We start from the raw sequence: 121,896 nt of genomic DNA, 5'->3' as shown, positions 1-121,896 counted from the left end.
AGATCCTTCTATATTCCAGCACATTAGCCTATCAATGTTAATGAAGATTTGAGTCTTAGGACAATCATGTAGACACTATATCTGTAACTTGCTAAACCAAAGTCCAGGAAAAATGGTGGCAGTGTGAAAAATGCCAATCACTTGTTTTTAAAATTTTAAAAGTTTACTAGTAATAAAATAATAATAAAATTAGTAATATAATTAGAGTAATAAAAATTTGGACAATTTGAATTAGGACAATATGAGACAATAAGAACAAAGAGTTACGGACAGTCTGGGTACCTCTTTCTGGGCAAAATAAGCCCAAAAAAGGACACATGTTAACAGAGGATTAACCCTTAAAAGCAATAGCCTGTAGCATATTCATACACCTGATACATGATGCATAAATTCCATTCAGACAAAGGATTCTGTCTGGTCAGTGTCAGCTTCTTCTTCCTAATCCTGACGGCCTCGTCATGGCTTAGCAAGGTGGGAAGAAGTTTGTTTCTTCTGATAAGGGAGCAATAAATTCTCTTTCTCTGAAAGATTTAGGTGTCCTGTGGCTGCTATCTGGTGTGAGTACCTCATTCCTTTCTTTACAAAAATATCCCACATACATCGTTTCTATTTTAACATTTTGTTATAACCTAAAACTATATTTAACACACTACTGAAAAGATTAATACAACATAACTTTCTAACATAATACATACAATGTGAAAAAGGCCAATCACTTCTTTTTAAAATTTTAAAAGTTTAATAGCAATAAAATGGTTATAAAAATAATAATACAATTAGAGTAATAATAATTTGGACAATTTGAATTAGGACAATATGAGACTATAGAAACAAAGAGTTACGGATGTCTGGGTACCCTTTTCTGGGCAACATAAGCCCGAAGAAGGACACACAGAGGATTAACCCTTAAAAGCAATAGCCTGTTGCATATTCCTACACCTGATACATGATGCATAAATTCCATTCAAATACAGGATTCTGTCTGATCATCATCAACTTCTTCCTCATAAGCCTAACGGTGTCATCCTAGCTGAGCGAGGCGGGAAGAAGTTTGTTTCTCCTGATAATGGAGCAATAAATTCTCTTTCTTGGAAAGATTTAGGTGTCCTGTGACTGCTATCTCAGTGCGAGTCCTTTCTTTAGAAAAAAATGTATCCCTACATAGCATAGTTTCTATTTTAACATTTTGTTATAACCTAAAACTATATTTAATACACTACTAAAAAAATTAATACAACATAACTTTCTAACATAACACATATAATATTCATCTTAATATTTGCGAAAAGCCAATCATAAAAGACGCCTTTTTCACAGCAGTATAGCAGAAAGAGCCCTATGGGACTACAGGAAAGAATGAGGGAGAATTAAGACCAATCGAAGGCCCCCGAAGAGGCTGCCCCGGGGTTATCCAGCCCAGCGCTCGGTGCTGGCCCTGCCCACAAGGAGGGCCCTGGAGCTCCAGGACACAGCCGGAGACGCTCCCCAAGACTGCAGCGAGCCGCTCTATCGCTGTCTGGAGTTCGGAGGAAAACGCTAATTTAGCTCAGTAAGACAGAGCATGCCTAAAACACGAAATGTCAGGAGGCCTGGGGGTGCATTTCGCCCATTTATCTCTGCGTTCCTCCCGTCCCGCCGCTGTTTAAAGTTTAAAAGGCTGTGAGTAGCCGCAGCTAAAGCACACTGACGTCCGCAGCCTCGCCCCAGCAGCAGAGCGACGCTGCTCCAAGAGGCCTCCGCAAAGGGCAACCAGCGGGAGCACCCGGGAGCCACCCCGAGCTGTGGGGCGCATTCGGGAGCCCGGACAGCCCCAACTCCGGAGCGGCTCCCGCCGCCGCTTCCCGCCCGGACAGCCCCGGCACCAACCGGGGCACGGCCGCCACTGTGGACGCCCATCAACCGCCTTCCCGCCGCGGAGGCTCTTGGGAGCTGTAGTCCCAATCTGCAGCGTTCCCAGGCCAGCTGCGAGGCGGCCCTGCGGCGCTCGAACTACAGCTCCCAGCATGCACGGCGGCGGGGCGGTGCCCGCCTGTGGCGCCGGGAGGCTGTGCGATGGCGGCAGGTTTGTAATAGAAGAAGAAGGCTGTGGCAGTCGGAGCTGGGCGCGGTGGCGGCGGCGGCCTGAGGAGCGGGCCCGGGGCAGCTGCCTCGCTGTATGCGTGGGGGCGCGGGTCGGAGCTGTCGTGGAGCGGGTGCTTCGGGGCCGGGGGTGCGCTTGGGGCGTGCTCTGTGAGGGCGGTGTCGGTGAGGGAGGGCGCCGGGCCCGACACCTCGGCTCGGCTGAGGAGCGGGGCTGTGCTCATCTCCCCACTGTCGACCTAAGTGGGGATCCCTTTGTCCCTCCTGCTCTTCGCGGGACGAATCAGCCTGATCCGTGCTGGCTGCTCCGGCTGGCTCGAGGATGCTGCTGCCGTAAATTTCATGGGGAGGTTTAGACTGGCAGGCGGTCTCCAGAGGGTCTCCCAAAGGGGACGGGGAAAACAGCCCGTGAACCTTGCAGACTTCAGTTTGCCACTGCGAGAATCTGCACCTCGCTGGGAAACACACGGCAGTCGTTTCTATATGAAACATTTGTATAATGTTTCTCCTATTCGCCGTTTCAAACTCCTGTTGAAACTCATTTTGACTGCGGGAAAATGAAGTGAGAGCTGGCTTGGGCTGAACTCTTGGGAATGAGGAAGCTTTAAGAAGTTATTTCCTGATTAGCAGGACTCCTGAACCTGGGCTGCTGTGGTTGTGTGTCCTTGGTGCCATGGCCCCTTCTCTCTGTATTCCCCTGACACGCCACATACACGGGCAGAGAATCATTTGCCCTGGGATTACCTTGAGGAGCACGGCTGAGCAGCCCTGCTCCTGCTGCCACACTGTCACCGACAGCAGTTTTGTCTTTTTCTTCTTAAGTGAGGAAATCCCTCTGGGCCTCCTTCCTACATGAATTTATTCATGTTTTATGGCACTCGTAGGATTTGTTGCTGTATTTAAAATTTCCTCTGGATGGATTGTAAAGAAGCTTTTTGGGAGAAGGAGGATAACAGGCAGCATAGCTGCAGCGTTTCCTTGAGAAACTAAGGAAGATATGAAAATGATAAGTGTTGCATTGAAATATGTGCTGTAAAGTGTTTGTATTTAGATGGACATATCTGAAACTTTGCATTAATGTGGAGGTCATGTGGTGGAGATCTCTCAGCTCATCAAATCACTTCTTTTGTTGCAAGTGTTTAAAAAAAATTCTGAATCTCTCCCAGTACTACTGAAGAAAATATTATGTACAACTTTATGGTATTTGAGATTATGTTGGCTGCACTCAAATCATACAATTAAGAGTTGGATTTTGTTGATTTTCTGCACCAAAAGTGTTTGTTACTTATTATCCAAATTGTTTCTATTGCCTATGAGTTATTTTTGTAAATGCAGTAGGTTGGTTATTACAGAGTTGCTTGTATTCTTTTACTGGGAATCTGTTATTGTAAATTTCTGATTTTGTTTATCTGCTTAATTTCTAGGTGCTAGAAGTAGATAGATAACTGTCCATACCAACTGCCTGGAACTTTGAAAGTTATATTGTCTTAAATCTACAGACCGTGATATTATTGTGTTAATGCTGATCAGCAGAGAAATTGGAATACAGTTTGCAAGATGCCAACTGTTGAAAATCTGAGTAGTGAGCAAAACTTCAATGCATATTGGATGCTCAGTAGCACCCGTGCTGGAGTCTTATTAGGTCCTAGTTTTACTGGTTTGAACTTTAAGAAAGAAAACTTGTTACCTGGACCTGAAAACATCACAGCTTTACCTGAAGAAGTGCTGCATCTTTCAGACAGCTGTTCTGTAAGTGATGACTCCCTGTGTGAAGAGTCTGCCAGCTCTCAGGCACTTCAGCAGTGTACCACTGGAGCACCTTTTCCAGCAGCAGCTGGAAACATGGAAAGCTGTAAACCAGACTTAGTCCATGGTGAAGTGGATGGTCAGAAGAAATCCAGTCACAGTGATCCACTCTTACAAAAGCTTGAACAGGTAATAAATATACCTAGAATTCTTTGACAAGCTTACAGTAAGATTTATTTTGTTCCTGCATATGATTTGTTATGCCTGCAAGTAAGCAAACCCCTTGCAACGAATGTATAGGCCACAGCAAGCTTAAAGAGCAAATCCTGAGTTCCACTTGTGCTCACATGAAAGTTGGTGTGTTCCTCATGATGTGCATTTACTGGGAGTGTGTGTAACTGCTGTTGTTGCCAGGTGGCACAAGTTCCAGTTTAAAATGAAATTGTTCTTAAAAATAATTTTTCCTGGAAAGGTGCACGCAGTTCTAGTTGAAGTTTCTTCCCTTGAGGCTGTGGAAATGGGGTGCTGGTCATTACAGTGATAGTGCTTGACCACAGGTATTGACAACACAGTGGAGTTGAATGTTCCTGTATCTATAGCAACATCTTTTGTTAGTTCTCAAAGTAGGTGTGACATACCTGGCTCTGTTTAGATGAGGGGATATGTTAGTGTTGAATGTGATAAAGTATCCAAGACATAAGGATAAAAAAAGGCCTGGAATTGTAATGCTGTTATGTTACTTTTTTTTTTTTCCTAATGCAAGTGTGTCAGTCAATCCACTGTAAGTTGCTATTTGTTCCCTAAAGCTCTTCCCAAATACTGGATACAGATTGTGTTGGCTGGAAGTCTTCAGCAGAACTTTAGTAAATCCTGCAGTTAAGGACTAAGAAGTCCTTGTCCACTCTGCCAGCATCTACATCAGCATAAATCCCTATATCTGTTCACTGGAGGGGAGAGAGGGAGAGAGTGTGTGTTTCCAGAGTAGAATTCCATTAATTACCAGGTGCTATAAAAGTTTTTTCCTGTATTTTACATGACAGGAGAATACTTACCCACTTTTTAAATATTGTCAGTAATATCAATCAGTGGCTAAATAAATATTAGCTGATTTATTGGTACCTTAAGAGAAATTATTAAGTGTCCTTAGAAAGTTATTGACAATCTATAACAAAATATTTCTGTGGTAAATTCTAAATAAACTTAGCCTCTAATACATTTATTTATTTATTTGAAAAGCTGAAGGAATTGCAACAGCAGAAACAGGAACAGTTAAAGAAACAACAGATGGAACAACTTCAAAGGTTAATGGAAGAGCAGCAGAAGCTACTTAGCATGGTATCTGGCCAGCCAGCAGCTCTTGGTAAGTTGTACTGATGTACATGATGTACTTCGTATAAACTGAAAAATCTAATCTCATTTTCCAGTTAAAATCTGAAAGTGTCTTCTGGGTTCCTCATTTTAAGATTACTTCATTAGTCAAAGATAAATGCTGCATTGCTTCAGTGCCTGGAAGTTGAGTGCTACTGAAGAAGGAATATTGTCCTATTTTTATAAAATGCCAGCTGTAATTGTGGCTTGATCAATATGTGCTATGATGGGAGCCTTTGCTTCAAAGTACATGTATTGAAGTGTAAAACAATTACTTTCCTTTCTCATTAGCTGCTTCTCACAGTACTTTTGGTTGCTTTAGGCTTTCCATGTAGCCAAATGAAGTGGTCCCTCCTTGTTGGTGCTCACACATATCACATTGAGGTGATGAACTGAACCAGGATAGAGAGCTGATCTGTATTTAAAAACAGAGACTTGTAACCTTTATCAGTTTTCCAGTCTTGTTTGCTGGGTGCAAGGAGAGGGGACAGCTCTTGGCTGGGAAAAGCTTTTAGAGCTGAGGAGGGGTACTTTCTGCTCTTGGCAGTGTCAGTCCAACCTGACTTAAATGATTGTCTTTTTTTCACTCTGCCTACCTGAGAAGATTAAATTAGGGCTTATTTTAGGAGAAGAAAATCAGGATTGCCCAATCACTTATTCTTGGTCAGTGACATAAGGGTGGAGGCTGGGTGATCGATCCTGCCCTTCAGTGCCATTTCTTTTCTCCTGTGCAGCAGTAATTTTGTGATACAAATAGAATGACACAGCCATTTTGTTCCTTCTCCTTTCAAGGTTTTACTGTGATGGCTGAAAGTCAAAAGCTGAGACCTGGGCATTCCACAGGCTTAGCACCTCCACCTCAGTTGCCATCATCTGGATACCAGAATATCTTTGAAGACAGAGCTCGTGCTCTGGATGTTTCTTCCCATATACAAGACAACAATTCTTTACAAAAGCTGAACAACAGAGAATGCACCTCATCTTTGAAGAACAATCTTTCAGAAGTGTCTGCCTGTGAAAAGCAAGGTCTGTGTGTGCCTCTGAAAAGGCCAAATGGTTTGACAAACAAAGAAGACAAATACATTACTGCTTAGTCATTTATAGAAACATAACTTGATGTGTGGTGCTTTTTTCCCCCTTGTCTGAAAAAAGCACCTTGTCTGAAAATTCCTGAGAATAATTTTCTGCTACTTATTTTGAAGGTTTTATAATTTTAGTTGGTTTACTTGGTATGTTGGTTTGTTTACTGATGGCTTACAGACCTCAGAATGTTCCTGTTGTTGTCCATTCGAGTTTGGTTAAAAGCAGCATGAGCCAAAAATCAAATTCTTCTCAATTTATGCATATATATGTATATGGAAATATATATATATGTATGGGAGACAAGAAGCTTGATAAGAGAGCTTATCAGTACAGCAGACATCAGCATTTGTTCAGGTATGTTTTTAAGCCATACATTAACAATAGTGAAGCAGATGAACAATCAGAATGGATTATTTAAGGTCTGTGGAAATTTTTTAATGCATAATTGCTTATTCCATTAAAAAGAAAGTGCAAATTCAAATAAGAATTAATTTGGGGAAATCTTAGAACTGTTTTATGTAGCAATTCAGATCACGTGGCAGTGAAGCTCCCTTCTGGTTTTCACCTGACCTGAATGCTGTTTCAAGTATGTGCTGAAAACTGATTTGTTGTTGGAATGAAAAAATACCCAACAACTCTGTTGCTTTCACAGGAAAAACCCTGTGGTGTCCAGAAAAAAAGATGGAATTATTAATGGAGAGTGAAGATAATCACATTGATCACATATTAGGTGTGGGAAGCGCAGATGTCTCTGAAAATTCCTGTGGAGGTGAACAGTTGTTGACTAATGCAGAGGAAAGGTAATTCAACTATGATTATGCATTTTTTATCAAATTACACAAGTTTGGTTGAATTCTGAGTCCTGAAGGAAAGAGTCTGGTGCTCTGAATTTGTGCAATTTCTTAACAAAGGATTTGATGTTTCTAGGTACTGTGGAGACCTGTGGTAAGAGAGGCTCTTGCTTGGAATTGCTTGTGCTGTAAAAGATGAAATGTTGTGTGTTGGATGGAGAGGTGTGTGTGCAGCCTGGGGTAATGACAGCATAGAAGCACCTTTCAGTATAGCTGGGTATATAAGCAGTTATGATTGCTGTTCCCAGTGTGATTTATTACAACCTCCTATCCACTGTTATGTCTGAGAGTAGTAATGTGAGGGAGGAGGGCGGGGCTGTGACTTTTTAGTTTATTATGGGGAGTTATGATTGTTTGAAATGTCCAAGACCAGGCTGGACAGGGCTCTGAGCAACCTGGTCTAGTGGAAGGTGTCCCTGCCCACTGTGACAGGGTTGGGAGGTTGGAACAAGGTGATTTTTAAAGTCCTTTCCAACCCAAACCATTCAGTGATTATGTGATTCTGTGAAATGTCGCTGTGTCTCCCCTGGGGTAGGTCTTGCCTACCCCCAGCCTGCTTCCTGGGGTGGGCAGCAGCATGAAAAAGCAAAGAAAGCCCTGATGCTGTACAAGCAGGGTTCAGCAATAGCTAAAATATTATGTTATCAGTGCTGTTAGCTATGAAAAAAGCTCACTCCATGCCAGCCAGGCCCAGCACTCCTGTGAAGGAGGAGAGGGAGACAGGGAACGTTATCTCAGTAGCATTCCTGAGTGGAAAGGTGATACTGTAGGAATTGGCAGTGTGGCTAAATTATGAGTGGAAGTTTGGTGATTTGTCCAAAAGAAAGGATCACTAAGAAAAGCAGTGAAAGAAAAAGCAACAAAACCTGCACACAGTGTCTTTTAGATATGTATATTAACTATTGCAGGGATTGGATAAACATGTAGTGTTAAAATGCATTTCTGAAATTATCTTAATGCCTAAAGCACCTCAGAATTTCTCATCTTTTATGCAATTACACCATAGGTCTTTGACTACCAGTGGTGTTAAACATAGTTATTTTATACAGAATTGTAAGAGTTGTTTTTGTACTTACTCTAGACCTATTAAAGCTGCAATACATGGGAAGAAACAAACTTTTGAAGAATTCTTGGAAGAACAGATACAACTAGAAGAACAGCGCCTGGAGCAAACCCAGCAGTTACAGGTTATTGATTATTTAAAAACCTTCATTCTTCTTTATATATTATGCCAAGATGTGATAGGTGCTTTAAAAGTGTACAAGGAAGATGCTAGCAGGGAAAGCTAACACTGAATGCAGCATTCACATTCTGAAAAATAATAAGCCTCCAATACTTCACTTGCTTAAGTCTTCAGAAATCCAGTAAAAATGTACCATGTAAATTTCTACTGATATCTGGGATTTATTTGAAGAAATCTTCAAACTGTGTAAGAAGCTTTTTAACATTTTATTGTTTGCTTTTCTCTACTCATTTTCAGGAGACAAATGGATCAGCTGTTCAAAAACCAGTGATCAAAAGACCCTTCCTGAAAAGAGGGGAAGGTTTAACAAGATTCACTAATGCCAAGTCTAAAATGACAAAACTTGGAGAAAACACCTCAAAACTTCAACAAAGGGCTTTAGATGATAGAAATGCTATTAAAGTGGACAGATTACAAATACAGAAGAAAACTGCACTTCCTGGCAAAGAACTGGTTTCTGAAAATCCTTTTGTACCATGTAAAAAATACAGCCACCCCCGTAAAGTAAAACATTGTCCTATTCAGAAGACAGTGGTACTCAGGAATCACAATGGAGAAAATATCTTGCCATTAGAAACAAGAATGCAATCAGGAAAAAATCATGATGGACAGATGAGAGATTCTTACCCACCAGAAATTAACAAAAAAATAGGAAATACAGAGAACAGAGCAGAATTTGCTAAGTCTAACACTGGCAAAATCAAAACCAATTTACCTGGTGCTGAAAAGTCTCAGTTGTCTCAAGAACTGACCAGTGCCTTTTCTAATTCTAAATGTCCCATAGGTCACCCTGTAAAAGATTCAGAACTGTCTTTTGAACTTTCATTTCAGAATAAACTGGAGAACTGGGAAAAAGAAAAAGAGAAAGAGAATCTAGAATTAGATGAGTTTTTGTTTCTAGAACAAGCTGCAGATGAAATCTCTTTCTCAAGTAATTCCTCATTTGTGCAAAGGATCTTGGAACGAGACCAGCAAACTTTGAAAGGTCGTAGGATGTCTTCTACTCCTATCAAGGCAAAGCAGCAGCAAGTCAAGGTGCTGGCTGTGGAACTCACAGATGAGAGAAATAAAAGGGCAGACTGTGTGGCACAGGAAAATACAAATGATAGCCCAGTTATGCATACAGCCTCAAATTCAGGAACAGATTTTAGAATGAAGGATCTATTGAGTAAAACAGATGGTGTAATATTTTCAGCTTCTTCCATGAAAGCAGCTCCTGCTTTAAAAAGTAATCACTGGATTGTAAATGGAGATAAGAGTGAGGGCAACAGTGATACTGCTACAGATTCTGAGAGTGAATTTGGGGCCACATTGAAGCATGACAACAAAGATGCTAAGACAGCCCTCATGAACCACGAAGAAAGTGATCCAGAATATTTTGATTGTGGAAGTTCTGTTAAAGACATCAGCAAAGAGAGCAAAAATGGAGATGCTGACCTTGGGTTGTCGGACAAAGATTGTGGTGCCCTGTCAAAGCAAAAGATTAGAAAAGCTACAGATGATCACAGAAGCATGTTGTGTATAAGTAGGAATAAATTTGAGTTTGATGATGAAAGAACATGGAGTGATCTTGATGAAAATTATGTTAGCATTGATTTACCTGAAAAATATACTAAAACACCTTTGCAGATGGACTTTTCCTTTAAGAATAGTACAACTGTCCCAGACAAAGCAATAAAGAGGAAAGTTGCCTCCAAGAAAGGAGATGAAATGTCCAAAGAGTTTGCAGTGGACAGTGATTCAAATGGACCTCCAGTATCAAACCTGATGATGAAACTGTTTCCTTCACTGAAGCCGAAGCCAAAGGCAGGCTGCCATGCAGAGCATGAAACCAAATCAAATGTGGAGCCAGAGCTGGCAGGTGAGGGAACAGCAATGGGTAGGAGGTGGTGAGGAAGGTGTGTTGTACAAGTGTTCCCTACTAGTGCTGAAGCTCCAAACTGAAGTTACACCAGAGGGTTTAAGTACAGGCTTCTGCTGTGAGAACCCTCCCCCTGCATCTCTGGCTGCATGTCTGATGCTAGATACAAGAATTACACAGCTTGCAGAATGACTCTGATTGGTGAAAACTTCTTTTAAAAAATTTATTTATTTAATTGGTGGGTTTCTTTTTTCTCCTTCCCTCTGGAGGCCTCAGCTCATTGAAGTAACTTGATGGGAAGCTGCTTGATCACTGTTTCTGAATGAAGGAAAATAGCAAGGGCAAGCTGAAAATGAAGTGGTACCTTCCTTTCCACCACAGTGGATTTATACCACAGTAGGGTAATGGGTGTGAACAGATGGGTGTGAACAGACTTTGTAGTGACTAAAACTTGAAAAAACTTAAAACCATAAACTTTGCTGTTTAATATACCCTATACCATCATGCTGTGTGTATGTACCTGGCACATATATGTGGTATGTACCTACACATGTGCCATATACACTCATTACACCCTTATACCTTCATTTTATTTCTCTGGCTTGATATGAAGCCCTTCAAATTCCAGTTCCAAATATAGCTTTAGTTCTACCAAGATGAAAGGTACATTCAGTACTTAAAGTACTACAGAAGTAATGGATCTACTCCATATTTGTAAATAGTGCCGTGTTTTCAAACATAACTTCTGTGTTATTTGGATAGTAGAAATTTTTTTTCAAAATTACTGCTATCTCTAAATGGTATTTACTAGGTCTCTAAAAATAGTATTTACTTATTTTTGGGTTTTTTTTTTTTAACAATTTTTAAGCTGGTGTGTGATACTTGTTCACTTCAGTCTTAGGAGTGCCATTTGGATAATGTGCATGTGACTGTGCTTTGACAGGCAACACTGTTCCATCCCAGCTATTGAGAGAGAGACTGGCTGAGTTGGAGAAGGAAATTGAGAGATTCCGAGCTGAGAACACGACTCTGAGTAAACTCCGTGAAGAAAGAGAGCACGCCCTGGCAAATATCAGGTAACTTTTACTCAAAATATTTTGGTGCATTCACTTTCACAGTGTGTTGCAGACTCTTCCAAAGCCCAGTGACCAGCAGCACAGGTAAACTGTCGGATCGGCGGAAGAAATGCAGCACTCAATATGAGTGATCAGCAAGTCTCCAAGTTTATTGATAGTTCACACATATTTATATTGGTGTTAATGAAGCTTATACATACTGCAAAGCTGAGCTCATTATGGGTTAATTACTTATCGGGCAACCACACCTGCTTCTATATTCTTATGGCTATTTTGTTACTACTTCTACATTCTTGTGGTTATTTTGCTGAAACCATCATCATATTTCTGGCAAAAGATCCTCCCCCATCCTAATGTTGCAGCAAGGTCACATCAGTGATTGGACACTGACTGCTGACTCCTAGACTTGCTTTCTTCTGTCTTAATCAGCGGTATCAGGTCGACGTGACCTTTCTCAGCTAGCCAACTGTCCACAAAGCTCTCCACAGTAAACAATTCAGGTGCTTCAGTTACAGCAGAGATTGGTCTATACACAAGTTGTTGCTCTATGTGTATGTTAAACTGTAATTATTACATACAATTTAATAGTGTTAAGAATCCCTGCTCAGTTAAAATGATGTCCCTAAAGGCTATATTTTGGAGAATGTATACTTTTGTTCTAAAGGATAATACAATCCTGAATTAGCCCTGCAGAACTGGTCTTAATGCTTTTGCTTTGGGTTTCATATTGGTGTGTACACACTGAGAATCTTTTAATTTGAACAGGGGCATTTTTAAGTGGCATATAGAACAGAATAATTACCTCTGATGACATAAATGGAGCACATCTGTTCCTACCACAGCCACTTTTGTTTTGTTCGGGAATATTGTGTCTTTGGCTAACATTTAATTTTTGACCTCCTATTAGCAGATTCTTTTCTCTGATGTTTTTGGGGGATGGTGTTCTAATGTTTTGAAGAATGTGGCAAGATTTTGGCCAAAGCTTTTCTAAATTCAGGATAATATTTGTGACTAGAAGATATAAAAATATATATTATTGGACTTCAAACACCTGCTGTGTGACAATTCCTACCCTTAAGTAACTAATACAGTTTATAAGTAAGTCTTCCTCAGGGTAATAGATGCTGAACTGCAATCTGTTACCACAAGACACTGAGTCTTCACTTTCTTAAAATCCAGATATAAAGGAGATTTGGGCTAAAACAACAACTTTGTTTCATAATTACAGGAAAGAAATTGCAGACTTTGAACAGAAGAAAGCCCAAGAACTGGCTGAAATAGAAGAATATAAAAAAAAGGAAATTAAAAAACTGCAAAAGGAGCGTAAAGTTTTTGAAAAATACACCACAGAAGCTAGAGCAATTCCAGATAAAAAGGAACGGGATGAAATTCAGGTATAAAAATATATTATTATTCTAGTCCACATAGGAACATGTAAGTTCACTTAAAGGCAGTCAAGAACTAAATTCTAACTTAGTTCAAAGATTATAGGTGATTTCAAGATGGGAACTGCTAGCAGATGTCGGTTAGTAAGGTGAATTTGGCAGTGCTGGATTAACAGTTGGACTCCATGATTTTAAAGTTTTTTTTTTTTTTCCAATCTAAATTAGTCTAATTGAGGAAGGGAACTAGTCTTTACAATGCTGTTTGATGGTTTTAAGGCAAAAACTCCTCATGAGTAAATCTTTTTGTCACATTTCCATGCTAAAAACTGCTAGTAACTGATAGAATGACCTTCAACTTTGAAACAAAATTACTGACGTTAAAATATTAAGTTGTAAGTTTTTATTCATGGTAGTCGATCAAAGTGCCAACTAGAACTCCAGAAGGGTTTAATTCTCTCTATAACTCTTGTACAGTCTATGTAGTAATCTTCTACAATTTTCAAAGTTACATTTTATTATCACTTATTGGTCTTTAGGTATCAGTGATGTAAGGAACAAGATCTGTTTCTTCCTTCATTGTCAGGATGTATGGTATATGAGATGCACAAACAAGCCATATCACACAGGGAGTTCCATCTTCCTTCCCTACAAATTTCCCTTCAGAAAACTGAATTGACATTTGCTAAACTAGGCAGATTTGCATGTGTTTTTGTGTGTTTGTGTCCTTCCTATTTTCTGTGCCAAGATTTTTGAAGGACCCTCCAAGGGTAGCATTAAGGATTTTGTGTTTCTGTCTCAAGTGTTTTTGTACTGGCCAATCTAGGAAGTGTAAAAAATGCCAAGAAAGCAAGAAAAACAATTCCTGTGATTGGAGTAGAGCTTATAAAGTTGGTAGTTTACACTCTTTCAGGAAAGAAAACTCTTCCTTACCTTTCACCTTTGCACTATTAAGCTGATTTGACTTTTTTGCCACTTATGCCTTTTTTCCTTGTGTTTGTATTTCTATTAGAAACTAAAATATATTTTATTATATTAAAAATGAAAACATGCATTTTTCTAAGGCTTTAAAACAGCAGATTGCAGAGTTACAGGAAGATCTAAAACGAAAAGAGGCAAAATGGTCGACTACCCATCGACGCCTTAAAGATCAAATAGAAGCTTTAGTAAATGAGAATTTTGAGCTAAAAGAGGAAATCAAAATTATGGAGAAGTTTCGTCTAGAAGCCTGGAAGAAAGTAGAAGCTGCTAGAAGCAAGAAAAAAGTAGAAAATCCTGGGATGAGTCTAAATAGAGCAGAATCTGTAAGTTATTAATCTTGGTGCTTTAAATATATTTGTGTGAGTACTGGTGGGTTTTCTGTTATATAATTGGACTCTAATAGCTACAACTTAGCTGTTTTCTTTTAATTTACTTCTGTGGGGACTACGCTAGTGGTGACAGACACAGAATTTTGTTAATACCATATTCTCTGCAAATGTCAATGCTCACAATATGCAGTATCCCTTTTGTTGAGGAACTCAACTTGGAAATAAAAAATTATGCAGGTATGAAAGAAAAGTAATTGATGGAGTCTAAGCTGTGAACCTCTGCCCCTTTGGGATCAACCAGGCAAACCAAGCAGTTCACAATTGTCTAAAGCAGTTATATTAAGTTTTGAAACTATAACTATTATTCTGGATTGCTTGCATCAAATTAACATTTTGGAGCTGTTGATAGCAAAGGAGCTGATGGAGGAAGAGTTCCAAAGTGCAGCTTGGGCTACATCACACAAGCCCTTCTGCTGATCAAGTCTCAAAACTGTATAGTTTGTGAAGAAACTTCCAGTAAATCTAATGTCAGATGGTCTATAAATTTTATTGACTCTGTATGAACAGTTACAATTACATGTCACATAAACCACAAATACTTTTTTTCTTTTAGTGTCTACCAAATAGAGGCCTAAAAAGTCAAAGTGCATCTCCGCTTCTTCCAGTACAGAAGTGCAGCAAGATAAACGGCAAAAGTTATTCACAAGCAAAAGGTAAAAATATTTGTCTATGCAGAGAATTCTGTTAAGTCTTAAAAATAAAATGAATGTGAAGTTTTGCTTTGTGGAGTGCATTACCACCTCAAAAGGAGGTAAGAGTGGGAGCTGTCATGGGCTTGAGCATATGGATAAATACCTCACAGGGTGGGATTCTGGAGAAAGCTGTCATCTCACTCCAGTTCTGGAGTGAAAAATGCTTCTGGTTATACATGATGGTCTGCAGCACTGCAGAAGCTGCTTTCTGTAATCAAAAATGACATTCATCACTGGTGTTCTCCAAGCTGCCGGTGTTGGTTAGATCAGAGTCACTGAATGGTTTGGGTTGGAAGGGACCTCCAAGGTCATCCAGTTCCAACCCCTTGCCACAGGCAGGGACACCTTCCACTAGACCACAGGTGCTCAGGGCCCCATCCAGCCTGGCCTTGGACCATTCCAGGAAAGGAGCAACCTCAGCTTCTCTGGGCTGCCTGTTCCAGTGCCCCACTGCCCTGACAGTGAAAAATGTCTTCCTAATGTCTAGTTGAGTGTGTTGATAACATCAGAACTGCTGTGTCTCTTCAGAACCTTCCATCAGCAGATCTGTAATCATATGGGCAATGCTGTGGCAGGTGTTCCTTGTTCACAGTTAGTTAGTGTCTGCTTCCTAAGGGATAATCACATATGGAAAGTAACTGCAGGGTACTTTTTTGACACGTCTGACAGCTCATCCAACCATCATGTTATCTGTTACAGGAGTATGTTCCAGAATTGAAGGTAGTTTTATTTTGGTAGTTTGATTGGAGAGACGTGGAAAAAATATGCTGATCAGTTCCTGTTAAAAGCTGACATTCATCTTCCTTTGTTCATTATAAGGCATCACTTACAGTGTTGTCTAAATTTGTAGGAGGGGCAAATCCTTTGTAAATCTACAGAGATGAAATAGGAGAGAAAGTGCATTAAATGTCCCTTGTAATAATTCTTCAATTCTAGCTTCTCACTGACACACAAAACAATGTCAGTGATTGATTCTTTTCTGGGCATGTGCTTATCCTTTTAGTAAATACCCTGCTTTCAGTTTCCACTGCAGTTAAGAAATGTGGGTGTCCTGTACAGCTTGACCTCCTATATAATTGTAACTCTTAAACCACACTTTAATTTCTCTCCAATATAACTATTACATGTGTCTCAGTAGGAAAACTTCCTAGAACACCTGCATCAGGACCTGGTAATGAGAGAAACACCTCTGAGGCAATGACTGCACTGGAAGATTCTTCTCAGACTTTTATGGTAGTAAGTCCTGCGTGTTGATTTGATTTTCAAAGCAGGGAAGAAAAAGCCTGAAATGGAAAAGTTAATGAGTATCTGGAGGGTGACTGATGAGGCTGTTAGCTTTTTATGTTCTTCAGCCTTTATTGTTGTAACAGAAAATGGCTATGTACCAGTCAATGAGGAGTGTTTTACCTTTGTCTAGTAGTTGCATTATTCTTTGGCTCAGGAAAAATACAAAGTAATAATCTCCTGCTCTTTTGAATTTTTTACCTTTTGGAGGGCTAAAGAAGGATGAATGTTCATATGCCCCCTGTGGGGCAACATGTGCAAGGATCTTTTAAATAGTTTAATTATTTCTTACATTATTTGCTGTAGGTTACACTTAGGCTTTAGAGAACTTGATCGTTTCATACCATGATGTGGATTTCTTAAGGAAATTGAGCTCCATGTTACAGCACATCACTGAATTCCACTTCAGTCCAGACTACAACTGGCCACAGATATCCAATGATTGCTCACCCTCCATCTATTGTACCACCTGAATTACATTTGGAGTTGCTTAAACCCCAGATTGTGTTTATGCCTCCCCATACTCATCTTCTGTCTGTGATGCTCCTTGTTTCCTAAAATATCTGTCAGACTAGGAAGAAAGTATATAAAGACAAAGCTTGATTTGAGTTTTTGATTGTCATCTCAGGACACCTCTCCTAATGAAGCTTATGTGTCACCACCATCTGCTCCTGCATTTACAGGCAGTGAAGAGATACAGAGAGAAACTGCTTATCCTGATGGAAAGGTAAAATGAGAGCTCGGCACTTGGAAATTCTGGAAGACAGCTGTTGGGAAAGATGAGTGTTAGGGCTCAATACTGACCTCACTTGTGTTTTCATTAGGTTGAGAAGGTTTTGAAAAATGGCTGTCACCTTATATTTTTCCCAAATGGAACATGCAAGAAAGTGGGCTCTGATGGGAAGACCATAACTATAACCTTCTTCAATGGGGATGTGAAACAGATTATGCCTGATCAAACAGTGGTAGGTATCCTAGCTCTGCATTTTTCAATAACTGCATAGTTATCTGCATGTGTACCCTCATTTAAAACTTCTCATTAGTTACACTGAATCTCAACTGTTGTCTGCAGATTTATTATTATGCTGATGCTAAGACTACTCACACTACATACACTGATGGCTTAGAGGTCTTGCAGTTTTCAAATGGACAAATAGGTAAAGAAATCATCCAACCCAACTGTCAGAATTATTGCCCAGATGTAGGTATGTATTTATGTAATAAGCATATTGTCTCAAAATACGTTTCAGAGAAGCATTATCCTGATGGCAAGAAGGAAATAACCTTCCCTGATCAGACAATTAAGAGTCTATTTACAGATGGCCAAGAAGAAAGTATCTTTCCTGATGGCACTGTTGTTCGTGTGCAGCGGTGAGCTTTTCCTTCTGGGGTTCCCTGGGCTGGGCAGGGGATGGAGCACCTGGGGCTCAGTGACAGGAGCACTATATGCTGATAGGTGTTTCTGCATCTCCTGCACGCTTGCATTTCAATCGACTATACTGTGAACACATAGTTACTGCTCGAGTTTTGGGGTTTTTTTTGTTGATAGCATGGAAAAGGTATAAAGACAGTGTACTATCTCATACCCTAACCTAAGAGACTTCTCTGTAGGGGGATAGAATATAAGAAAATAAAGATAGTGTAGAAAGTAATCTTACCCCTAAGGAGTTGCAGTTGGGCCAATTATCAAAGATTAGGAACAGGCCTGACTTTAACAGGCCACAGCTGTAACCAATGAGAAGATGCTATAAAAGAATGGGGTGGCTGGTTGAGAAGGGAACTGGACTCAGTTGGCTGCTTTGTGAAGAAGAAAGTGTCAGTGCTCTGAGGAGCTGCCCATGAGAAACACCAAGAAGTTATGAAATTTTTGAGATAAGGAGACAAGTATGGAACCCCTGCACTAAGATGACAACAATTCTTTATTTGTACATAATTCTAGGAAAAAATATCTAGGAACCTGGCTGGTGTGGGGAACAGGTGTGACTGACAGCAGATAACTGACAGTGCTCAAAATACCAAGTTTTAAACTTCCCTTGGACTTCAGCAGTGATGGATTTGATGCAGATAAAGTGCAGTGGAGGTTCTCAAGTATAAAGAAGTAATATCAGTTTTGCAGAAACAGGTTTCTGAGTATGAACCAGCTGAAATACTTAACAGATTTTTCCACAAATACTGTTTTCCTTCATTTAGGCTGACATATCCACCAATGCTGGTTCTGAGACTAATCTTACACCAATGCATAATCCTTGGGGTTTTCTTTCCCCTTTAATGCAGAGATGGAACCAAAACTATAGAGTTCAATAATGGCCAGCGAGAACTGCACACGCCACAGTTTAAGAGACGGGAGTATCCAGATGGGACTGTCAAGACTGTGTACATGAATGGACAGCAGGAAACCAAGTATGTCTCTGGGAGAGTCAGAATAAAGGACAAGGATGGTAATATTATCATGGACACCAAGTTGTAGACCATGTCAAAACTGCTGAAGTGTTAGCACATCAGCAAAAATAATGTACATTTCTGTAAACAAGTGGAAAATCTTAAAGCTTGTTCTGTATATATTATTTATAATTTTCTCTAAATAAATTTATTTTTCGGTGGGTGCTACTACATCAGCACTTTGGCTAATTCTTTTTTCCCATTTCTATGTTTAAGAAAGAGTTTATTGATTTGGTATTCAGCCATATGGCAATAAAAAGGTGTTTTTTACATCAGCTGTCAGTGAACACTCAAACAACTGCAGACCATGCCTTATTTTGGACATCAGTTTACTTACTGCTTGACTTGAAAGACCAAAGGAATGGCAGTCTTGGACTATTCCTTCATCTTATTTTCTTCATCTTGGAGTTAGGAGGCAACAGCATTAGCAAACTGCAGTGTCTGTTCTACAAACTGCCCTTCTATACTCACAGGGCTAACACAGGTGAGACTGGGGGACAGGTTCATTCTCCAAGCTACTCAGAAACACCAGAAAATTAACAAAAGTCATCTCATCCAGTTTTCCTACCTAGCAGGTATTTTTAAGCTGACTTGTCTTTCAAAATTCTGCAGTACCTACCATCAAAAGGTTGCTGCTGGGCTGGCTGCTTTTAAGTCTCCGTTCCTGTGCATGTTGAAAAATTTGTTTCCTTCTCTCACATGGTAGAAGATACTTTCTTCTCCTTGTCTCCTCTGCCCCCTCCCCTTTCTCCTCAGTGAAAGCTCTGTCCTTACTCTGTCTATGCCCTTTATTACTCACAGGGTGGCAATGAGAACTGTGCTCACTCACACCCAGAAGTTCCCTGGCTGGGTGCAGAGACAGGTCCTGGACTTTTGGATCAAACTGTTTAAACAGCAGCTGTTACATAATTCAGGGCTGAGTCGCTTTCAAGATGGGTGATAAACAGTGAGGTTTTGGTCTTCTTTAAATGAAAACATTTTGAAAATAAGCATGAGCTCTCTGGGGTATTTGCAACACCTAGGATGTGGCTGGTTAGTACCAGAATATGTACTGGAAGTGTGACAGGATCCTTCCACTGTCTGTCCCATTGTGCCTGGGCAGAGAGGTCAGCTTTGGACCCTTGCTTTCATGGGAGCTTGAAGGAAGAGATGTGTGCAAGGCTCTGTCTGTGTGCGTAAGCACAGACTGAAGCACAGCAGGCTCCCTCTGACCAGCAAGAGGCTGCTTTAGTGGGAGGGTGACTGAACCCTGGAACAGCCTGCCTGGAGAGGCTATGGAGTCATCACACAAGTGTTTCCCTTGATAATCTAGACAAAGCTCTCCTTGGAGAGACTGGGAGGGGCTGAGCTTTACACGTAAAGGATTTAGTACAATGAAGAGACACCCAGAGAAACCTCACATACTACAGCAGTAAAGGAAAATAAGCTTTCAGGTGCATGCTGACCAAACTATTTATTCCAAAACTCTGAAGTAAAAGAGATGTAACAACACCTGAAAGTGAAAACAGAAACCAGCAACAATGCAAACGTGTTCCAGAACAAAGACAGTAATGCAGCCCCAGCTGTTTGCTCCCTATCTCGTGCTGGGTGGAAATGTCTGTCACCAAATAAACCTGAAACACAAACAACAGTTATGTCACAATAATAAAACTTCATCTTCCCTCCAAGCCTTTGAACAAGATACTAGAAAAAGTGTCCCAGCATCAGCTTTTGATCTAATTCTTCACCCCTATGCATCAGTTCCATCTACTCCTATGAGAAGGATATCACAGAACAATACTTAAGGCTCCAAGGCCAGAAAAAATTGAATGTGGATATAAAGTTTCACTATTCACAGGAAAGACTATTCCAATATTGGAAAGTGTTAGGAGCATTACCTTCACATTTGCTAGAAGAGTGCTTAACAAGTGGGAAGGAAATGGGAATAAATAAATGGGAATGAAAAATGACATAACAAGGTTGGCCAAGAAATCTAAAAATCAAAGTTTCTGGTATTCCCCATCAATAACACATATTCCCATGGATAACACATAACCCTAATGAAGAGCTTTATACACATAGTATAGTATAAAGCTCTTCATTAAAAATATTGCATGTTTGTTTAGACATGTGGACACCAGCATGTTAGCATGGATGCTTGCCTGAGCAACCACTGAGAACCACCAGCACCTGACACAGATTAAAAGCAGAAAATAAAGATCAGTTTTGATTGTTTGGGCAGAGTACACTGCCACATCTGCAAAGTGCCTTTCTCAGTTACTGGCAGCAGAAGCTCTTTATGTTATACCACCCCAGGGTTCTTTGTTTCAGTGCCTTGATTGTGCGTTTCAGTAATGGTATGTAAAGAAATTTTTAACAACTTTTTGGTTTATGTTAAATATTTTACTAATAGAATGAATATGTGGAGAGAAGGGATTTTTTTCTCAAATAAACTTTAGTTGTCCACATTACTGGGAGTTTATACTTTTCTTAGAACTTCTGCAACCATCCCTCCCCAGTGGTATGAATTTGTAGTTCATGGTCACTGTACTTACGTGTCACTGATCCAACTCTGCAAGACCCATTTCTATCAGCTTCAGATGAACCAGATTTTTGTCATCTCCATACAAAGAAATGGTAACCTCTGGTGAAACAGTCTGAAAGATTACAGTGTTGACAGTTACAGATTTAAACCTCAAGCTGATACTGAAAGATTTTACTGGCTACACTCACTGTCTAAATGGAACTGTGAATATAATAAGAATACCTCTGGTTTTAAAATAACAGGAATGCTCAGAAACTTTGTGATTGCAGAATGAAGAACATCACACCATTTTCTCTTGGCTTTCCTTCATGGTAAATGGTTTTCAATTTTAAACTATGAGGATTCACAGTAAAACAAAGACTTAAAAATTAGACTGCTAGTAAGAATTTTAGTCTCAGCAAGAACCAAGGGAAAAAAAAAAAGGCATTTCTTACAAGTATGGAAGCAGAGAGACGCTTTCCTTCAACACAGTCCACCATGGTCCACAATGCTTTCAGGCTCCATTCTGGGGAATAAGGAATTCTTTCCACGTTTTTGTCATCTGAAGCAGGTCTAAATCCAGCCAGCAGAACTCGCATTGCTTGCACTGGGTACTTCAGCAGGTGACAAGGTATGTGACGCAATCTGAAAGCAACATGGCAAAATGAGAAGCGTTTGCCCACAGCAATCCACCAGCCAGGAAGGACACCAGGATGGCTGAGTGGCTCACACAGCACTTTTATGGTGTAAGAACCAGGACTGGAGTCCCTGCTCTACAGAAACATGCCAACATCAGACCCAACAATGCCTCCCTCAGGCCCTCTGAAGGACTTGGCACAGGAGCTGTCAGAAAGCAGCGCAGCATCAGACCACTCCCCAGAACCCTGCTCGAGGAAGAGTCCCAAGAGCCCCAAACACAGATTGCAGCACAGGAATCCAAGTGTGAATATCACAGGGCAGCTCCACAAACCTTCGTGGTCCAAATGCTTCACACCTGAATGTGCTCTAGACACACTACTGGAGATAGGTACCTGGGGTTTACATTGTCATCTCCCCATTCTTTATCTTTCTAAAGAAGCAAGGGAAAGGGGAAGCAGAGAAATGCAGCTCTGAAACAGAAGAGACTGTCTCCCAAGACCTTAACAGACTTGCAAAGCACAAAATCTGTTCAAATCCCCATTTCTGCATCATCTTCAGCAAGGATGTGTACATTCCACAAGAAGCTTGAGAGCAAGTCGTTGTGATTAAGCAGTACCTATGTGTGTATGTGTATATGTACTATATATACAGGTTCTATATATGCACTGTAGTGCTATGTACTATCCACATACATGTAAATGTATATGTAGGAGGAATTCAGACAGGCTTATGGAACTCTCAAAGCCTGGGATGTCTGAGACATATCTGTGTCAGCACAGGAACAATCCAGAGCATCTCAGAACTGCACAGAACAGGGATTTGAACATCCATGTTCCACACAGGCAGAGCAGGGTGTGTCCCACTCAGATACTCCTTTATCCCTCAGTTTAATCCCCAGCTGTCTTCTGTGTAGAAAACAGTCACACAGGATTGGGATTTGTTTGTACACCTGGAGGGCTCAGCCCTTGTTTTGAGTAAGGTTCTCAGGTGCAGAAGCAGATTAACCTGAGCCCACTCACAGGTTAAGTAAGTGGAGATAATGGAGAAATCTGGTATTATAATAATGGGCTTCTCAAAACAACCTGGAACAGAGAAGCAGGTGCACAAACCCCACACCCCACAGACAGAAATTATTTAACCAGCCAAAACACCTTCTCTCTAACTGAAATCCAATAGTAAATGATGGTAAAAAATATATATATGTAGTTCTAGAAAAAATTATAATAAATGTAACACACATATATTTATTTGTAAGTACATATTTTATGATTTAAGTGTATACATGCATACATACATACACACAGAACATTTTACATGCAGTTATTTCTTATTTACCTGCTGGTTGGGGCAACTAAGTAAGTACCATAGTCAACAAACTGAACCAGAATCTGAACAGGCACAAGCTGTGTAATAGAGAGGAGTTTTGCTCTATACCATAAACCATCCACATACTCTGCAAGGCAAGGCAGTTCTATAAAAGAAAGAAAAAAACCAAAACCATCACAGAACACCCCACAGTACTCAGTGCAGTACAAACTGACCCTGAAAATCCACTTTACTTTGTGACCAAGATTAAGTCTCCTCTTCCTTATCTACTACTGTAGATACTACACTATTTTGTTCCACGCATCCTCCAATTCTACCTGAATTCCAATCCAAGCAGTACTATGCAATTTAAGTCAAGTTTCTCTACCTCACATGGCAATGGTGAGAAATAACAGCAAATATCTTGGTTAAAAGATAGTGATCCAAACAGTTTAACGTTCTAGCTTTTCAACTTGGACTCATCTGCACAATCCAGTCAGTAAATAGACTGATCTCCAGGTGAAAAGACATGTCTGGAAGACAGGAGGCAGATCATGCCTAAAACCTCACCCAGACTTTTATGAGTTGGCAGAATCAAGTACGAGTGAGAACTGCTTTCTTCACCAGGTTTTAGACAGCCATACTTGTGTTAATTTAGGCCCAACAGCTGTGGACATTAAAGTGGTGATCCTTAGGGCTCACACAACTTCTCAACATTTATAACATGATTTTCTGTACATAACTTTTGTCTTTTGAATATTTAATAAAATTGTCACAGTTCAGTGACAGGTACCTCTAGGATAAAGTTTTATTACTGCCAAACAGGATCTAAAGTCCGTTCATAACTCTAACAGGCACTGGGAGTCTGAGTTCATCATTTTCCATTGGAGGAGAATGACACAAAAGCCTCAATTTAATGAAGAGTAAAAACATATTACAGTGTATCATGTAATTATAGTGTGATCTTACTCCTTACTCTCCAAAACTTTTATTTAAAGATACATAGAACTACAAAAGGAAACTCAGGCTTTCTAAATATCCACACAAAACAACAGGGAAAATAATCAGAACGTACCTTTTTTGAAGTTTGTTAGATGAGGAAGTGTCTTTACAATTTTATTGCACCACTTCAGGGCTTTCCTAAGGCTCTCTGAGTCACAGCTGGCAGATCTCTCTGTGGCAGAGCACTCTGTAAGGTTCTCAGAAGAATCAAGACAAATATAAACCTATTTAAAGAAAAGGCTCTGATGTTACTATTTTTTGCAGTTAATTTAGAAATGAGGAATTCCAACCATTATTAAGTTTACTTTTAATCCAGATCCCATCTTTGAAAGGTTCAGCATCTCCTTGCTCCCCTTTCTTCTCTATTTCATCATTCAACATTCAAAGTCCACATAGGAATCTTTTATTTGATCAATTCACATGACATTCTGCCTTTTGCCTGGGAGATTGGGCAGAACTCCAGGAAACTGTGTGGGCTTACACAAAATTCACTATTGTTCTGCCACATTAAATTCCAACAACCTATTTTCTTATTAAAAAAAGCTAACTACCAGACTGCAGTAGTGTAATTCTTTAAATTAATTTTTCTAGAGAAACGATTAGTGTTTCGCTGCCCCCACCTATGAGGTTATTTCAACTAAGTGTTCATCCAGAGAGCTGCCCCACACAACCCCCTGCACCAATAGCTCAGGACCATTTTGCAGCCTCTAATGCTACGAGATTGCCATCTGTGCTCTCCTTTTCAGCTGCTCAGTGGGAGTGCAGCATGTGAGATGTTGACCAGACACACTGACCTCCTTGGGGGACACCAGGTGGGTAACTGTGACAGGAAAGGTTTCTCCTGGAACAGGCAGTGGTTGCAGCAGGTACGAAGGCGAAAGGTCTCCTTCAAATACCCCCTAGACCAAGACAGACTTCAGCTGAGCATCATACTGAATAACAAAACAGAAACTAACTTAGGTATGACTTCTGGTACAAAGGAGTTACCTAAAAAGGTGTATAATAACAGTAAGCAGTGTGTCCTTGATGAAAAAAAACAACATTGCAATGTACAGATAAAGATTTTTCTCAGCAGCATGGCATTGTCCAGTGTATCTTCTTTTAAAACCATGTATTTTACAGTTTGAATTCTACATGTCATTACTGCATTTGGTTCACCACAAAATAAACCCTGGAGCATTAAATTATATTTTTAGAAGGATATATGGCACACAGCTCAGCTAGAACATAGGTCATGAAAAGAGCTCATATTATCTCTTGTACTTAAAACATGACGTGTTACAAAATGTACAATTTCTCCAAAATACATTTTAAACATTTACTTGAGGAACATTTTTCATTAATGCCCAAGAGAAAAGTAGAAGCAACATATGTAACTGGAAAATGAAACAATGAATTATGACCCTTTGTTTCCCTTGCAGGATCTGACAGAGGATGCAGTACAAAAAGTCATTATGTTCCTCAAATTTAGCTAGGAAAAAAAATTTTTTCCATTCAAAGTACATACTCCAAAAGGTAAAGAAAGGATGTCTAACTAAATCACAGATACACAAACTGAATGGCAGGTTTCTGCAAAACTATCAGGAGCAGTGTGAGTCAGGAGCCACCTGACTACACTTGGACACACACACCTGGAGTAAGAATCACTGCTGTAAAGCTCAGCCCACCTGCAGATTCTGATGCATTCTCCAACATCCTACTGCCCTACCAGGAATCTCAGGCTAATGCCTAAGCTAGGACTGTCATATGGTAACAAACACCAGCTCCTAAGCTCATCAGTGCAGTGCAAGGCAAACTCATCTCTAAGACAGACACTGCAGCAATGGTGCACTGAGCCCTGCATAAGCCACTGTTAGCAGCTGCAAGGCTCACAACACAGAATGAAGTCCTTATTAGCTTAACTCACCCCACATCACAGATTTGAAGCTGTGAAATGAAGTTACAAAGCAACAGAATAAAATAATAGATAATGGTTACACCCTATATAAAACGAATGCACTTCAGTTGTCTTGTGAGCATGGCTGCCGAGTCTCTACAGCTAAAACCAGAGCTGATTATGTTTGAATGTGTTCAGAGCTGTTTGCTTCCCACTTCTGCTGTTCCTGAGATTCAGCTCGAGTTCTGGATACCTTGCTTCTTTTCTGGTCTACAACTGAACACTTCTGATGTCTGTTTTCTTACAAATTGTTCTGAGTCACTTATTCCTGGAATGGATCTGCTTAATGCTATTATTCCTTGAGGAAAGCACTTCAGGCTTTCTGAATGCTTTTTGCCTGCAACCTTCTTACACAGCTTTATTTTTGTTTTCCAAATTTAATTTTTGTGTTAAAGGTACCAATCTAATTTCCAGATCCATATTTAATTTGCTGAAGCTGTGTGTCGTGCTGACTTTATGAAAATGCAACAAGAGATTGATTTACAATGAGGTTTTCCATGGTTACTCAGCTCTAATATACACTGAGGGATTTTTCTAACTGCATCATGAGCCCAGTGGCAGACAACTCGAGCTTAGCACCAGCAGTGACAGCAGCAGACTCTGTACTGGAAAATTATTTTCTGAAGCAAAGATGTTCATCGGAATGAAAAGTACATTGGCAGACTTAAACAGAATTAAGAGAAAAATGCAATGACAAAGTCTTAGCAATTTAAATAAACCTGATCCTCAGATTTCAAGGAACAAAAAAATGAAAACAAATACAGAGAAATTATTTATGCACGGGTTTTTTGTGTTAAGAAAATGAAGTTAGGTGGAAACTTCAATCTTACCTGATGATCTTTAGGGGAGATGTCCCAGACTCTTGGAATAAAGAACCTAGGTAACTCCCCTATAAATCACTGGCTTTATGATGAAATACTCGATTTAATTTACTCCATCCTTGGATATATTTCTATGAATAACTAATCCCTTCAAGTGCTAAAAGTATTACCCTATTCATAGTGTTCTAGAGGAATGCTAGCTGGACTTTAAACAGAAGCACAAAAATCTCTTTTCATTACAGAATCCATGAACAAACTCTTGGCAATTTTTTATTCCACAGAGTCTTATCAGCACATTGTAGCTCCCCATGTTGTGCTGCAGACCTATGTGCTCAGTCCTACTGCTGCTTACAGCACAAAACCACATAGAAATATTAAAAAAAGTAACAAATCCTCCTAGGTCACAACAAGCAACTGAATAATCTTTCCAAAGGTAGAACAGCAAAAGGAGGACAAACACACACACAAGTCTCACCACCTTTTGTATGTCCTGGCAATCTTCAGCAACACAGTACCTCTGGTATGCCATGAAGGATGAAAGCGACATCCCCCCAAAATACAGGCTGATGGACAGCTTGCCCCATGGGTTATCTGGTAGCTCCTATTTACACAGGACAAAACAGGACTGTAACAGTAATATTGGCTAAAGTTTTAGAAACAGTGACCAAGAAATTCAAACCTCTCATGTTGATAAGCATAACACTCAAAGCCACAAGACCAAGATGCCTATTAACATCCGTTGTAACACAAATGGGAGTATCCCTCTTTCTGATATGGGAGCACCAATTGCTCATCCTAAACTATCCCATGTTTGCTCACTCAAACCCTTCCCCCTTCACAATTTATCATTAAGCTGCCTGAAATGACTTGTTTTCAGACAATACAGATGATGTGCTTCCTTATAATTTTAATAAATTATGTTAGAATTTTATCAGTTAGAATAGAATTTAGAACAATTTATGCTGCCAATAGGTAGGTTACTTGTCAAAATGACAATTCAACATGAGCAGGGTGAAAAACCAGCACTAACTCTAATGGACATATTTAAGGCCTGAAAACTATAATAAAGTCACAGGAGAACTAAGTTTAGTTGTAGTTTTTCTTTTGTCTAAGAAATGCATTTACCGCTATACTTCCTCATGTACAATTCTTAATGCTAGTTAAAAGGAAAAAGACAACAAAACTTCATTTCATTCCACATCTATGAATAAATTAGGCTACCTTAACATGAATTTCAACCTCTTCATTTTTGAGAAGTTCTTGAAGGTATTCTACTGCCTCCTGCTGCCAAAAATTTCCAATCTATTTGGAGAAAAGCAAGAAACCAACACATTAAGATGCTAACAAGTAATATTCTTCCAATTCTTAGGGTAGTTGGAAATACACAACTACCATTAAAAAAGAAATCTGACTAGAAGACACATTAGTTTGATTTGTCTACAATCATTTAAATATTATCTACTATTTGATGCATTATAGTTCAAGTGACAATGCAACCCACAATTTTCAGATCCTGAAATGGCTTAGAAAGAGACGCTGCTTGCCAAATCTAACCAATACTATGTATGCAATAATGTATGTGTGCAAAATTGTCTGAAGCATAATCCAAATACTTAAAGAATCTAAGATAACACTCAACAAAACTTAAACACTTTTATTCTCTCCTGTATCTGTTTGCTGTCCAACCTGTATGCTTACAAGCCTGTCTTTCACAGAATCATAGACTGGTTTGGGTTGGAAAGAAACTTAAGGATTGAATTTGAACCCTCTGCTGTGGGCAGGGGCACCTTCCACCAGACCAGGTTGCTCCAAGCCCCCTCCAACCTGGCCTTGAACACTTTAGGGATGGGGCATCAACAACATCCCTAGGCAGCCTGTTCCCATGTCTCACTATCCTTGTAGTGAAGACTTTCTTCCTAGTACCAAATCTAAACCTGCCCTCTGTCAATTTGAAGATATTCCCCCTGGTCCTATCACTCCATGAGCTTGTAAGAAGTCTCTCCCCAGTTCTCCTGTAGCCCCCTTTAGGTACTGGAAGGTGCTGAATATCTCCCTGGAGCCTCCTCTTCTCCAGGACAAACAGCCCCAACTCTCTCAGCCTGTCATAGGAGAGGTTCTCCAGCCCTCTGATCTCCATTGCCCTTCCCTGGACTTGGTCCCACTGGTGCTGCTCTTCAGGTGCTCTCCTGACCTGTGATCCCTCTCCAGGCTTGGCATGCCTATAGACCAAAGAGGCTCTTCTTCTCTGGGACACGGGCCCCACCTGAGCAGGCTCCTCAAAGTGAGTGCCATCATCCAAGCAGCCCAACCACTGGCTGTGCAACAGTCCTGTGGCAACAGTTATCATTTCATAACTCACCAGACTGGAGCGAATCGCTCAAAGCCCTTCCCTCTGCCAGACAGGACTGATGAAAAAACTACTGGGAGGCCACAGATCCTTACAAGCACTCTTGGGATCTGCAGATAACCGCTGCAGACACAGCCAGGAGCAGTCTGAGGGTTATCACTGGTGTCAACAGGAGCAGATAACTAACTCATGGCACTGGGAAACAGGGAGAGGACTGTATAGGGCCTGGCAGCCTCTCAGTGATGTCCCCAGTACAAACAGGCAGGAGCACCATCCCTCTCTAGAGAATGTTGGGTCAGCACATGGGCTCCTCTGAACCTCTCTGAAGGGAGCACCCACTCCTGTCTCCCATCTCCCCCTGCCTTTTGTCAGCTGCACTGGGGGTTACACAGGGAGCAGAGGGTGCTGCCCTCCTCAGCCCTGGCATCCCTCCTGATGTGAGGGCTCTGTCCTCATCGGCCTGCAGAGTGAGGAAGCAGTGCTACAGGAACACCTCACACTCTGGAGAAAATCTCTTCTTCTTGCAGGCCTTTGCCATTGCAAGCTTCCATTCTTCTGCATGATTGTCCCTTCTCTCTTCCACATGTGCTGCTGGGAGGGTTTCTGGCTGTTTGGCTGTGGGTTCACTGCAGACTGCACTTGGAATCAGCTATCCAACCCCTCCTCAGCCTCCCTGATGCTGCACAGCCCTCTCACCACCCGCTGCAGGAGCTTTCCTACCTGGGCATGCTACCTTCCCCTGGCAGGTCTGCTGCCTGTCCCTGCCCCACCACCCCTGCAGCCTTCCTTACTCTATCAGTTTAACCATTTCCAGCAATAAAAGTAAGCTGGTAACTTCAGTATTTCACTTTTACTACGTTCACCATTCAGAGTAAGCAAGGTGTGATGGTATGTGAAGATGTTATTTACACACCAATTTCTTACTGACAAAAACCCCTAGAACAATTCAGCTGTATCAGTTTGGATTGCTTCCTACACAGCCAAGATCAGAATGTTAGAAACACAGTGGACTTGACAATTTCAGATTGTCTGGCCATTCTGCATTAAGAAATCCAGGACTTACTTTTTGTTGGTGCTATTGCAAACTGAATTTTCATTTCTGAGTATCCCCTGCCAAGCCTGCAGTGCCTGTCTCACGAAGGTCTAACCCCACTGACAGCTAGCTACCCTTCAAGCATGGTCCCCTCATAAAGCAAACCTGCTGGGCCCTGACAAGGACCTGCTGAAACAATCCTCATCATCTCTTCTCTGAATCCTTGCAGGCAAGAGAAGACACCAGCACTACTCTCAGCCTGACCAGGCAGGGTATTGATTTGAGTAACCACCCACCAACACACGGATGTGCCACTACTCACCGGCAGCGTCTTGTAGAGCTGGCATGGGATGCAAAATGGAGGAATGCCAGTGTAGAATGTGGTTGGATACAGGTGACACTGAGGAATGCTCTCTATGTAACCACGGTCTATGTACTGTACCTACAGGAAATGCAAAGATTTCCTGAAATAATTCCTGAAATACTTAAGTTTAGTAAGGGAATGCATTTGTTTACAGCATTACTTTTATGGAGGAAAAAGAATAATGGTTCAATGGTAAGTACCATTGGGAAAAAGCAAGAAAAGATTAAAAAAAGTGCTGTGGCAGATTAGAAATTCAGTTTATAAACTTCTCTTGCAAGAATTCCTACCTTTTGTGGAATAACCAGTTTAAAATATAAAGGAAAAAAAATTTGTGAACTAGGATAGATTTTTCAATCTGCATTCAAAAGTCATGAGCAGACTCAACAGCTCAGGTAAGATGAACTGCTAATGAGAAGGTTCTACACCTTTGCAGCAGAAAGAATTCAAAACAGACAGCCAATACTTTTTGGGTGAGGATTAGGGCAGGTGTGGGATTCTAAACCTAACTGTTTTCAAAGCATTCCACATATGGTAAGAACAGCAAAATAAAAAACCTAAAAGGGATTACTTACAGGAAATCAAGAACAGCTTTTTACTTAAGAAAATTAATCATTACTAGGGAAACAGGAAAAATTGTGACAACTGAAAGAGGTAAAAATGATTTTTAAAATAAATGTAAAAATGAGGACAGTAATCCACACTTTTAAGCAGAATGAACAACTGCACAGGTCAGCTGAATGAAAAAATGTTAAATCCATTATTTATTTTACAGGAATGGATTACATACCTTTTTTAAACACACATATGCAGATACATACACCCGCTCCCCTTACCCCATCCAATCAAACTTACCTGCAGAGTACTACCGCTGACTTCTACAATTTTAGCTCGATACCACACAGTATCTGATCCTCTTACAACACAGGCTTCTCCCTTCTTCCAGCAGTAGGGTATCAGGAGACCAAGGCCTTTGAAGGTATTTTGTATTTCAGCCATCAATTTGTTTAGTGCAGTTTCTTGGGAGAGGAGGTGAAATAATAAAAAAAATTAAGAATAGTCTCTAACATTCGTGCAAAATATTTCCATCACTAAACCCCATCAGATGCAGATGACATGTATAAACAAACACATGTGCAACTTTAAAATATACTTCCCAACAGTGATACAGTATGTATGTTCAATATCTAGTATATGCAGAAGAGTTACTAACAGTAAACTGCATTTCCAATTCTGAAGCCATTAGAAATTCTGAATTCTAATCTCAGAAGAACTTGTAGAAGAGTTATAAATTTTGGAAGTGACACCTAGGCACCACTGTATCAGAGCAAAACAAAGCATGAACAAGACAACAACTCTCAAAACACTGTTTTAGTGGTAGGACACCATGAAACATCACAGAAGAGGTGTCCAGAAGAACCTCTCCTGTTATGGTACAGCCTACAGCAAGAACTGCAGGAAGAACACACAGTCCTGTGCAAGTGGGGTTACTGTACTTTGAATTTCAAAGTTTTAGGAATAAAAATAGTCACATAATGTAGTAGTTAAATGCATTCGTGGAGCAAAAAAGATAGAATTAAATGTTCTCATACATAAATATATCTCTAAAGCACAATATACTAACATGGAACTGAGGAGTGACACTGCATCAGTCAGAAGAAAATGAAACTCTTTCAAGCAACACAAACAGGAAACATTGTGAGATATAGAATGCATCACAATGCAAATAAAGAGCCTGAAGAAACTACTGAGCTTAAACTGCTGGAAAAAAAATACAACAGTATCTGAGAACCAAGCTAACGTCCAAGAATCTTTATGACTGTATCTGCATCACTTTGAAGAAGATTACTACATTTACTTGATCAGTCAACATTACAAAATAAAGCACTTGCTGCTTTACCCATTACAGCCTAGAGAAGAAAGGCAAGTAACCTGCCTATCCAAGTACTTTGGGTTTTTGGATTTCTTGGGAGGGTGGGAGGACAGGAAAGCTGATTTAAGGAGAGAGAGAATCCCTGCCCCTCACACCAAAGGACATCACCTCTCAAGAGGAATATTCCAAACCAGTGAAACATGTACCAAAGAGGTGTTCTAGTATACATTCTGATACCCAAGAGCACTTAGATTCATAAATGTATTTTCTTCTATGTAAACTCACCAAATGATTTTGGTATTATATAAATAGTTCCATCACCTCCAATACAACTCACTACAGCCTGGAAAACTTTTGCTTCAGGAACAATGGGAGATTTATATACTTCATCCATTTCTGGATGAGGCAGTGGCTTGTGTATTTTGAGTGACTTTTGCTCACTCTCTGAAATAGTGGTGTTTTCCTCTGGAACAGTCCTGTTTCTTTCATATGCAATTTTGGAATTACAACCATCCAGCTGTGTGTTCTCCTGCTCAAAATGTCCTTCAAGATGTTCCTTGGAGACTAAACAAGCCCCATTGGCTTTACCAGTTCTAGAAGATTCAATCAAATATCAATGTATTAACTGACAGAGAACTTCAAAAGTGCAAAACTACAAAATAATACAAGTAACACAGAGAAGTGGCAAAGGTATCTCAAAGTACTGTCATCTAAAAACTTAGAGAACTGCAATGTGCCATGGATACTTAAATAACATTATACTCATTATAAAACATTATAAGTAAGTCCACTGAAGATGGAGTTCTGTTGCTAGAACTGTAGAACACAATCCAAATTTTTTTATTTTATTAGTTTTGTCAAATATGAACATCAGAGTATGAGAGAATATAACAGAAAAGTATCCAAACCTTCTGTTTCTAAGAGCCAAACCCTGTTCAATAAGGTATTCAGAAGTATCAGTCATTTTTCCTGTTTCATCTTTGCAAAGAATTTTCACGGGCAATGCACAACCCACAACATTTTCCTGGAAAAAACGGGAGAGTCGGACAACATACTACAAATATGCATTTCCTCCAAACTACAGGCATATTGTTCATTTTATTGGTACTGACTGTCAGTCAGACATCCTTGAACAACTGGTACCCACATGAGAAAACACAAATTTATTTAATCCATATGAATCATTTTACCAACTGTTCTATGCTACACACGGCATTAAAAAAGAGTTGTAGAGTAAAACTTGCTTTTCCCCTCAGCTTTTTTAATAAAATCTAGTGCCAAACACTTGTTTTCCAGCAGGAGATTTAAATCCATGCATAAATAACTCCACTCATCACTGCTTTTATTGCCACACACACTGTAAAATATCACTGGCAGCTGACAACTGACACTGAACAAATCAAATCCTTTCAATAATAATTTTTTTTTAAACCGTGGAAGAGATAAATTACTAATGATATTCATACAGCACTGGATTAATTCTTCCAGTCTCTGAGGCTTGAAAACTAATAAAGTAGCTTCTGAAATAATTCTCATAAAAAACCTGAGCTGCTTGCTTATCTGTCCATAAAGGCTGTCAGCACCCAGTGATCCCAAAGATACATCTACTGTTCCCCAGTAACAACTATATAAAAGATGAAGTTCTCTCCACACTGGGTAGCCAACTGCTCTACTGCTACAGTGAATAACAAAAGTAAAGCAGAAAGAAGAAAGCACCTTTTACCCTAGAGCAAACAGCTATACAAGTTCTACTAATGACTTTTTGAAAGGTAAAATATTCAGAAAAAAATAAATTAAGAGACAGTCTGACAGGAATTTTGTAAATACCACTGGTTTTGATTACAAACCTGTATGACTATCTTCACTTGTGCTCCAGTTAGGTAATAGGACAAGCATTCACACACTGTCGCTGTCCACTGTGTGCTTCCACCTGTGGGTCTAACATGGAACAAATGATAACCTCTAGGTACAAAAGAAGTTGGCATCTCCTGAGTATAACCACCAACTCTTCCCTCTACCAAAAACTTGGCTTTTTTTCTAAACTGCCTAAACTGTTACAGAAAAAAAAAAAGAATCTCTACTACAGTCAAGTGTAACAAAATCATTATTAATTTCTGGATCTCTACAACCAGAAAAATTAAAAAATACAAACTCAGAATTTCAAAATGAGGAGGATCATGAGTTCTGGAAGTTATGACACCTGTCAAAACAGTCTAGAAAAGAGACCTTCTGTACAGCTTCATGAGATCCAATTCATCTCAAATTCTGAGCCAAGGAAAGAAAGTCTTCAGTGAAATAAATCTGTTCACTATTTTGTAACTCAACCTATAAATATTATTTATTTCTACAGAACAGTTTCTGCTTTACTACAATACAGTAGAACCCTTAGAAAAAAACCCTCCAAACCTTAATTAAATAAATCACAGCCAGCACCCCATTTCTTTATTTTTTTATTCAAAAAGCAAACCACATCCAAATCTTACATAATCAGTGCTAACAAAGGTACATCATTGCTAGTTTCTATCGCTGCCACTCAGTGTAAGGGAAAGGCTACCTTATTTCTGTCAGTGAACATTCCACTGCTAACATCCTGATGGTCTTCATGTTTTCCTCAAGTTTTCTTAGACAGCTGACCTCCACCGTTTTTTCAGATCCAGAATCATAAAGTAGTACCTGTTACAGGCAAGAAACCAAAAAAAAGAAAAAAAACCCCTCTCATGCTGTTATCTGTAAGAAATGGCAATTCGAAGCATCCCTGAGGAGGTTAAAAGAAGTTCAAACATAACTGGGATTTAATAAATGCCTTTTGCACTGAAATACTTCACCACAACTCAAGAAACTACCACAGCACAGCAAAGGGACAAACCATACAAATCTGCTCAAAGGAGGTAAAACAACTTTACTGACTTTTTGGTAAACCAAGAAACACTGAAATAGCTCTCCTCCACCCCTTGCTTTTTATTCTGATGGGGTTAAATAGCTGTTTGAAGGCTCCTGGGCTCAGAAAGCAGATGATGCAAACTGAAGTACACAAAGTCCCATCTCTGCTTCCTACTAAAAAGACCCCTGGGCACAACCTGATGATGGATGAAAAGAAAATAATAGCAATTCAGTGCTGATTACCTGTATGATCAAAAAGCCATTCTTCCTTTAGAGAAACCTAAGTATTCAATCACAAAATGGTTTTTCTGGTGCTCATTATTTTCAAACTGATACAACAGAACACATTTCAAGCAGTGCTGTGTGAGGTTACTGTGGAAAGTGTTACAGCTACATGACACAGTGCATCAGGATCAGTTTAGGGTTCATGCAACTGCCTGACTACATGTGATCCTGTGGTGTTGCATTTGGTTCAATTGGCTCCCTCTTTTAACAAGGATCATTAAGTTTGAATTAGTGTAACCCTCAGTTTCACACACCTGATGGAATCTAAAATGAATTGTTAGACTATAGCTTGGGAATCTCTGCCGTGTTCCAAACAGCAGTGTAAATAAAGAGTCAACCTCATGAGCCTTCCTCAATGACCAGATTCCCTGCTAAAGGCACCTAAGCTTGGACGAGTCCATCAACTGATTTGCAGCTATGTACAGCATTACTTAAACTCTCAACAAAAGCAAAAGGCTTTTGAGGTGAGAAAATATGAACACAGAAGAAAGAAACAAAGATTTGACCTTATTTTAATCAGTGAACGCTTTCAAGTTTAGAAATAAAAGTAGGAACCCTGTTAAGATAAGAGCTTTACCTCTGCACTTGTTTCAGAGACAATCCTGCTTATCTGACCTCTCTGCCACTGTCCCACATCGTGTACATAAACAGCACAGTGCATTTCCCTCTCCCACTTCACAGACTGTGGCTGGGATTCTCTGTAGATGGAAGCCATCTCCTCCTGTAATCTGACATTCAAAAAAACGCTTTTCTACTGATAAAATGTAATGCAGTAAATAAAAGGCTTATTCAGTCATTGTTTAACTAGCATATAGTGAACTGTATGGTTTTAACAGATGTACAGTGCTGCAGCTTTCCTTTCTGACATGTTAGAAATACATGAAATGGGAGTTACAAAACACATGCACACTGATTAAAAGTCTGTAAACCTATCATGTTAACTTAGACACTGGAATTACTCTGAGCAATCCTGCGTGCTTTGTATGGCACTATTTGAAAACTACACCGTGTTCTCTTGACAACAGTTTGAGAGTGTGGTCCTCAATGTCATGACTACATAAATGGAACTCTAGGCAGTCACAGCCAAGAAGATTAAAAGATAAATGAATGCATAAGCAACTTGCACTAAATCTTGACACACTCTTCTAACTATTTCCAAAGAGTAGGCATGACTACCTAAATGTTACCTAAATATCTACCAAAGGCAGGCTGATATACACTGTGTCTAGAAATTGTGTTCAAACTTCCTAACAGGGTACTGGAAACACTTTGAAAAAAAACCCTGCTACTACCACTAAGAGTAAATTCTAAGACTTGGGACACAGGTTTTATTTAACTAGATTTCTAATGAGGGAATGGGAAGGAGAGAAGAAAGAGCAGGAAGATTTAATCTTTTTGGACACTGTTGCATTCATCAGGCTCCAGTATGTACTACGATAAAACTGATTTGAAATACGAGTGAGATCATATACTTAATTTGGAATCAGAACTATTTAATAAGCCACAATATAGTGTCAACCTCTCTTCTGCTCCTATACTTTCCTCAACAAAGGCAAGTAAGTCAGCAGCCTTCAAGAAGTACACAGTATCAAAGCAACTCTCATCAGAGTTTGTTCTAACTATACTTCACCATTTTGTCTTAAGGACACTTTAATTAAAGAGAAGTTCTTTGAATTTCAGTACCTTTTCAGTATACCTTCTGATGCCAGCAATTGTACAAAAATTTTACTAGGAGACACAACATGACTAATCCTTCCATGTAACTCCTTGTTGCAAAGTGCTCTGAAATCTCCTTCATCAACAGATTCCATGTCTGTAGGAATAAAAGCTTCTGAGGCTTTAGAAATTTCTTCTAGAGGATCATCCCATATTTCATTAGGCTTTACTTCAGTTCTTTCAGTGTACCTGTAAAGAGGACAAAATAGTTAGAATAGAAAGTTTAAACAGATTTTATATGAAGTGAAAAAGGCTCAATACCAAAATAACAGGGAATTATTCAACATGAAAAAAGTGAGCTTAGACAAAAACATTCATAAGTGCTACTTCTAAACATGAACGATAGTAACATTTTTATTCTCCTCCAGAAGGTATCCTTGCACATTCAGGGAAGAGAAGAGATAGCACAGGGAACACCAAGATCATAAGAACAGAACATCTGGAGTGGGCCTCTTGCCCCACAATATAAGGGACAAAGGCCTGTGGGGGGTCCATGCTAAAGGACAGGAAGAAAAGGAGGAAGGGGCAACATGGATAAATTGCTGTGTCCTGACCCCAGCTGCCTGCACTACTCACTGCCTCCCTGAATGCTGAGTGGAACTCAAGGGCAGGGGAGGAATGAGAGCTACTTGGAATAAACTTGACCCTGGGAAAGGGGGAGGGTAGGTGCTATAAATCTTTGTCTTCTGTGTACCAATGCCTGAATTAGTAATTCAGTGTTTATGCTAATTAGTAATAACTAAGTAAAATCAAGTGTGTTTTCCTGCAACAGTACTTGGCAAGTGATTTCTTTGCCTTTATTTTCACCCATGAGTTTTTAAATTTCTTTTTTTCTCCCCAGTCCAACTAAAGAAGGGAGAGTGAGCAAGGGATCATAAAATCCACCTTATTCAAGGGATCAGTGTGTTACACAACAACTTATACTAAAGGAATATATCCCATTGACTGAAGGCTGGAAGCAGGCATCTAAGTACAGATGGGACACCACAAAATACCTTTGTGACAGAGAAAAAACAACTCAGCTGTTCAGGCTGCATAACTTACAAAAATCTTACTAAAAATTGTGACTATGACAGTATTAGAGTGTTACTAAGATTTAGTAACATTTCTGAGCTAGGAGAGAAAATCCACTTACATGCTTCCTCCTAAAAAAGGCAAATTCAGGAATTTCCTTTTGGAATGAAAACTTCCCATTTAATGATGTATTTCCATCAGTATTCAAAAATGATTAATTGAAGAGTAAGTACAGATTTTCATGAATTATATAGCTCATGGATTATCTATTATACTTCCCAACTCTGCTGTCTTCCCAACCCTTCTGTTGCTGCCATAGCTGGTTACCCAAGTGTTTTCTAGTAACAGACCTCCCAAAGGGATGACTCACCATATGTGCAGGTTTAAGACACAAATTCTTTTTCTTATTACATGGGAATGGGAACCTTAACAGAGAACACTTTGGGAAGATCTGGCACTCAGGGGCACTACAAGTACAAGGCAAACATTTGGTTTCAAATTTTTTCACAGGTACAACTTCAATACATTAGTTAAGATTTAGTTTGAGAATTAAACTATTGAATTGCAGTTACACTCTAAATTACACCAGCTGATGGATGAGATCTTAAAATCAATTTATCACAGATGTGGTAAATTCCAGCCACTGGAGGTGACACACCAACACCAGCAGTTTCAATACACAAATTCTGTATTTCCAAAAACTTTGAAAGAAATGCACAATGTATTTACCCAGGTATGTAGGATGCTAAGTCTTCCTCAACTAGCTGGCAGTTAATACTGAATTTTTTCCCATTATCAGCAGAGGCATTGAAGAGCTCAATAGATAAGATGTTATTATCTAAAATTTCTGTGAATGAATAATATCAACATAATTAGTGCCAATCAATGACAGTATGAAGATTCTGGTTTTAGAGCAATGACAAATAATGCCAAAAGACAGAATTCTCCAAAATTACATCTGATGTACAAAATAACTGATTCTGAACATTAACAATATGCAGATGCTTAGCTTTGCACATATCCATAAAATTAACTTAAAATACACCAATAATCACAAAATGCTTTTGTAGAAAAACTCCAACTGCTATGCTTAGTTCCATTTATCAAATGGCCTCCAAATCATCATTCCACAAGGGCTGAGAAGTAAGTAGCTACATATGAACAATATATGGTATTGAGAAAAATCGTACTAAGGCATATATGTGTTATCTGAAATTATTTTTCTTTTTTGGCAATATTTTAGAGCAGCAGCAATCACAGTCACAGACACCAATAAAGTCAGGAAAGGTCATGGACAGTTAGTACTTTGGGAAACAAGCCCACCTGAATAATCAGAATACTTATGTAACACTGGTGTGGTCTGTAAGATAAGACATGAACAGAACTTTTGTTGCAAGTTTTATCTGTTATGCCTCCTCCAATCAGAGGAGAGAATTTAGATAGCCTGGAGTGAGACTATCTCTAGCAGGTATGAACACAAGCATTTAAAATAAATACTATTTTAAATTTCAAAGTGATTGTTTCTACATTTGAGACAACCTAACAATACAGAAATAGAAATTAATACACTCCTGATAACTTACCAATAACTGAACACAACATAAGCTTATCTTCAGTCATTTCTTCAAATCTTTCCTTGGCTTCTCTGTTCCACTCATCTGCCCCTTTGAATGGCTCAATGCAAGCCAGCCTACACCTGATTGCCTGAAGAAAAACCCAAGATTGTGCAACCAACATCACATACAGATCAGTATCATCTCATTATGACTGAATCACAGGCTTTCTTTGCACTCATGCACAACAGCACAACCTTGGCTTCTGGTTCCACATTACCACAATCTGATTTAGTTCAAAATGATCCCTCCCTTCCCAGTAGCTGAGCATGAACCTCACATTCAGAGACCTTCTTGCTGAAATACAAAGAGCCTAAATCTCTTTTTCTCCCTTTATGGTAAGGCATAGAACTAGTACAGAGATCAGTAAAGATTATTGCACAGAAGTGATAAAAAAAGTGCCTTCAAGGAGTTAAGAAAAACCCCTACCAACAGATGAAGTCTCAAAGTTCAGCATAATTGTGATTGGTAACCAAAACTATCAAATGAATAGCAAAGAAAAAAATAATTTCCATTTATGGACTTTTTTTATTTGGCAGAAATACTTTGCCATTTTCTTTCCCAGTCAGTTTTCCTCCTTGTCAAAAGGGGGACACTCCATCCATTCCTCAAGTTAGAAAAACACCAAATTTTAAATGCAAACAAAAATACATATAAAAACCCCCTCTTATTACGAGATTATAATTTAAAAAGGAAAGAACACAAAATTTCATTTGGCTTATTACGGAAATAAATTTAGGTGAATTAAATAAGCATGTATATACACATTGTATATATACCTCTCCTGCAGTATGTATATTGCAGGGCAACATTAGATTTAATTAACACCTGAAAGATACAAAAAAATTGAGTTTTCAATATGCACCCAAAACATTAAGTGAGACACTTCATAATGGTGGGCAAAACCAAAGTTCCTTAACATTTTATTTATTTAATGTATTTCAGAAGGTGCACAATTCTCCCTTTCCCCTCTCATTCACTGAGATGCTGTTAATTTTGAGTGTTTAATCCAGGCATTTACCTTTTCTGGAAAGCTCAGGAGTTCCTGTTTCACTCTGCGTATGTCTTCATGAGTTAGGTTTGCAATGTTGCCGTAGTCAACATATTTTACCAGAACTTCCCGACAACTTGGCAGCCCTCCAAGGAAAACAACCCAAGATATTTGAACAAAAAATTAGTATCTGATACAGGTTAAAGCACCAGAATTTCAGAGCAGACCCCACATTCATGCTGTATGACCACCTAGTATAATTTTTTTCTAAATTTTATACCCCCACCAAAATGAGTATTCTTTAGGAGCCAGCTCTTTCAGGTCCTTGAAACGCCAGCCCTGGCATCTGGGCCCTTTTTGTGAGACACTGGCACACTGAAGACATGCCAAGTAAACACATAAGCAGACATGCTACACTGCCCACCTACAGGCAACACAGACTCAGCACAAGCACAGCCCCCCACTCCCTTTGGAATTACTATGGAGGATTATGAACCAACACCAGATACACTCACAGGCTGGCTGGAATAGCCAAAGCTGGGGTTCACACTGTAACAGCAAGAGAAATGCTACTTGAAATAATTATGTAATAGAATTTCAATAGTCTCTAGAGAATGGAATATGTTGCATCTCTGTTTAGAAAGCACAGGTATATAAATCAGTCTGTTAATAGCAAAAGAATATGAATTAGTACTACTGACTCTATGAAGCTACCTGGTAGCACCATAATTCCCAGTAAAAATACTGGCTGGATGTTACTGCTCATATCCAGCATGTGACTCTGACCTACTAGCACATCTGATTTTGCAACCTAGCATTAGAGTAAAAGAATCAATACTTCACCTATAATCTGTGCTCTGTACCAATTCCCATCCTCCTGCTTTGCAATGCATGCTTGGCCTTCAACTGGGCAAAAAATTTCAAAGTTTTTACCATTCTCTTGTTTATATATCTCCTGAATTTTCTCTGGAAGAGCTAAAGATTCCACACTCTCTCTCTGAAATAAAAACAACAAACCACACATACACAGCAGATGTTCTTTTTAATGGTATTTTTACTCTTTTAAGGAATAATTCTTTTAATAGTACTGTACTTTCCAGTCTTCCCTCCAAAATTAAAGTGGTCATGAATACATAAAGTGAATTAAAGAGCCTGACAATTATTGAATAGTGCCCTATTCAATCAATTCTAACCAGTAAAATACTGCACACCCACAAAAGAATGAATCATGTTACAGAACTGACAAAACCTTTCCGGGATTTTAAGAGTTCCTGAAGTTTAACTAGGCTGAATCAATGACTGCTGGAATTAATCTCACCTACTAATTCTAGGAATCCAATCACTGGTAACAAGTGACAGAACTTAATAGAAGTTGTACCTTATTTAGTGTGGGCTACAAATAGGTCAACATTAAAATGTTTACTCATAGCTTAATCTGAACAGGTTTTATTTCTAAACTTACCAAGCGAAGATAGAAATCACTTGGACTATTAATGTGACAAACCACAACAAAGACCTCTTCTCCTTCCTGTGGAATATTTGGTGGACTGTACTGCAAGACAGTGCAGTTTTCCAACTGGCTGGGAAGCTGTAATTTAAACCTAAGATAAACAAAGAGAAATTTTGAATAAAGTCAGTCAAAATGAACTGCAAACGAACCCTTTTATATTCAAATGTCAAATTTCCCATTAAAATACACAAAATTATCTTATAAAAATTACCTGATTGATACTTAAATGTATAGCTTAAACTTTCCCTCTTGCAGGTGGTGCAGCCAATTATCTGTAGTGCTTCTCCCACTGCCTACCAGCCAATCAAACAGATCCCAGGCTCATTTCTGTGTGGTTTTCTGTCTGTGATGGACATCAAGGGCTTTTCATTTAGAGAGCCTCCCCGTTACTTAAAATTTGTACAGAACATATATTTTGCCGTTTTCTAAAATAAAGTTCCCTATCTAAATGAAGCCTGACTAGTGCAAATGAGTATAGCATGGTGCTCATTGGTGAAGGTGAAAAAAGGAAATCAGCAGACACTGCTGAAGGTTAATACATCACACATTAATATATGGAACACTGCAAAAGCAACCAGCTTAGTAAACTTCACTTGGTAAGCATTATTCTGTTATCTCTTATGGCATGAGGAGCAGGATGGAAGGAAAGAAGACACATACCTTGCCAAATCTAAGAAAACCAATGCATCCTTGAGAGACAGTGGTGTATTACTGCTTACTTCATTAAATGCAGGTTTTCTCAGATCCACAATGAGAACACCATCCTCTTCTCTAAACACCATCATTGAAACAACTTTATTATTTACCATTTCTAAAAATTTTGTCTTTGCCTCCTCTTCCCAACCTTCATCCTGTATTAGAAAGAAAAAGTTACTGGGGTTGTCAGAGAATGTTAAAACAAAAAATACAAACAAAATAATTAAAAGATAGATAAAGTAAATGCAAAGAAGAAAGCACAGATGCATCTGAACAGATTAAATACTGAACATGGTCAGACTTGTCTAGTCCATAGCCAGGACAGCACTGAATGGAATTCATTATGGATGAGTATGTGTATTAAACTGTATAAAACTGAGTCAGGCCAAAGGACTGCAGTTTCTACCATGTTTCTTCTGAAGACCCCTCAGATTGTTTTGATACATCAACCAGAATCATCTGACCTTACTTTCATTTCATGACTTTCCCATGAATTGAGAGAACAGAAATGTAAGTTTGTCTTCTTGCGTCTTCACACAAATGCACAACCTGATTTGATCAATTTACACGTTGCTGCTCTCCACAGCATCCTGTGTAACATTTTATCTACCTTGGAAAAGCCTGTCTTAATTTGTTTCTCTGGGATCAAGTTAATGCATTTCTCATTTGATACTGCAAATCTGTGCCTCTTATGCACAGAAAAAATTGAAAGTACATATAAGGAAGGTGTTTTATCTACACTTGAGAAAATTGTTCCAGAACTTTCCTATTTAAAGTTACTTCAGTCAACATCAGACTGGTAAAAACTCCTCAAAACTGACCAACAGTTAATACTGTCAGAAATGCACAGGTGTACTGGACTTAGTTCACTTCCACGTGAATGTAGCAAGAATAAAGCAAGCCCAATAAAAAGTGAATACTGAAGGAAATAATACTGTTATATATATATTCATTTTTTGGTAATAGAATAAAGGTTGGCAGTACTTTATTTGTGATTATACTGAAAGAGAATAAATAACACTTTACAATAGTGGCAAAATTTTTTAAGTAACAAGTACAATCCCTGAAGGGATTACCTTAAATTTTTTTTAAGAAGCCATTTATTCTTTGTTTGGATGACTTTTGAAAGTTACTGCTTGCATAGTTACCAGACAGACACAAAAGAAGAGGATCAATTTTGCAATTACTTTTTAAACTTCACAAAAGAACATGTCTAAAGTATGAACAGTGAGATTTAAGCCTGAAATATACAATTGTAGTCTCACAGGCTTTTTAAGACTTTCATTTCTTTTCCAATGAGAGCAATGCAACACATCTTTTTACAAGAGAATTTAACTTAAAAAAATAAACCCTGTACTCTTGAGTTTCCTTCTGTTTATATTGGAATAAAATAATTTTAAATTCCATATTTACATTCTTTACAGAAATCTTATTAAGAAGGTCCTGAAATACTTCAAGCAGTTTGTACTTACTTCATTTTTGGGAACAACATCCTTCAGTGAACACCGTACTGCTAAAGGAGGAATGGCTGCAAGCTCTGCCTCAATGTGCTGGTCAGGCTTCCTCACAAACAGACAAATGTCATGGGTTTCAATAATTTGCAGAGTAGCAGGATCAGGCCTTTCAGTGGGATCACATCTAATGTCAATGGGAATAAATGCAGCACTAGCTTTAAAGCAAAATACTGCAAATCCAATGCCTAAAAGCCCCCAAACCAAACCCCAAACTTTTATTGTAAATTATTATTGCAGTAATTGGCGTAATGTCATGTCCATAAAACAGAATTTTAAAGTCTCAGTGAAATGCATTTTTTTAAAACATTTAGTACTTACATGCTCATGAGTTTGCTTTTGCAATTCATGTCTCAGTTAAATATTTTAATGAATGCAGGCTTGTACACTTGTGCACTTAAATACAGTGCCACTTTTTTTTTTTGAAGGGAATATGTATGCAGAGAATACCAGAGCCATTTGGGTATCTGGTTTTCCACCTGTGTGAAGTTGAGGAAGGACTTGTTTCTCAGAAGAGTCCTTGAATAACAACAGTAAAGACAGCAACTGCAGACAAAATCCCTTCTTTCCATAAACATACCCTGAGAAAATCAGAACTACAGAGCTTCCAAAATCAATCAGGAATACTTTCAGCAATGCAATATCACACACTTTGTATCTTATTGGACCACAAAGCTTCTTCCTCTGATTTTTACTTTCTACAGGAATTAGTTCAGTGATAGTTGCACGGCACCACATTCCAGTTTCCTTACTCTTAATGAAAGTTCTAGCACCTATATGGAAGCAAATACAAAAGGACTAAATTCAGTATTTTAGAGTATTTCACACCAAAACTATTGTTACAGTTCTGCATAACGCTCCCCTATTCCCATCCTCCACACAGGTAATAAAAAGGCTACTGCTACAATGAAGACACAAAGACAGTAAATCTTGTCTCTGTAGCCACCAGAAGTTCCCCTCACATTAATTTACACAGTGTCTTTAAGGCTAACAGGTGCTTGGCTTGTATCAAAAAGTAATTTCTGGTAAACTTTCTATAGTTCTGAGAAAAGTGGCAAAAACCCCACTGACATAATACATACTTTTTATCAGTTTTCTGAACACATTATGGAAGTGGGTAACATCATCAACATGTTGGCTAGGAAATAATTTTAATGATTTAAGAATGTATTATTGTCTTTCATTTTCCTTTCTAGAATGGTTTCTATTCAGTCAGTGAACTTTATAAGGACTGCTTTACCACATAAAGGAGTGGGAGGGAGGAGAGAAAAAAGAAAGAATATGATACTAAGGAAGGTATATTGCAAGGTAGTATTTTAAGCTGTGTAGACCTTTAGAAATTAACAATTTACCTAGTTCCAAAATGTCTGAAGGCAAGAGATAGGAACTCTTACTACAGCAGAAGTTTTCTAATTTTGTCTGCAAAGCAAATGCTTCTTTCTTCTGTGAATATCTCCGAATATAGAAATGGCATGGATTTATAACATGGCTTACCAACACCAATTCTGTCAAACCTGAGTAAGACATAACAAATTATCAAATACCCTCCAAGTGACTCCAACAGATATTATCAGGCATATGATTGAGTTTATGTTGCATTAATCATGATAATATTACCTCTAACAGATTTTAATCTGACAAGTCTGTTCATACTTGTTTCAAACTATTACCATGTTTGCTTCCTGATGGAATTTTTTTCTTCTGAACTACCTCCCTTTATGCTACCCTCCAAAACAAAATGCTGACTCACAAAGTGGTAGCCTGAATTTAAGTGGGTAATTCAGAGTTTTTATTCCCTCTAACAAGGACATAGAAAGCAAATTAGAGATTAAGACTTCTACTTTTAAGAACAGGTATGCTAAGCACTTTCCTATAGTTAGTGTTAGTGCACAAAGACCAAGGAACTAGCCAAGAGATGACCCTATGTGTGACAGGATTTGTGACTAAACATCCAAATCCTCTGCACTGCAGGCACCTCCCTCCATTAGGGATGCAAAAGACAGGTTTCTCTTTCTGAAGCCACTCAACAAAGGTTGTTAATGGATCAGAGGGTTTTGGAAGCCCCACAACCCAATTCTTACAGGAGTATTTTATACCTGCAAAGAGTGGACAACATCATCTAGACTGAATGTCACCTGCATGACTGATCAGGGCACACCAACCAGACAAACTTGCAACATCCTGGAGCACTGCCACCTCTGAACTGCAACACATCATGGGTGAAAGACTACACAGAATCTGGCATCTGAAACAATCTGAGCAGGTATCCAGGACTGCACTCCAAATTTAGGAAATGCTGCATCCAGAAGAGATGCAAGATTTCTCTTGGCCATTTCCAGTGTAAAAGATGGCACCTGAACAAGAAGTCTGAATGACTTGGAAGATTTCCCCTCTAGGGACACAGCCTCTTTTGGATCACCCCTGGTCATCATCTCCAAGAGTGATGAGTCAGCTATCTTGTCTTACATACAGAACTATGGAACTATAAAGGCTGGAAAACACCTCTAAGACCCTGGGCACCTCCTGCCCACCAGCCTGGCAGCTCTGCTGGACTCCCTCCTGTGTGTGACAGTGACTTTCAGTACCACAAGGTCCAATACTGAAAACAGTACTCCAGATTCAGTCTTCTGACAGAGGGGAAGGATCCCTTCATGGACTTGTCAGCTACACTCTTACTAGTACGATCCAGGGAGAACCTGACAAGCTGAGGAACCTAGCTGCTCCTGCCAAATATCATAGGACAATGGCCTGAGAGAAGATTCAAGAAGCTGAGGTAACTGACAGAAAAGAATTCTCCAGGAGCCAATGACAGAAACTCTTACAAGTCAAAGTAAATCATCGTATAGCAGATAGTGCTTTTGACCCTCTTTGGAGTTTTCAGTTTTCAGTAAGCTAAACAGGAGAACAAAAAAACCCTCAAAAGAATTGAAACAGACACCATTAAAGAACTTGCATGAGCCAAACACACAGCATAATACAGGACTCAAAAACTGGATCACACTCAGCAATGGAACACTGAAAGCATGAGGTACTAAGACACTTGCCTTCCATGTCATCTTCAAGTATTTCTTCTATTATGACATCAGGTGTTTCTTCCTGCTCATCAAGGATAAGAGTGTCTTGCCCATTATCTTCACTGTATTTGGGAAAAATTTTATTTGGAAACAAATTAACATAATTCAGTCTGTTTCTAGAAAAGCACAAGTCAAAGCAGAGCTTTGATTAAGAATGCATCACTATGTCAAAAAATGCCTCATAAGACCTGCTAGAAATAAACTGAATTGCACTTTTTAGTACCAAGACAACAAATAACCAGTACTATAACTCTGAATCCTAGGAAGAATTGTCACAGACACAGTACATATACTTGGGCACAGCTTACTGCAAGAGCTACCCCCACCTAGATGATCAGAGACCACAAGTACAAATACTAACTATTTGAAAACAATATTCATAATATGATAAGATAGCTCAAAGTTGAAAACAAAAGGCATATCAGATGCTTTTGTACTAACAGATACTACTCACTCTCATGTGGAGGATTTTCAAGTATTACAGTATGCAATAAATCTTTTTTAGCATATTCATTGTTAACTACAACAGCCCTAACAGCAACTCCATCCTATTTTTTCAAGTATTAGTCAAAGACCAAACAAACAACAACAAAAAAACAAACAAAAAGTCCCCAAATAAATTAAAAGCAATTGCAATTTTAAAAATAAAAGGGTTTTCTTTGTTAATCTTAAATTTCTTTTGGCATTTGACACAATCTGTATTTAGACTGTGAACTGGAAATACTACCAATTTCAGTACTTGCTGTTCATTAGATTCATTTACATGCATTTTCATGTGCTGAAATGATTAACATCTCTATTACATGCAGTACAAACACAGCAGGCACAGCACCCAGGGAGACAGTTTTGTGGTTGCCTTGGCCGTGTTAGGTTTACAGTTGGACTCAATGACCTTTTCCAGCCTAACTGGTTCCATGGTCGAATCATTAAGTGCCAATCAAAGTTGAAAAGTAAACAGCATAAATGAAATCTGGGTAACTTAGGTGATTCAGCAAAATATACTAGGGCAAAACACAAGCAAAACCAAAATGTCAGAACTGAAACACAAACTGGACTGACTGGAATGGTGATTGAAATACCAGCATATAAAAATTTGCTTTGCTTCAATAAACTCTTTGAATTCTATAAGCACCTACAGTTTTTATGATTTGGTCTCCAATAAGTACATAACTACTAGAGCAGGTAAATTACTACATCTATTCTCTTTCATTAAAAAATACTTACTTCCTTGTCATTCCCTGTTTAATGTCTTCCAAATTTTCTAATGAAGATGTAATCTCAAAAGCGTTCAGGAACAATCTCAAGAGAAGAGAACAAATATTATAGAGAGTTACAAGAATACCTAAATCACTTTGACAGTTTGAGACCTATGGTGTTTTTCAGCACAATATTCATGGAGGGGCAAAGTAAGATTAATTACCTACTCCAGTTTATTTGTTCCTACAAAAACCAGATATGGCTGCTCATTTATCTTCATGTTCATATTTAAAACCTCTTGTCTTATGCTTTCTCTCTCATGCACAGAGTGCTGCAGCATTCACCCAGTTTTCTCATCTACACTCAGTTTAGTTCAATATATTATTCTGCACAAAGAATTTTCTTTCCTTTGTAAAGAACAAAACTGTAACTCAAGTCCAAAATATATGCTACTGTTCATTGCTACATTATTAACTATTTTCTTTACCAATGAAAACCAGCAAAATCTTTTAAGCACTTTTACATTTAAACTAAGGGAACTGTGAATGTAACTTAAATAAATGCCTTAGCTTTTCTATCCAGTTTTAATTAACGAAAACCAAAATGTAAGTAGTATTGAACAGTTGTCTGGGCTTCTCTCCCACTGCCCCTTCAGGAAAGTATCACTCTTTTTTCTACAACATTTTATGTCTACAGCATGTGTCGCAACTTCTATGCACCTCCTACTTGTGGTTTTTTTCACCTTTGGTGTAATTTTGGAGTGGCACAAGGTACATAATGCCTTTAGAGTTATCAGGCCTCCTTTGTCCTCTGTTCAGCTGAAGTTCTCAAAAAACTTCCCAATGAAAAAAAAATTGGATTTTGTTATGTTTCAGCTTTCTTTTAAATTGGGAGAGTTTACCATGCATTTAAACAGGCATCTCTGAAATTGCCATTCATCACTGACAGTATCTTCAAAACAGTGACTCGGTAGGTAGGGCCTAAGTTTTCTAAAAGAGGATTTTATAGATTGCTTTATCCATATTCTAACTCAAGAACGCAACTAACAAGACAGGAGGGGTCCTAATTTTTGTCTCATGTTGGAACAACACACCCAGGGTCACCATCCCTGGAGGCATGGGGCTAACAGAGCTGGGGCTGCTCTGCCTGGAGTAGGCAAGGCACCAGGGAGATCTTACAGCACCCTCCAGAAAGACAGGCACACACAAATTTTCTAGAGCCTCCTGCAATAGTTTAAAACCATTACCCCTTGACCTAAGGGAATGTTGATTCAGAGTAGATAAAAGGAATTTCTTACAGTAAGAGTGGTGAAACAGCAGAACAAGTGGCTTGGAGAGGTGGTAAATGCCCCGTCCCTGGAAAGGTTTAAGGTCAGACTGGATGGGGCTCTGAGGAACCTGATCTAGCTGAGGATGCCTTTGCTCACTGGAGGACACTTGGGCTATACAACCTTTGAAGGTCCCACTCAAACCAAACCATTCTATGGCTGTGATTTAAGACATGTAGACACTACACTTAAACACATGGCAAAGGTAGAACTGGTAGTGTTAGGTTAATGGTTGGATTCAGTGATCCTAATAGCCTTTTCCAACCTAAATGATTCTGTGATCCTACAAAAATTGTTTGCATTTAGCATGTAAATAATCAACTTGCTCAGCTTCATTTCTCTGCACCAGTCAGAATCACACCCTCCACTCTATTCCCTGAGAGGTTCCACATCCTGAAATACAACAGGAGCCCACCCCAAGATGTTCCAAAGGAGCACCATCTTTGTCCTGTCCCTCCATCATTTTCCAGTGTGGCCTTTAGGCACCAGGAACTGCAGCACTCTTGGCCAGCCTTATGACCAAGTTGCACAGGGTCAGGTGTACCTCAGCTGTGACCAACTTTCTTACTCAACTTCTGCTACAGAAATCATCAGTGGCTTCCAGTGAGGACAGCACGGCAACTGGGATTTTCCACAACTTTCTTTAGACACCAGCAGTCCAAAAAGCATTTAATGTTTCCTGAAGGTCAGAAACTGACTCACTAAAAAAGTAATTAAGCCCTTATTCTCCCAATTTATTTCTATTTGTAAGAAGTGGCAGAAGTCTGTCAAGGGTTTTTAAAGTGCACATGTATTTGCCTATATTTCAGCAAATTGTATGTGTTTTCTCCCCCATGCCTCACATAAAGGCTATTGCCTACTTTTAGTGAAGAGTTCATACTTATGCCTGAAGTAGTTTTTCAGTCAACTGCAAGTGAAGAAGCTCAACTTCTGCTGTTTAATTGTCCCATGAACAGTTTTTGTAATTAAGATACACAGGGAGATAAAAAGAGGCACAGGTTATCTCCCACTCCAGTCATTTACCTTGAAAGTATTTTGTCCTTTAAATTCTTCACTTTTGAGAGCTCAGCCTCCACTGGCAATTTCAAGTCATAAATAATCTGAAATGAAGAAGTACAATCTTAGCTTCCATTAAACAGGAAGTTATACAACCATCTATTATCTATAGCATGACACCTTAAATTTTATGGTAAAAACCCCAAGAGTTTAGCCAACAGCCAATTCTCAAATATGCCTCTTGCCTTATTAACACTTAATGGTTGGGATTTTGTAATCTAAGCATGCTAACAGAAGCAAAAGTCAGATACTCCTTTTATTTCAATATCTAATGAGAAAGTGATCTCTAAGTAAAAAGGCAGGCCTATGAGAGGAGAGTGGTGGCTGCCAGTTCCCAAAAAACTCACAGTGGTGAGACAGAAGTAAATGCTAGAAAAAAAGGAACAACTAGGTGTCTTTTCTGAGTCAGAAGACCCAGTTTCTTCAGCAGGAAAGTGACAAATAGATGCAGGGTAGGCGATTCTGAAAAGCACATTTCTTCAAAGAATGACAAGACCAATTATTCATTCCTTTTCTCAACACAAGGACTACAAAGGCTCCAAATGAAATAGAGTGGCACATTTTGAAATCACAGAGGAAGCTTTTTTACATAAACCTCACTTTAAACAGTAAAAGGTGGAACTCACTGCCACAACCTATGCCTATGTACATACAATGCACATATGTACACACCCACACACATTGCCACAAGCTTTACAATGGCATTAAAGAAGATGCTCCACAATCTTATGACAAAATAAGGTAATGTTTATTCAGTGTAATGACCCTGATGCATCCTATTGATACTAAAACCCTCAACCTTCAACTTCCCCAGTTTCTTGGATGCTTCCTCCAAGCATCTCTCCTCTCTGTTGCCTGAGACTTCAGAAGATGGACCTCTGCTCTGATACAGCATGGCAGGTAGCATGGATTTCTATGAACAGCAGATATGATGGGGAGAAAGAACAAAAGTAAAGGCCTGGGACCAAGAGGATCAAGTGAGCGTGGCTATGAATACTGGAGTAGTTCAGTGAGAAGGATGAAGAGCTCTGGAATAAAAAAAGGCTTAAGAAACTGAACTGATCCAAACATCACCTTTTCACTGATCAGCACTGTGCCAGTTTTCCTATCCTCCCCCTCCACTTCCTGTTTCAGATGCCAAACTCTTCAAGGTAAGAACCACCTTTTTTTGCTTCCTATCAGTCACCCAACTGTAACTTGTGACTAAGACCAAATAAAAATTCTGTGTCTGTGAAGAAGCAGGTTAAGAATATAACAGCCCCAAAACGTCAGCACTGAAATCGGCAAACTGGGACCACAAACTTCTAATCCAAATTTTAATATATTCCTTAAAAATAAATTATTTCACAGTGCAAGAATGTTACTACCTGAGCGAGATCACAACAGTTTCTCAGGGCATGTGAAAATTTTAATTCCTTTGCCGTCTTAATGGCACCAATCAAGTGCTTCTTCTTCTCTTCAATGATTTCCTTTGTTTTTGCAATACTAGAAATGTAGTTGTTGATGTTCTCCTTTAATTCTGCGAATGATTTCCTTTTCCTGTGTTAAAGACATTACTTTTCATAGAATTTAAAACGCACTCAGCTGCACAGACTCAAATCTGAACTGTTACACACAGCTCTGCCAGCCACACAATACAAAGTGGATACATCTCACACACAAGGATCATCTCCCCCAAACAGTGAGAAGTACAGGCATGGGAAATGCACTCTGTAATTGGAGGAACCATGAAAGTTAAGGAGGTCACACTGAGAAGATATTTATTAATTAACTATTTGGAGCACTCTTCCATTTCAGCCTCCTGATATTTCCAAACACATCCAACTGAAAAATAAACAGTTGAATTTTACAATTAATTCTACTAAGGCAGAATTAAAGACCATCCCCCCTCAGGGGCTCTTCTGGAAACCTGAGCTTTAACACCTCTCTGCCCCCAGTCTGAAGACAAATATTTGTGAAAATCGAGAAATGAAGTGTCCCTGTGCTTTTATCAGCTTGAAAGCGTGCAGGAAGTAAATATAAAAAACCCCTGCTATCCCTGCTGTTAAAATTTATCATCCACTAATAAGAGTATTGCAAAACCTCAAAACTGAGCTTTTTCAGAAAATTAACATTATGAGTAGTTTTTCTTATCCTTTTAAGAGCAGAGGCAGCATAAGCTAAACCAGCTCCAAGATGCCACAATGAAAGGGTAAAAATAAAAGACAGGTACTACGAAATACTGCTACAAGAAAGTTCAAAACAAAATTTTACTCTTTCACCTGAATTAGGACAAGGTTTGTTGGAAAAGTAACTCACCCGTGCCATACTACAAAACTAGATTACTACCTTGACAGAAGAGTAATAAGTTCATCAAGTGTTCTATCTGCAGCTTCGGTAACTTTGTCTTTTTTATGCTTTACTTTCAACTCCAAGTATTCCAGCACCTATTTTGTTCAGTACAAATAAACATGCATTATTTCATTATTATTTTATTACTCTCACAATACTATTACTACTACTTTTAAAATTCAGAACAGAAGCAATGAACAGTAAGACAGTGATGGATACCCCAGCAGATAGAGGTACATTAAACCACTTATAGCTCATTACAACCCTCTGTTTTCTCTAACCTGGAGTCAGCTGGCACTGTTTGAGTCCCCCACTGAAGCTTTTAGGTCTATGAAGAAACACACAGATCTTGGGCCCAATGTCTCACTTTCCTTACCTGACCTTCAGACCTGCACCATACACAGATAACAGCATGCTGAGATTTCTACTGATTTTAAAAACTCATTGTGAGCATAAAGGGAACATTTAAAAAAAATCTTCCTCTGGCTAAACATCAGTTTTGTCACTACAGTTACATTTAGTGAAGAGACCATGGGAAAAGCAATCTCAATAGTGCAATACTGCTTTGGAAATTTCTCAGTATTTGTTAAAAATCTGTTGCAAACCACAACAGATTGCTATTATAATATAATACCCCTGGGTTATTATTGTATAGCTGCTGAAAGGGGAAGTTTTTACAATATCCTATTAGTAAATGAATTAGGAATTCAACATAGCTTTGCTTAACATAAAGATTGGCCACTAGAAAGTAATGGAGAACAGGCCTCACTGACACTTTCCACCACATTTACCAGAACTAAGTTTTGAAACATTAAATACTTCTATACTGTGTGTCTTACAAGTAAAATACAAAGAGATGGCAAAGACAGAACTGCAAGCTTTTCTACAGCACATTTAAGAAGAGCTAAAGTTTGTTTAAATTAATTATCATTGATAAAGTTAAAAAGGTAATTAATAAAACCTATTAACAGCATTAGCTGGCATTTTAGGATTCTTCCTGTGTTTTATACTGTGCATATAAATTACTTGATTTACATTTTTCTGCACATTTTGTTGCATTTTTTACTTCTGCTGCCTTCATAACATCTTTTCCACCTTTAAATGCAGAAAGAGGCACACTAGAATTTAAAAGTTAGACTAGCTGCTAGAGTAAAAACAAAAGCTGAATTTTTCCCTGATCCAAGGAAACACAAACTTAGTACTTAAAGACTGGCTTGCATATGGTTCTGCTAAATGTATGTATTGACCTATTAACTTTAAATTATGCACAGGCTTGTGTACTCCTTTGCAGACTACTTCTCAGACTGTAGCCTGGGCTTTAAGTGTGTACTCACAGAAAGAACATGAACAGTTGAAAGACAAAACAAAGACAGGAAAAACAAATTTAAATAGTGCATTAATGTGTGACTACCCACAACAAAAACCTCCAGTCTAGGAGAGGACTGATTATTTAGTGAGTTATTTAACTAAATTTCACTCACCTTGCTTGCATCACGGAAGTGGCCAAGATTACTAACAGCTATGCCCAAAGCTTCATCAATATCTTGCCCAGTGTTGTTCTCCTAAAGGAAAAGTTTGCCAATGAACATAAAAGTTGCTTGCACAACTAAAAGGCAAGAGGGTCTACAATCATTTGCCATTTTGACAGAGGCATTTGATGTGGATGACTGATGAGCTATGTGAAGACTCTGAGCAGCTCCATAATGGCCATCAGGCACAAAACACTTGGCTCACCTGAATTTCACTGAGAACATTTCCACTGCAGTATTTCTGAAACAGAGCTAAATTTATTTCTTCAAACAATTTAGTTGCATACTCACATACAAAAACCAAATTAAAACAGTAAATGAAAAAAAAGGCAAAAGAAAGTTACTAATACAGAGAAAAGAAAACATGGAAGATTGAAGAATGGGAATACTGCAGCCTAGAACAAAAAATAATTAGGAATATCACTTGGGGAAAACCCCTCAAAAAACGTAGCTAGTTTCCAGTAGTTTGCCAATACAAGGAAACCATTTTCAAACTATAACAGGCACTGTAACAAAACTACCTAAGAAATCACATCAGACATTTGTAAGGTTAGTGTACAGGACAATCCCCACAGAAGAAAACATGACTGGCACTGGATATACAGTTCCTTTATGGTCACTTTAAAATATCCACAACCTATGTTTTCTGGTCTAAAACCTCACAAACCTATTTAGAAAGATGAGGTTAGGAAATTTAACAGAACGTAAAGAGGTCCATTTGTCCACCAACCTTGTTGTCCTGAATTACTGTTTTAAGGATGTGAACATAAGCCTTGCAGATGCCCCAAATTTAAAAACAAATAAAGAAGTGCCCAACTCAAATGTTGTGAAGCCTGGGGTATCTTTTAAGAAAAGCTAAATTCAAAATACATAATTTCACAGCAGCTGGACAGACCTAAGTGTCTTCAGCTATGATCTCACTGAGGAGTCTGAGCTGCACTCATTTTGTCAAGTTATCTTATGAACAGTGTAGCTGCACATCCCTATGGTAAGACAGAACAGTAGCAAGAAACTGTTAAGGCTGCAGAGTTTTGTTTTACAAAGTGCACTATTAACTATGCATATACCAAACCAAGTGAGAATATAAGGAAATTCCATGTTAACGCACCATGTCAGATGATGGAGCTAGAGCTGATCCATCACTCAGCCCACCATTGGAAGAAAATGGGTACTGAACATTTTTCTCTTTGATACTGTGACTGAAGGGCCTGCAAACAAAAAAATTGTAAAGAAAAGACCTGTGCATTTTAAATAAAGTACCAAACTTCCTGCAAATACTTCACAAGAGTATTTCAAAATCTATCATTAAATACATATACAGACCTATTTATGTAACAAATAAATTCACACATATAGCAGATACCCCATTAAAAAATATCTCCTTTTTACTATAACCCCCTTAAAAGTAGCCTTGACAATTTTGGCAAGGCTGAACAAAACCTTAGCAGCTGGTAGTGATTCTTATCCTCAGTGAGAGTAAATGCATGACTATGAATATTCCAGGATTCATTTTTCATTTGTTACTGTTAAAATCTTTAGAACACATGACCAATGACACCAAAACCATTTACTGGCAACCTGTTAGGAAGGCTCTTAAGTTTTATCATATGATGACCTCCAGCTGCTCTGCTGCAACAGCTAACAAGACTCCCACAAAAGCAGTGTGCATAAACCAGCCTTATTCCAGGGAGGAAGCCTTGTGTTGTTCTTCTGGGGCTCAGTTTGTTGCGTCTGGCCAATGGTGAGAGCGTCGGGAGAACACTGCTGCAGAGACTGACAGCCAGACATGAAATCTTTCACTTTGGGCAAGGTTAGCAGTGCATGTTACATGCACCAAACTCAGAAGATAAATTCCCTACATCTTCCTTTCAGAACAGGTTCCTTATGCAGCAGACCTGAAAGAATTTTGTGGGACTATCCTTGTTTGCATGAACGTCAATCTCCACAGCAGTAACACTGCAAAGGGAAGATAGCCACTTCAAGACTTCCTTCAGGTTCACACTGACTGGGCAAATAAACAAGTGAATGTACTTTAGATTTGACAAGACCACAGAATATTGCTGGCATAGTCTTCATATAGCTGTGACTGGTTATCGAAACAGAAGGAGCAATAGGATCAGCAGGTGAGTCCTTCCCACCACAGCCTGGCAGTTCAGCAGATCTCTCTCCCTCTGAACCCTTATCAGCCATCTACCACAGTGTTTAAACTTTCAGTTTCACACATTTTCAAGCCAAACCAATTTGGTTTTTGCTGCCTCTCAATGAAATGATACTTGTAGTCAATGTGTTCCCACAGTATCAGACACTCATACCAACAACACATTAGTGAAGTTTAAAGGACACATAGAAAAATCAGCCCAAGGAAAATGTCTGGAATCACTTACTTGGTCAAGTCTTCCCCCAGGCTGGCATTTAAAGACATGAAAAGATTTATTAAAGGTTTACCTTGCTTGTCTTTCCGAGCTGCTGCCACACAGCCCAAATTTAAAGCCCGTTCTGTTCTAAATTTAGAGGGGAAAAGGAAAACAAGTTAAACCACAGGCTTACAGCCAAATCCCAGGGAAAGGTATTCTATAAACCTGTTTTCACCTTCAGTATCCACCCCTGCCCACCATTTCAATTAGACAGAGCTTCAAAGTAAGTGCTGCTGAATTGTACAAGGGGAGGTCTAAGGAAAGAGCTCCAAAGTGGAACATCTGTAGCCATCAGTGCACCTTTGTAATAAATAAAAGTGTTTCTAGTAAAAGGAATCCTGACTTCATGTTTGCACTCAGTATTTTCCCCATTATATTATGCAAAACTCATAACATACTTGATTCCTGAAACAGATTCTACATTGTCCTTTTTCAATAAGACCTAATTTCAGGGCTTAAATGCCAAAGATCTGACTCACTTGTATTTTGCAATAAATGCTAAACTTGAATTTCATAAGAGGAAAAAAAGGCATTTCATGTTTGTCCAAAATGTAAATTTCAATGAAACAATGGCATTAACATGCCACAACACACAAGAGTCATGCACAAGGCAATTTGTTTTTTAAGATGCAGAAGCAGAAAACCTCAACACTGACGCACTACTGGGCAAAGTGAAGTTGTTTTTTTTTTTTTTAGTATCTTTTAATCTTTATGTATAGAAAATGTACATATTAATGAGTAGCTTTCTTGCACACTGTGTGCACACAAGAGGGTGGAACAGATCTGGCAACAAGGGGCACTAATGAGAATTGTAAAAGCACACCCTCCTAAACCCAAGCTCTGAACAGCTAATGTGCACTACACAGCAACACTGTGTAATGAGAAATGCAAGCAAGCACCTGCTGGGGATGTAGGTGGTCATAAAGCACAGACCCTGAACACAGAGGGGGCCTGAGCCTGCTTTAATCACTCTCATGAAAACTCACAAGCTCCTATAAAATTGCTACTTCACACCACCCCAGTGACTACTGAACTGAAAGCTTTAGATCAACTTACTTCTGCAGAAGAGAAACAAAACAAATCAGTGTCTTCATCCTTCCCATCACCATGCAACACTGTAAAAGCAAGCACAGAAAAACCCACCCCTGAAGGGCATCCTAATCCATAAAACAAAAGGAATACACCATCACCAATGTAGTCTTCTAAATAGTATTCAGCAAGTCAACAGGAATTAGAACCCTGACTTTTTTAAATAAGGGAATTTAAGAGCTAGTAATAGAAATCCAGATGGATAGATATAAAACTTAGCTGAGAATTACAAGGACTGACTTGCATGTACTGATTAGGGCATTATCTGTTATCTTTAGCTATATATATATTGTTACTACATTCAGTACAGGATAACCATACAAAAGGAAAAAAGGCAAAAAATCCTGGACCTTCAAAAAGCACAGTTAAGTACAGGAAAGAAATTGGCTTAATAAACACCCATAAATACTACGCATCCCATACAATTTTTCAACTATTGGAAAAAAGTTACTCATGCAGAAAAACCCAGAAAAATGAGGTTTCTTTTAGAGCAAACTTGACAATCACTTCATCAAGAAAAGAAGCCGGAGAGGGATCAAAAGGAATTAATTGTTCTTGCTAACTACTGGTAAGTAGCAAAATAAACAATGTGTTAATCAAATCCAGCAGCTCATCTACTGTCCTTAACAGATCATATAAAATGAAAATTAATAGTGAGTAGTGCATACTATAAAACTGCTGAAAATAAAAGGATCCCAAACACTTACCTTCTGCACTGAGAGCTTTAGACATATGACACAAATCACCATTTCTCTGATATGGCTCTGTAAAATGCTCTTCTAGTAGCTTAGCACACTGCCTTCAGAGGTAAAAGTAAAGATTTAGGAACATCAAGAATATTAGTAAGAAACTAATTCTGACTTCCAGCTGTTCCAGAGCTAAGCTTTTACCAAATGACTTCACAAAGAAGCTGCAGTTAACAAAACACACCACAAAAAAATCTGTCACCCTCTCTTAACTGGGGAAGTACATCATCATACATAAAGGTGATACTACATCTGCTAGGCATGCAGTATTTCAGGTAACTAGAACCGGCACAAATAAATTGTTATGTAATCAGTTTTAATCACATTCATTATAGTTATTTGAAACATACTGAATAAATCAACAGAGCTAATTTGTACAAAATACATACAGATCAGTATGATTCACTAGCTAACAGCATAACAAATTGCATTAAAAAAAGGCTCTTTCCATGAACCTACTCCAAATACTGGAACTTTATATAAACTGACTATTTTACTCACATACACAACGGTCTCACAACACTGCAGAACACAAACATTACTTCCTACATTTTCTCAATTCTATTTCCTGGTAATTGCGCTGTCAGAGCTTGATAATAATAATAATAATAATAATAGCCACCATCTCGAAATCGACATACCTCACACCTTTCATTCGACTTCTGGGAAGCTCTCTATTACTATCACCCAACAAAGAGAACTCTCCCATTCCACTCATGGCGCCTAATATTTAAAAAAAAAAAAAAGAAAAAAAAAAAGAAAAAAAAAAGGAGACAAATTACTTTCAACCTTTCAACGCAGCCCAGTTCATCACTTGAGCCAATACTAGAGGATTGCATCATTTTGCATGGAGCAAAATGGAAGTGATAGACACAGAAATCATATCATATACACCTATGTTGTACTGGATTCTTACACACCTATTTCTTCCTTGAAAAGCAAATCTAAATGGAACAGACCAGCAGCCTGCCCTGCACTGCTCAGCTGCTCCACCCCGACCCACCAACCACAGCTGAGCACCGCAAGAAGCTCCCAAGCTCCCACTACTGTTGGATACCATAAGAAGCTCCCAAGCTCCCACCACTGCTGGGCACCGCAGGAAGCTCCCAGCTCCCACCACTGCTGCTCTCCCACCTCCCTCCTGAGCGCGTACCCTCAAAGGATGGTTTCTCCCTACTGCAATTGTCCCCATACTCACTCCCTGCCTGCAATCCAGCCCACATACTCCCATCCCTGGGGACTGCTGCCGCCTCGCACCTTCCGCGGTTTCTCAGGCTGTTGTTTTCGGTCCCTGCCCCAGAGGAGCGCTCGCTCTCTCTCTCTCCCGCGGCGCTGCGGGCGGGCTCAGGGACGCGCGGCCGCCGCTCGCGCACCGCGCCCACTCCCCGCGCTGCCGCGCCGAGCCCCTCGCGCGCTAAGATGGCGACCGGCCCGGGGCGCCTCTCGAGGCGGCCGCAGCCAATCGCGGGCGGGCGTGAGGGGCGGGGCGGCCGTCCGCGGCCGGGTGGATCCGCCATCGTGCCCCATGGCGGAGGCCCTGCTCTGGGGGGAGCGTGGCACCTGCGGGACGGGATAGGACACCGCTTGCTGTTCGCTCGCTATTTCAGCAGCGAGAGTAGGGACAGAATCGGGAGAGTGGAAGGTAGAAAACCCGTGGGTTGAGGTTAAGGTAGTTTAATAGAGAAAGAAAAAGCTACGCGCATAGGCAAAGCAAAAAACCCCGAGGGGTTAATTCACAGCTTCCAATGGGCAGGCAGGTGTTCAGCCATCCTCGGGAGAGCAGGGACCCATCACGTACAATGTTAACTTGAGATGACAAAAGCCATCCCTGGAAACGTCCCACATTCCTTTCTTTCCCTTCTTTCTACACACAGCATGATGTCAGATGGTCTGGAATGTCCCTTTGGTCAGTCGGGGTCACCTGTCCTGGCTGTGTCCCCTCCCAGCCTCTGATGCACCTACAGCTTCCTCACCAGTTCAAAACCTGACAATAAAAGCAGAAAAGGCCCTGGCTCTGTGTAAACCCTGCTCAACAACAACAAAAACATCTCTTTATTATCAGTGCTCTGAAAAATCCAAAACACAGCTCCATACCACTGTCACTACCCCAGGCAAAACCAGAGCACTGGATTAGAAGCCCTTACGTCCAGGCTTTGGGGTTTCTTTATGCTACATGCATTCTCTTGCAGAAGAAGCAAGAGAATTTTTGCAGTGTTTTGCCACTCATGTTTTGGCTGTCACAAACGTAGCCTGATACTTTGCAGCTATCTGTTTAATCACCTCTTGTGCAATACAGTTAAATTTTAAAATTATAGATACATTGATTTTCCTCTGCTGATGTCCAGGTGTTAACAACATAAGTTTCTTGTTAGAATTGCCCTGTTAAGGTTTTGGGCTTGACATGCTCAGGGAAAGGTTACTAAAAGCTTATCAAGGCTACCAAAACTTATCAAGAAGGATATACTACTGATAGTGGGCACAGGGAATGCTGAAACACAAACCTTACTCAAGGTTTTTGTAATAACAGGATGTACTGCAGTTGGTGGGGCCAAGGTAAACAGTATTTGTGTGGAAAAGAGTCAAAAAATGAGAGACTACAGTCCTGTGTGCTGAAAAGACAGGAGAAGAATTTCAGGAGTAATGAGGAAGAAAGCATGAAGAGAGGAGCAATGAAGTTCAAAAATTACACAATTTTATGGAGTAGGGCCTCACCCATTCTTGGTAAAACACCCAAATCAAACAAGTTTGCATGGGGTTTTTTTAATCTACACTTGAATGAGCCTGATCTGTGTAAACCCTGCTGTGCGAGGGGTGGAACTTTCCAGAAGTTATCCTCAAACTGATTTCCCTCAGATGGGAAGAAATTAATCATCTCTCTCTATGTTACCCATAAGAACTAAACCCCCTTCTCCTGCTCTGTGAATACCACTCATTCTGATTCTCCCATCACTTTTTGCAATGAAGCTAAAATCTCAGGTGTTTTCTCAACATGTATTTAGATTTGCAAATTGCTTCCTCTGCTTCCAAGGTGAGGACAGACTTGCACACCCAAAATTTTTTTTTCATCTTTCTTATGATGTGATAATTCCCATTTGAAACCTAACTCACAAACAGTTTCTTAAGATCATAATGAGTAACAGCTGAGGAGTAAAATGTAGGATTGGTGATGGCAGACCTGCTGTGGATGTAGCAGAGAAAGGGAAATGATAGGAAGGTTGGCTTGATTAGAGGTCTGAATGCAATGTTAAAGCAGCAGAACATGATAATCTGAAAAACAGTGTAACTAGCTATAAGAAGAGCTAATTAGCTAATTATATTGGCCTAATTAGCTCTTTGGTGGGAAGACAGCTTATTCTTGCTTATATTTTAGTTAAGTGAACAATAGCAACACATTCCGAAGTAATAGTTTTCTTATTATTAATTGTGTAAAAATTAAAAAAAAATACAGCTTCACATTCTGCTCTCCATGTCTTTACAAAGAATTATAAAGATGTGCATACAGGTTATGTATCATGTATATATTGTGGGTTTTTATAGCTCTGTCAGCCTGTATCTGAAAGAATAAGTGAATATACACATCGTCTCTTCAGTTTTGCGCTCACACCACTCTGAAAATCTGAAGACAAAACGGGCAGTTCGGTAAATCATTCCTAAAAAAGCGGTAATTATCCTGGAAGGAAGGCACACCTTGTGCCTGTGCGCAGAGGGCACTACCGATGTCCCCTAGCTTTTGGCGGTGCAGTTGGAGCGGGAGGCCCGGTGTGTCGCGGGCGGGTCCCCACGAGGTGGCAGCATGGGCTAACGCCGGCCGCGCCCGCCTCTCCCTCGGCTGCCGTGCGGGGAGCAGCGCGCTGCCATTGAAGGGTGCTGCTGGACAGACTGACGGCCTGGGGGCGAGCGCTGCTGTTGTGTTCTCAAGTCATAGTCAAATGCAATTTGAAAACATAGGTCACGACGGCCCCATGTAGCGCTTCAGGCTCGGGGAAAGCTGTCTGGGAAGCTGCCCGGTGGAAAAGGACCTGGGGGTGCTGGTCAGCAGCAGCTGAACACGATCCAGAGTGTGCCCAGGTGGCCAAGAAGGCCGATGGCATCCTGGCCTGGATCAGCCAGGTGTGGCCAGCAGGAGCAGGGCAGTGACCGTCACAGCTCCAATGCTGTGCTCAGTTCTGGGCCCCTCAGTGCAAGAGAGACATTGAGGGGCTGGAGCGTGTCCAGGGAAGGGCAACGGAGCTGGGGAAGGCTCTGGAGCACAAGTGCTGTGAGGAGCAGCTGAGGGAGCTGGGGGTGTTCAGCCTGGAGAAAAGGAGGCTCAGGGGGACCTCATCACTCTCTGCAGCTGCCTGACAGGAGGGTGCAGCCAGGTGGGGCGAGCCTCTTCTGCCAGGTAACAAGTGACAAGACAAGAGAAGTGTCGTGGCATTGTGCCAGCATCAAACCATGACAAGAACACAGCTTTAAGTTGCACTGGGGAGGTTGAGGTTGGACATCAAGAAGCATTTCTGCATTGAAAGGGTCGTCAAACATTAGAACAAACTGCCCCCCAAGGAAGTGGTGGAGTCACCATTCCTAGAAGCGGAGACTGGATGTGGCATAGTGCTGTGGTCTTGTTGACAAGGTGGTGATTAGTCTGAGGTTGAAGTCAATGATGTCCTTTCCAACCTAAATGATTCTATGATTCTATTCTGGTTCTATGTTTTCTTTATAATCTTTCCAGCCATCTGTTATTTCTTCAAATCCATAATTGCATCTTCCTTCTCATTGTCTGTATCTTGCCTTTTCTCAGCAATAATTTCTGCTTTCAACATTTAATTACTAAATGCACTAAAACTGCCCAGTTTTAAATTTTTTTATGTTGTGATTTAGATGACAAATTCTGCAAATCTCTATCTTGGTTATTTGGTATGTAATTGCTATTAGATTTTTTTCCTGTACTGTGGCTGTGTGATTAAGTGCTAAGCAGAAACAAAGTCTTTCCCTAGATGCTGTGTGACAGGTTCCATGTGTGTTTGCAAAAGGAAGGATACCTGTTACATTACTGCAGGCAGGGCCAAATGACACAATTCAGTAAAGTTTGTAGGTAGGGGTTGTGCAGGTGTATTGGAAGTATGGTTTCTTTAATTGTGTAGCATTAACAATTGAAGGTTTACACATTAGACAAGTAACTTAAAAATGTTGTGCTGGCCTAACAGAGACACTGATAGCTGAGGGAAATGCACTTAATGTTAACTCTTGGCTCATAGTACTTATAATTGCCTTTTGAAGTATTACAAACTGAAGTAATTTATACTGTGAAAGAGATCTGACTTTTCAAGATAATTTGATTTTTTTGTTAGCTATATGTACATTTGTGATTTCTAGATCTACTCAATGTGCAAAATTTCTGCTCTAACAGTACAGCTGGTATTTTCTTCTGTGATGTTTATAGGATAATAAATAGTTAATTTTTACAGCTCTAGTATCTGGCAGCAGTCACTCAAATAAAATTTAAGAGTTATGACTTACTTATGTTCATTTACTACATTGCTATTATCACTGTGCCTAAAATTACTTTTTATGACCAGTTAGTGTTGATCTAAACCTGTGCTGTTGCTGAAAGGGTTGGTCTTGCATTTTCTCATTCCAGCTGTGTGTTCACCTTTCCTAGTGTTACTACTAGTGTTTCTGGCACCATACCAGATGGATTAGTGAGCTGGTTGTATAGGTTGTTGTTGAGTAACCATTTAGTTCCCTTATAATTCATACCAAGAGCCTTGGAGCCTTGCATTTAACAATGCAGTCAGTGGCTGTTCTTACTTGGGCTTAGTAGTACCACTACCCAAAAACCACTTAGTAGTGGTGCTTATATTCAGTAGCTATTTTTTATCTAATTTTCTGTGAATGAAATTAATTGCAGGGTATGCCAGATAGGTTTTTCTCATCCACCCTGTTGGTTAAAGCTAACAAACTGTCTGCAAGTGTAACAGTGGACAGTTTGGTCCCAAGTACTTCCGTGGCATTGGTGATGAAATCACACTGCTCCTTTTCTCTAGAGAATCTTACTGTGTCTGAAACACAGGGGAGGAAATCTGCTGAATCTGTCTTCAGATATATTTATAGTAAAAATATGACAAAATTCAGAGGGATAAGAGTGTTTAATTTAAAATGTTACTGTGATTTTTACCACACTATTAGTGCTTGAATCAAGCATTCCAGACATGGAATGGTGAGTTAGCCTAGTTCATTCTACTCAGCTGCTGGGTCTCGTAGCCTGACAGAGCTGAGGCTGTTGAAGCTCCATCTCTCTAGGTCCAGCCAGTAGTGAGGTTTGAGTGTGTATTCCCAATTTTGATTTATTATTGAAAAGACTACAATGCACCTTGACCACACAGTATAAGTAGGGATATCTGGAAATAAAGACTTGTTAAACAAGCAAAAAGTCTTTTTCTGACCTCAGCTTTGCATCTCTGAAACTCAGTATGTCTGTAGCAAGGCACAGATTTGGGTCACATTAGACAAATGAATATCAAGTAGAGAGATTGCTGTATCCTGTGGGATCTGATGGAAGTCTCTGTGTGAGAACTGAGGTTGGTTTGGGGGTTTTTCAATTGCATTTGTTTGTATGGAAAGGTATAAAAGATGTTCAAATCTTCCTGCAGATCAGCCTTTGTTAGGCTCATTGAAGATGAAATTCTGTCTCTAGGCAAACCAAGCTTTCTCTTTTGTTCATAAAATTTTTAAGAAACTTGGTTTCACAGCAAAAATGCCATCTGGTCCTATGATAAAGAGTACTCCTAACAAATTATATTCTCTTGTTAAACAAATTTATTAGAAGATCTTTTGGAATTACCTAGGCAAAATGAAAGTGAAAAGATCAGTGGTATTTTTTCAATGCCTGTACACAAGGTTTCAGCAGTTCAAGGTGTAAATATGCAATGGTATTCCCTTCACAGCAAATTGTTGCAAATATTTACCACGTGCATCTGTACAAATTTCTCAGCATCCCCCTGAGCTGCTCATGTGTGATGTCCCTTACTGGATTTCCCCATAAGACAAAACCATTAGTTTTTTTGTCTTTTATAATCAACACATAGAAAATTGTTGATGTCTTAAGAAGGCATTTAGAGGATTTACTAGTTAAAATTCTTCATAGTGCACTGAAAACGGGTAGTGATGAGGGAAGAGGATGGATTATTTTTATGGTTAAGGCTTTATCTGATGGTCTCAGAGCTTGACTACTGAAATCATTGAAATGACAGTTTAATACCATATTCCTCCACTAACACCTTGCTGGACCTTGAGCTAGTTAGTTAGTTATCACCTTGTTTATTTTGGTTTCTTTGTGATGTTCCTCTGAAAGTATAGACAAAGGAGTTGGATGGCTGTTAGGATGACAAATACCACATACCACTGGTTCCGAATTCTGTTGCTTTACTGATGAAAGTGATGTCGTTTAGAAAGAACAGGATTACCGCCCTGTGGCACATCCATTCCAATCCCTGTCATTGTAATTACTATCAAATTAATTCTGGCTATTCTAGGAAAGATAAAATATTTTACTAGAAGGTACTCTGTGTCTTAAGGTTTTTGTGTTATTCATGCATAATAAAAAGGAATGAAATCAATGACAAATGGAGAATCTGAATTTAAAATGACTGCTAAGCAAGTGGAGCACATCCTCAGGACTGTGAGTGTTTTACTTTTCAATCTACACAAGGCAGAATATTAAATATCCAAGAAACAATATGTTTGTGGTCCCAGAGAAACAAGATTATATGCCTCTTATGTATATGTGTCTTATGTTCCCAGAAATTATCTTTGTATTGTTCATTTTTTGGGGTGCACATCTGCCATTTGACAGAGTATAAAGCATTGCTGTTATTTATGAAGCACATGCTCAGAACTTTTGTGGAATTAAAAAAAAAAAAAAAAAAGAAGAGATGTATTTTAAATTTCACTTCCTTTAAAAATGCAAGAAAATATCAGGAACAGAAAGTCTTTTTTGTTTATTTTGGCTGGTGTAGCTGTTTGCTTCATCTTTCATTATTTTTTTCTGGAATAATAATTGAAATGTGTGGTTAATAATTTCAATTGGTGTAAAAGCTATCTTTTAGTACATTCATATGATGCTGAGCATAAAATTGAAGTTGATAATTATACACAAGCTAAAATTACTCCAAATCACAGGAGTATTCATTTTTATCCTTTGTATTTGAAGGTAAGAATTACTGTGAATGATACACAGAGAATTCTGTAGAAAAAAGCTTCCATGGGCTGTAACTCTTAGGATGGCTATTGCTGAAGAATGGAGTATAGGATAGAGTATTTTGTAAGAACTTGGGCAGGCATGGCTGTTCATTTCTTCTAAGTTATATAAGAACTAGAAGGCATCTGAAGAAATGATAAAATGACAGATCTTAAGCAAAAATCACATTTGAAAACAATTTATAATTAAACATTAAAAATGACTTCATACAGAATTATAAATGTATTAAGATATGATCAGTCAATTTCATGGTCCATGAATTAGAACTGTTAGAATGAATGGTGCACACAGGATAGATTGTAATTCTGTTAGTCTCTCAGTGCTCACAGCAAAAGAGTTTACTGGGGGAAGCACCATTCCATAATGTGTTTTTTTTTATGTGTTTGCTCTAAACACCCACTTACAGCCACAGTCAGACATAAGGCCACTTTTCTTTAATTTTCTCTTTGTATGCACCAATTTGCTTGTATTTCCATGCTAATAAGTTATGATCCCAAGAATCTAATAAAGTTCTAATACAAAAAGTTAATATTACTGAGTGGTACCGTGATTTAGGAGAACTAGATTCAACCATAGCACAAGATTATTAAGTATAGATACAATAAAATTTTAAAACACATAAACTTATTTCAGGTGTGTGATTAGTTTTTTTATACATGGTCTAAATGTACTTTTAACAAGTGCATTTGTACATTTGTATTAGCAGTAATAAAGTAGTTACATCATCTCTTTGTTATCATCACTGAAATACATTTTGAGCTTTAGTGTATTCCATGGTTGGGTAAACATTCCAATTAACATATTGGCTAATACATTGACTTTAGCAAAAATGACACTGTGAGTTGAGAATGGGAAAAAGGTTTCTTCACATGAAGATATAATCCTTTCAATATAGGCTGACCACTTGGAATGTAGTGGGGAATTATTAAGAGCACTTAAAGCCCAGGATTGCATTTCTTATGGTAGTTGTTTTAGCACCTTATTTCATTTAGACAAGATCTTTTTTTTTTTGAATACTTATAATGTGCCTCAGGTTTGTAGTATTTTAGAGAATATACAGAGAAAATTTATTACATATCCTTAATCAAAAAGGATATTTGAGTATTTTCCAGTGCCTGTTTTCTGTGAAGGAAACGCTTTGCTGGATTTTCTTTCTGTGTTATTTTCTCCATTTTTCCAGTCCCATTTGTCAGGCTGAAACAATGTGTGGAAGCTCTTCGCTGTAACTCGCCTATGTTCCAGGAATCACTGGAGTTCTAAATGGAAAATGTGAAACCTGTTCTTCTAAACTGAACAACATACACCGCCAGATTGGAGTGGTAGAGCAGTGGCTGGAATGAGGAGAAAAATAAATCCAAAGTTTTCAAGCAGACTTCAATTAAAATAATGGTAAATACTAGAATATAAGCAGAAATGCTGGAAATTCTTCAGAGTATATTTCCATGTATTTACAAAGAAGTGCTTAGTTACATTCCAGGCAAAGTTGATCAGTTCATCCCTGGTTAGTTGTTTTCAGTCCTTCCGAGCAGGTCATAGGTCAAAGAGTCCTGGACACATGTTTAGAAATTCTAATCAAGTTGTTTTCCTGGAGTTGCTGATAAGTCCAGGAAAGGGCCTACACATTGGTTTGAAAGTGTAGTTTCGTGTGTGGGATTGTTGATTTTTTTTTTCCAGGTGCTTTTTAAAACCATCCATCTCAGATGTGGTTCTGCATGGAGTTTGCAGTTGAGGAATGCCATTAAGTAAGACAGGTTGTTTCAGCAGCTTCTGGATTTAGGTTTGAGGCAGATTACTCGAGAATGTGGAAAAGAGATATGGTCTTTGTGAAAGTGTAGGTGCGAAGAAGGGACTTAAAGAGAGAAGGCTTTACAAAAAGTGTATTCATCCCTGCCCAAAATAGTCTTCTGAAACTATTATGTGGTTGTACTTACCTTGTTTTTTGTGTTTTGCTGATGTAGCCATAGAAGCTCTTCCTAGGACTGATAAAACCCCCTAAGCTGCAGGAGTTCTTGAGGCTCATAACAGCATGGTGTTTTTCAGGCTTCCTGTGATATTATTTAAAGGTACAGCTTCAAAAGGAGTTCCAAAGCATATACAGAATACTGTTAAGCTAAGGTTGCTCTTCATTACAATAGTTATTTTGGTAAGGCTGGGAAGAAATGAAGTTGGCAAAATGTCAGTATGACTTCACAGAGGTAACTTAGAGAGACCAGCTGAGATTGGGACATCTGCCTTACAACCTGTCATTGACACGAATTCTGCCCAGATGATTTAGCTATGTAATAATATGCCTGGAAGAGTTTTCTCTTCTCTCCAACCTGTACAAGTTCTTTTGCATTCTGTCTGTGAACATTAGCCATGTCCTGGGTTTGGGAGTTACTGGTGCTTTCAAGCATGACTGAGAAAAGACCAAAGTGCAATTGGTTACTACAAATGAAATTTTGAAGGAGTATGCAGAAGGTGCTGAACATACCTGAAATCTCAGGAAAAAAGTGCAAAGATTTCATTTTATGCCTATCCACACCTGACTTTTCAAAGTCAAATTAATTCAACCCAGATGGTAAAATAATCTGACCACAAGGAGCACACTTCTAGAGTGTCTTTCTTTTTGCAGAGTCGATAAAAGAGCATTTTTCATGCTGCGGTATTAAAGAGACCATCTTTATGCTCCACAAGTCATGTGATTTTATCTACCCTGATGGCAGATTTCAGAATTATCTTTCTGGTATGAAAATTTACAGAACATTATTTTTTATGTATTCACATTATAGCTTTATTAGAAAAAAAAAGACGGGATTGTGATGCTATTACTGATTTCTATTCTTTAGAGTCTAAAATCCTATACTGTAAATTTATTTGCAATTTGTTGTAAATTGGATTAATATAACCACTATTCTAGAATAATTCAATTAAATTAATAACATTATCTGAAATTACATGTTAACTTTTTGCCAGGTTTTTCAAAGATAATAAAAATTAATTCAGTCAGCTTGGCTTTTCCTTATTTTCTTTGTTTCTTTGTCTAATTGTGTTTTCTGTTTGTAATTATTATTCTAATTAGTTGATAAAGATTTATGGCAAAGAATTAATTAAAAGCTATGCACAAGAAAAGCTTGTTTGTGTTTTTCTAATAAGATATAGCATTTGCTTTCTCATGATTCAAGTGGCAGGTTATGCAAACATTTCTATTTCTGATCCTTCTAAGGCTTTTGTCTCTTGTCTGTTAAGTATTTTGTGGGGGAAAACATGATCATCAAGTCGGCAATCTGCCTAGGATTTCAAAATGGCATGAAAATAAATAATTACACACGATGAAAACATTTAGGATATTGCATTTTGATCATTTCATGTCACTGGCAGACCCATTTCAGGAAGAAAAACAGCATTACATAAAGTCTAGTGGTACAGTAAACAAGGGGAGTTAAAGACTGATGGATATCACTGTCTGTTCTCTCCCTAGGGTAAAGTATCAACTGTAATACTTCAAAATTACTTTTCTTTTTCCTTTTCCCTTTTCTCCATGACAGAGAAATCTGCAGGTGTCTGATAAATACTATGGCTTTGGCAATCTGTAATAGCTGTTATTGGAACAGAGGACCTAATTCCATGGAAGGATTTCCCTTCAAGATAACCTGAATTTGTAAACATCTTACCTTGCTCACCTACCTAATCATCAGGAGGAACAGAGATGCTCAGTTTCAGATTCGAGGCTTGAGTAGTAGAATGTCTTTGTAATATTCATCATTCTCTTCAGAATCCAAATATATCTGTTATTCCCCTTTATTTATGCCTTTTATGCTTGCTCTTACTATAATTCTAATACTCAGCTGCTGCTCAGAAGGCAAGTTTTACTTATGTGCTGCATCAAAGGAGAAAGTGAAATTGATCATTAAAAGACAAGGTGACCTAACTGAATGTAATTAATCTACTGTGTTTAAAATAGCCTAGATATGTCTGGCTTTCAGAAGTATTACACTTCCCGAAGAGTGGTAGAAGACAGTGGCATTAGCATGCTCATGAAACAATTCCTATGCTCATATACATATGGAAACAGAAGTTTTTTAGGAAGTCATATTGAGCTATATATTTATCTATAATCTTAAATATTTATCTTGACCTCTGATCTTACAAACTGGATCTACTTAATAAAAACTGCAACTTGTACACCTTTTTAAACAATGTTCAAGAAATGTTGTTACATCTTTGACTTTTATCAGCCTTTATGCTTGGAAACCCTTGGAGTCAGGAGAGCAACTTCCATCCGTTTTCTAGTGTGAACCTGTTTTACTAGAACCTGTTTTAATACACCTTGGCTTCTCCCATTTGGGAACTGCCTACTACTGAATGAGTGATACAGGATCTCTGCTTCACACTGCTTTTACCCTGAATTGGTGGGACTTCAGGCCAGTGAAAATAGACTGACTGAACACATTTTCTCTTTGAAAAAAACAGAACTGTAAGTTCTGTCAGAAAGGAGTAATGGAAAAAAACACAGGTTATTCATAATGAAAAATTGCTTGCTCTAATTTGTGACATACAGATTTTATTTATGGGGTGGATCTTGTGGGCTTTATCTTCAACAATACCACAAAAGATAAACAGGTATTGTACACTATGTTCATGCAAGATGATACAGTTAGATTCACTTCAGAGAAAGGCAGGAATTCTTTGGGGTGGAGTGCTTCATGGTGCAATATGTTTTTGGGAAAGAGAAATGTTTTGCTGTGTAGAAGGAACATGTCCTCTCCTGCCTGTGCCATATTGTCTCTGTGATCCACCTGTTTTCTGAGTGACAGACTTTGTCAGATGTTTTTCTGTTCTAAGACCATTAGTACTGTTTTCTTCCATCAGACATTGCATTGTGGATGTCTTCAAGTAAGATATAAACTAGCCTGTAAATATTCTATGAAAGATTTTACAATCATGTGGTTTAGAAGTCACAGAGTAAATGGGAGTACATAATGGTATGTTACTGTGAACAGGGCAAGTGACATCTGAAAGATCCTTAAGGTACTTTCTCCGTTTGGCAGGCCTCACTGCTCTATTATGTCAGTTTTTGGGGAAGCACATGAAGAAAAACATAGCCTGGTTGGATAGAGTCCCAGGGAAAGCAGCCAGACTTGTCAGGGGACAGGAAAGCACAGCTAATGAAAAGAAAATTAAAGGAATGAGAGTAATGGTGAGAATTTGTACTTTTGCTGAAGCAAAGACTAATTATGGTAAATACTATGGAGAAGTTCAAATGTTAAGGAGAGATAAACACTTAGTGGGATAATTGATATTTGAAACTACTGTACACCTTAAGAATATTTTAAAAAAAAGTCTCTCACGAGCAATATTTGACCCTAGTTGAGAGCAAGGTATTGCACCATGACCTTTCAACATTTGTTCTCTACCTATTGACAATGATTTTTGGTAACTACCTGCAACATTTACCTGGAAAAGGCAAAAACTCAAGAGTGCCAGTTTATAAGAGTAGCTGTGCTGATCTTGGCTGGGATAGAGTTAAATTTCTTCACAGTATCTGGTGTGGGGCTGTGTTTTGGATTTATGCTGGACACAGTGTTGATAACACAGAGATGTTTTTGTTATTGCTGAGCAGGGCTTACACAGAGCCAAAGCCTTTTCTGTTCCTTGCCCCACCTACCAGTGAGGCAAAGAATAGCCAGGACAATTGACTCCAGCTGACCAAAAGGATGTCCCAGACCATGTAGTGTCAGGCTCAGCAATAAAGCTGGGGGGCAAGGTTGGCCAGGGGGCAGCTGCTTCTCAGGAACTGGCAGGGCAATGGTCAGTTGGTGGTGAGAATCTCTTTTCATTTGCATCAGTTTTCTTTCTTGGGATTCACTTTTTTCTTTTTATACTATTATTATTATTATTATTATTATTATTATTATTATTATTATTATTATTATTATTATTATTATTATTATTTCTTCTTCTTCTTCTTCTTCTTCTTCTTCTTCTTCTTCTTCTTCTTCTTCTTCTTCTTCTTAACTATTAAGCTGTCTTTATCTCAACTCACACATTTTCTCACTTTTACCCTTCTGATTCTCTCCCCTATTCCACCTGCAGGGCAGAATGGGAGAGCATCTGGGTTAATCCACATCAGCATCCTTACAGGATCAGACCAAAGACTGAACTAAGCCACTAAATCAGCATGACCAAATACCTCTCTGGAGTGCCTCTATGCAGCTGCATGCTCCATGGGGAGCAAAAAGGAGGAGTTACAGCACTGCATCTAACTGCAGGGTTAAATCTCATGGTGATCACAGCAACATGGTGGGATAGATGTGTTGGAAGAGCAAGCTAGGAAGATAAGAAGGACGAGTGTAAGAATATGATGCACAAACCAGAACAAGTCCACTAAGGGGCATGTAGATGATTAAGCACTTGAAGCATCTTCCTTATGAGGAAAGGCTTAGAGAGTTAAAACTCTTTATCCTGGAGAAGACTCAGGTGTCCCAATCAGTGTTTATACCTCACAGGAGGGAAGAAAGAAGATGGAGCCAGAGTCTTCTCAGTGGTATCCAGTGAGAGGACAAGAGGCAGTGGCACAAGTGGAAAAGTGGAGAATTCTGTTTAAACATAAGAAAAAAATTTCTAAATGTAAAAGGTGATCAAACATTGGAAAAGGTTGCCCAGAGACTTTAGAGTCATCTTGAAGATATTCAAAACCCACCCGAGAACAACCTGTTCACTCTGCTTGGAGCAGATATATTGGCGTAGATTATCTCCACAAGTCCCTTCTAACCTTTCTGAATCTGGCACTCTATCAAGTAGTGGTAAATAGTGGTGCATGGGGAAACATTGCAGGTACACATTGCTCCTTTTCCTGGTTTGTCAGTTTAGCTTCTGCAATCAGTAGATCAAGTATTAGTCATGTGTAATAGTCATAGATAGATCCTCTTTGCAATTTGTTTAATTATTTTAAATCTATTTATGCATATGATGTCTGTGGCATGTTGTGATAATGAATGCCACAATTTGATTATGCAAAACATAATTCATGCAGCCAGAACTATTAAATCAGGCCAGTGAATTCCCCAAAGCACAAAGTTCTTAGCCATTGATATTGGTAGGAAGGTTGCAGGGGAGTCAGAGGGAGTGTGTGACTCTCTGTACAAACTAAACACTTACATCTCTATAATATTCAGTGCCTTTTGTTTACAGTTGCAGATCACTGAAAAAATCTAGTCTGCTGCTGTGTTTTCTTCACTTTGATCTCTCTGATCCTTTTTCCCTTCACTGTCTTTGAAAGGCTTCTCTCTCATTTGTGTAATTTGCAGCTTCTAATGGAGCCATTTTCACTCAGTGCCCACCCTGTCTGAAGCACTAACAGGACTGTTTCTTGATGAAGGAGTTTTGACTCCAGATGACTTTCATGTGCTTTAAAGAATATAGTCCAGCAAAGGAGGAGCTAGGGCTGTGGGAAAATAATGTTAGATGAACTTGCCTCTCTGCAAAGATAAGATAAAGGCTTACATCTAAAATAAGTTAATAGGTGAATTTCTAGAGATCCTTATATACACTTATCTATGACTATTTAAATGTATTATGCCATCTCACGTGTTTGAAAGCCTTTCTGTAAAGCCATGTGAGTTTAAAAGAATACAGTGCAAAGTCTAGTACTAGAGTATGTTTATACATGGACAACACCATCTAATTCATGTATTGAGTTAAAGTCTTAGAAAACTACTCTTAAAGCTTTCCTCAAGCAATACAAGATGAATAACTAATGAATTTTCAATAATGTAAAGAATAAACTCTGCTTTTAAAAATGCTTGAAATGCCATTTAAATTACTAAAGCTGGTTTTTTACTGCTACAGTTACTACAATCACTACCAAAAATAACAAAGCTTTGTAACTGGTCCTGATCCAGTTGAAGTAAAGATTGTTTTTGTGTGAAAGAACCTGGTTAAGGATTAACTGGAGTTATATTGGATGAAATCCGTATTGTTTTTTAAAACTAGCTATCATTATGGACTTTAATTTCTTGCATTTCTCTTCTTTATTTTGGAACATTATAGTTTTGTTTTAACTTTATGTACTAGAAAGTACTCCAGCTCTTTTCATGCAATTTTTAAAATTACTTGAATTTTAGGAAAAAATTAGAAAAATAAGAAACAAAGGTGTGAAATAGAACAAGACAGAGAAATTGTATTAGAGAGGCTGGATTATTTGTAAATTCCATGCATTATGTGGGAGGAGCTATGGAAGGTAAATTTACTCACTTGGCCTTTAGCTTGGGCATGCCTTTATAGCCACAGCTTTTGTGGGCCTATGTAGTTCAAGGAATTCAGCTCTGTATCAAATGGTAGGTTTCCCTGCCTGTCCCCACATGATTGTCATAGCTGGCTGTCTGTGGTGCCACAAGCTGTGCTGCAGGTGTGCTGCCCAATCTGGTTCACTCCCATCCTTGTTGCACCCAGGTCTGCTCGTTCTGCTCACACTGAGGCCAGTGGAGAGAAAGGCAGAAGGGCCCGGGTGTGAGAATTCATGTGATGAATGTGAGAGCCTGTGATGGAGCATGTGTTTCAAAGATTGCACTTCAACATTAATATAGCCCATTCAATGAAACCAAAATGTCCATGGAGGCAGCTTTGGAGAAAAAAGTTTAACTAGGATAAACTACAAAAGAGAGACTGGGATTAGGAATATTTCCTGTGAAAATTTTCCCCTGCATTGCACTGACAAGGGGGTGAGGTGCATGCACAGCAGCCAAAACTAGACCCAAAGGGGATATAACACAGCATCCTGCAGAGCCACAGAGCATTAACAGCATTACCTTCACACACCTTTCTGCTTCCCCTGGCCCTCTGTGAGTCTGCTGATCTGTAAATTACAGGATGACAAGCGTGCAGGGAGCAGAGCTTTCCCATGTGTGACGGAGTCCAAGCAGATGGATATTTTCAGCCTAAGAGATACAGGAGGGCTGGAATCTGCTGTGTCTGTATGGAGAAGGTCAAAAAGCATCTCTCAGCATCTCCACCAGGACAGCCTTCCCAACTGAGCATGAGGGCTGGCCTGCTGTGCTGGAGGGGTGGGGGAGAATGCACAGGTCCAACAACACTCTAGCACTGGCTGTCAGAGCTGCCAAGGTTTGCTCAGGAGGTACAGGGAATGCTCCTAGAGTTCAGACCAGTGCTCTGCATACCCCAAGAATATTACTGTGCAAAAGGCCCTGGAGAAGACATTTGTGAAGAAACAGGGAGGTAAAACAGGTTAGTAAGGACAAACATTGATAATTAAACCACTTTTTTTTATTTAATAGCTTTATTTTTACAAACTGAAAAAAAGCATTTCACTACATTTCTGTGGAGAAACAAAAGTCAGAATCTTTTGAAATGTTTGCCCCTTTGACAGCCTTTCCTCTCAGTTTAAACTCTGTTGAGTTGCTGTACACTGTGGCAGAGGGCTTCCAGCACTCAGCTCATTGCAGGAGAGGGAACCAATGCAGAAGGGGATGGATTTTCATAAATGCATTCTCCCACTTACAAATAGACATAAAAATTTAGCATAGCAGCTAGCAAATTCAAATAACATCTAATATAATGTTTTGCATGGATTTTTCATTTCAAAAATAGGAAGAAGAAAATTACCTTTAATTTGAAATATCAAGCATGCAGATTTGAATAGGATAAGGAGACTATCACAGTTACTGCCCAATTGCTTTATCTTGTTCTATTAAGAGGTTTCCTAGATTTTTATATCTCTGATATCCTTTTTTCATCTTACATAACTCTTCTGAAACTGGTGAAAAATGAATACAAGGATGAGAAAAGAAGGTTCTGGAAGAAAAGTAAATAAATAAAAGATTCAGTATAAATCCTTGTAATATCAGGCTGGCCACATTGAGTAGTAAATATGGAAGCATAAAGAAATTAATTCCAAATGGAGTAGCATACTTCTTATTGCATGAAGGTGAAAAAGGTCTCAAAATATTGAGTCTGCCAGAGGCTACCAGCCAGTCAGGAACTAACAACTGCCATTTAGAAATGTGAGCAATGCAGAAAGATATACAAAATGTTGTCAGATCAAGCCTCTAGCACAGGCAATCCATTGGGAGCAGATTCTTGTCCTATTGATGTAGAACTGCCAGTCTGTAAGCCAGCAGGAGATTTGCCTCCAGCAGCTTAGCTATAGCTGTCCCCAGCAGACTTGTGAGGAGCACTGGATTTGTGTGTGTGGTTGGGTATCTTACAGCAGCCTTCTCAGTGAGCTACTGTCGGTGGTCTCACTACTCCTACAGTCTTAATAGGTAGCATCTTGAAAGTGCTCCCCATACACTTGTGATTTAAAACAAAACCTTTGATCAAAGTGATGTTTGGTAATCAGCAGGTTGAGTGTCAGCATCAACAACAAAGACAGTCTAACAAGTGAGTTTTACTGAATACCTACACAATTACACATAGTCAAGAGTTTATTGTTAGCTGTGTGATGGTCAGACACTAAACTGGATCTGCAGATTTGCCAGTCAGTGTGAATGATGGCTCCTCCCAAACTGCTGGAACAGATATCTTAAAAAATATGAGAGAAATGAAAAGTGTGGGAAATAGAAAGTGCACGGGGAAAAGAAAATCTTTGTGCAGAGCTGTTCTCTTTATAATTTAAAATATTTTAAAAGTTGTGCTTGGAAGGCATTTTATGTTCCTGTCTCCTTTATATTACCAAGAGATGAAGAAGAGGTTTCTGAAGAGAATGCTAGAACTGTATGAGGATCCTTACTTGCATTGATCCAAACACTTCAAAATAATGTCATTGAGATGTAATGGCTATTTTAGAGAACCTCTATTAAAGCATTTTAATAAATATTGTACTCTTCAGATCTTTGTATTTTTATTCCTGTGTCCATCACAGTTGAATTGCAGATATGAGTAACTTAATATTTGTAAACAAAAGAACTTGAAGGTCAAATATGATGATACAAGGTAATGCTTGTATCTTGATACTATGCTAACATAAGGCATCATCTATCAGAACCACAATTTTTTGGAAGCAGAACTAAATTGAGCAGGTAAAACTCATTGTCCAAGAAAAATGCATGTTATTCAAGGAAGCAAGGAGATGTTACTACTCACAGGTTTTACTGTTCTGGTAGTGAGATCTCAGGTGCCTGAACCCTGATATCCTTGCATCCTGCTGAGCTGTGTCCAGCTGTTGGATGGGTGAAGTTTTGTACTGGACCAGGATTAACTTGGTTAGAGTTTCTTCCTGTTCTACTTTGCTCCATTTGTCTCATCTGAAAATGGACATTTTCTCATGACTTGTTCTCTGTACATCATGTGACTGCTTATATTCTACTGCTAGTGATTAACAGCAACAGAAAAAACATGTTTGAGCAGTGGCATGTGGGAAATACACTTGCAATGTGTGATTTTCTTAAGTGGTAAGAAGCCAGTGGCTTTGGGAGAGTAGTCAGCTGGAAGTCAAGCTGTCCCAAGTATGTTCTAGGTCAACACATTTAGGTCTAATGCTATAGTTTTGAAAATCCTTGCAATAATTTTTACATCTTGTAACTTTTGTTATCAGTTATGGTAGTCATGATTTAAGCATGCTGAATTAAATAAAAATTATTTTTAAAAAAATTGTTCTTAGTAGTCCTCACTGTCTTTTGTCCTAGTTGCTATTGACTATGAGTGTTAATAACCTTTAGAACTGCATTTAGGTTTGCTTTTAATACTGTAAATTTAAAAAATAAATCACATTTATAAGAAAGGTTTTTAATTCCTTGTTAACAGTTTTCACCTATTTTTAGGCCAAACTCTCCAGTTTCCATATCTAGATATTGAATCTCATAATGTTTTTGCTAGCTTAAAGATTAATCTACTTTCAGAAATATCTCTCATTGTTTAGATATCTAGAGACTGATCATGCTCTGTTTGCCTTCCACTAGAGAAACTGCTTTTAATTCTTTGATAGAAAAGCTGTATCTGGATGTGCCACTGTAATTTGAACAGCTTTCTGAATGTTTGTCTGACATGAGTATCAGAAAAATGCTATGTACTGAATTATTACCACTTCACCACTTCAACTGTGTAGTGTCTGTTAATGCACTGTGAGGTTGCCTTTTTGCTCTCAGCCAAAATTAAGTTGCTCTCAACTAAAATGAAATCACTCTCAGCTCATACTCAATTGGTTACTCTGTCACATCCATGCCATTTTCTCTGCTTTATGAAGCTTTCATCAGCCAAATTAAACAAATTTGTTTTCCCACTCAAGTTTGCAGACACGGGTTTGTCCAAGTTATGTATTTGTTTAGTTAGTTACACCTTTTAAAAGGTACTTAAAAATATCATTATGAGTGTATGAAGATTTTCATGACAGTATGTGGGCGAAACAGGCAGAGATCTAAAATTCAGGTGCTCCCTTCTTATTCCTTGTTCTTGTACTACAGGTTCTGAATCTAAATTGTGATGTACCAAAGAGAAATAGAGATAAGGAGCCAGAGGCTGTGTTAGCTTCACTAAGAAGTTTTGCATGTGTACCAAAAGAAGTGTAATGACAAATGGTCTTAGCAATATAGTTCCTCTGACTGTCCATGTACCCACAGCTGCCTGAGATTTTCAACCAAGCATTCTGAGCAAAAAGCTGAAGTTTCTGAATTGATTGTGCTGAAGGGTGCTGAATTGATATTTGGGGGTCGATTCCTTTTTTTGGTTTGTTCTTTTCATTTTCTGCTTACCAGTTTGTAACTGTCCTTCTGCAAGTCTAGTTCAGATTTTCGGGGTCACTTACGGAGGCACCAGACACCAGGGAAAGTGTCAGTTTTGGTTTACATCTGAGAACAGCCCCAGATATTGTACTGTCTGAAATATTAGAGAATGGCTGAGTTGATTTCTTCCTCAAGTATAATCGACTTTACAACTGTTACAAAGTCTAAGATATCTTATATAGGGAAATGTTCCCTGCAGAATTTCAGAAATTGTTATTGGCTCCATCTTGTGCTGTATTCCTCTTTTAAACATTTTTCAAAATTAACAATTCTGTGAATGTAAATGAAGTCAAACTGGTACAAAACTGATGTGAAGGAATGGAAGACCAGATCCTCCCTGAGTGCACTGATGTATTGTGACTGGACTCCTGTGTTCTGACATTTAGAGAAGATAATGTAACTGTGAAAATGTCATGTTCATTATCAAGATCTGAATGTCATCATCCTTTGACCTCAGAGTTCTGTAAAGTTTGTTAACTATAAAAAAAAAAAGCTGTTGTGTTTTCCTTCCCTATTTGTCTTCTGAGTAGAGTTCCTGCTGCTTTGGGAACGGCACTGACATTTGCTTGAGAACTTGGTGGCAGGCACAAAATCACATCCTGAAAACAAACATAGAAAATTGTTGAAACATGCTGACAGCTAGATACTTTCAGCTGTGCTACTTCTAAGATTTCTGTAGACAGATGTTTTGTAGAAAATTGATGTTACAGAAGAGATGTGAACAATATGGATAATACTGACTTCTTGATGCTCATGAATTTCTTGACTTCTCATAGATTCTGCTCTGAGTCTGGGCAGGAGGGAATGTGAGAAAGATGATGGGTTTTGTACATGGTAGCTTGTCTGGCAAATGACTGACTTGCACAGCCTCTAGAAAAAACCTGGTGTATTGCAAATGCTAATGCAGTCTGTGACCTTTGCATGATAAGAACATTGATAACAGATTTTCCAATGGTGCACTCATTAATAAAGTGTAGGAAATGGGACTTGTGTGATGGATGTGAGGCAGATAGAATAAGCCAGGATATTTAATCATCTCTTCTTGATGACTGAACTCTTTTACACATGTTAATCTTGGAGGCATGGGCTGGCATTATATATAAGATCTCTACAATGTTACTGGTATCCCAGAAGGCTAATACATTTTTAGGATGATGCTAAGCACCTTTCTACCTGGCCTGATGTCTGAGAGACCAAAGGTAGTGAATTCTAACACACATGAAGACTAACACAGGTAGGATATTAAGAGATCCAGTTTCCAGTGAGGATGAAGGATTATCATTGCAGAGTATTTTCTAGAGTTGTCCAGATTTAGGAGTCACATTGGCAACAGTGTCCACTTAGAGCAGGACACGAATTAATTAATTTTTGTTGAACTGTTCTGGCAATGATCTCTAATGATCTGCTACCTTGTGTTGAATCTTCCTAAAAAGAAGCAGAATATTGACTCTGTTCACCTGGTGAGGAAGTCACTGCTGTTGGGAACAGTGCTTTCTAGGAAAAAGGTAACACTTGAATGTGGTAGATGGCATGTGTTTAGGCAGTACTTAGAGGCATTAGGGGTGTTTTAGAACTCTGTGTACCATGCACAACAAAATCCTTCTGTGGCAGAGTTAGCCTGGAGGAGAGCATTAGGCCATGCAAGGATTCAGCAGAATAAAAAAAAAATAAGGCAGTAAATGAAGGAAACACAATCTATGATCAGCATATGGAATTTATCCTTCATTTAGATGAGAATGAGGCCAATGCTAGAGGCATTGCAAATCCAACTGGTACAGAAATAGCCCAAGAAAGTAAATATTAACCTGTAAAGCAATGAAGAGGACCTTATTGCAACTATATAAATATGTGAGAAGGCTGAATGCAGACCCACTCCTTTTCTTAAAGGTAATTTGATGTTCTTTTTGAAATGTGGATCTGAGATCCTTGGTAGAGTCCTCTAGTCTCATAGTGCCTTCATTCTTTACTTCACTACAGACTAATTTTGGTGCCTCTCTAGTGTTACAAGGCTTTACATTCACTCAAATGTTTCCTGGAAAAGGTTAGTTTTAGACCAAAATTAAGTTCAGGAGTGGACTGAGTAATCAGCTGAGGCTGAGGATGTTGATAGTGATCTCTTTGTTGACAATATGGAAAGGTGTAATTATTATTTCTGGAATTAGTTTAGATACTATCAATTTGTTGCCAAATGTGTGTGGCATATACAATATTTTAACAAAATAAATGTTGCCATAGACACATATTAAAAGCACATATTACCTGTCAACCCTCTAAAGACTGAAATGCAATCTGTAATGAGATTAAAAAGGTCCAAAGTAAAGAATAAAGAACTGCACAAAGGATTTCAGATTGTGTGGAGTCTGCTCTGAATTTCTCCCAGAAACACCTATTACTTCAGCTTCGTGTTTCAATTACGTATATGAGAGATTGAGAATTAAGATTACTGGAAATGTGTATTTTTTGGAAATAAAGCTGTAAAAAAGTAAAAAGAGCAAAGTGATGAAAAGAGGCCTTTTTTTCAACAAACCATGTTACTTATGTGCTCACATGGTCCCACTCCTCGAGTGTCCATAGTGCCTGCTCTCCTCTCCAATTGTTCTCGACAACATTTTTGTCAAGTGTGGGTGACCAAGCTCTGGAACAGGTTGCCCAGAGAGGTTGTGGAGATCTTCAAGAACTGTCTGGACACAATCCTATGCCATGTGCTCTAAGAAGACTCTTCCTGAGCAGGGAGGTTGGACCAGATGATCCTACCAGTGCCCCTTCCCACCTGACCCATTCTGTGATGCTGTGATCATGAGCTGTTTACTTTAAACAACAGATTCAAAACACCCAGAGTTGCCCTTCGGCTGTGAACACAACCTTCATCCAGTGTGGATGGATGGATGGATGGATGGATGGATGGATGGATGGATGGATGGATGGATGGATGGATGGATGGAGGACATATTCCCCTGCTCTGAGATCACAGTGGGATATCTGAGCCATGCTGGAGCCCAGAGTGGTACCAGGATGTTTGGATAGCCTTTGCCAGTATTGTACATATTTAGATGAAGTAGTTTCGTCTTTCAGCTTCTACTGTATGTACTTGCAGCCAGTGTGTGTGCTTAGGTCTTTTTTTTTGTCCCTTTCCCAGACAGCAAAAGTTGTCCACAGCTGCTGAGCTGCAAAGAGACACCAGCAGCATGCTTTGCTCCATGGACATGTATAAACACTCAGCATGTCAGGAAGAGGAGCCAGAGGAGCTGTTTTCCTCTGGACACAGGGTGTTCTCATTCTTCCCCATTGCTGCAGCCCTGCCTCTTCGCTACCTGAGCTGCATTTCCAGATGCTATTGAAGGCAAGGACAGTGCATGGCCCTGTGTCACCCACCCAGGCCAATGGGAGGTCCTACCCTTTGGCCTGGGAGAAGGTGTTGTGGGGTCTAAGTACAGTGTGCCCTCGATGGCCAGAGTTATTTTTGGGAATGGACACCATGGGAGTCAGAGCTCCCAGGGCTGGTCCAGCTCCTCTCATCATCAGTAACAATATGGAACCCTAAATGCCCTGTCCTGGGTCCTTTTACATTCACACTTGGGTTTCTGTGCTGCGGTGAGAAAAAAAGCCCAGTGTGGGCATTCTTCAGGTCAAAACCTTAAAGGAATGGGAACTCACATTACTTCTGCCACTGTGCTCTTGAGGAGAAGGAACTAATAATGTTTTTGGGGCACTTTGTCAGATTGAAGAAAAAAATTACTAATTCCCTCTCAAACAAAGACTGTATCTACAAAACCATCTTCCCACTAGTGCAGTTCTGAGATGGCCTTGGGACTGACTCTAGCAAGCAGCTTTTTGGTCATATCTGTTCTTTATGAAGTCTATCAAAGGATTCTGGAGGGTCTGAGATGCAGGGTGGCAGCCTTCTCTCCATGAGGCAGCCTTTTCAAAGGGACAGACAAATGTGTCTAAAAGCTGGAATAGATCATGAAATCAAGAAAAAAAGGTGTTCATTTAAATTTTTATATGCTTACTGATGGCCTTAACACTTTCCTTCTGTTGTTGAACTTATTTAAATTCTCCCTAGCATGACTGTCAGGTGATAAACCACTTCCCCCCTCCAGTGCAAATTACATGTATCAACATGTCTCACAGATCTTCTAACCAGTATGTAGCATCCCCTAGTTCTTCAGCACATATCATATGAAGACTTTCCTGAGGTGTCCAGGGAAATAAAAGCTGGAAGGCTCTCTTCACTCTATCAGCAGACTCCTTTCTCCCTTGTGAGAGTCAATTGCTGTTACATCACCTGAAAGCACTGGCTTCTGCAGCAGCTCTGTGGTGCTCTAGTGGTCCTTTCTGTCCATCCTCAAGATCTGGTGTTAAGAGGATCTTCCCTAGTCAGGGTTCTGGCAGCCTGTACAATAAATCCATATAAAGTCAGATTTTTGTGTGCCTATTTGATAGCAAAGGGAAAATGTATTCGGTTTGCATTAGAGAGACACCAGAGAAAATCATAGAGTTCATTATGAAACATTCTAAGAGTATTTAGGAGAAATCACATGGTTAGAATGCCATGACCTGATTATTTGTGAAGTCATAGAATATACTGTGTTCCAGGGGACTGAGTGGATATAATGATCAGATTGCAGCTCTGGTACCTAGTATGCTGGAAAGCACTTCCTCTTACTTCATTATTTTCTAAAGCAATTCAGGTTCTTCCTCTATTTGCATCTACAGGCCTCTGGCTTATTTTCAAAAGTGTCATTCCCATTTATCCAGAAGGTAATTTTGCTTGACTTCAGATTGCCATTTCAGGGTTGGTGTTTATAATTATAACAGATATTTTCACCACATACAGGGGTTGAAAATTACAGTGACACAATCTCTGGGAAATGACATGAGCTACATTAACCATAGAAAAATATTTCTTAGGAATTAGACAGTTATGATTTCCCTCCTTTCTGTAATTTTAGGTTTACCTGTACCGAACTTCACCTTTCATTTTCTCCCTTGATCACTTAACAATAAAACCCTTCTGCATTTCTGCAGTCAGCTGGCATTTGTATTACCTTGCACACCTTGGTATTCTTAACAAACATAGACAACCCTTATGCATATTTTCTATCTCTTTAAAGATATGGTGAAGCCCCAGACAGGGCTTCATAGCAACTTCCCAGTCATAAAAACTAAGTAAATATTCTTACCCTTTGTTTTCTAGTCATGTAGCCATGCAAAGACCTTTTCTCTTGTCCATTTTACCTTGTTTCTATAAAAGTGTCTCATAGTAAGCCCTGCCAAATTTGTTTTGGAAATGAAAGTAGATTATATTAAATGCATCTTTTTTGTCCACATGTTTATTAAAATATAATCAGAGAATTCTGGCAGATTTCTGAGGCTTGATCTCTGTAAAGACTGTTGATCTTCCCTACTTTGTACCTGCTAATTCTATTCCTGGGAAGAATTGCTACCAATTTGCTCAGTGAAATGTTGAGGTTTCTTGCTTAGAGTTCCTCAAATCTCTTTTGAAAACCTTTATAAAAAACCATTGCCACTGTTCTGCACATGAAGCAGCTTTAAAGGATTTAGTGGTTTGGCTTTTTTATCCTTGAGAGTATCCTTAGCAATTGCAAGTTCCTATTGTCGTGTCCCATCTGGTTGTTGCTGCTCTTTCTTTTTCTTCACTTCATAACTACTGCTTCTGACACCTTGGCTTGAGACACATTTTCCACATGCTTACCATAAAAAAAGTTTCTGATGGGTGCCAGCATATCCTCTCCCTACCCCCATCCTTTCCCAACATGTGCAGTTACAAAATAGACTTGGTTTTTGGCTGTGGTTTCATTATGTTTCTGTGTCTTTCTGTTGTAGCTTCATCACCTATTGTCTCTGCAGAGTGTCTGATATATTTTTGCCCTTATTATTGTGTTTGAAAATTTATGGTGTTTTTGTTTCTTGCCACGTTTCAGTTCCAATTATTTGATTTATTCTCTCTGTGTACCTGAACTCTACCAAATATTGCAGCTATCATCACAAGAATTGTTGCTTGTGTACATGTCTGCTTTTTATTCTTTTCTTGTTTACAACAAGTCAAGCTAAGAACAACACTAAAATCAATAGAGCTGTTCAGTGATCTCTTCAAAGGAAAAGAAGATTTAGAAACCTTGAATTTGCCAAAGAATTCCTGTGACCTCTAGATACAAGAATCTCATATCTGTTGGTCTAGTAACCCCAGGATGTAGTCGTACCTCAATCTCTGATACAGAAATAATGATACATAACATTTCAGCCTCATGCTCTTTTTTAATCCCCTTTTTGATTCAGAACGTAACAAATGTCTGACACGTGTTCAAAGATGCACTACAAGACTTGGCATCTCTAAGTCTTTGTATCTAAATGCTTACTTGCCCCTCCCCACCACCCCTGAAGCCAAGTGAGGGGACCATGAATCCTTTGGCAGAGAAACTCCCATCCAAGTAGCTACTTGTACCAGCTACAGTCCAATCAGTTCTGTTGCTCTAAACCTGCAATTTTATGAAAAAAACTGCTCTTCACTTTTTGAGTGTGTTGGTTTTGCTAAGACCATCCAGATGACTTCCAAAATATGGGGCCCAAAATCAGCAGGAGCATTTGAGATTTCAGGCTTGTCATTCTAGCCTTCAGCTAGAGGAATACTGTAAAGAATAATATTACTGAAAGTAACACAAACATAGCCCAATACATCACGTGTACATAGTGAAATGTCTTCAGGCAAAACTGGCATTTCAGGCTTTCCCTTTCTAAGGCTCATTCATGAACATGATATTGAGCTGGCTAATCAAGTTTGAAAGGCTGAAACACCCATTCTTTGCTTATGAGCTTTTACTGGAAGCCCAGCAGCTGAACAGAGTATGTTAATCTTAAAATATCAAAATGGAAAGATTTGAGGAGTCTTTTTGTTCCCTGCCTTACCTTTCAGACCTCTGGCACAATTCCATCTATTCTGGATTACAGATGAAATCATTTAATGAGGAAAATGTGAGAATATAAGATGTGTGGATAAATGGTTCAGAAATTAAGTTTATGAAACTTTTCAGGCAATATCACTGGCAAATTTTACAAAGAGTGAGGCAAAGCAATCAAAATCTTACCTCTTTTGCAAGGAGTAAAAGCAGGTCAGTTTTGAACAGACTGGCTTCACAGATTGTCTCAGATGAGTGACAGGGAGTTCTGATGTCTGAGCTACCGTGAAAACAAATAGAAAAAAAAGGTATTCCTCTCTCTTCTCCAGTTAAAATTAATTTGGGAAAATTTACAGCCTTTGCACCATAGAAAGAAAGTCATTTGAGTAAGAGGTAAGAAGAGGAGACCTGATGTATGGCTTTTTTAAAATGTACTATCATAATATCAATTTGTAGGAACAGTAATTGCCACACATTGTACTAATTCAGCACCTGCTTATAGGACACACTGCCTTTGATTAAGTTCTTCAGAATTACATACCTATAAAATATGCAGAAGATGATGTATTTAATTTTGGCCCCAAGAAGAGGCATCCTGCTGGTTTGCATGATGTTCTGGAGATACATGATCTCATCTGTATATCCAGGAGTTTGGCTTTGTTCCCACTTTCTCTTCTGACTCTTCTTCAACAAAACACAATGGAGACCTTTCCTATTTCTGTTATTTAGCTGAAAACTACAGGAATATCTCCTTCCCTGACGGAAACTCATTGTGGCCTTTGATTGTGTGGCTTGCTGGAGTCACCTCTTTATGCAGCAGAAGTCCCATGGCTTTTCCTCACTAACCAGAAGAACCCTTCAATCAAGAGTACTCAGAACAGTTGGGATGTTATCCATGATGGGTGAGACATTCCCACTATGAGAAAGAAAGATCCCCATTTTCAGTGTAGCACTGTACTGGAACCTTGTTTAAAAATGCTAGAGAGGCAACTGCAAGAGCCCAGCATCTTAAAAACTTTGGCAACGAGGGAGGGGTACAGCTTTCCTTCCTCTGAGAGTCAGAATAGCCAAAACTTCCCTGAAGTAAGCAATAAGTGAGACATGTATGTCAAGTGTCATCCTCAATGCTCACATGACATGAAGAAATGCTCTGTGGGAATTAGATCTGATAAGTTACAGAATCACTTCTGAAGAAGCAGGAGGAACACTGAGACTTGCAACACTGACAACTGGCAGGCAATAAAATGTACTTAAAGCAAGAAAATGTGTATGCAATCATCCAGTTATAAGGAGGCAGATTTTGTTGTTCACTTGGTGTTCTTCCACCCTGACTTCATAGAATCATTTAGTCCAAACATTTATGTAGCTCTTCCAAGGCTGCTTGTACTGCTTTGCCTAGGGTTAGGGTTCCACCTAGGGTTAGGGTTCAGAAAACCACAAAGCCCAGGCCTCCCAGCACACTGCAGCTGTAAAAGGCATGCCAAGGGGAACACAGAACTGCCACAGCATGGCTGCCTCCACACCTTTCTCCTTTGAGCCAGCCTTAGCCCAAGGCTGCTTTTACTGCTCTGCCTGGGGTTAGGGTTCTGCCTAGGGTTGGGTTCCAAAAACCACAGAGCCCAGAGCTCCAGGCACACTGCAGCTGCAAAAGGCATGCCAAGGGGAACACAGAAATGCCACAGCATGGCTTCATCCACACCTTTCTCCTTTGAGCCAGCCTTAGCCAATCCAAATATTCTTGCCTGATATTCATGACCTCAGGATTTGTTCAGAATCTGAAAACAGGTTGCATCAAGACAGAGGATGAAGATAAATTGATAGCAATATGAAGACAAGATTTTTTTTAAAAAGTGGGTCTCTTTCGACTGTTAGCAGATGGCAATGCACTCCACTTCTCAGCAAATTCTTTTAGCAGGCTCTCTGAGCAAATGCACGAGGGGGTGGAAGTTATGATGCATTTCTAAAATAGGAAAATAACTTATAACTCAAGCTTTATATATTTTAAGCTATTATGAGCAGCTGTGAAAACACTTGTTTATTTTAACTATTTGCCTTAGCTTCAAAATTTGTAATTGGAATGAGAAATCACAGGGTGTTCCCTTTCTATTTCCTTTCCTAAGGATTTGTGTTCAAGGCTTCTTTACCCCTGTAGATTCCAGAGCTATAAGTAATGCAATAAAAACTTGATCTAAATCTCACTGAAATTCGCAAGTGGCTGTCCATGGGCTTTATGGGGCTTTCTCATGGACTTTCTCTAGCTTTGGACCAAGGCGGATGCTTTCCTGTTTTCACATCCACATGAAAAGCTTTGCCTATTTTGCAGTCTTGTTAGGAAGCTGGAGTAAGACTTGCCTCAGTTTCAGGCTCTGACATGCCTGCAAAAGTTGCTCATCTGTGACCTTCCAGTTACAGCTCTGTCTACCAGGGTTTAAACTGAAGTAGAAATGGCAGCATGAGGGGCCTAATGTCTGTTCTGAAATAGGTTTTAGGAAGATACTGAAATCTTGGACTGTGCTACTCTGAGTGTGCACCAAAGCACAGGGTAAAGCAAAGAGGACTTGTGGTTCCACCCATCCAACTGGGAAGTTTTGGCAGTGATAGGGTAGAACCTTCTGACTTGGTTGTTGGATTTGGAGACATAAATTTCCTCCACAATCCCAGTGTGAACACTTCTGCATTCTGCTATTTTAGTATTTTCCTCATATAGTGTGCCATCTGCTTCACTCACTTCATTTAGCAACGGAATGAAAAAGTTGTTTTAAAATCCAAATTGGGACTGTAGAGTGATTCATGACCAGGTATAACAGGAATAGTTCAAATAAAAATCATTTGGGGCTTGTTTAAATTTTGGGAGTAGCTTTCCAAAAGGCACAGGAACCTGCACATTCAGATCACCAGAAGAAATTAATTCTATAAATATGAAGGAACCACAGATTGAAATGTAGTGATGAGTAGTTCTATGAAACTGACTTCATTATCTACAAATGAAAAAGGAAAAATCTTCTTCTGTGGACCTACATAATCCTGTACCTGAGTGGGGCTGCTTTGGGAGTTACAGGTGTCTCAATATTACTCTTTAAGATATTTACTTGTATTAAATGAGAGCAGCTCCTCAGGGAAATACATTGATTCAAAAAATGTCATGTTGCCAGTGGTAAAAATTTCTAAGAATTTCTAGGCTCTTAGGATTTAATTTTTGATGTTGCCACTTGGTGTTTCACAATGAAGAGTTTTTCACTGTTCTCCCATATCTATCCTGTAAAATTGTTACAAAATGAATGCAGCGAATAATTCATCTCCTCCAAGTGTATATTTTGTTATAGACAAAGAAACAAAATTCTGTATTTGTAATACATTAAATTTAGCTTTTTTGAGATTCATGAACTAGATCATTCTAATGTTTTTTCTCATTTTGTCTTTGTTTGGTTTGGGTTTTTTTCCCAAATAAAAATATGGTTAAACTTCTCATTAAATAATTAAATTGAAAAAAAATTGCTTAGTACCTACATGTTCCAGAATTACTGTCAGCACTGTTGGGAAAATTCTCTCTTCTTATAAAAGCATCTTCAGCAGCAGGAAACATTTTAATTTTCAAATGTAATCCTTGAAAATAGTTTCTCTTGAAGTGTGAGCATACTTTGCACATTTTTTTTCATGATCTTGAAATAATTTAATCTTTTGAGATCGAGATTGAAAATAGCAGAACACATGAAGCCCATTGGTTACTGTTGATAACAGTTATGGATAATTCTGGCCAGTGAAGGCTTGCCATCATGTTACCTTTTCCAAAATCTGTGTAAACATGTGCAAACGACTAAGTTGTCTCATACTTTCATTTACCAACAACACTGAATACTATGAACTCCCTTTTCCAGAACTATATTAAACTAGTCATTTTCAGTGCTTGTAAAACAATTCCCCTTTACATTTACTTTACAATTTTCAGCCATTTATTGGTTTTTATAATTTTGTTTTTAAGTGTTTTGTTTACCCTGAACTGTTTCACATATGGCAGTGAAATGCCACTTGAATGCCCAGTTACTGTTCCATAGGCATCAGAGTCCCCAAATATCTCGGACTTGGTTCACCATTTTTAAGGAAATATGTGGGGTTTGATATAACAAAATCATTTTCAGGCATGGAGTCAACAAACATACTTGATTTTGTTGCTTGTGGAGCTTAGGAACTCTTTTCATACAGTGTGATAGGGATATTGTTTGTAATTGTCAATATTGGCTCAGACCTCTGCCAATAAACAAAGTAAAAAGTATTTTTCTATGCCCAAATTATTTTTCAGTGGATTTTAATATCAAATCTAAATGGGCTCATTCATCTTTAGCTGCATCCTGCACCATATTTTAATGCATTAATACTCTTACATCTGTATTTTCAAGAATGACATAGCAGAAAGCAATATAGTTTCTATTACGCAGTCCTTGTCAGATAGGAGCTTTCCATATTGAACAATGGAACATGGGATCTGCTAATTTATTAAATAGCAAAGTCAGTCTAGTCCTTGTTGTACATCACATTAAAGTGAGTTAGAATCTTTGGAAAGAATTGTGAATTTTGAGTTCACTACAAAAATTTACTTGTTCTTCTTCTCAAAATACTGTAATATCACATTATTTCAGTCAAACAAGTAATTTCCCCAGCCTGCTGCTCAAGTAATAAAAATTCTTCTTTCTTCCATTTTGAAAATAATTTTTTCTGACACCTTTCAAAATGGCATTTAACAATAAGCACTCAGCATTTTTTAAATAATGGTTTGTTCTTTCATTCAATCACTATGTCCTTGAGTATTTATCATCTTTGAAAACTTCTACCAGCACATGGTTTTCCTTTATCTCTAGGCTTCACCCTTATGAAGCCAAACAACTTAAAGATCTGGTGTACGTACATGTCATGCCATTCTAGCAGATTCTTCATTCCTTCTTCTCAAAAGTTTGTGGTTAGGAAAGCTTTGTATGGATGTGAAAGAAATGAAATTAATATTTTTATAATCAGATGTGCTGTAAACATTGTTACTGGTGCCCACCCAAACTCTTGCAGGGCCAGTGGTGCTCGTGTTTAATTCCTTCTGGCTTCAATGGCATCTGCAGGGGAGACACTCCTTGGGCTTTTGTAGCTCTGGAGTGAGGTGTCTGAAGGAGATGAACAGAAGCTCCCCTGTCCTCTCCAGTTTATTTCAGTTCCATCTGCCTCATTTTCTTTATAACCTCTTGGGTTCTTGTTTTCCATTTAATTTCTGGTGGTGTTCATTCCATCTTTTGAACATTTCTCACCTCTATGCCACCTTAGACCTCATCCTAGTCCTCTTCCCCAACCATCTAACTCAAAATAAGCTCTTCAGGTCATTTGAGTAAAACATTAATAACAACCATTTTCTTTTTATTTGTTCATCTTTACAAAACTAAAGTCTTTCGGTAAGTATAAAGAGGTAAATCAGAATGCAAATAAATACAGATTGAGCAAAGTTCCTGTAATTAAATATATGGTACTGAACATGCAAATAATAACCCTGTAAGTTTTTGGGTTGTTATACTGATGTAATGCTAGCTAAATTCTCCTGCATTAAATAGTGAATGATGTAAATTTAACTAACAAGCAGGAGGAATTCCTCAGAGCTGATGTCAGCAAGAGACTTTCAGTAATTTCAGAGGGGAAATATTTGTAAGCTGAAAAAATGTTTTTATTGTGTTTATTATTAGGATTGGGAGAAATAGATCTATTATTCCAAAGCCTTTTTTAAAATGTAGTTGCACAGCATTAAGACAAAATTGAAGGGAACTTCTGTGAGGTAACAGAAACTCCAAAATTATTCTTATCCAAAGACATATTTTACTGTAATACCTAAAGCACAACACTCTTGGACTGTTTTCTATGGTGGCAGCAGAACATTTTTCATTCTTACACCTTCCAGTATACAGATGGCCTGTGTCAATGCAATCACCTTTCTCACTCAGCAGAGAACAGATGATAGAATTTAAATTAGAAATGTGAAAGTGCCAAGTAAGAAAGCATGTGAGAGAGAGATCTGCTCGTATCTCTCACCTCCAAGTCTGCAGCAGCCTCTGTGCACAAAGCCTGCAGGTCTGTGGTCTGCAGGACCCTGAGGGGTGGCTGTCAGAGTGGCTGGAAGCCACCAAAAGGCAAGCTGGTAGGCACTGGCTTCAAACAGACCTTGATATGTCACACAAGGAAAAGAGGACAGTCTTCAAAAGTGCAGTAATAGAAATGGGGAAAAAACCCAGAGGGAAACAATGCAAAGCAGAAGTAATAGAAAAGTATCTTGGGCAGTAATGTAGGAATTCAACACTAAGAAAGACCTAAGTGGAGAGAAAGAGATGTGTTGTTAAGGGCTGGATGAAATTAGTAGCCACCATGGGACCAGCGTGAGGAGCAACTGCATTACAGCTGTGAAACACACAAATTTGTCCAAACAATGATCAAGGCAAGATATTTCCACTGGATATAATCTCACCAACAAGTGTGCCCATGGAGTGTAACTCTCTGCTTAAGCTGGGAATGCTCAAGGAGGAGTTAATTGCAGAGGAGTAGACGCTGTTTAAAAAGGGCTGTTTGCATGATGGAGGAAATAGAGGGGTTCTTCTTTGAGAGAAATAAAAAAGAACTAAAGAACTTAGCTTCTTCAACTGAACTGAATTTAGAGAGTAGACATTATTGCTTTCCATAATTTAACTGGAGGTGGCAGAAAGGAGAGTAGGACATGAAAGAGAAACGTAATACTCGAGAAGAAATAGCGTTGTTTAAACTATATGGACAATTTTGTCACAAAACCTAGTATTGTCTTGAAAATTCCCAGTCACACAGATGAAATAATTTTGCTGGAAATAGGGCCCTTCAGGCAGTAATTCAGTTTTGCACCAAGGGCAGAGTAGATGCCATAAAAGAAGAGGAAGGGATGGGCACCAGGAGTCTTCCTAGGTGGCTCTGGGGTTTTATGGGTGCATCAGGGAGAGGCTGGGAAGGGCTGATCAGTTCTTGTGGGGCTGTGGGAGGTAGGGCTAGAAAAAGTTTAAGGGAATGCTTTCAGTCAGACAACAGGCCGGTATCTTTCTAGGAATTTAAGTTGGTCAATTGGGAGGGCTGGTCATAGGTTGATGGGAAACTTTGGATATGGGTAAGGTGATGGGAGACACCAATTTCTGTGGGCTGGGGAAGGCTCTCTTTGTATGTGGGGAGTTTTTCATTGTTTTCCTCCTGTGCTCTTCAGGAGAACGGAAAGCCTTAGCCCACCTCCTTACCAAGGTTTGACAGACCCTCCCCTACCTCTTCAGTTGCCAGCCTACTCCTTATCCTGCTGAAAGAATACATTTATTTGGGAAATGAGAAGAATATTTTTTGCCATCATGGAAAGGAGGCTCTGAAACAAGAACACTGGAACCAAAATAAATAGGAAATTTTGAGGTGAAACTGAAGGTCTTTATGGAACATTACTGCAGAGCAAGGCGAGACCCAGTGACCCTGGACATCCTTTTCAGTGATGTACTTCTACTGAAAAAATACTCTTAAGTTTTGTCTTCTGTTGCCTTGAAGAAATCTTTTATGCTCAAAGAAACAGGACAATGAAAGCACTACTAATGTCCATACATATCAGTGGTTTCTACAGAAAAGTCATAAGGCTTGGACAGCCAAAGGGGTGCCCTAGAAATTAAAGCACTTTTATGAGAATATCTGACCCATTCAATGACCCTCTCTTCTATCTTGCTTTACTACAGATCTGACTTATATCATACTGGACCCTCTCTCTCTAAGTTTAAGCAGGAACAGAGGGACAAAACAATGAAGTGATGCTTCCTCAAGCTAGGTTTTCTGTTCACACTGTAGCCTTCACCGAATCACTTCAAAATATCACTAGATTTTATTCCCTTTAAGATGAGGAGATATTGAAAAAAAAAGTCTTTAAATTCAAATCTCTGTAATTTTCCAAAACTGTGAAGTGCTGCAAACGCAGGATTATTTTGTAAAACACAGGTAAATGTTAACAGCAGGAAACTGAACAATGATCAGCCAAGCCTGTCATCTTTATCTGCATCAATAAGGAAAATCTTTTTTGTCAGAAAGAAAGCTTTGGCTGAGTGGTCGTGCCCAAAGCTTTTGACATCTATTCTGATGAATAGCTACCCTGAATTTTCAAGATACAGCTCTTCTGTCAGACATAATTCTTCCAGAAACAACAAATATGCTTTGAGTATGTATTGTGGAGAGAGGTCAGCTGTGATGTGAACTAGAAAAGTCTGCTAATGCTGGGCTTGACTTCCCTCTGTCATGCCAAAATTAGTGGTTTATTGTCTGCAGCCTTCAGGAAAGGCTGTTAGAGACTTCTTAAGGTTATTTTTCACAAGAAGGTCTTCTCCCATTTCCCAGCAAGACTTCGCACTCCATTTAAAGTATCTGCCCAAATGGAGATGAAACATCTTTTAAGAAAGAAGAGGAAAAGCTGTGATGGGTGTTGAAGCATTTAGTGCTTCCTAAGCCAGAAAGCTTTCCACAAGGCAATTGGTGTTGGCAAGGAATGCAGCCTCTGCCCCAAAGCTATTCCTTGGACAGTTAAACAAGATGTTGGACTGTTTTTGAGGCAAAATATAAGGTTTCACTTGGAAAAAGAAAATTAAGATCAATCCATCAATACCATTAGCAATCAATAGTAGAATTTGCAGAAGGAAGATGGGCTGGGATGGTTACAGTCATCACCCCAACCCACAAATGTTGCACTGCTGAGGTCAACAGAATTGTTAATTTTATTATTTTTTTTTAGTATGAAGAGGGAGGACAAAGGTTATGCACAAATTGCTGCTCTTCCTTCTTCTCTATAAAAGCAATCAATAGAGCTGCTTTAAATTAAGGAACCAGTCCCTCCTTTCTGCTGTCAAGCATTAACATCAGTGTTAATGAGGCCAGCTTCTCTTTGGAAGAGAAAGTTTCTCCCAAATCAACTGAGATGTGAATCAAATCAATGATACTTTGAACCCCAGTAACATTCTTTACCTTTCTTTTTTTGAACACTGGAAAAAACTACTTTATTACATGCTAAACATCAAGGCACACATATTTGGATGCAAATAGAAATGTTGTATGGCCAGTATGGGACTGGTTTTCAGAAAAGTGAAGCATCCATAGCAGACACTGGTCAGTATGAAACAATAATGCTCAGCACCTCTAAAGAAACCAAGGCCAAGTTATTTTAAACTGAGTGTCTCTTTGCATGAATGAAGTTCTTGAAAAGTAGTGTTTAGTCTGAAAATGTGCATGCCAGTGATTTCCCCATATACACATTGAACCTCATAAAGTATTTGAAATGGCAGTAGCAATTTAGTTCATCTAACATGGTAGTGGTTCTTTCTCCCTTTCTCTCTCTTTATTTTGTCTCTGTTTCTCATGGGCACAAATTTTAATCATTACTCATGAGAAAAATTTAAACACAAAGGCAGTGCCAGAAAGGTATTTTTGCTTTGAAGGCATCTTTGTACATATTAGCAGAGGATACTGAGTAGCTGTTTAAGCACACAGGACAGCATAGGATGTGTGTACACTCACATGACCATTGCCAGCCATGCACAGGATTTTTCTGCTAAACAGTCACAGTCTAGATTAAATTGATATTGCTAAGGGGAAAATTACAGTGTGCAACACAATGGGCATCCAGCATCAAGGAATGACACATCAAGATTAGCCTTTAAAAGAAAAAGACAGCCACCTTCTGTTTTCTTACGTTACAAGTTCACAGCAAGAGGATGGACGTAGGTGCTCTCCTGTCTTGCAAAAAGTGTTCAGGTTAAGTGGGAAAAAGCAAAACTGGGAGAACAGATTGTGCTCCTATATGACAGGGCTCACTGTTGTCTGTGGGTGGAACAAAAAGGTAACCGTTTCTTTGCATAGCTGCAGAAAAACTGAAATAGAGCCATGAAAAAATCCTTACCTTTCTGGACAGGAAAAACTATTGCAAAGATCTTCCTATTATGTGGCACCAGATCTTCTCATAAGCCTTGCTCTCAGTCTGCTCCTCATTGTGGTCTGTACTACAGCAGCCACAGCAGCAGGTCAGGGATGTGTACTGATTTTTCATACTCTGGCAACTGAACTGCACCTGGGGTTCAGACTTTCCTGGTGCAAAGTCCTGGTGCAGACCCAGCTTGCTGTACTGCTGCATGTGAACCATGCTCACCTGACAGAGCTGCACCAGCACAGCTGCACCAGTGGCAAATGTGCCTCCAGACAAGAGGTGGGTTACAGACATGAATGACCTCAACTGGAGGGGCTGCTTTCAGCTTTCAAAACGTGGGTTTTTTGCTGGCTGGGACATCTGCCCCATGTGCTTCCTGCACATCCAACATTAATACCCCATCAGACAGCATTAGCTTCTTTCATCTTAACAAATGTAGGTATCTGTGGTTATGATCAAGCAATCACATGGCAGAGCCTGTGTTAAGTGTGTTGTTGTCTCCTTCTCCCTGCTGATTTTTCAACCCCCACTGAACCATGCCCCCATCTCTGCAGTCAGCCTTCCAGGATGCTCTGCTCCTTGGGGCCACGGCTGCTCTGATGTAATTCTGTGTAGGCATCTTTATCTGGCACAGGGAGCTGTGAAGCTCATTCTGCATTAACTTGCACCACGCTCCCTCAATCAGCAGCGTGTGAGACAAAGAAACATATGGGCCTTTATTGTTGTCATTACTGTGATGACGATTACCCAGGGAAAAAGGGGAGATAAGAGCAAAATCTAAACAGCAAGATTCTTATATTAACATGCCATTCTAATCAAGTAATCTGGTTTAAGTAATTGCATTATGAATACTCAGAATGTATTAATTTTAAGATCCAGAAATCTAAATGTATGTAAGGCCAAAGCTTTGTAGCATCTGCATTATTGCTGCAATGCATAGTCTTTTTAAGGGGTAGATGTGGGAAGATTTTTTTCTAGAACATTTGCTTTGCAGTGGAAGCAGGTATCTTTACAATGTATAAATAAATTAAAGTAATCCCTTTTCAAAAATAAGAATTTTCCTTTCTTTTTTTGGAGATTTTGAACACAGGTACATTTAAATGTCTATGGTAAATTCCTCTAATTTCTTTTGTGTTAAAAGGAAGATAGGAACAACTTCTATATAAATGCGCAGCAGTTAATAGTAGCCAATATTTTGTATAATGTACCAAAATCTATAAATAATAAAGATTAGCTAAGGAATTATCCTTTTATGCTTAAAAGATATGTAAAACTGCACAATAGCTGAATATAGTTATTTAGTGTTGCTCTGCTGTTTTTGAAATACCTGTTTACTAGCCGTTTGTCAGACATTCCTAATGGCAGTCAGAGTAAATTTAAACTGTTTTTTTCTCTTAGTATCTCATCTAATTAGTTTAAGCATATGGCAGAGAACAGAACCCACAGTTAGTACTAAACTCAAAATGCAGTTCTGGCTTCACAGCTGCATAATTAATTTCTTTGTTGCTGAAAAAATGCCTGTATGGTTCACCTGCCTCTATTAGTTTATGTTAGATTGATTGCTTTATTTCCCTTTAATTTTGCTCTGCTCCATATGAAACCTTGTCCTCAAAGATGTCCTGCTATCTTGATCTGCTGAGAGCTTCAGGGCAGCCCATGTTCCCAGTGAAACCCCTTCATGAAGTGATTGGTATGATGTAAGGTCAGATTTAGGGTTCCTGCTAAACTTCCATGAACCTTTTCCTTCACTTCTATGCAGAGGCTCTTCCTTAATCTTGTCCTTCTGACTGTCATCCTCTGCAGTGACTGCCTCCAAGGACACCTATATCTATTTGCCTCTTCAGTCTCCAGTTCTGTACTCTTCTTCTTCACTTCTCTCAGACTCTGGTATTTTCCCCTGTAGCTGAGTTTTTACTTCTGTAAAGCCTTTTGGACACAATTTACATATAAAATGTTAGACAAAAGAGACCATATTGCATGAAACTTGGGTTTGCTCTGCATCCACAGCTGTTAGTAATAGAAAAACTGAAACATCAAGTTGATTGTGATACTGCTTGAATAAAGAGCTGTGATTTCATCTAAAGTCTCCTTTTTTTTTTTTTTTTATTAGAAAGCTCTAACATGTCTTTCTATGCAATTTCATTAAAAAGGCACATACTTAAGTTTTGTTTGGCAGGAAACAATGGGCACTAACAGCCCAGTGAGCAGCATTTGGCAAGTACGCTGTCCAGAACACGTATTTGCTGGGTCAACAAGTTATATGGGGTTAGGAAACTGCTGATTTGATGGTGCAAAGACTGTGAATATCTTCTCATGTAGAAAGCATGCAGTCCCTTTCTCATAAACCCTACAGGTAGAATATGTGTCATTCTTTAACGCTGCTATGGGGAAAAATTGCAAAATGGAAAAAATACTAATAAGCTTTTCCAGACGGCAGTATAAAAACATTATTGCTTCTGCTACCATGTCTGTTATTTATTATATCTCCTGTTACCCAAGCATGGTTTAACTCTATCATAAGTTCTCCTCAGTTCAGTTCTTTTGGAAATGCCTAGGACAGAAATATGGAGACTGCTTTCTACTGAAGGTAGCTTAATTTTATTTATTTTTTAAAATTTATTTTGAGACAATTTATTTGGTTCTGAGATTTGCAGCTTTTTTTTTTTTAGTTTGATTCTAATTTTTGTATTAGGTATCCCATCAGTTTTGACATCAGTTAGGGAAGGACATGAAATGTCAGTACATGGAGATACTTTTAATGTTATGGTTTAGCTAAACTGTTAGGCTCGAGTCTTTTGTTGGTGTGAGAAGAGGTGGGGCTGTGAGCCAGCAGTCTGTAAATGCTCTGCAGGACAGGTTCTCAATGCTCAGGGTTAAGTCAGGGACTGTAATGGCAAGGCACTTTCCCTGGGAAGTCACAGTGAACACCATTGCAGAAGGGGGACTGATGGCCTGGAGGTGCCCAGTGAGGGAGGGGTTCAAGAGAAAGCAGAGGTCCCCAGGAAGTTACAGGCTGGATCCAGCCTGCAGGAGGCATCATCCCTATCTCCAGAAGCCTGCTGCCTCCTGCCAGCTTTTCCAGTTGTCAAGGTTAAAGTCAGAGCTGCCATTTTTGCCAAGCAGGAGATTTATAAGGTGAGCTGCCTAAAAGACTAGATAGAATTTCCATTGTGGACTCCTATCTAAAATAAGGGCTTGGAAAGGTTCTGAGCAGTCAAAGACTGGTGCCATGTATCTCCCCAGGATGACTGAGCTCATACTGCAAAGAATAAACCCAAGCATGCCATCTGAAATTAATAGGATCAGTAAGGATGGATTTCTGGACATCAAAAATACATTTTCCTGTAGGTGCTTAAGTCCTGTAATGTGTGAGATCAATGCTTGATCCACTTATTTTAGAAGACCTCTGTTACACACTAGTAGAAACAATATCTTGAGCAAGGTTTGTAAATTTTTCTCTCTGGTGTTAGCAAACTTATGTCATTAAAAAACCCTGCTTGGAATCCTTTTCCCCAGATTAATGGGGATTTGATTTTCCTGAGGATATGCTGATGTTATTTGTATTTGGCATAAATAATCTTGAATTGAGTCTGAGAGATGGCTCAGCTGCCTGTTGCTGGCTTGCTTGCTCTTTAGCTTAATTGATTGCTGGGTCAGATTCTGAGAGTGTTTCTGGGAGAACAGCTTCTAGGAAATCTAGTCCTTGATTTGTCCCAGGGCAGATGAATGTCTGTAATTTGTAACAACCCTTTTCCCTTAGAGGCTTGAAGTATGTGTGCTCCTAGGCCAGTCAATTGCCTCCCTTTGTCTCCTGCTTGCAATAGTGCCTTAATCCCTTGAGACAGCAATCAGCTGGTCTAATAATGGCATGTCTAGTACAGAGGAGTTAGATACTGATGTCTAGAAATCTATTAATTAATTTAATTTTTTAGAAAGCTATTAATTAAAGAGTTAAGAGTGAAAAGAAAGATAGCTTTTATTTGATGAGGAAGATAGATAGAAATTATCCTGTGAACCAGGTGTGGCATTTGTGTCCATCTGCATAAAGGAAGCTGGAAGAAACTGAAGACCCACCACTGAACTGTCTGAATTAGTCTTACTTTAGGTGAAATAGTAAAAAAGCTTTAAAGAGACATTGTTAAGATTGAAGATGAAGATGACCCCCTTCACCCTACTTCTCAGCAGAAACACTTGGATTAGAGAAGGAGCTAAGTGAGGCTGGCTGTGTCCCTGAAGTCCAGACAATTTTCTTACACACCCCTTAAAGATGCCAGTTACAAACTGCTTTGGATTAGCACCTGGAAATGTTGAATATGCCATTTTCTTGGTTTCTTTGCACAGAAAAGCAAGCTGATTTCAATAGCTTTTCCTTCCTACATTATGCAACCTGTCTGAGTAAAATGCTGCAGGACTTTCTCATAACCTGAATGTGGATTGTCATAAAAACAAAGCATTTAGGGAAACAAAAAAACCCAGACCTTGAGATTCTGTTTAGCTTGTCTTTCCTTACTAAGCCAGGATTAATTTGTGTCTATATAATTAATGATTCTTAATTATTCAACATTTTCTTAAAAGCTCTGACTACACAGTCTTCTCATCTGTCCTCTTACAGTGCCTCACTGTGCCCGTAAGTTTGGAGTTTATTCCAGCCTGCTCTTGTCTAGATTCCCAGTGATGACTATTTCTTCATGTACAGTGTCCAAACCTGGACCTGGTGCTCCAATCAAAGTATCACCAAACCTTTTGGTATATAACAAGTTGCATTTCACAGAATCACAGAATCATTTAGGTTGGAAAAGACCTCCAGGATCATCGAGTCCAATCTTTGACTGATCACCACCTAGACAAGTTGAACACCTTTGGGGATAGTGAGTTCACCACTTCCCTGGGCAGCCAATGTCCACTGTTTGAAAAAACAACATATTTATATGTTTTCTTTGCACTTCAGATTGAAAAGAATATTTCATCCTTCTAGGATGAAATCAAGTCACTGGGTTAAATACTCAGTCAAACACTGGATTTATATTTAGCAGATTCTGAGAAGTGTTCAGCACATGATGCCTCCAACAGGCTAACCCCAAGGGATATTTTCAAAGCTGGGAAGTTTTGATAGTAGCACTGTGGCAGGCAGGTTGAAAAATCTTTCCTGAGTTGAAGATAAGGAAATCCTTGTGAGGGGAAGGATTTGAATCCAAATAATTCTCTTAGTTTGGCCTGAGTTCTAAAAGCTGGCTCTTCCTCTGTGGAAGCTCTAAGAACATAATAGAAATAAGATCTCCATTCATTTGATTGCAAACCCTATGAAAAGCTCTAAAGAGAATATGGAAGAAACACACTGAGCTGTCTGTCAAAACTGCTCTGTGTGTATTTCTGTGTGATGCTTCTGTAAATGTGATGATCCTAAATTTCTCCTGTTACAAAAGTTTCCTTCCTTCTCTGTGAGAATCAGAACTTATGTGGTCCCTAAGCAGATTAATGACTTTGCAATAATGTAGATACCAAGAGTCTCATTTGTGTTCCTGATAGTATTGCAGAGCAGTGGGAGCTGAGACAGGATTTGCAAACAAGACATGAAGGATGTGTACTTTTTTAGGACCTTCTCTGAGTTGCATTACTTGGGATTTTATGGGAAATTTACTGATTTTTACTCTTCAAATAATATTATAAATAAAAAAAAAATAATGTGGGGAGAAACTTTCATATGGGGACAGACTACAGACAAATGATCGGTTTCTGCATCATTTTACCATATATAACTTAATTTTATATCAAAGAAGTATCATTCCCTGCATAATAGAATTTGTTTTGGCCCAATATTTGAAGTGTTAGGAAAATATTAAGAGAAGATACAAGAATGTCAGACTAAAGGGCAGCAGTGGTTGAACACCTGTGCACTACCAAACAGCAGGCTGAAGGAAGACATTTGGTACACCCTGCCATGTGATGTACAGATGTACAAGGCTGCCCTACACACTGCCCCCAGCACTGAGGTGGGAAGCTAAAAAGTCTTGTTACCCCTTGCCCACACTGAGAATGTGGGGTGCTCTGTGGAGGATTTAATGTTCTTTGGCCTTGCCAGCAGTGTCTCATCATCACCTTGGCAGGCAGAGGCTGGAGATGGTCTTCAGGTGGATTGGGCTGATCTAACGTCTGCATTTCTAAAACTGGAGACTTGCCCAGCAGGTCAGTTTTCTGACTGATCTGCTTCAGTGTTGTGACTCCTCATGACACACCAGTGTGATAGGAATAGCAGGAAAAGGTAGGTGAGGTCAAAGATGAGGAGGAAGAAATACAAGGGTCCTCTTCTGTAACAGTCTGTCTGGTCCCTTGCCATGGGTCTGAATGAACACAGCTGCCGTGAACCTGACTGGGTTTGCCCTCTGTGCCTTCAAAAACATTGGGAAGTTGCTTAGGCTGCTTCTGCCAGTGAGCTGATGTGTTTGTTCTGGTAAAAGCTTTTATAAAAAACTTATACTTGGAACACATAAAACATTGATAGGTGTTGTTCCCAAAGGAATGAGTTTAAAGACTATTACTGTGTTAGAGCCAAATGCTTTGGTTGAAGCTGTATACTCAGTTCTTCAAAGAGAGTCACTCTGAGTACAGCTTTGTTTGCAGGAAGGTTGGTGTTCTGCCATGTCTTGGGTGCAGGGAGGCTCAGTAATGAGCATCTTCCTATAATCCTTCTTCCTTGTTTAGCTGTTGAGGCAATTGCACATACATAACTCTACTATGTCCCTCCATTGAAAGAAATAATTCTGAGACAGGCTATCCAAAAATAAACAGAAAATTAGGAAATAAATTATTTATAGGGAATAGCACAATACAATATTTTATCCAGGTTTAATTTACCACCAACATTAAATCAGCTACTTATTTTGCTTTCTACCATATTTATGTCTTAAAGCACGCAAAATGTTTAGAATAATCAAAATTATTTTTTGATAAAAAAAAAGAACATTGGGAAGCTCCAAACTGGAAAACAAGATGCTTTTGACTTGCTTTTCCCCCATAGACTTCAGAGTCACAAATACCTAGTGTGTTTGTTTCTTTTGATGTGATTAATGGCCCGTTCTTTCAATCTGCTCCATGAACTGGTCAAGAATTGGCAAGTGATAAAATGTTATTCGGTGGCTTATCAGAGCCACTGCCAAAACATATGACTGGCAGCCCTTGAGGTAAATGACTAAGTGGCTGTCCCTGCAGCTTGGGGAGAATGGGGCATTCCATCCTCATCAGCTTTGACTTTTCAGAATAAGCTGTCAGCATGGTTCTCACTGAGTCCTCACTCAGACTAGGATTCTGCAGGATGATCTCTGCCTCTTTCCAGACACTTTATTGGAATTATCTGAGGAAAGGAAACTGCCTGAGCACTGGCTGTCACTGCTACTGCCCTGCTGGCTTTGCTAGATGCTGATCTGTACCATGGCAATAGTAATGTTGTCTCTATTGCTTTTAACCTTTTCATATTCTTGCTGCGCTTTCTTTTGATTTTCTGACACATGCTGTCACTCAGTAATAATAAAGCTGTCAATGGTATCAACAGTTGATCTTTTATGATGGGATCAAGAAGACTGACAAGAGCAAAGGAAATGCCAGATTTCTCGTGGCAGGTTAATTTATTCAAAGTACTCTGAAAATTATTTCCATTCCTGTTACACACAAGTGATGCCCAGCAAGACCAAGGCCTGCAAGATGGGATACAGTCTGCAGAAGGATTCAGTGTGTAGGAATTCTGTCAAGTAAATGATTTAGCTACAAGCAAAGCTAATAACTAAAAGCTGTTTGCTAAATATCCTGAGGCAGAGCCTGTAGGAGTAAGTTGGAATTGCTATTTATTTGAATAGGCTATGAATCAAATTTTCAATTCCCCATACATATTCCTAGGTGATCTCAGCAGATAGATAAGCTGTTTCAGAAGAGCCCAGCACAGCAGCAGGCTTTCCTGGGAAGAATAATTTCCAGAGGATGCTGGGTGATGCTTTGTGCTGAAGCACATGACAGTGCTTGTTTTAAGGAGTATTTTTCAGATCTCCTACAAGCAGATCTGTTAGTAAGTGACACCCAGGAAACACTGGAGAGAAATAATTTGCTTCAGTAAATTAGAATTATAGTGGTAAATTTTGTTGGGTGTTTTTTAAAAAAAATATTTTATTTCAAAGTTCTCAATGATTTTAAATCTTTTTTTGGTGTTCAGACAGCACCTAGTTTATAGAGGGCAGAGGTCATTGCTTTCTGAAAAGGAGGGAACTTCAGCTTTCTCCAAAATGAGGCATTAATTGAGCCTGTTTAAACCAACTCTAAAAAAATCTGGAAAAGCATGCTTATGGGATGCCATACAATTTGGAAGCATTTTATATATAATTTGAAGATTAATGGGGGATTTCTTCTGATACTGGATTGCAGTCATCAGAAAGATAAAGTAGTTATCTGTAATTTGCAGAGAAAGACTTGAGTAGTCCTCACTGATATTTTGGCATCACTTTGCCGAGTTTTCTTTGTCACCAAAGAGGCAAACATGATAGCAATGGTTTTGAACTGAAGTAAAAGGCAAAACATGGATTAGATTTTGAAAGAGAGTGAATTTTGTTTATTTCTTTAATTTTTTTTAGAGCCAAGAGAGAACAAGAGATCAAGAATAATATGGAAAATTAGGTCATCCACAAGTAAACTGAATGAATGAAAAAAAAATCTAGCAATCTTTATGCTTCGATGCATAGGCCAGTGACAGGGCATAAGAAGACTACTTCACCATTCTGTTTTCTATGAAGCATCAAGTAATTAATTAAATTGGACTGATTTGTTCCACTGTGTCAATCTCCATGTTCATGTGACAGATAAAGACTATGCACAGCAAATCATGCATTTAAAAATCACAATTTAAAAGAAATTATTCACAATTTAATTCACAATTTAAAATAAATTATTTTCACCTTTTAGTCTCTTCTATCCTCTCATGATTCTCTTAACAATGTCAAGCAGTGCCCAGGATTTTCCCCATGACCTAGTCCCCCCAGAGATGTGTTTCAGTGCTCTGGCTCAGGGATGTGCTGTGTCTCAGGAGCACAGCTGCAGATCAGGTGCTGCGGTTGCAGTGGTGAGCCTGGCTCCAGCTCCACTCATCCTGACCTTTCTTTGTGCTCTGCCTTGCCAGGCACAAGGACTGCTTCTTGCTGGTCCCTCCTAGTGCTGTGGCATTCAGAGGGCATGGGCAGGGTGTGCAGCAGCAGAGCTCAGGCTGTGCTGTCTGCCCCTGTGCATTTCTCAGTTTGCTTTTCCCATCTCCCCACCAGACTGTTCCACATGTCCCGCTCTTATCCTACCAAATCCTGGTGATATTGGTTCGCATACCTGCTGGCACAGACATGGTTATTTTTGTTCTGTTTACAACAGTGAACAATTCTGCCTTTGATTGCATTATTTTTTGAGAATATTCACTGCTAACTTCTCTTTTCACTTGGGGCTGAAAGCTGGCAATCATGAGGAGAGTAGACTTCTCTATTGGATAGATCCTGTTGGGTACATCTCTGCGACCATCTAGCCATCTAAAGGTGTGATAAGGATTAAGCAAGTCATCAAGGCTTCCTCATTCTCTGTTTTGGAGAGAAGTAGGGTCCTCCAAGGCATGAATCATCCCATTTTAAGGCAGGCCTGTGATTTTACCTGCTCTCATTTTCCCTTTAGTTTTCCGCAGATGGTAATGGCTTCAGCAGATGTATCAGGTCAGTGGTCTTAGAAGAGCTCCTACCTCAAAATGCAGGAGGCTGTGTTAAGGTCATGGATGCCAGTTTTGTGGGACCCTGAATCAGAGTCTACCTTTGGAGCGAGACAGATGAACTGTGTCAAATTTAAATAGGTATCTAGCTTGGAACAGAACAGAACAGAAATCCAGCCATCCTTGGGGTTGTTTTTAGTTCAACACACTGAAAAAAATCTGAAGGAAATTTTTCCACCAAGTTTTTTTAATGCCTAGCTTCCAAGACATTAATAGATTGAAATTTGGGAGATCTGGACTGAGCTTCCAGTTTTGTGGCTGTGGATGAATAACGTTGATCATTCAGTTCTTTATTTGTTGTCCTTCTCTCCTTCACTGTACTTCCATGAGGTACCATCACAGTAAGACCAGTAATAAAATGCATTTAATAAGCCAGTCTGCTTCTGCATTGTATCATTTGTTATGCAGGTTGATAAATACATCTCCATTTCACACTTAATGAAGTATTCATTTAAAATAAACTTGAGTGTAATTCAACACATTATTTCTTCATTAAAGAAAATCTGTCCTTTTTGTCTGATCAGCGTTGATGATGTCTGAATACTTAATCCAGTCTTGCTTTTCCTGCAGGAGATGTGCATTTGCATGAGCAACATTTACAATACCTAGACATGATTATGCATTCTCTCAAAATTAAAAATTTAGAGAGGACTAAACTCTAAAGCACTGTAGGTGCCAATCAGGTGAGTGGAACCGTTTTTATTTATTAACAGCAGACAAAGAATTAACTCAGTGGCCAGCTGGCTGGAAAGCAGCTTGGCAGGGAACTTGGACTGGCCATGGATCTGAGCCACCTGCTGTAGCTGACCCTGCTCTGAGCAGGGGCTTGAACTAGGTGATCTTCACATGTCCCTTCCATCCTCAGCTATTCTGTGAGTCTTAGCAACTCATCCACTATAAATGCAGCATAAAAATGGTGGGCAAGCATTATTCTATGGTTGTTGTGTTTGCCTCGGGGTATTTTACCTAAACCTAAGCATAAGAATCCTAAAGTATTTTAGGTATTTTACCTAAACCTAAGCATAAGAATCCTAAAGTATCTGCCCACATTGTTTTTAGTTCAGTAACAGAATACTTTTCAGAAGATTTTATTTTGAGGGGTTTTTTTCCAGGCTAAGGCTCAGTAACAACCAAAAATGGACAGGCAGAAGAAATGAAATCTGATTATTTATTTGTAGTTAATATTGCCTGCTCCCATTAAGTCTGTGAAGCAAATAAAAACCCAATTGGTGATGGAATTCCCTTACTAGAAGAGAAGCCATGAACATAACCTCTAGCTGTAAGAACAGACGTCAGTGTTAGCACAGTGCCTTGGAGATAATAATTGTTATTAATTCTTTTTCTCATCTTTCACTTGTCTTGTACATGATTACCTCATTAAAACAGGCTAATTTTGTCTTCTCACACGTGGGTCTCACTGCTTTTCATCGCTGCTTCACACTTGGAATAATTCCACTGCTAATATGGATTCATAAAGACAAAAGGAAGGATAGGCCCCCCTTCTGAACATCAGACAATACTCATGAAACTGTTCTTCATTTCAGCTTTAAGAGATATTTAATTTCTCTTCAGGAGTCAAAAACCTGTGCTTTGTTTCATTGCAGCTCTTGCTGCAATGACAGGGCTTTCAGTCACATATAATTCAGCTCAAGGAATGTTCTGCCACCAGGAGATTACATGTCTTTTCTTTTTCACAGTAACATGCCACCTGCTGCAAGAGGAAATACTTCTGAGAATGTTTTTAAGTGAAGCAAGTATTTATTTTGAATTCATTTTAACGCTGGTCTTAGCATTTCTTAAATCCCATCTGGAGTTCAAATAAACTTAAAGAAAGAATAGATTTTTGCATAACTTTGGACACAAGGGTAAATTTAATGTGGTCTTTAAAATCAGCTTTGTTCCTGTATGATTCCTTTATTTAAGCAGAAGTCATTTGTCTTCACGCCTTTCTGAGAATCCTCTCAGTTAATATCATGACCTGCCTTGTAAGTGAGGATGTGCCCTTTTGACACTGACTTTGTTCATGCTCCCTTAATGCTCTGTTTGTGTAAAAATGCATGTATTTATCTGCATCTACATTTTATGCCTTCAAAATTGCAAGCCAGTCCCATAGTTGTGTTGCAAATGAAAGAAAGATAAAACTAACAAAAAACTATGATTCATAGAATCATAGGATGGTTTGGGATGGAAGGAACCTTAAAGATTATCTAGTTTCAACCCCCTGCCATGGGCAGGGACAGCTCTCTCTAGACGGGTTAGCTCAGGGCCCCATCCAACCTGGCCTTGAACACTTCCAGGGATGGGGCATCCACAGCTTCTCTGGGCAGCCTGTTCTAGTAATTGCTACTAATTTCTGCTGTCTGATCCAACCTATTTCTCTGAAAGTGTCTCTGCCCTCTCAGAGAGCCCAGTGAACAGCAGGGACTCTGTGCCAGTGCATGAAGCTGTCTGATGGATCCACCACACCTTTGCTTGCTGGAACAAATGTCAATGCAGCAAACCTGGCAGCCAGAGCAGATGGATTCTCAGTTGCTTAATCTTGCCTCTGAAGCCAGAACCAAAATTCATATATACACAAATGACTTTTCCCTTTTCTGTGTTTCTGCCTGGGAATCCACACAGACTGTTCAGGTTCACCCAGGCACATGTTCTGGTATCAACAATGGCCAAAATTAAGGCCAGATGGGGCCATCCTTTAGTTCAACTTTTCATACCACAAGTCATAGGATTTTGCTGACTTCATGTATGTCTGATCTAGAGCAACATTTTTGAATTTTCAAATATACATAGAGGACGACTCGAGTGTGACCCCCAGGAAGAATTTCCTGTGGGTAATTGCTCACCCATTTAACTTCAGCTTCTACCCAGTGGATCCATATTACTTGTAGTTTTTCAGCCTAATGAAAAAAAATAGAAGTAACTGTCAAAAGGACCCCATTATGACATTATCTGAGATATTAAAAAGTGATGATCAAATCTCTCTAAAACATCCTTCTTGGAAAATTGAGAGATTTTATCAGTTTGGCAGCTTTTAGTCCACATAATACATGCCATGTTGATATTGTGTGGTTATATTTCGTTTAAAATGTCATGCAGTCTTAAGCAAACTTGCTTACTTAGGTCTGCTGTTATTATATCAATACTAGTCATTTTATCATCCAAATATAGAAAGCCATGAAAAAAAATTCACTCAGCTGCTTCGCCAAATCTGTTTTCTATAAATGCACATTGATATTCAAAGATTGCACTAAATTCTGTTGTTCTGTGTTAACTGACTGTATGTCACATGCATTCTTACTTTCTGGGGATCAGTGCCAAGCCAACAAGCTTGTAAGTGCACAGGTCACAGTAGCCAAACACTATTCCTCTTAATGCAAACACATTGTAAATGGCCCTAGGTGTTTTAAGATCCACATTCCTTATGGACTAAACAAATAAGATCAGCACAAATAAGCCAGAAAAGTCCTGGGCTGGCTGCTTCAAACTCTCACATGCCATTTAGCCAGACATGCTTAAATGTTTATCTTTATTTATTAGATAATTAATTAACTGACTAATTAAAACTAATTAAAATTAACTAAAGAAAATTAATAATTATTTTATTCCCTTGTTAAATAAATAAACAACATATTTAGTTATCAACTTTATTTATTTATAACTCATTGACATTGCCACTTGTTTCTCTATTGATATAAAATGATTTTGACATAAATTTGATAGCAATATATTTTTTTAACCAAAGAAGAATCATATTATTTCTTGAACATTTCTGCCTACTTTTCATAATTGCCCAAGACTAAAGTTTATCTATAGCACAGGAATTTAATTGTTACTAAAATTGGTATTATACCTGAGATGCTCAAAATACAGCATGTTATTCATAAGTCTGAAGGTCATGTAATTGTTTTTGTGGCTTTGTTTTCCTTTTCATTCTTCTTAAATTTCTGGGGCTTGATGTGAGTATGCTTATTTGCATTACCATTATTTCTGTGTTACTTTCTCTTTCTTTTTCTTTCTCCAGCTGATTTGTTAATTAGCCCTACTTTTCATTAGGCCTTTTGGGCACCTTGGGAAGTGTTCTAAACTTCTCTCAATGATCATTTGTTTATGTCTTTTTACTTCATTGTCATAACTGATTTAGTGAATAACAATCTTTGGCTTTGTGCCACATTTAGTGGTCAAGACATTTGCAACATGACCTGTAATCAATGCACAAGCACTTCTGGAGCAGCCACTACAAGTGAAGCAGCCCCTTCTATAATCAGTTGTATTTTCTGTGTCAAGACAAAGCCTAATATAGATTTTTTTCCCACAAGTTAGGAAAGTGAGAGACTACTTTAAAAAGTTTTAGGCATCACTTAGTATTGACAAAAAATTGAGTGCATGTCACTTAAATCAAAGGGTCTATCAGAACATTTTTCTTCCTGTTATATGAATGGTAATATTTTTTAAGGAGCTGCTATGTAGCAAGTTATCAGCTCTTGTTCTTGACAGTAATAGTTGAATCCTCAGCCCCTACCCTAATTTCTGGGAAATGTTTTTATCTAGAATTAATTTACTAGCTCTATCTGAAATTTCTGTGCAGAGAAGTCAATTTGCAGGTTTTCTTTGTTAACCAAGTTGAGACTAAGAGTTTACCTCTTCTAATTGTGCTCTGTGGTGAAGGTAATTACTTCTTTAGGCAGGGTCCCTGTGTGCAGCGAGCTGGTTTGCAGAGCAGAGAGCTGGGGGGGGATGTGTCTGCTTTCTCCACCAAAAATAGTGACAAGGAGATGTCACTATCATCAGGAACAAAAGCCCTGCTCTGGGTATAAGGTGTCAGTATGATGCCTTGGAGTGGCTACCTAAAAGAGAAGACAGACAACATTAAGAGAATAAAAGTGGGTATTTTTTGAAGGCCTTCAATAGGTACACCTTGGGCAGTCAAAAGCCTCTCAGGCACTGCCCCAAGACAGATGACAGTCACACAGTTACAACGTTTGGTCCATTTACATAGCAGGGGTTAATCCTCCAATTACTGCTTCAGATAATGAAGTAATTTACTCCAAGTTTGCCCCCCCAATTCACTGTTGTTTACTTCTCTCAGGTAGACAGTGAGTTGTCCTTGAGTTTCAAGCCTAGAGAGGAATTGGTTTGTCTGAATAAAATGGCAGAACAGTAGCTAACACTCTACATGGAGTTTATACACTAAAGAATTGCAGGATTGCAAATATATGAAAAATATAAAAGCTAAAATCTTAAGGCAGCAAGTAAAACTGACAGAGGACCCTTTCACTTGATGAACATTGTAGGGTTTGAAAGGCCCCCAAAATCTGTATCTTGACTTCCTATTATTGTGAGGTTTTGAGTGATTTTCTGTTCTCTGTATCTGAGTAAATCTACTCTCCAGAGACACACAGTACCTTTTACACAATGCTGCATTTGGCGGGGCTAAAATCTGTACTTGTTTTCATACCCATTGCTTTCCTTCTGCTCAATGGGCTATCCAATAGTACAAGGCTGTGATTTTGCTTCCCAAGTAACTACTGAGCCTTTCCTTTGCTCAAAGGGCATTTTCTTTCCCAAATTCTTTTGTGTGTTGTTCTTTTCAATGCATTGTGTTGCTATCTGTAGTGCTCTTGCTTCAAAGCACAGAAGCCATACAAGTGAAAAAGCCCTGCTGTCAATTGTTAAAACCAAAGTTAATCTTAATATTTCAGCTTCCCATATTGGTTTTTACCAGACAATAAAATCCCTCTTGTTCCTTTCACCTACTCTGACAAAAACAGGCTTTCATGTAACACCCAGAGCAGTAACTGGGTTACACTTGCCTTCCAAAATCCTCAACCCTGTAGGTGGATTCTTTCTAAAGAGTTTGATCTTTGTGGAGCACCACTATGAGATGGTACAGTCTGTTCCTTACAGACTATTAGAGACAATAAAAAACCCAAGGAGAGCTCAGGGCCTACAGCTAGACCAACTTTATACATCCCACTGAAATTAGTGGGGCTGCTGACTGGAGGAAAGTTTGCTTCCTTTGGTCAACCATGGTGACCTTTAAATTGAAGAAGTGTAGCTTCCTCTTGAATAAATGTCTGCCCTGCCATGTTCCTAGTCTCCATTTCCAGATGGCTTCTTCTGATCCAGGTCCTTATAGTATGTTCCTCATGTCCTGTGCTGTAATTACTGCCTTATTTATTTTTCCTTCCTTTCCTCTGTGGCCCATAATTTGAATTTTCCTGCTGGAGCCCTTGCTGTGATGGTCAGACAGATATCTTCCTCTCCTTGCCTTGTGCACCTTCTGCCACTTGTAATGGAGCTGGGAGAGCCACATTACGTGACTGGGATGCAGAGCAGGGCCAAAGGGGACAAGAAGAACTGAAGGAAAGTGACACATCTAAGATGTGAGCATGTAACTCTTAAAATTGGACCTGGCAGGTAAATGTTTCACTCAGCAGCTGTGTAAGCTCTGAAGAAAAGTGTGACACTGCAATGCAGGAAGAGCTGAAGAGCACAAAACCTGCATCTCTCATCTGCTCAGTTGTGCTGGTGGGAATAAGAAAGCTTGATGTGCAGGAATCAGTCATTAGGATGTTCCTGGGAACAGCTTTACATGGCCAATCCAGCCTATTTGTTTGATAAAGAAAAATGATTTTTTGCCTGCTTTCATGGTCAGCTTGGCAGCAAGTGCCAGTATTGTCTCAAGAAACACATGGAGATTGGATCAGAAATTTGCTGTGGATGAGTATAACTTACTAATGTCTAGTTCTTACATCATTTAGTTATGTATTGGGTTGAAAGTGTTTTACAGAAATGGTCACTTGAAGCCATTTACAGAGAAGAGGTCCATGACACCAGGGAGTGAAGGGACTTTCTGAGTCCACAAGCTGACCCATCTTTAGGCTCTCAGCCCAGCATCCTGCTCATGTTTCCCTCTCCCCTGCAGCTCGTCTTTATTTCTGTGGCAATCATAGCAGACATTTTCCTTCACATTACCATAAATACTGGTTTTTGTTTTTTTTTTCATGCCTTTTCTTTATTGCTGCCCATAGAATCCAATTAAAACAGAGTTGAAAGCAACTTCTTGTGGCTTTCTGGATAAGTGTTATCACTTTTCTGCATTCTGAGATAGGGAACTGGAGGAAATGGCTTTAGATGTCCTTTTCTTAGCAGCTATTGAAAAATGTCAGGAGCACCACTGAGCTGTCTATGGTAACAGGCTTCTTACACCAGCCCACACACAGGGAAATGCTCAGTGCTGTGATTTCTCTAAGAGTATTGCTGCTTAAAGCAAATATCTCAGCTGGCATGAAACTAACCTGGCCAGTGCAAAATGACATTTTACAAATGTAGTAGCTGCAGTGATAACTGGTTTCAGATTTCATCTGAAAGCCTTAATTTTCCTAGAACTCAAGGTTGATGCAGTTGGACAGATAAAATGAAAACTTTCCCTCATATAAGCAAGGAATAAGTTCTTACTGTAGGTGTATTTGTATTTTACCAGCTCTTGGATTTTTAAAAATGGTCAGTACTTCATTAATAAAGCATTAAACTCATGCATTGCCCCTGGCATAGGCAAGGCATAGTAAGAAAAGCATGTTCTCTCCTTAGTGAAGTCACTTTTCAGGTAGAACTCTCCTGTTGCAACTAGTGAATCACAGTTTAAGATAAGAAGTGAAAATAAGGAAGAAAATATATGTAGGGAGGGTTTGAGCTGGATAATTTCCCTGATTTGAGTGGAAATTGGCCAAACTAACTTGCTTTACCTTCTTTGCTATTCTATGCAATGCTTGCTGTGCTTATTTCTCAACATCCCAAAACCTTATGGCAGTGAAACCTTTAATGTGACTAATATGTAGTATGTTTTTTTTTTGTTCCTTTCTGTTGAAGATTTTCCAGGTGTTTTTTTAATTTTGAAAGCCTGAAGAAGATGTATCAATATGCATAGGTGTGGCTCTTTTTAGAGGAGACAGGGTCAAAGAAGTGTGCTCTGCCCTGGGAGCAGCAGGCAGGGAGGCTGGGGACTGTCTCTGCTTTCAATGCAAGCACACCTCAATGTTCAATGCTGCCTTCCCAGAAGGTCTGGGAGCCTTTCTCCCCTGTAGAGAGAAGTTTTTATTCTTGCCTTAATGAGTTTTATTGTGTTGAAGACATGAATTGTCAGCTGAGGACTTCATGTAGAAGTAGGTGCAGGCTGCAGTGTGCCTTCGTGACCTGTGTGGGATCTTGATTTATGATTTATTGCTGGGGAACACTGGCAGAGGTACTGTGTGAGAATGAAAGTAATTTGGATTTGTTTCTTAGAGCTAGCATCGCTGAAGATATCTTGGATGTGTAGATTGTGTGCTAATTGGAATGTTCCAGGTCCTGAAAGGGTCACATCAAGTGCATTATTTATTTAACCTGCTTATTAGCAATGTTGCTGACATTATTTGTATTACCTCACAGTGCAACAAGGAAATAACAAAGCTGTGGGAGGCAATGACAGACCACAGATTTCAGGGAATGGAATCTTCTAACCAACCACAGAAAATTAAGCTATTTGGGGCCTTGGACACTTTCTTGTTTTCAGAAAGTCAATTTTTCATTTCTTGAAGTACAATGTGATCATATTGAGTTCCTGGAAAATTGAGAGTGGAATATATTTTAACTAGCAAGGAATTTACTATGGATATCATATGGTTTTCACCATAGAAACTGGAAAAAATGAACTGGATGGAACAAAACAATGAATGATTATCCTTAAAATTTCATCATGAAAGTACTTTATGTGTATCAAATAACTTTGCTACTTGGATGGAGGTAAACAATCGCTTAAAGAAATGTTAGAAAGCAAAAATCCAGAAAAGCATGCTGTTCTTGCTGGTACAAGTGCTACATTTCCAGTGCATGGGAGGACTGGACAATTTGGAACATGCTGTGTCTGTGAAAGAGCATATCTGGAAATATGCCTCAGAGAGTGAAGTTTCAAGGAGCAAACTTAGCTTACTTAAAAAATTTCACATTTCCTATTACTACAGTGAGTTCAAATCTCAGAGCTGAAAATACTCCTCATGCAGTGCTCAGAATCATTTCCTCTGAAAGATGAAAGAAAACGTTCAGGTTTGAGAAATTTCTTGAATTAGCTAAAGTATTTTTGAAAGCTGAAATGATGAAACTCCAAAAGGCTCAGCAGCAGTTAGATCAAACTCAGTCTTCTTGATAAACTCAGCATCTACTGTTCACTGACAGGGACAGATAGCAGAGATGGAAATATTTTGCTGGGATGGATCAATCTATCAGGTTCTTTTCTTGTCCATAGCAGAACTTTCTAAGTGTTTTTGTCTGTGTATTCAGTGCTACAAGAGAAAGCTCTTCCATGAATTCCTCTGACATGCTGTTCCAGTGTAATGAGCTTTCTAATTAGTTAATAGTTGCTAATTTTCAGGCTCCATTTTTCTTTCAAATTCCATATGAAGATAATCCTAACTTTATGGCCTGCAGCCCAAACTTAATCAGAATTTCTGGGCTATTAATAGAGCTGGTCAAAATGCACAATTACCTCCCATGGGGCTTTTTCTCACTGTAGTGCTTGTTTTTGTTCTCAGCTTGGAACTGCAGAAATTTTGAACATTCCCTATTATACGGAACATAATATATTAAAATAATTCTGCACCATTTTGAAACATCTCTTTTTTTTTTCCGTAAATCACATTTTCCCTTCATGTTTTAATGAAATGGTGCTATATCCTGAATGAAAAAAAAAAAAGACGATTTCTACCAGCATTTTCCTTTATGTTGAAAACATTTGATCCTAGTGTGGTGCTAAATGAATGTGATTGCTAACAAATTTTGTTGCTTCAAAGCATGTTTTTTTTCTGGGAGAAGTTTGTCCCATGAGGTTTTGATCAGAACTTATCACGGTCAGAATTAGAATTCAGATCTCTCCACTAAGCAAAGTGAGTGTAACCTGCGAGGCTAAAGAACCATTTTCCATGTTTCTTCACCAGAAATTGTGAATTTGAAGACACCTCAGAAGCACTCATTCTGCACTTATTTTTCTGTCTGTAGCTCTGAATCTGTCAGTAGTCATCGCAGAAAACTGAAACTAGCCCTGATCCCTCTCTGGCTCATGCTGCTGATAATGAGTAATAACCTGAATTGATACAGTTATAAACAGAAGCGATTGGTGAAGTGAGGTCTGGGTTCTGAAAGCCAGAAGCCAAGTTAAGGACACAGAGGTCTGATATCTGCATCTGTGAAAGACTGCTGGGGTTGATGGAAGCCTGTCAATTTCAGCTGAAAGGAAAACACTGTTACATTGAAATTCTGTGTTTATATATTCTAGTGTGTACATAAAGATATACTGTCTTTTTTTCTCAGGTATCTTCTGATATGTTGAAAGCACATAGTTCATACCTTTTCACTAAATTCCAGTAGGTTAAACTATCTGCTAACATTGTCTCTAGAGTGTCTGATTACAGTAAAAGCCTGATTGGTCCAGATGGGTGACCAAAGGGAGAATCATTTCCAGCTCAGCACCTAGCAGATTAGTGAGCATTCTAAAATCCACAAAGAAATATGGGATGAGCAGAATGAATATCACCTATCTCACACCTTTGCTTTTCTGTTGTCTGAGAGCTACCCACTGATGGTCGGTGTAGCAGCCCAGAAGCTGCATAATCTATGAAATCAGAGAAGCAGTATCAGAGTTCAAGTATGGTACACTATCTTCTAAGATTTTTAAAATTTCAAAGAAAATTATCAGTATCCTTGATAACCTCACTGGCCTAAAAATATTTCTGTAGTTATGAAGGGAAAAGGGAATACTCACAGTCATTCCTCTGAGGAGAGAACCAAGTCTGTCCCCCACAGCATTCAGTGACATTTTCTCAATGGATGTTAGTAAGACCAGGATTGACTACCGTAGTCATTTGTATGGAAAACATCTACCTGCAAGGCCAGGCTGACATAGTGTGCAATAAATTCTCCAAGTCCCCTTTTAATTAATGAGTTCAGCATTCATATGGAGGTAATTGCATGTAACATATTACTTGTGTTCCATCAAATTAGACAGAGCCACTTCCATCTGAGAACAGGTTCCAAACATCTGCTTCTAGAGAGCATTATTATTGTTTGTTTGTACAGGACTAACCATGTGCCAGCTGCTTTACCAGCGGAGAGGAGCCAGGTCCTGGCTTCAAAAAGTTTGCAAACTGAATAGACTGCTTGAGCACTAAGGGGGAGGAAGGGGAATGAAAGGGACCAGTGCTGTTGAGACAAAGAGTTTCCCTTGATCCCATCAGAGTTCTGGATTTTGCAGTGCTAATAAAAGATCTCATTCATTGAAAATATATTACCCCTACACAGGCTGAAGAATTCTCATCCTCATCGAAATTTAGTCACTTGAATGAGAACCTAAGGATGTTTGGTCTCCTCTAATTACCAGAGAGAGACAGGCACTTGCAAGGGATGATCCATCCTATCCTGAAGAAGGGCAGGAAGGGTAAGTTCAGGTTCCTTCTGTCGTCTTCTCTCCCCATTAGCATGGCAGGATCCTAATGGCTTAAATTAAACTCCCAACTTTCATATGGCTGACACTGGATGAAACAAGCCCTACCCTGAAACCTCATCCTGTGAGCAGGATCCTCTTGCTCAGTCCAGTTGCTGCTGTGTGTGTTTAAATGACTCTGAAGCAGAGGCTAGAAGTGATCCTGTTGGGAATGGCCAGCAGATCCCATCCCAGCACACACCCCTTGTATTGTTGATTCTCTGTTCGCTGTCTGCACACATGGTGCTCCTATGCTCAGCCTGGCTGGAGAGGGTGGTCCTGGAGAGGGGTTCCATTTGCATTGTGCTTCCAGGAGTATGGATCTCTGGCACCTCCAATTCACATGAAACCAATCAAACAATGACCAGTTGGTAAACAATATCCAGACCACATTCCAAAGCAGCAAACACAGGAGAAGCAATCAGATAATTATTGTTTTCATTTCTCTCTGAGGCTTCTCAGCTTCCCAGGAGAAGAAATCCTGGCAAAGGGATTTTTCCAGAAAATATGACAGTGACAGGCAGCTGCCTCTGACACTTGTTATAGTAAAAGCAAGCGACCCCAGCGTCTGGGAGAAATGATGCATCTGACTCCATTGATATCAGAAGGCTAATTAATGGCTTTATTATACTATATAATTCTATATTATATTACACTCCATCTAAACTGAACCTGCACAAGCACTCAACTCAACTGAAGAGAATCTTGTGACTGTCTGCTGACTGCACAAGCACACGCACTTGGCCCTGATAGGCCAAGGAAACAAAACACCAAAACTTTGGGTAAACAATCTCCGTATTGCATTCTACTTTTGCACAAACACAGGCACAGCAAATGAGATAAGAATTGTTTCTTCTTTCTCTGAGGTTCTTTGCTGTGATTCCCAGAAAATATCCTTGGGAAGTTGTGCCTTGCTTTTCTCTGTGAAGAGAAATGTGGCCACAACTTGTGGTGCGTGAGCTTCTCCTGGGGCATGAATGTGGAAGTGTGGAAGTGTGCCTCTGGCACCACTGGCATCCACAGAGCAGGCACGGCTCACACTGCACAGCAACATATGGCAGAAAACACCACATGGAGGGAGCATCAGAATAAACACATCTGGACAAAACAGATATGAAATCAGCATGTCGGAGTGCAGCCACAGTCCAGTCAGAAAGAGGATTTTGGATGAATAGGCTCCTAAATAAAAAACATCTATAAAATAATACCTGTCTCTTGAAAAAGCAGGTAGCCATGCCTGCAGAGGCTGCTTGGATGTGCCTTTTTTTCACATTTCCCGATGACAACAATTGGGGGACCTGTTGGTTCATTGGCAAATTAGCATGTAACTCAGAAAGACCTAGCCAGGCTGGAGGAATGGAATGACAGATACTTCATGAAATTCAACAGGAAATAGTGCCAAGTCCTGCCCCATGCATGGATGAGCCCTGCACAACAACAACTCTAATATCTTTGGCTCTTTGCTTTGTTCTGTTTTCTATGGAGCCCAGCCAAGCACATTTTGCTCCAATGTCTTAAACTATTTACCATTACTATTTATGCTGCTGTAACTCGGAATGTAATCTCATATCTGTACACATTTTAGGACAAGAGGAAATAGCCTCAAGTTTCATCAGGGTGGGTTTAGATTGGATATTAGGAAAAATTTCTTCACTGAGAGGTTGGTCAAGCATTGGAACAGGCTGCTCAGGGAAGTGGTAGAATCACTGTCCTTGGAAGTATTCAAAAGATATGTGGATGTGGTTCTTAGGGACATGGTTTATTGGTGGACATGGAAGTGTTAGGTTAATGGTTGAACTTGATGGTCTTAGAGGTCTCTTCCAACATTAATGATTCTATGATGCTATGGTTTGACCTTATTATTGCTTTTCAATATTAAACACAGTGCAGCTTATTTAGCATTAAACACCATCTACTGTAGAGCCCACTGTTAGCTCACTGATATGTAACAGAAAATAATCAAACTCAAATACTGAAATGTATCAAAACTCATGTGGCAGAAAAATCCTGCAGCCTTTGTCTAAACAAAACCTGCGGCCATTTTTCTGTTGAAGGATCTCATGGGAATAGACATATTTTATTGAAATGTCTCACTTCCAGGTGCTGCTTTCAAAAGAGCACAATCTAAAACCAATCAAAAATGGTTTGAGCAGGTTCTCATGAAATATTAGAGGCCCTTGCTGACATGTACAGTGGAACCTGGGTTAAAAACCCAGGTGCTAGCCACCATTGAAAAGGTCTGGCCTTATATAGAACTGAAATAAGAGACCACATACACTGTCCTAACAGATATAGGTTTGTCTAATTCCATGATGGGAAATGGCCTTCCAAGTCAGGCAGTGAAATGGAGGTGAAATGCTGTGCACAGTGACAAACAATGGCTTTGTTTGTCCTGCTGTGTCCCAGAGGCAACTGGAAACCCTCCATGGACAGACTGAAATTAGGTGAGAAGAGATTTCAGATTTTAAGAGATTCCAGTTTGTACTTTAATTAAATGTAAGGCAACAAGTGAAATAAAGAGTGCTGGAGAAATGGAACTGGACTCCTACTTGAAGGGAAAATGCATTTGCCAGCTCAGGCCGGGGCTGAGATTTTCTCCCTGTGACACAGCTTGGCACAGAAGTCCAGGTGCACTGTGAGGTGTGTCTTTATGCCTCCTGATGCCAGAGGAAAGCAGCTGAACCTGAGGAACCCCTGCTCTCTTTTGGTACATCAATTTACATGTAAGCGTGTGATTTGAAAAACAATATGTTGTGTCTTCAAGGCTCCCTAGTAAATGAAATAATTTGCTGTTCATTATGTATTTCTGCATTCTGTTCAAAGAGTGTTTTTTTGCCAAATTATAAGTGTACAAATGCTAGCAATTCTGTCTTTGTTAGTGTCCCTGGTAGAACAGATCTATGATAAAGAAGTTGCTTAATTATTTTAATGTTTATTTATACTTTCTATCAATCATATCTGGTCTGTATTTCCAGTCCATTCTTTCTTATGTTCAAACTAATCCTAGATGACATAATTTGCACACACAACTTCAGTTATTACCTCTTTTTTTGGTAGATATCCTTTCCGTGGCCACATAAATTGAATTCAGTAGACTTGTAAATAATTGTTCCCAGTGGAAGTTGTTTGTTAAAATTCTGAATCAGTAGGGACTATAAATTTATTTCTGACCTTAAAATCAATGACGCACCTCACATGTAGCTGGCATTTCATCAGCTATTGCTGACCTTCTGTTCTCCGTGCAGGCTCTTGTAGCTCAAACTCTGATTGAGCTGTTCTGGATTTCTGCTGCCACTCAAATGTAGGCTTAAAATAGAATGACTGTGGATCTCTCTCAGTACTCTTCACCACCTCTGATGGGATACCAAATCAGCCAAAGGTCTGAAGTGAATTTGTGGGCCATTTCCCTAAGGTGAGCCCTGCATTAAATCCAACCAGGACTTACCAACTCCAGTAAGTGACCAATACCCTTATGCAGGTTTCCTTTAATTTTGCTT

The 121,896-nt window shown here is 39.1% G+C and overlaps 2 protein-coding genes across 2 annotated transcripts; one reads left to right on the top strand and one right to left on the bottom strand.

Moving 5' to 3' along the window:
- Positions 1-3,636: 3,636 nt before the first annotated feature.
- CENPJ (centromere protein J) lies at positions 3,637-18,502 on the top strand. Its single transcript, XM_066570894.1, has 16 exons — positions 3,637-4,014; positions 5,062-5,185; positions 5,986-6,219; positions 6,929-7,076; positions 8,209-8,314; positions 8,608-10,231; positions 11,175-11,307; positions 12,536-12,701; positions 13,754-13,993; positions 14,613-14,712; positions 15,890-15,984; positions 16,664-16,762; positions 16,860-17,000; positions 17,108-17,192; positions 17,286-17,406; positions 18,310-18,502. The coding sequence occupies exons 1-16, from the start codon at positions 3,637-3,639 to the stop codon at positions 18,500-18,502; spliced, it is 3,987 nt and encodes a 1,328-aa protein (XP_066426991.1).
- On the bottom strand, positions 15,590-60,610 carry RNF17 (ring finger protein 17). Its single transcript, XM_066570884.1, has 38 exons — positions 60,531-60,610; positions 59,915-59,996; positions 59,235-59,326; positions 58,495-58,553; positions 57,470-57,525; positions 56,133-56,232; positions 54,977-55,057; positions 53,493-53,590; positions 52,532-52,703; positions 51,132-51,208; positions 48,809-48,883; positions 47,555-47,646; positions 45,863-46,024; positions 45,091-45,283; positions 44,472-44,637; positions 42,964-43,154; positions 42,256-42,394; positions 41,637-41,790; positions 40,824-40,939; positions 39,773-39,893; positions 38,919-39,036; positions 37,143-37,364; positions 36,037-36,187; positions 34,849-34,967; positions 34,142-34,232; positions 33,203-33,318; positions 32,580-32,887; positions 31,277-31,440; positions 30,383-30,502; positions 27,902-27,982; positions 27,156-27,281; positions 24,718-24,822; positions 23,997-24,147; positions 22,952-23,087; positions 21,433-21,622; positions 21,009-21,110; positions 19,967-20,087; positions 15,590-15,623 (listed from the first exon to the last, which is right to left on the bottom strand). Exons 2-36 carry the CDS (start codon positions 59,989-59,991, stop codon positions 21,012-21,014), a joined length of 4,518 nt encoding a protein of 1,505 aa, XP_066426981.1. The 5' UTR covers positions 59,992-59,996; positions 60,531-60,610; the 3' UTR covers positions 15,590-15,623; positions 19,967-20,087; positions 21,009-21,011.
- Between the last annotated feature and the right edge of the window lie 61,286 nt (positions 60,611-121,896).

Source organism: Molothrus aeneus, chromosome 2 (genome assembly GCF_037042795.1).
Source record: "Molothrus aeneus isolate 106 chromosome 2, BPBGC_Maene_1.0, whole genome shotgun sequence".
Taxonomy (NCBI): Eukaryota; Metazoa; Chordata; class Aves; order Passeriformes; family Icteridae; genus Molothrus; species Molothrus aeneus.
This window is presented reverse-complemented; position numbering and strand designations above follow the sequence as displayed.

Coding starts and splice junctions, on each gene's coding strand:
- RNF17 (XM_066570884.1), bottom strand. CDS start 59,991: ATGAGTGGAATGGGAGAGTTCTCTTTGTTGGGTGATAGTAATAGAGAG. Junction 59,327..59,914: donor AGTCGAATGAAAGGTGTGAG/GTATGTCGATTT, acceptor TTACCTCTGAAG/GCAGTGTGCTAAGCTACTAG. Junction 43,155..44,471: donor ATGTTGTTCCCAAAAATGAA/GTAAGTACAAAC, acceptor TTTCTAATACAG/GATGAAGGTTGGGAAGAGGA.
- CENPJ (XM_066570894.1), top strand. CDS start 3,637: ATGCCAACTGTTGAAAATCTGAGTAGTGAGCAAAACTTCAATGCATAT. Junction 13,994..14,612: donor GTCTAAATAGAGCAGAATCT/GTAAGTTATTAA, acceptor TTTTTCTTTTAG/TGTCTACCAAATAGAGGCCT. Junction 15,985..16,663: donor ATTCTTCTCAGACTTTTATG/GTAGTAAGTCCT, acceptor TTGTCATCTCAG/GACACCTCTCCTAATGAAGC.